Here is a 105,784-nt window from a genome sequence, read left to right as displayed (position 1 = left end):
TCTCTGGGTGTGACCTTCAAGCCAATTCCTTACCCACTGAATAGTCCATCCACCAAATCCATATCTTTCCAATTTAGAGATTAGGATGTCATGTGTGACTGTGCCAAAGGCCTGGCAGAAGTCCAGATAGATGACATCAATTGGTCTTCCTTTGTCAACTGATGCTGTAACTCCATCGTAGAAAGACACCACATTGGTCAGGCATGATTTACCCTTGGTGAAGCCATGCTGGCTGTCTTGGATCACCTGTTTGTCTTACATGTGCCTTGACATTGCTTCCAGGAGGATATTTTCCATAATCTTCCCAGGCACTGAGGTGAGGCTCACCAGTCTATAGTTCCCCAGGTCCTCTTTTCTACCCTTTTTAAAAATGGGAGTGATGTTTCCCTTTTTCAAGTCACCAGGGACTTCACCTTACTTCCAGGACTTTTCAAATATGATGGAGAGAGGTTTGGAAACTACATCAGCCAGCTCCTTCAGGACCCTGGGATGCACGCCATCAGTCCCCATAGACTTGTACATGCCATCAGGTGGTCTCAAACCCGCTCTTCATTTACAGTGGGTGGGAGTTTGCTCCCCCAGCCTCCTTCTATGGGTTCAGGGAAATGAAAGACTTGGGAAGTCTGACTGTTGGTGAAGACTGAGGCAAAGAAGTTGTTGAGTACCTCTGTAGTACCTGGGAACCTCTGTAGGTCTTCATTACTATACTCCTTTTAATGAGAACAGGTTGGGAATGGAAGGAATATGATGGGAATGGTCTGACTAACGGAGTGCTAAGTGAAATGAAGGAATTACTCCATTTACAACTACATTTAAGAAAAAAAAAAAATAAGACACCTAAGCCCAGAAAAGTATCTCAAACACTAACCTGTAGGTTCTTACCTTCAGCCTTAAGATGTATGCCAAAAGATTGTTGTGATAGAGTCTCAAATCAACTATCATCTTTGGCCTTTCCTATTAACTGCCTCAGTGCTATTTTCAGAGCTTGCCTCCAACTGAGTACACACGGAAACAGAGTAGAGATCTAATACTGCATTGTGAATGCTACCCCCACGTTTGTAGTACAGGAATTTTAGTCAATGCCTAAGCTGAATCAGCTCCTGAATCTTAAAGAAATTTAACCAAACAAAAAAAATATTTTTTTCACTTACTGAACATTTGAATTCAGCAGCTCTAAACTTTTTTTGAAAATTAAACTTTATGTTTATATCTCCGTTTGATAGCTTTGGGAGAAAGATCTAGATTCCTGGTTGCAGTTCTACAAAATAGTAGAGTGGAAAGAATCTTAAAAATAAGACTAAATCCAAAACTCAGCAGCTGAAAGCTGTAGAACTTGTTGTCCTTTCTGAATGTGTAAGCCCACGTACAGAACAAGAGATCATTAAAGTTAATATTACTCCATCCCATATATCCATACTAACTTTGGGACTTTACTGTTTCATACTTTTGGAGCCAATTCTTACTGAAATTATGGTGTGCCATAGAAAATGGAAATTGGAACATGCTTATTTTTTTTTAGCTCATGACAGTTGACTAGGTGAAAACATTCTGTTTTAATTAAAACAACAAAAATAGTGTTCTTTATATTTAATGGTTTTTTTTTTTTTTCCCTAACAAAAGGCACAAGATTCTTACTATATAGCAAAATTTATGGCCATTTCTTGATAAAAAAGAAATTTATTTCCTGTCTACTGAATACTGTTCACATTTCTAATTCAAAAAATGGCACTTAGTAAAAAAGTAGGATTTTTTATAAAGTAGATAAACCGGATTTGACCTCATTTATGATCATCCTGAAGAAGATATTTAGAGAGAATAGGTAATATACTGAGAAATGTTAGTCTGAAGTCACAGGACAGAAAAGTGTGTTGCAGGAGACTTTTTCACAGTAAAAATACATTTCATTTTATTTAACAAAAGTAAGATGATCTACTCATAACCAAGTTATGTTATCCATTGCACTGGAAAGATCCCTCCAAACTGGAGAACTGTTCCCCATCCTACATGTCAAATATTCATTACATGGTTTTGAATGGCACCTTTAATTGCCAATTTAAATAAAAGACCATATGTCAAATATTTTGCATAACTTGTCATGAAAGCCCCAGTTATGGGTTCAGACATTTAATTCTATTTAGAAGTGCTGATTTCTTCTGAAAACACAAATGCCACAGGCATTCATTCAGAAGGACAGCTGCCAGAGAAGCAGCAGCTATGTTCTTCTCTTGATGTTTACCATGTGCCAGATCATATACTTAGATGCAAGAAACCTGGATTCAAAGTTCCTCAAAAGTGAACTCTACTACACATATTCCTCTTTCAAGAAGAGGGTCCCAAATGCCAAAATCATAAGATGTTGCCTGCTCATTCTGGCTGCGCTTCCTGAAACAGCTTCTGTCTGGAGCTTGAGCAAAGAAACCTAGTTCTCACAGTCTCAGAACAAACTGTGCACCTGATAAGACACTCTATTCCCTCTATTGTTTCTGTGCTTTTGTATTGATTTTGGCTGGAATAGAGTTAATTTTCTTCACAGTAGCTTCTATGCTGCTATGTTTTGGATTTGTGACGAGAAGAGTGAACACACTGATGTTTTAACTATTTCTGAACAGTGCATACACATTGCCATGGCCTTTTCTGTTTCTCACTCTGTCTTGTCACCAAGTAGGTTGGGCATGCACAAATTGGGAAGGAGGCACAGCCAAGACTGCTGACCACATTTGACTAAAGTGGTTCTCCATACCATATATCATCATGCTCAGCAAAAATAAATAAAAAATTTAAATAAATAAATAAATAAATAAATAAATAAATAAAAAGCTAGGGGAAAGAAGAAAAAAGGGGGAGATGTTTGGAGTTATGGCATTTGTCTTCCCAAGTAACTGTTGTGTGTGATGATGCCCTGCTTTCCTGGAAATAGCTAAACCTTTGCCTGCCAATGAGAAGCAATGAGTTAATTAATTCATTTATTTGTTTCTTTATTATTTTGCTTGCACATGCAATTTTTGCTTTACCTATTTAACTGTCTTTATCTCAACCCACGAGTTTTCTTGGTTTTACCCTTCCAATTTTCATCTGCATTCCAATGCAGATGGAGTGAGGAAGCAGCTGTGTGGTGCTTCACTACCTACTGGGGTTAACCCTCAGCAGTTTTACATGATGCCTCCTTGTATAACATGCACAGAAAGCTTTGGAGGAAGAGCTAAATCCTTTGCAAAAGATTTTTTTGCTGTCTTTTCTATAGTGATCTCCAGGTGGGCAATCATGATCCTTTCTTCACATTCAATAAATTATTAAACATTTCTCTTAAAGAAGTAAGATAATATATTGATCCTTTCAGCAGTAAGATCAATGAACATTCCATATGACCTGAAACAATGCTTCTACTCTTGCATTCTTTGTTAATGACTCTTTTTTATATTAGCATGGTGTGTGTTTGTTTGTTTGTTTGTTTTAATTTGTTTCAACAGGGATAATTTAAATAGTTTTAAAAGTTGTGAATCCTAGTCTCAGATATGGCAAAATATTCGAGCTTCTGTAATACAAAATCTTTATTGTCTTTAAATATGCTTACTGCTTACAGGTGGCAAGAAAATTGTTTTAAAATGGTATAAGACGCATAGTAAGCATGTACATCCTATCCAAAGAGACCTTAAAAGATCTACAGACATTAACCACAGAAGAACAGTACAAAGTATTAGAAACAGAAGGGTATTCATCAAGAAGTGGAAAAGTGGAAAATACTTTCAAGCAAAGGAAATGGAATAAACTGTAAACTCTGGGTAGTCTGGAATAAGATAGTCCAAAAAATCACTTTGTTGAATAATAATGCATAAAGGATAAAAACTACTAATAAAACTTCTTTAAACACATCAAAACCAGGATACTTGCCCATTTTTCTTCAGGGTTGATAGATAAGATAAATAATATAAAATAATTTCTCCAACAAGATACAACCAGAGCAGAAATAGTGATTTGCCTTGGTGTTCGCTATGGAGGAACGTAGGTATACATTGACACTGAGCCTTTCCTTATGGCAAACACATCCAAGTAAATATCTAAAACTGAAGAGTGCTTAGATGAGTTTTAGTGTTCTGATGAGCTGTTTATCATTGATAACATGAAGAGAGCAAAGTAGTTTTCCCTTGAAATTCAAAAATGGATTATATTTGATATTGTCAGAATTGCTCCAATCAGCTTGGATACCAGAAGATGCTGAATGAAAAGTTGAGTATTCAAGGAAGCTGTCAGAAGAAATCCAGGAAAATATACACCAGTAAGCCTCTTTTGTCCTGAACCGAGCAGCTGGACTGCATAACTAAACACATGAATAAATATGATGTAATAGGGAATACTGAACATGATTTGGGGGCGGGGGGCAGGGGGAAGGGGGGGGAATCATGCATCACTGAAGATTAAGAGAATCAGGGATTACAGATGAGCTAATTGATACATTCTTTCTTCTTAGATTTTCAAAGACCTTTCAAAAGTTTCTCACCAAACTTCTTAGCCTAAAAGGAAAAGTCCCCTCACAGATTAATGCTTGGTTAAAATCTGGGAAATAAATAATGAGAACAAATAATTAGTTTAGAAATATTACTGTTGGAAGACCATGAGGATCTACACTTCAATGCATATGGCTAAACATAAATGGCTTGAGGTGAAGAAAAGCACAAATTTGTTTATTTATTTATTGATATACATGTATTCAAAGCTGCCATGCCAGAAACTGACTGCAAATAGTTGAAGATTGATTTCATGATACCAGATGATTGGATATTAAAAGGTCAAATGAAAATTAAGTGTTGACAAGTACAAAATAGTTGAAAAAAAGTCTAGCTACTTATACATCATGATAGACTCTACAATGCCCTCAATGTGGAAGGGATGTTTGGATCATTGTTACTTCTCTGCAAACATCAGATCAGTGATCACCCACAACCAGGAAAACAGAATGCTAAAAGACAGAATAAGCAGCCTTGCAACCACTGTAGAAAGCCATAGCAAACACAGGCCTTCCATTCTATGTAAAGTACTCCTCATCCTCCTCTCCAAAAAGATATAGTAAAAGCTGTAAAAGGATAGAGAGCTGTGACAAAGGTAATGAGAGGTAAGGAATGCTTCCCATATGAAAATATTTTAAATAGACTAGAACTCCTCTCAGAAAAACTAAAAAAAAAAAAAAAAGAGAGAGACAACTGAGACAACTGAGGGTGATCTGATAGATTGGAAAATCATGAATGGGATAGAGAAAGTGACAGGGGAATAATCATTCACTATATCTTATAGTATGAGAATGAGAAAACACCAAGTAGAATTATCTGGCGGTAGGTCTAAAGGAAATAAAAGGAGTACTTTTTCACACAACACCTCATCATATTGTGGAACTCACTGCCACAGATTGCTTTCATTGCCAGAAGTGTAAATGGGTTCAAAAACACATTAAACAAATTAAGGAATGGAAGATCCATCAGAATCTAATTAACCTGATGATGTGGTGCAATCTTCAGTTTGAGAAATCCCCAACCAGTGTTGACTGGAAGCTTCATGGCTGTGCAGTTACTGAAGCATCTGCTGACCGCTATCAAGAATGCGATATTGGCACAGATGAGTTTTCAATATGAATAAAAACAGATGTTCTTATGTTCTTATATTCCTCACTTTTTTTTTTCTTTCAGTTTCTATTGAGTTCCCATTACACTGAGCACAATTCCTGACAAAGTGACAGCCTTCATCCAGCTTAATTTATCATTTGAGTCTATACGTTTCATATGCATATCCTCATTCATATTGATCCCATGGATTATGCCCATGAAGAGAAAGTAACAAAAATTTTAGGTCAAATGAGTCCAACCAGGACCACATTTTTTCCCTATATAATTTTTTCTCTTTCCCTTAGCCACAAAGGTTTCAAAATAGGCGTCTCAGTTCCATGATAACAGTTGGGTAGGGCAGATCTGAATGGTAAAGTAGTTTTAGATTCCTTTGCCTTTCTTAAAAAAAAAAAAAAAAAAAAAGTGGTGAGCAGAAAGAGGAGAATATACTTAGAAAGAGGGAGGGAAACTATTAACACTAAGTTAAAAAGAAGATGAAATCATTGCTGATGATTGTTAAGACTAGAACTGCCCATGACCATAAAGATCGAGCATTTTTTATATGTATAACACACGTGAAAATTTTCAGTTTTATTTTTACTTTTGACCTACTTTTTGAGCCTCCTATATTTGAATAATATGAATAAAACATTGAAAATATATTCATTCATTATCCTGTTTACTTGTCTTTGAATGGCAGAAAAATGCTACTGAAGGGAAAAATAGTAATACTTTATAAGGAATTTAACTAAAAGTACAATGAAGATTCTTTTTCATAACTGGTAGACAAGACCCAACCAAGCTAAGAAGCAGCAGCATAGTTTTCAGGTATGGCTTGTTTTTTTGTTGGTAGTTTTTTGTTTTTTGTTTTTTTTCATCATATGCACAGTACTTTATTCCAGATACTGTACAGTATTTGTATACAGATCATTCTACAAAAAACTAATCAGTATAGGCAGCTCAGAAGTAGCACTATGAAACACATAAGAGTAAGGGGGTTGGACTAGATGATCTTTAGAGGTCCCTTCCAAACTCAGCCATTCTGTGATTCTGTGATTAACCCAAAGCTATCGGGTTCATTTAAAGTGTAGAGAAGGTAATTACAATGTCCTGTTCAGCACTGTTGCTTTAGATACAGAAAGTAAATGCTTGCAAAGAATAACAAATGCACTTTACTTGGCCATCCTGGAAAATGAGGTAAGATGCAATAACATGGTTTGATTATGCTACATGTTACTAAATATTTTGTAGAGTGTAGGTCATCATCTTTTGTCCATTGATTTCGCTCTGTTAGGTATGCCTTTAGCCCCATCTTTCCCTGTTTGGTCCAGGCACATAACTGACCTCCTCTCTAGTACAAGAGTTCAGGAAAGCATATGCTTTTCTCCAGATACAGATGAAGGGGGTCAGTCAAATAGAAATTTCTTCTGCACCATAATACCTTGTAGTTCATTGCTAGCATTTTCAGGGGGACTTTTTTTATTCCGAATCCTAATTGTCAGGGAACTGGTGAAAGGCTGATCAATGTTTTAGAAAATGTCTTTTTTTTTTTTTTTCCCACTAAGAGACCAATATTCATTTCTTGGTATTGTTGTCAAAAATGTAAGAGCTTTTGTAGAATGTGCTTCCATGTTTACTTCACAGACAAGTCCAACCTCATCTGAAAAAAGTCAGCAAGCAATTAAGTCACTATTATAGACTCAAATCCATTGACCAATTTGGATATGTCAAAGTTCCAGGACCTATAAATGTGGGGTTTTTTTAGGTCCCTGAAGCCAGTTCTCAAAATCTGTCATGCATAAACTGGGTAGTATCTTCAACATCTTCATGTATGGCTATAATTTCACAGTTTGGTGGAAAAATGTTAACCTACAGAAACATGTCCTGATTTTCATAGGCAATGAACAATGATCCTTTTATTCCTTTTATTGACATTCTCTAGATGTAAACTTAAATCTGAAAAGCAGGTAAGATTATTTAGGTGCTTCAAGACAGATGAAAATGACCTGTGTTTGAAAATGTTGGCATACATTTTCTTTTGGAGAGAGTGGGATATATGTTTTTTTTTCTAGCTGTCTCACAGCAGCCTCTGTGACATTCCACTTCTACTATGTCACAGTGGAAAAAAAATAATAAAAAAATCGTACTTTGATAATAGCCTGCCTGTCTTCTTGCTGGGATGTTATTACTTTAAGTTTCAAATAGTTGAAGATTGAGAAAAGGTGTTCCCTTTCAGTACTCAAATTTCATGACACACTGCTTTTTTTTTTTCCTATCACAGGGGAAATCCCACACAAGAGAGAGGATGTATGAGCACAACTTGCAGTTACTTTGAGATGACAAATACCATGATGAAACAAAAGAAATTTCCCATTAAAATAAACCACATGTCAGATTTCAGCTCAGAATCAGCCAGCTCCCAGCTAAGGAAATATGCTTTAGCTGTAGATCACGGAGTAAATACATATCTGCTTTACTCAAAGTGGCCCATGGAGAAACAAACAGAAATATGAGCTGGTGCTGAGTACGAGAATAAACAGAAAAGCCTTCCAAGAGCAACCCAGCTCATGTTATTACCAATGTACCCCTGAAAGAAAAAGATGCACACTTCTCCTTGCCTTAGGCAATGCTTAATTACCTTATATCAAAATAAGCCACGGAATTCAAGGCCAAGAATACTGCACTTCAAACTGCTCAGGGTATTCTCCTGTCACTGGATATAACAGCCATGAAGAACTGAAGCTTGCAACAAGGTCCAGCAAATTATAATAGATTTCCTTTGCTATAGCTAAACAGATTTTTCAGAGACTTCTATTTAACCAGCTAGGAATAATAAAATAGCTTAAGGGAATAAAAAAAATAATGGAAGTGGGTAAGGAAAAAAAAATCCTCTTTGCTACAAGTGATTAGCATTCTCCATCCCTTAATTAGGCAGAGCAGAAAGATAAGCTACATGTACAGCATTTAGGTTCATCTGTTCAGACTGTCTCCAGCCAATAATAATAATAATAATAATAATAATAATAATAATAATAATAATAATAATATCAAAGTGCTTAGAAATTTTTTGAAGGATTTTTTTTCCTTACTACTCCATCATTTCAGTACAAGCATATATATTAACAAATTATCTTTGGACAATGCCTACCAGGAGGAAAACTCAGAACAGGAATTATATTACTGCTTCTACTTCCTGTCTTTCTTTTGCTCCCCCTTATCATACTCCATTCTCAATTTCATAAAACATAATTTTGTCTTCATTCAGACATTCAACAAAATCTACACATTTTCAGGTCAGCCTGCTTTGCTGTTATCCCTTAGCTACACATGGGGGAATAAAATATTCCAGGAAAAACAGGTGAACTAACTTTCCTGAAGTGAGAAAAAGAAGTCTTGAATGTCTGACAGAATTTCAGGCCTGATATTTAAATGTCCTCTCTGTAATGTACATCTTGTTCTTCTTGGATGAAAAGTCAATATTAATAGTTTTCTAAAATTTCTTTCAATCTATGACCCAGTCATGAGTCAATTATATAGCCCTTAGTACCTCACCAAATGTTCTTTTCTCAGATGAAGTACTTGAACAGCTTCTAAGTTCTTCTATGAATGGGACAATCACTGTCCTCACACTTCATTACAAAGAAATAGGAAGGAATTGCTGGAGGGATTCATATGTAAAGCTCCCATAAAACAAAATAAAGTAAAGAAAGAAAGAAAGAACTAAAATAATTTTCTAGTGAAGTGAAGTTTAAATAAAAATCAGACATGGTAAAAAGAGTAATGCAAATTTAATGGATATACAGTGGTGCTTCAATATGCACTGTTCTAATTGCAAGTTTATACATGTGAATAACTGGATGATAATAGAAGTGCTCATTCCTATTATGCTGTTGACTATATTTCTTTAAAAGATCCACATTTAGCAACAGCTTTACTATTTTTTTTCCCTAGAAACTCATAGTTATTACCAGGACTTGCACTTAGGTATCTTGGTTTTAAATTTAAAGGATAAATATTTATTTGATGTTAATATATTATGTTTATTACATTTAGAAAGCACACACATGTGCTATTCATATGCTTTTTGAATAGAAATTTTGAATATAAAATTTCACTTTTTAAGAAGAATACATACAAAAAAAAAAAAAAAGTGCTTCAGGAATTCATTTCATTCCATAGCTTATGATGTTTTCTGTAATCTGCCCCATTCAGTAAAAGTAGGGCAATCAGCTATAATAGTATAATAGTAATGTAAGGTACTAAAGTTGTATAAGGTAAAAGTGTTTGTATAGCTAATGATTTCAGGGATAGGATGAATTTCCAAGGTTTAAGTTCAGTTATTGGTTGTAAATAGTTTCTTTTTTATTACTCATTCTAAATAACTTAATTTATTTCTCCTGGTCTTCTCTCTCTATATATATTGCAGTATGAAATACCTCAAAGTTGTCAGCTGTCCTCCTGTGCCTTCTGACAGGTAGGCACAGAGTAATGCCCACAGAAGAGGTTTTAGTCTGGGTAACTCATTGGATAACACCAACCCCAGTTTCAACTTGCTGGGAAGTTCCTAAAATTCTCAAACTTGTTTGCCATTAAAGGCAGAGAAAATGTGGTATACACAGTATTTTTACATGAAATTTTCACTTGTGAGGATGAAAAAGGAGAATATTTGTTTCACTTTGCTTTAAACACAAAAATATTCATAGAAGGCCATCAAGACAGAGGAGTATATTTAAATATAAAATTGGAAGTCAAAATATACTAAAGTTATAAGCAATAATGAACCACAAATTTATACAATACTTTACTTATTCCCATATAGAGATCAGCTCCAAAGTAAATTGCAGATTTTAATGAACCATGCATAAACAGATCCTGTGATGGCTCCTTTGCCCGGTGACCTTCTCCTTAAACATTATTGCTCCCTCAGTGAAGCATTTAAATGGACTCCAAAGAAAAAAAAGCCCATGATCTTATATTCTTACAATCTGATTCTGGCCCACATTTTTTCTTTTTCTGCTTGTAGTCTGCATGTCTGAGAATCTGCTTCAAAATGCTCTAAAAGATATTATGACTGAAACCTGTGGAAAACTGAACATAAAGACATTTTTACTCATATTTCCACATTCATTGTATCCCAGGATTTCCTCTATTTGCCATATTTTATATTTTGTTTGCATTTATTTATCTCTTAAGTGTTTGGAAAATGAATATTTCATATTAATATCACGATGTTATTTTTCTTCCTTTTCCATGTTCTACAAACAATATCACCTGCTTCTCTATTTTCTATCCCACATTATATAGCTAAACTAGTACTTCTTCACATGCAAACATCTGTTCCTTCCTCTTTGTTTCACAGTTACTAACTATCTTTCCTCTCCAAAGGTCTAATTGATAACACATTTAGTAAAAGTTAGAGTCTGGTTTTTAGGATTGATACATGTCAGACCTCAAGAAAGGTATGTCATTCAGAAGCCCAGTCTAGTTTTTCAAACTATATCTGCTGTTCTCATATGTGAATAATCACTTGTATGGCTTTTGACTGGGATAGTGTTATTTTTTTTTTCCTGTGGTTCCGTGTTTTACAGTGTTGAGAATGATGAATTGACTGGAGCATCTCTCCTATGTGAAAAGGCTGAGAGAGCTGGAACTTTTCAGCCTAGAGAAAAGAAGTCTCAAGATTTTCTAACCAATTACTATAAATACCAGAAGTGATGGTGCAAAGAGGACAGAAATAGGGTCCATCCACTGGTGCATCCACAGGACTAGAGGCAATAGATACAAACTGGAACACAGTATGTTCCATCCAAAAATCAGGAAACACTTTATTGTGTGAGAGACTAAGCAATGGATAGCCCAGAGGTTACTCATAGAGGTAGTGGTCCCTAACTATTTGGAGATCTTCAAAAGCCATCTCCACATGATCCTGGACAATCTGCTCTGAGTGACCCTGCCTGAGCATGGGGTTGGACCAGATGGCCTCCAAAGATCCCTTCCAACCTTAACCATTCTGTGATTCTGTGATTCTGAGAACACACTGACTATTTACCTATTGCTAAGCAGTGCTTGCACACTGCCATGGCCATTTCTATTTCTCACTCTGTCTTGTCAGCAAGTAGGTTGAGTATGCACAAAGTGGGAAGGAGGCACAGTGAGGACAGCTGACCCCAATTGACCAAAGTGGTTTCATACCAAAGAGCATCATGTTCAAAAAAAAAAAAAAAAAAAAAAATCTGTGGATGGTGTGATGGTGCCCTGCTTTTCCTGGAAATAGCTAAATTTTTGCCTGCCAATGTAATGAATTAATTCCTTTTTATTATTATTATCATTTTATTTTATTATTTTTTATTTTTCTTGCACATGCAACTTTTGCTTTACCTATTAAACTGTCTTTATCTCAACCCATGAGTTTTCTTGGTTTTATCCTTCCAAATTTCTTCTGCATTCCTGTGCAGATGGAGTGAGAAAGCAGCTGTGTGGTGCTTAGCTGCCTACCAGAATTATACTACAACACCACTGAAATTTAATGTATCCAAAAATATAACAATTACTGAAAATTATATAAAAATTAAAAATAAAAAAAAAAAATAAAAACCAGAAATGTGCAGAAGTTAGTGTCAGTTATTTAGAAAACAGAAGAGTAACTTTTCTATGAACAGCCCAGCTGAGTTTTAGCTATATCAAGAACTTGCAGACATCACAATTATAGTTAGATGGATCTGTATGATTTCTCCTTTTTTGGTATTACATTTCAAAAACTCTTTGTTGAAAGAAATGGCGTGATAGAGACAGAAGTGATGAATGCACTGAAAAATTGTTTCCTGTCTTAAATGACTTTATAAACCTACTGGGAAACTTTTCATGTCTACATCTGGTAGATGGTGACTAATGCAGGATAATCAAATTAGAAATCATTCAGCCAGTAGGGACTAGTGACCACACGAAGGCCTAGTGTCTAAAGCAAGATTAGAAGTTGATATGTGTAAATCACAACTGATTCTAATCAAAAACAGATGCCTGATTTTAGACAGGTCTTCGTGAACAAGAAGTCAAGAAAGCTTAGAAACAATTGAGTATATGGAGACAATGGAATGCAGACTACATGATAACACAATAATATTATCAGTCAATAATATTCTATACAATCGGGTATGTATAGTTTAAATGCACAGTATCTACCTGCTGGTTGTGTAATGAATGTAAATGAATAATACCTAATGTACACATCATGTGCAAACATCTTGTGAAAATGTGGAATTAATTATTAAATTGGACATATGAGATAATATTCTTATTCTCTTATTTTTGATGGGCTAGCACCATCAGAATTAAGCATTTGTTATTAATTTATAGACTGAAAATATGGTTTTAGTGATTACATAGATATTTTTATCCTAAACCAAACCAGAAATATACATTTTAAAAGGTTCCTAACAGTGAATATCGATAAAGAATCACAGAATATTTGGAGAAAAAAAAAAAAAGTTTGTGGTACTTCTACATCAATTTTCTTATTTACTTCTGCAGCTCCATGGAACTTTCCTATAATCATGGAATAGTTGAGGTTGGCAGGGACCTCTGAAGATCATCTAGTCCAACCCCCTGCCAAGCAGGACCACCTAAAGCACATTGCACAGGATGGCATCCAGGCAGGTTTTGAATATCTCCAGAGAAGGAGACTGCATAACCTCTCTGGACAACCTGTTTCAGTGCTCTGTCACCCTCACAGTAAAGATGTACCCTCTCATATTCAGCCAGAAATTCCTGTGCTTCAGTTTGTGCCCATTGCTTCTTGTCCTATTACTGGGCACAACTGAAAAGAGACTGGCTCCATCCTCTCGAATAATAATTTATACATATATATATATTTATATATATATATCTTTCCTATACTGATCCTATGTAAAATGTGTCTCAGTGTCTATTGAAGAACATGAGTTAAATAAAGGGACGGTATAGCTTTTTCTATCCTAATCATTTTCACAATCTATTGTCATAGTTCAGGAGTACTGAATATATAGATATGTCTCAGTATTTTGAAGAGCAAATACCAAACATAACCTTCTGAATTTATTTAGTGCACCTACCTTATTCACATAGTTTCAAAGAACTAAACATCATAAACCATCTGCTGTATTACACTGGTTTGAATTCATGCATTATAGAGAATGTCCTATATCTATAAGGCATGTAGATACCTATATCTACATGTAGATATCTATAGGGATATGTATATATCTAGATATATACAATGTAGATATCCAAAAGATATGTTTTGATGTAGAAGGATTTCTAGTGCTAGCAGAAGACAATTCTCTTTATAAAGCCAAGAGAATATTTCACCAGTAACAAGCACAACAATGAATATTGAGAAAACAAATTTGACATTCAGATAATTAAAGATTTTAACAAAGTGCTTGAGAAATGCCAGAGTACAAGTTAATTTTACTGAGTTCCTTTATGATTCTTCAATATTTATTTCATTTCTACTTCTGATTACGTGATTTTCAGACACTGATTGTTTGCCATCTTCTTATTCTGAAAATTCATGTGACTCATTATAAATTACTCACACCAATTGTCCAACTAAGTCTCACATGGTTCTTTCTCCTGTATGGCTCACTGTTTAACATATAAATGATGTTTACTGGTATTTAATTATAATTTTGTACATAAATATTTCTGTGAATTGAGATTTGGAGGTACACATGCATAAACACTATATTGACAAAAATGTTCTTCTAAGCCAAAGAACAATTTGAACAAAGTAAGTTTTGGACAATAATAGTAAATACGTGAATCAGAATCTTTCCTGCAAACTGTGTATGTGGGTAAGATTAATGGAAAAGACTGAGCGAACAATAAAGTTGCACCTCTATTTTTGCTTACTGAAAAGGGCTATCCAAAAAATCAATTGGACTATTCCATTTATATATTTTAGTTAAATATTATTTATTCAACATAGGTTTGGACACAATGCAAAAATTTATGGCTCCACTATCACATTTATGGTATATCTGGAATTCTAAGAAGGTAGATGTGATTACATTTTTGTAACAATTCTGCTCCACTGAAAACAATGTCTTACTGAAAACAGTAAGAGCAGGCTCAAGTTGCTGGCTGCTAGTAGAGCACGTATAAGTCATGTACAGTAAACATAGTGTCACTCATCCAGGGATGAAATCAAACTCCAGTGCAGAACATAGGAACTTCAGTTTACCCAACCATACACAATAGTTTCCTAAAGATCAAAACAAATGTTTGTATTTTTACTGTTTCTACAGTGACTGATAGATTAAGAGAAAAAAAAAAAAAGAGTTTGTGTGAGCGTATATAAGATATATTTGGAAGGACAAATTCATGACTTAAAACACTTGTAATTAACATCTAATTACTTTTCAGCTTCTGAATGAAAGCACTTAGTAGAACCAGAAGAAATTAACAAAAGCAGAAAGTATATTGCACACTCTCAACAGATAGGATTTTTAGCATGAAAAAAAAAATTACTTATGTTAATTCTCTGAAGCAATAACATATGTTGTTTACTTATTGTTGCATCTTGCAGAAAAATGAAGTTGGCTTCAACAAATAATGAGCAGATGAATTTTCAAGAAAGAGGACTGTGCAGCTAGAATTACGAATACCAGACAGTAATGCCATTATACTGTGGGCTTAAGGTTTTACCACAGCAAATAATAGCCTACCATGCAGACAAACAAATTAGCTGATGATGGACCTCCATTCCACAACTAAGCTTTAATCTCAGACAACCAATTTAAGAAATGAGGAATCGTCCTCTTGTACTACTGTGATAATATGAAAATGGTGTGGAACAGATAAGCTGAAAAGAGTTGGTCAAGTTTTTGACCTTTCTCTGAAGTGCCTTTGACATTAGCTAGATGAGAATGTGAGGACTCAACTCTTTGAATAAGTCTCCAGTGATCTAGCCCCTAGAAGGTCTCAAATAACTTTTTAATCATGACAGGCACTTTGGCCTTTCTCCCAAAACACACTAACATGTAAGTTCAGCTCCTACTAAAAACTGTTAGTGGTTTGAATTCATCTCACTTAGCTTTAACCAATTTAAATACAAGGGTTTTGTCTAAACTGCTCACTTTCCAAAATTCTCACACAAGCACTTAAGACCTTTCTGTTCATGATTTTCTCTTGTGAAGTCTTTAGAATTCTGCTCTAAGGCATGCTCATTTTGAGTAAAATACTGTAAATTTGCTTAGCAGCTGTCTCATACTTTATTCCTGTCAGACTTACAAAACAGGAGTTTTTGACCATCTGATGTCTTCTAACAAGCGAGTTCAGAGAACTTGCAAGTCAGAATTGCAGGAGGATGTCTGTAATGCAGCCCTTCCTCGACACCAACCTTTTTTCTACTTGATCCCTCAGATGATGGACCATTCAGATTTTTACTCCAGTGTAACAAAATGCAACTTAAACTCATGCCCTTCACATTACAGTATGACTAAGAAGTATTCAGTGTGCTATGTAGTAAACCTTTTGGGGAGAGAGCATAAATAGGGAGACAGAAAGCACAAATTTTCTCATTTTTTTTCCAATTTTTACTGAAGCTGGTCTAATTTTTACAAAATGAAATCAGACTAAGGCATGAAGAGGATGAGGGTATTTTGCCCTAAAGGCTGTGGAAACAAGCGTGAAAATATGTTTAAAATATAATGTAAGCCTAATAAGAATTTTCATGACAATAAAAAGCTACTGTAATAGAATTGACAATGTTACATTAGCAGTGGTATCAAAACATAGACACAACTACGGGTACACGTTTTGGGGTAGATTTTCTCTCTACCTCAGCTGCCATTGAGGGCAATGTTATCTCACTTTGCATCAGCTCTGTGAGAAGACTTACATTGTCAAAAAAGAAATAAAAGGAGGGACTAAACAATACAAAGGTTTCTTTGCTTTTAACTTTTCAGTCCTTATTTTAAGAGATTCCATGAAAAAGAATGGAATTAAAATATGGACCTTGGAATCAGGACTTTTGTTTCAAATAAGCCCTTGTGCCTTTGGTATTGTTGCGGCAGCTAAGCACCACACAGCTGTTCGCTCACCCTCCCCCCTCTCTCTCTGGAATGGGGGAGAGAAACAGGAAAGTGAAGCCCGTGGGTTGAGATAGAAACAGTTTATTAAGACAGGAAAATTATTATTAATAATAATAATAGTACTACTAATAATAATGTGTACAAAACAAGTGACGCATAATGCAATTGCTCACCACCCGCTGACCAATGCCCAGCCTATCCCTGAGCAGATGGCCCCTCCACCCCAGCTAGTCACCCCTATATATTGTTTAGCATGATATCAGATGGTATGGAACACCCCTTTGGCCAGTTTGGGTCAGCTGTCCTGGGTCTGTCCCCTCCCAGCTCCTGCTGCACCCCTAGCCTGCTCACTGGCAGGACAGAGCAAGAAGCCAAAAAGTCCTTGGCTTGGTGTAAGCATTGCTCTGCAACAATTAAAACATCAGCATGTTATCAGCACTCTTCTCATCCTGATCCAAAACATAGCACCCTACCATCTACTAGGAGGAAAATTAACTCTGTCCTAACTGAAACCAGGACAGGTATCCAGAGCTAATGACAAATGGCTCTGTGGATCATTCACTTTTCTGATGGAGTCACTGGGGAACTTCACTTAACAAAGTTCACGTGATCCTCTTATACTCATGGAGGAACACTGAGACAAAGCAGTAATAATTTATTTATACAAGTGATAAACTGGAGTTATGACACTTTTTCAGAGTGGGTTTGCATGACTTTGTTTCTAATTTCTGAAGAAAAGTTGAGTCATCCAACCTTTCTAGCTACATTTAATCAAAGGCAAAGTGCTAGGCAAACATATCATGAAAAGAACTATCCTTTTGGCTTATTGTTTGATATTACCAACAGGACTGTAATCAAAAAGCACTGCTATTATTGTCCTCAAGTTATTTTATAGATTAAAAACATTATGAATCATCAGAATGGGACCTATTTGTCCATATATTCTCCTTATTCCCACTGCAGATTTCCAATTCTAATGATGCTCCACCCTTTGCAGGTGGAGCTTCTGTGATTCCTCTTAGTCTGCTTCTGAAAACTCTTGCAGATCTCATGCTTATAAAATCTGGGATTATTGGTAAATATTCTTTTTTCTTCCTATCTCTTACTCCAAATTCTTCTCTCTGCCTAATGCTTTTTTTGATAAAATGTTGCCTGGGTAGCAAAAAGTTTGGAGCAGGGGATGTGACGAGTCTGTGAGATATATTCGTCGTAAAGTTTCTGTGAGCAAGAGGTGCTCTGAAGACAGGTTATGCCTCCTTATTAAAAATTCCAAGACAAAGATAAAGAAATGGCAGGACCCAGGGATAAGTCAAAATGAGCTCTTCTTTCTTCTCGCTGGTGGAACAGAGTTAGTGCAACAGGGCAAACAATATTCTGTGAAAGCACACGTGGCACCACAGTACCTATCAGTACATTCACAAGTGTCCTATTCTACTGGTGACAGTATGCTTTAGCTGATGTGTATAGTCTGCACTACAAATCAACATCATGGGTAATGTATATTGTTTTTTTTTTTCTACTTGTAGCATATTTACTTTTTGTCTAGACTTGCTTTTACACATTTTCATATGATGATATCAAACATGAAACCATGTTTAGCTACATTTACGTCCAATGTATTAACTTCTGTGCTAGAAAATATTCCCCTGAACTATTGAAATTTGTTTCTGGTGTCTAAATTTCACTGGAGTTGTGTTCTCAGAAACACAGCCATGCAGAAATAGCCTTGGGATTTCATCTTCTGCCCCTTCTGATTGAAATTGTAGTACTTGAGAAGACATATCTCCCAAAATACAACAAATATTATGTTAGAGTACTTTGATAGGATGCTTCAAAAGAACAGCTATATTAACAATAGAACATGAAACAGAACCTGACTTTGAGTTTAAAAGCTCTGTGTTTAAGACTTTAAATGCTAGAATGTGAATTCAACATTTCACTGCACACATAGATTAATCTCAGAAAGTGGACTTCCATTTATGTAACCTTTAAAGCCTCAGTAGGACATCTCAGTTTATCTAATGACAAAAATTATTACATTGTCATAATGATCATACAAAATAATCACATATAAATCTGGTCAAATATTATAGTGCCAAACTAGCTAGTTAATAGCACAGACTCGAGGAAGAATATAGGGAATGTTCTTATTATGAACTGAGAGCTGAGGGATCATGTATATTCCATTTTGGTATTTCCAGGGGAAATATATATATATATTTTTTTATATATAATATATATATATATATATATATATATATATACGCATATATATAGAGGTAGTACTTTACTTTAGTGCTCCATGGATTTCCAGAGGGAATAAAGTGTATGGATTATGACAATAAAACTATAATCCAGATAATGCAGAGTTGTGGACATTTTTTTAAGAAACCACCTATGTTGAATGTGATTTCAAATATCAGAACAACATGGGCTGTTATAACATCTGGTAGCCCCATAGTACAGAATGTTTCCCCAGTAATCCAGTAGTAAGTGTTTTGAGTAACAGAAGGAAAAAAGAGTGTTATGACACTTAGGGACAAATTACCTTCAAGGTTTGTGCAGACAGACCACAACAGTTAAAACCTGGAAAGAAGCAGACTTTGGTCTAGAATTCAATAAAAACAGCCAGATGGACAACAGACACAAGAATTAGCAGTAGAAAACAGCATAAATAAGAAATGACACCCCCCTTCTCAACCTATATGACTTCATTAGGATTTCATTAGGAAAACAATATCTTTATTACTCTTTTTGATGCGCTAGCTTCAGAGTTCTGATGCTGTCCATAGACGTAGTTCCATGCTCTGTAAAGCACAACCATTTGTCTATTTAAATAGACAAACCCAGTCAGCGTAAGCTTGTCAAAAATCCTAGAATTGCATGCCATGCATGCAAGGATGGCAGACAGAAAAGGCTTTCTAAATTAATACAAAAAATTATGCACAAAGCATTCAATTTAGTTTAGTTTTACAGAATTATTTTTCATAGGGGTATATTTAAAAGACACTTCAGGATGGACTCAGTTGATAAAGTAGTTTAGAAATGAATGAATGATTACCATCTTAAATGACCCTTTAGGAAAGGCAGATTCTCTCTTTCTCATGTTCAGATGTCATCTACAAACATTCTGTGTTCTGCTGAAATTCTGTCATCATTTGAAGCATCAGGAGTTGGCTGTTATTGAAAGACAGATACAAATGCTGATTGTCCTTTAGATGGATAAGACATACAAATTTTGTTTTTATTTGCCTTGGGGCATAGGAGATTTGAACGATACAATGCAAGAGTCTTGATGTGAAATAAATTGGAATAATTACCATAAATGTCTAATCATACATGGCATAAAATAAACCTCAATTTCAATACATTTCAGGAAAATCTAATGAGGTCTGATGTTTACACCTATTTTCTGGCTCTAGACCAAGATTATATTCTCAACAAATCTGAGTGGCTTTGGCAGGATCAGAATCTCTGGCATTATAGCAATAAAAACATTGGAAATATATATATATATATATAAAAAATACTTAAAAGACACAAGTTTGTCTTTTCTCTCTTTTTCTACCACTTACACTTTTTACTCGTGTTTTTAAAATTAGGTTTCACTCCCTCAGCCATCTTGATATATGAGGTTGTCTTATGTTATTGCCACATAGAGTAGCACAAGATGGAATAAATAATTTGAGTTATAAAGATTGCAAAACTCAGATAGCTAGATTTTGTTCATGAGTAAGAATTGATGCACCTATATTCATCATTCATGCCTAACAAGGTGTGTTGTATCTACCAACAGCAGGTATCTGATGAGGAAGGACAGAAGAGTCAAAAGAAGCTGTTCTATTGCTTTATTCCCTCTCTCACATAAACACCATAATGTTATCCATGCAGAACTAAAATTAACAATAACAATAACAATAACAATAATAATGCCATGAATCTCATATAAACTGGGATCTGGGATTGAGATCTCCACAGGCTACCACATTCAAATCAGCAGCTCTATTTTCCAGGACAACCTAATCCTGTATTTGTGAACTACCTTCCTTCACAGCCTTGACCTCAAGTTGATCCCAAGTACTTCTGATGAGATAGATGACAGTCTTTTAAATACAAGCAAAAGCATTACAGTTTAGGGGCAACCACACTAGAAATCTGTTTGTGTTCTGGATCAACCACAGAAGTTTTACATTGCTGTAATTTCAGCCAGCCTTGATAGAGGACAAATACATTTCGTACACTCTCTAACTGGCCCCAGTCAGTGTCTGCATAGTGATACAGGTATAGCAGACCATGGCTTCAAGGTTGAAAACATTCTGAAGGGAGGATTTAATCAGTATAAATTTTTACTCCACTTGTATCTGGTGGACTGTTGCCACCGTGTGTCAGCTACAGCTTTGGTCCTGTAGATTACCTTATTCATATTTCCAGGAGACTGGTTTGGGAAACCAGAGGAACAGTGTGCATAATATAAACATTTTCAGAGACCTGGGTGGAAGGATTACAGAAACACAGGAGGCTTCATCCTCAGCAAAACAAGTCCACATAGAATTTAAGATTGCTGAACAGTGTTTCATAAACAAAGTGAGAACAGTGAATATATACTATGAATTGAATTAATATCTTTCCCTGTTTGCCATATTAACTAAAGCACAGACTTAAATTTACACTAGAAAGCCTTATAGAAACTTGGCAGAAACACAGAACAAAACCCACAGGGAGTCAGAAAGATTGGTCAGAATTATTGTTTTATATAACACAATGAAATGCATTGGTAATAATTCAAAAGCCATTATAGAAGTCTGCACTGTCCACATAATTTCAATATATTTAAGAACAAAAAAGAAGAAGACAGAATAGTACTTCTTACTGAGGATATTTTTACTATTCCAGACATCACATGGGAATAATAGATCTGTAGAGACAACAATAATATTTTCATAACAATGAGTGTAATCTGACTGTTATGCTGTTGGATCTAAAGTATAGTTTTCTGAATGCAATGGTCTCCATGGTTCATTTCCTCCAAATGACTACTGTGTTAGCCAAATAAGTTTTCTTCAAAAACTAAGATTTATATCACTGTTTGAACATGTTTGTGCATGTGAGTGTTCATGTGTATAACTTAGATTTTTTACAGTGGTCTCATCTGAAGAAAAACCTCATTAAACAGTATCCTAGCTACTACAGAACATCTTACAAAGGAATGGGTATTGTTCTTTTTTGATTAACAGCTGCTTTTAGTTTAAGTAGTTTACTGTTGCTAAAAGCTCTGACAATCCAGATACTTTTAGTTATCAAGGTTTATCTCAACCTGTTAAAGTCTAGATAAGGGGTTGCCAGTTTCCCTGCTTCAAAGGAAACAAGAGTAATTGGAACTATAAACTCTCCCATTCATCATTAAAATGCACATTTTTATAGGGCTACAGAAAGCATCTGTATCTTGACTTAGACAAGGCATGCATTAGACATTTAAACTGAGACTGCTCAATACTGCAGATCACTTGTCTGACATTTACAGATGTTAATGCGCACACACTCATTTTAGAAGAGGAGAAAATAGCACATGCTTAATCAGAAGATTATTTTACAGAATGAGGTTTTCATCCAGCGTAGTTCTTTTCTTTGTCTGAAGCCAAGGGCCCTTAGTCCTTCACCAAATGGATGTGGTACCTGCCATGATCCAGTCCTACTAATTTTCAGTGTAGTTTCTCTCACTTGTGCCTTGACATAAAGACAATGCAACATCCAAGAACCATGCACTCCTGAAGATGATTTCAAACATCATGCCTTGGCCAAGTCTGACAATTATTCATTTCTATAGTCTATTAACAAAAAGTGGAGTCTACATAGCAACTAAATAGCTCTTGTTTGTACATGATGTTCATATTTCCTTATGGCTAATTTGATGGAGTCTTCCCCTGCTTTGTAATAGCTTGCAAATTCAACAAAGAGAGAAACAATTTCAAAGTTAAGTTTACTCCTACATGTTGCCATTATCTTCAGAATATATAAACTCAACAGTCTAAAGTAAGGTTTTTCCAGAGAGTGAGTCCAAATTTTTTTTCAGTTCCTTTCCCTTGCACTCAGTAATTCTAAAATGAGTCACTGTTTCTGTCCACTGGAATGCCACAGAGAAGGTTGCCTGATAAAATTCCAATTAACACCCAAAAAAACACCCTGCACAGATATTTTAAAGATTTGATATATATGTGTTTAGATAGGTTTCCTAAGGAAGCAGATCTCACAGGTTCAGATAATCACAGAATGTTTGATGTTGAAAGGGACCTCTGGATGGCATTTTGTCCAGCATCCCCTGTTCAAAGCACAGTAACCAAGAGCAAGTTGCCAAGGATGGTTATCCTTCCAAGAAGAGAGATTCCATAATCTCTCTAGGCAACTTGTGCCAGTGTTCAACCACCCTCACAACAAAAACTTACTTCTCTTATCTTTAATGTAAATTCATGTATTTCAATTTGTGCCCATTACCTCTTTTCCTATCACTGGATGCCACTGAAAAGAGTCTGCCTCCCTCTTCTTTACATATTCCCATTTACACTCACTGATAAGATCCCCTCTGAGCCTTTTATTCCTGAAGCTGAACAGTCCCAGTTTCCTTAGCCTCTTCTTATATGTCAGAAGAGTATTAACAGAAAAATACTTTGTTTATTGTTATTATTTGGGCTATAGATATAACACAATATAAATTTAAATAAATTTATGACAAGTCACTCAAATTTTGAATCCAGTCACATAACTAGAAATTTCATTGAAAGGAAGAGATCTGATATTAAGTCACATATAAGTTTACTAGCTTCTCTTTCAGTATTGACTCCATCAGGACCCAACAGTGTTAAAAACTTTTGATAATATTCCCTGAAATTAGCACTCCTGGAGGATTTAAATAGGATAATAAATAATCATTTATTACATTATTGTATAACAAATATTACACTAAACCATGTTATCCCTACCCAAATTATATTTTTATACTATAGAATTGTGACATTCTGTTATAAAACTTTCTGTGCATGTCTTTATATATAACTTCTTTAGAAATCCTTCTAAAGGGCTATGCAATCTGTTTTATTTTGAAAACATGCTTTGCCAGTCTCTTATTTTCTTTTACGATGTGTCTATTTTCTTCGGTTTGTTGCTGTTGTTGCTTGTCTTTGGTATAGTAATTATGTGCATGTGGTTTGAAAGGTTCCTTCTAAAACTCCATATGTATTTTTATAACAATAGTGTTTGAGGTTTTACCTAAGCCTTATAGAAGATTTTATATTTGAAAGTTGTACAAAGAGAGACCCTTTCATTGCTATGTAATTACTTTCTATCTGTACCAGGCCCCAAAATGTGCCTGACCCATCTCATGTATCTCACATTTAAGAGTTTTCAGAACACAGTTTGAGGTGGTTGTTCAAGAATACTAAATAAATAAATAAATAAATAAATCAGTGCTGAATTTCCTCTCCTCAAAGAGCTGTTTCATGATAGAACTGAATGAATTTTAAAACTCATTTTAAGATCTGGCAATCTGAGCACCATTGGCAGATAATTTTTCAGCAAGATGAAATATGCATGTATAAGAAATAAAAAAAAACTAAGATACTTGCAGTCTAATCCATTTAGCAATCTGTCTCTAATTTTAATGATGTATTTGTCATTTTATTACTCATGAAATGTCATTTATATGAAACTGTCACTATGATATTAGAGGGGAACAGCTTGTGTTAAACTGTGTAACATCTTTGCCAACTTTGTGTTTCTTACATTCTACCTCCTTAGAATTTCCCTTACACTTCAAATATAACATGGATACTTTCCTACACGTGCCACACTTTTGTACATAGCTGCTGTAAAAAATGTGGTGGATGCAGAAACCACTGTATTTATTTAATTTGCCAATATGAGAATTATTCCGAAAAGCCCTGTGTAATAGCCTGAAGTGAAACGAAAATCCTACAGTATTCTAAAATATCTATAATTGTTTTCAATATTAGTATTGAGTAGGTGGAGCTGTAATCACTTTCAAAGAGAAACAGTGATATTAGATTTCTTTTTCTCTGAAAGATGTTTAAAATTATTGTCTTACTGACAATCACTAAACTGGAGGAAAGTTAGACCTCTCTTTTGTTGATATTCACATATTTATATCAGTAACTCTGCTTGGTTAGTTACAGTCAAATGCAGAAAAAAATCCTGGTAGTTAATAATTCCCAAATCTGTAAAATAATCTATAGAAAATACAGATAAACAAACACAAAGGCAGCACTTATTCTCTTTTTATATATATGCATACAAGGGTTTTAGTGGTCTTTAGGTTCTCATCTACCTTATAGGAGAACTCTACTAGTTTTCTCACGTTTTTCATGTTCTATTCAAAATTGTTGCTATAAATAGTTATGTGTTAGAAGAACAGCTTTCAGCTGTCTTCTTTTGTAAAATAAAGGCAATATCAGCTAATTACCTTTCTATTGTCTCGTGAGGATTCAGAAGGCAATGTAGAGCACTTCAAAGCATTAAACATACACAGAGTTCTTATAAAGTTGTTATTGAACTCAAAGCTCCAACACAAAGAAGGAAATGTCTGTATTTGAATTAGATGAAATTGTGGCTGAATTAAGATGAAAGATGTTTGTTAAAAAGGGAGGATTTCTCAAATGAAAAGTTTTCTTTAGGAAGCTCCAAGAAATTTTATTTCAGTATTTTCTAATGGTCAGTCTTTGATTTTCATTTTGAATAAACAAACAAACAAAACAAAACAAAACAAAAAAATACCTGTCACTTAAAAAATAACCATTATTAGAAAAAAGATTGAGACTCTGAAGACTTGAATTACTGGGCAGAAGGAAGATTGTGAAAGATGTTTCATATCAAAGTTCAGGTGGATGCTCCTTCACATAGGCACAAAACATTCACTGCTGTAAGAAATACAAGAAACTTTCTTCTTGATTTCATACTTTCTCCATTAAAGTAAAGAAAAATGTGTTATAATTATTTACAAATAAAGAATTGATGGGGGCTTCCTGGGTCCAGGGGACAGCAAGAACTCCATGTGGCAGGCCTCAGCAGACTGGGCCTATCATCATCAGCCAGGACCATGACAGAATGGAGGCAGCTGGGAGAGGCCCAGCTGCAGGAAATGGGGTGCCTCCATGTGGACTAAGGCCTAAACAGTTCGAGGTAGGGTTTCGGTATGGCTGGAAACTCTGTCCTGTGGCCTTCACTAGGGGAGGCCCCAGGTGCTTGAATGTTGTCCTAGGCCATGGACAGGGTTGGGGAAGCCTAAGGGAAAGGGTTTGTATTGTCATAAAAATATATAGTTTAATGGTTATAAAGAATTGATATATACACTGATCACAAAGGACGATTTAAGAACTCATTCAACAATAACTATGGAAGATTATATCTTCAGGTTTTTCCCCATGAATCCACCGCTTGTCATCAGCATTTGTTTTCAGTCCACAAAGCTTCCATGTTGATCTCAAAGCTTTTGCCCTGTTTGTAGAGCTGTGGAATTGACCTTCACTTAATGACTTAGCGTGGTTGTTTTGTTTTTTTTTTGTTTGTTTCTTTGTTTTTTAAACTATTCAATTGGCTTGATCAAATAGTTCATATTACTTAAGTATTTGTACTATACTTTTCCTTCAATTCTTTTTCAGTCTTCAGAATTCCTTACCAGAGTGGACTACAGTTGAATTCAGAGAAGTTTGGAAAAACAAGATTTGGGACTTTTGCAAATGCACGCGTATGCTTGTATTCTATAATGTAATCATAAAAAGGTTTCAACCCTGCCACATGTGAATGTTTTAGATTTAATTCTGATCTTAGATGAAGCACGTATCAGATACAGTTATCATCATGTTATAAATATATCTCTACATTCTATCAAATAAATGTCAGGTCTCATATACAATCTGTCATTTGTAATTCTGCATCCTAAGAGATATGTCTAGACAAGTATTATAGATGCGGCAGAGATATACACTCTAAATTCTGCTCCAGACCAGAGGCCAGTTATAGGTGCTCCCCATGGACTCTGAAGTAATTGGACTGCATACTATTAAAATGCAACCATATTAGTATTTTCTTTGCATTGTTTTTCGACTACATAAAGACATATAATAAGTCTCTGGATACCAAATAACCACAACACACCTATTTCCACAGGAGTTACACAAACTGTGGTTAAACTAGAAGTAAATTTTAATCTGTGTCCTCTTACATATAGTTCCAGTTGTTAAGACTTTGAATGTCAGTTCATTTTACATTTTTTAAAAAAGGAGAGGAATATGAGGGATCCATTAACATTTTGAAGTTAGTTTCAGAACTCTTTTTATGTTTATGGTGTTTCTGGATTAGGTACTCTATAAACAAGTCCCCCCGACAATCCTTAATGACATTTAGCCAAAGCCATAATGCTTTCCAAATTTCACTGGTTTATTTGTGTCTCCAAAAGAAACCAATGGGACTTAAGTTTATGCTTGAAGCAACACATATGTTTAATTAGGGACCCAACCCAGGACTTTAACTGGTGTGTTCCAGTATTATCCATTCATCTCATACATATGAGATTCTCTCTCAACATTTTGAACATTACGACAGAATTTCAAAAAGCATAAAAACACAGAGCATGATGATGTCGTACAGATTCATCTCTTGCTAGAAGTATGATGTTTTGTGCCATAGAATGTTTAAATTGAACAAAAATTAATGCTTTAGTTATCTGGTTCAGCTATCTTGTACATGATAAACTGACTGCTTTCTCTCACGCAACATGCCTAAAAGCAGTTGCGTTAGAATTCACATCAAAGATATCCTCTTAGGAGAAATATCCAGCTTTGATTCTTGCACTCTTCCAGCTACCAAAGCTTCACATAGCTAGAAGCAGAATTTGTAGGAACTATATCTTAATCTTTTTTATTTTCATGGTTTGACAGACTGCACTTCATCTGCCCAGACACAAGAATTAATCAAATGAAATAACTTTGATGAAATTTGCCAGCTGGTTTTGACTGCAATGTGGCAGTGGAAGACTGCTGTAAACATAACAGTTGAAGAAATTTATGGCAGCTCTGTATCATCAGAGGAACATAGCAAAGACAAAATCTGCTGCTGAGCCTGACCTTTGCATATCTCAGATTATTTTTATTCTTCACATTGTCATTTAACTGTTTCTTACAGTGGTCCTAACTATCATCTTTATTAGCATTAACATCAATCCTATGTGGTACAGCTGAGTGACCCTCTATCACGTATTACAATAAGTACTAGGTAAGGCGACAGTCTCCTGTAATCAGACACATTCTACTTCATGTAATTTATTTTACTGGAATAAACATTACAGTTTTGGGGAAAGCCCAGCCTAATGAGTCATCCCTTAATATACCTCTGAATGGACTGTCCATCTTTGGAGCTGCAGTTTTGTGCCAGATTGCAGGCATGTACATTTTTTATTTATTTTATTTTTGTGTGTGTGCAAAAATCTTCTATGCAAAGATAGTTCTCAGTAATATAAAGTACTGAACAACATCCCTAAGGCTGTAAAGGTGAAAAGTCAGTTACTTGACGATTGTTCTGTTTCGTCTATACTATTAAAAATATCTTCATTTCCTTAGAGCTGATATTTTATTTGTTTTGAATGTAGGACATTAGGAAAGGCCTGGAGGGAAGTCTAGCACACAAGTGACTAGTAACAATCTAATCCCCCTGTACTATTGAAGGAAAATATGTTTTGGTTTCTTTCTTCTTAGTCAAGTAAACAGATAAATATATTTCCCCTGGCTTCCATTACAGCAAGTTGGCAGTTACAGAAGAATCCTTTCAGTTTTGATTTCCTGTCAGCTTTACGAATGAATGACCGCAGAGTACAGTATTCTCTTGGTGTGGTTTTTATATACTCTATGCCTTAAAAGGAGTGTTTCTGAATACTATATTTGTTTCTGAATAGCTATATGATTTAACTTGGAGAGGCTTGTTTGTTTTCTGTATGCAGTATATTTCCACTTTTAATGAATGTGTGAAACTGGGAAAGCAATAGGAAGGATGTGGCCTGAAAGAAAACATTTTATTTATTTTTAAACTTCTCTTTCCTTGATTTTCCTCTCCTAAACTGAAGTCAAAAGACCGACTAAATGCACATATAGACATGAAGTGGTTCAGGACGCTTTTTCAATTTTCCCATAGCAGGCAGAAACCTAATAAAATGAAACCAAGATAGCTTTAAGCCCCGTGTACAAAGAGCTGATCTCAGGGAAGTTAGTGGTATGCTGTAATTTCTCTGTTTAAGCTGTTTCTTGTAGGTGGATCTTCCAGAGAATGAGGCCTGACAGCTACAGGGGTCATAACCTATGGTCAGAAGCTGCGTGTCCTAAACTGCTTCCTTATAGTTCAGTGGCCACTCCTATGGCCTGGGACCTAAAATTATTGCCCTGTTTTCTCATGTCTAAAACTCCCTGAGGAGTTTTAGACACCCCTGCAAAGATTTTCTCCTTGGAGAACTTCTCTATTTCAAATCAGGCTTCCATTCCCTACTCATGTGCAAGTAGTAGCCCATCTTGAAAAGAAATCAAAAGCTTATTGTATAAGCAGCAATCTCTTCTGAAAGTTTTTCTCTTTTCCAGAGTGACTTTTCCTTTTCTTCTCTCTCACACATCACAGAGCTTTGTCTTTGCAGGTATATGGTGTCTGAAGAGAGGAAAGCAAGTGTAGAAATGTCACTCAGTGCATTTGCAGTATTTCATTCTTCACAACATGCCCAAGTAGTTCTTTGCTCTGTCCTCTGCAGAATGAAAGTGTCCTGCAGTGGCAATGTTCAGTACTGTTGCTGCATCTGTGCTGAGGCACAATACAGCAATGCGGAGAGGAAAGGGGGAGGGAAAAAAAAAAAAGAGGCAAAATGACTAAATGACTTCATCACTTCTGTCCTCACAAAGAAGATAATGAAGAAAGCACTTTCCAGATAGAGAAAGTGAAGTGTCTTCAGTCTTCAGACAACTAAGTAGGCCAAGAAAACTTCCAAGAGAGGAGTAGAGGACATTCCAAAAAGCTGCCTTTAGCAGACTATAAATCTTACCCAGCAGACAGTTCAAACACATCACTTACACGAGTCTTACTCTTCCCTGTTTATTTTCTTCTTGTCAGTGTTAAAATGGAATAATAAAGTAGCATGTGAACAAACAAGAAAAATAAGAAAATAAGCAAGAAAAAACAGTAAAGAAGAAAAAGAATTTGAGTCCCTGTCTGTCAGCAGTGTTGAGGAGTCCCTTGGACTGCATTGTGAAAATATCACTGAATCTTCCGTGTCCATTACAAGAGGAGAATTCATGAACTTATCTTAAGTGTCAGAAATAACCATTCATAAAAATACGAGAATGTCAAGACTATATTTAAATTTTGCAAACAGACGCACATCCAAAATTTCTGCTTTATACCCAAGTGAGGTAGACACTGTAAACCTTGGTTGCTTGAGCTCACATCAGCTTCATAGATTACCTCGTGTATTTAGTTAAAAATTGTTTGAAAGATAAGGAACATTTTATGCAGTGAAGAACTTGTCAAGGAAAAGGGAAACAGTTTCTCTTCTCAGTGTGGAGAGGTTTGAATTGTTATGACCAGCCTCTCGGGAGCCTGCTCTAACTCTGAAAGGGTGGGAATGATACAAAACCCTGCTTTTAAAAGGGAATGTACAATCCCCAGTCAGGGAAATACCTCTTCAGAGGAAACTGCAGAGAGAGTGAGCCTGGGAAGGTAGGCAAACACACCAGAGGGAAAACAAATAGATTTCAGTTGGAAACCAGCCTGGTCTCTGTCAAACATGGTAGTAAAACTGACATAATCTTGTAGACTGAGTTGGTAAGATCTTCACGTTATGATGGAAGGCTTACTGATAAGAACATTTTATAGTAGATTTAATGCAATGCTAATATAAAAAAAAAAAAGTGTTTTTTTTTGTTTGTTTGTTTCTTTGTTTGTTTTTAAGCACATGTGTAAGCCTGACAGGAAGCTACAGCTAAATGAGAAACTTCAGTAGAAAGTTAAAGGAATTACTGCTCAGGGATTAGAGTTAGGGAGTTATATGGACTAGGGAGTCATTAGGAGTAAATGGTATCAGAGGGGATTAAAAAATACCATGTTTACAGATACAGCCCAGCCTCTGTGCTAGATAAAGTAAGATACCAGCCTGGAAACCCATCCGGCATTGTAGAAGAGACTCATAATCAAATTAGTTAAGATGGCAACACAGAAAGAGCTCCAGTTCAGTACTGGAATCAGGTTTCTACAGGAAAAAAAAAAAAAAAAAAAAAAAAAAAAAAAGCAAAAAAGCCTTAAAGGTAGAATTAACACTAAATCCTGTCTCTACTGATAGCTAACAATATTAAAGTGTAATAAAAAGGAAAAAAAGCATCTGGAAGGGTCTCCAAGGGCCTGTGCACCATTTCAATAAGCACTGTGGATGCAAATGGTTAGTACTGATTGTCTAGAGGGTTTGGATATCTTAAGAGCCGTGGTTGAGCTTGTTCACCTCTAACATTTAGGGCCTCAATGTGCAGACTATAGTTGCACTGATGGGTCCAAACCTGAATACAGCTGGTTGAATACTAATCAGATTTACTCATTTGCTTCCAATGACAGGACCCATATAGTGCTTTAGACAGAATAGCTGCATATGTATATACACACACACAGATAGGCACAGACAAAGGCATGTAAACAGGCTGCCAGTGCAGAAGTGATTGGATTGGTTTGGATCAACTAGTTATCTGTATGAATTTGTATGGGTGTGGTGTGCATACATTTGTGTGTCCCTCTGTGTGGTTTAGTGCTCAGTCACATTAAGCCTCTGGCTATCTATGAACTGTGTGTGGATGGCTGCAGAGCATCTCCCTAGGGATAACTGAACCTCACTAATGTAGGATATGTAGAAGCCATTTAACCCCTAGCATCTGCCTTTCCCTGTGTTAATATACCTGAGAGCAAGCAAGAAACAGTAATGAGGATAATTGCAGTCTGAAAGCTGTGAATATTTCAAGACTGCAACAACTTCTCCCCTCCTACAGGCATTCTTATAAACATATTCCAAAGATGTTCAACAGCAAAAGCTAAGGCTATGTAGGGACTTTGTCAACAGAAAATTAAACTTCAAAGAACTATAGGATCAGGCAATAATGGAGATCCATTTGGGGATGCACAGGGAAAATAAGGACTTTCAAATTAATGCTTGATACAAAGCTACCACAAGCAGCAACTTTTCTGAGCTTTCATTTAAGAAAGAGAGGGAGAAGGAGAGGGAGAGAGAAGAAATTATATAGTTGCAGTTTATAGTTATATAGTTATATAGTTGCTGCTCTATGAAGTTACAGTACTGTTAAACTGAATGCTGAACAGCAGATGGCATATTTACACCCAGTATATAAGACTATTGTTGACATGGTTTGTAATAGCAATGTTGATCTAAATGCCTATTTCCTCAGAATGTGTATCATCCTGACATTAATCCGCAAGGAAAGAAAACCATCTGGAAAATTTTCAGTTATCATAATCTGAACTGAATTAAATACTGTAAACTCACATGTTACTCAAGGGAAAACTTCCCTCAAGTGGAAAGGACTTTTTGTGCTGTACACTAGTCTCACCTAATCCCATGTGTGCACCCAATGCCGTATTTCCTGCCTTATTTTTAATAAAATTGCTATGAGTTGCACTCTCTTGTATAACTTTTCTCCCAGTAAGATATATTAAATCGCCCAACAGAGGGCAACACCAGCTTAAATAGACACAACTTGAGATATCTCAAGCCATCCCCTGAAACACTTGGGTTCTGAAGTGGTACAGTTTTTCTCCCTCGTGGAAAGTTTATACCTTGAGGATATATGTGTATAAAAACTACATTAAAACTAACTGCATCCATCATGTTGTCATTGTTTTTATTGTTGTTATTATTATCATCATCATCATTTTAATGAAAACAAGATTTGAATGGAAGCAAATGAACCAATCCTTTTATTCAATTAGATTCTGACTGAACAAAGCTGATAGTCTTCACTGGAAATTCGATGTGCACGTTTGAAGAAAGCATATGCTTTTCTCCTCTGCCACTCAGGATCAATCTGGAACATGCCCTGAGTGCTTGACAAAGCCAGACTCTGAAACAGTTTATGAGAAGGTTGAGGGGTTCAGGAGGAGGACTTAGGACCCAGCTATTAGCCCTAGATAATTCTTTGACATTAATTTCCATGCTAGTAGGATCAGGTCGTCAGACACAGAAGCACAGCATGCACTACATCTTTGACCATATGGAGAAGTCATTGCACCTTTCCAAGTGTTCTGAACCAGAGTGAATCAGCTTTAGGAAAGCTAGGGCTATTAAGATATTCTATTGCAGCTTTTCACACCACATATTGTATTATAAAAATTGAGACAGCATTTAAAAAAAAAAAAAATCTGTTCATTTTAGGGCTTACTTTGGTGTTAACCTTTTTATGATATGTCTTTTTCCTTCCAGCTGTTTTCTTTCATATTTATTGCAAGTGCTTTTTATTGGAGCATAGCTGTCCAGAAATCGGTGCTTTTGAAGGCAGAGTTGATACACAACTGAACTCTTCTAAATGGCCTGCTCTGTTTACATGAGGCTTGTTAAATAACAAAGAGCAGAAAGCAAGTTCTGAGCATTAATGTGGATTTCATCATTTATCATCTGCAGAGTACAATGTCCTTGCAACTTCAAAAGATAAAACCTTAACAGAAGATTGTAATAGAAAGAAATATTGCTTTGTAAATCTTTGTTGTGCAAATCGCTGTACAAGCAGTTAATTCTCATGGCTCCCAGAAGGTAGACCAGTCACCTGAACATCTTTAATACTTTGAATGTAAAACTGTAACAAGGTCTGGTTTTGACATGTGGGAGATTTCCACTTTTATAATTTTGGAAGCATTCCTGCACATTTGAAGTTATTGACAAGTTTCCCATTGATTTCAGAAGTTTTTGATAAAATCCACTGTTTTTATGAATTAATGAGAAAGTCCCCTTTTTGGACTACAAATATAAAGAATGAGATGTTTACCACGGAAGATCAAAATCAGACTTCAAACACTCTGTACAAGATCATCGGAAGAATGATTCACTGTTGATATAGCTGGAGTTGTTAGCAAATTTATATTTAAATCACCAAAATTTCAGTGAAACCAGAAATGCTTAGAACTTAGAAATTTCAGATGGAGGCGCTCATCCAGTGATGCTAGTAAGGCTCATGCTTGTCTCCTTTTTTGCTAGCTATTGCTATTGGTTGGTTTTGATATCAAGTGCAGCAGCAACAATAGCCCCTAGGTTTGTGCAAGGTATCCTCTTTTGCATCAGTTTATGTACCACCAGTAGGACTAAGAGACATAGTGAGGGAAGCCATTTCCTGAAATGTAATTAAGCATATTAAAAGAAATACTTAAAATGCCAAGCCTCCCATACTGACATTGTAAGGAACTACAACGCTTTTGGCAAATGCCCTTGTTTAGATTAAACACATCCTTTCCACCCCAAATTACTCTCTCCATAATATGCTTAGGCCATTGTCTGTGCAGAATTCCAGCAGGAACCTCTTGGGGATACTCCACAGTATCACATCCTGGATTTGGTTTTATCTTTCATTTTATGTGTGGTCTTGCTATTAGATGCATGAAGATCTTTAAAATACCGGCCCTCCTTACGCTGCACAGTAAAATCCCTCACTGAAATTAGTACTGGGAGACACTGATTTTCATTGGGAGACACTCATTTTTCTAAGCCTAGCAATGCAGTTCCAAACCTTCTTCTTTAAATAAGAAATATAATGCTAATTATGTAGATGTGCTTTTTTTTTATAAAATACTTTATTAAGAATAATAAGAATAAACAAGGTTACAAAAATACCGACTTTATTAACTAATGAAGATGCCATTAATTACAGAAGATTTGCAATACGAGTTATAACCACAGTGTTCCCTTTTCATTAGGCTTTCAACTAGTTGTCTTTAATGGGAGCATTAATTTTCTCACTTAAATATGAAAAAATACTCTTATCATACACTGAATTCCAGAGGCAGCTCCCTGAAGTTAGATCCCACACAAGGAAACACCATACATAAATGCCCAAGAGTGTATCTAAAAAGGAACACCATAAAATATTAGGATGAAAAGCCATGTCAGTTCCTGCCAGCAGCCCCAACATTCATAAAACAATAATATACCAGTGCACATAAGGGAGGAAGAAAATAATCAGTAAGGAAAGAAGACTAAATAACCAATCCTACTGGTTTTATACAGGTTCCATGGGGGTGAACTGGTTTACAACCAGCCTTCCAGAAGGATGGCAATAAAGCCTCGCCTGCTGTTTCAGTTGCTGTGAAGTCCAGAACTGGTGGGCTTTTCGGTGTACAAGGATGCATATAGTTCAGTGCACAGCTGTAGGGAAAAGCATTGAGCAAATTTCAGCCCCCGCTTTTTGACAATCACATTCACTGATTTCAAGGGACATTTTGCCTGAGTAGATTTTGACCGTCAGAGACATATTTGGACCCTCACCTGAAAAAGTGAGTATCTCTGTCAAGTACAAACAACAAAGATCTGCAGAATGTCTCAGGGAATTTTAGTCTTAAGCTAGAGAAGATTTCAGCAATAGCAGCAAAAATCTGGACCAGTACATTCCCAATGAGAGCAACAGTTTCTCTGAGAGTCATGAGGTTTATGAGAGAAAAAGAAATAGGGAAAAAGCTTTTTTAAGGGAAAAATATATTCATTAATGAAAGGAAGAAGTGTCAGTCAGTTCCAATGACCAAAGAAAATCAGTAATTAATTCAAACTAACTTCAGTAGCACAAATCAGGTCTTAGGTTTGAATCCCAAAATTTCATATCCAGTTATTACACTTTTCAGAGTCCATGAACTAGTTGCAGTAAGGAAAATGAAGATGACATTCAATGGAGTCTAAGAATGTTCTTCTTAGATAAGGGTTTAAGTTCTGTACCCTTTAATTTTAATATGAGTAAAATCATATCTACAAAATAAATTCCAGATCCCACTGAAGTTAGTAAGAGGCCTTCCAGAAATTTAGATGGGCACTAGATCAGGTCCCCCTGCTATTATAGAGAGAAATATGTTAGAACAATTGAAAAAAAAAAAAAAAGTATCTATAGAGTGTACTTTCTTAAGAGAATCCTGTAGTTATAACAGTTGCCTGGTACGGTACCATTGGTACCAACAAGAAATATTCACAGGAATAAATGAAGTACAAATTCATTACCACATATCATTATTTTTCTCTTCACTTGCTCTTCAGAGCCTCATGTGCCCTCGATACTAAGTTAGGGAGAGCAAGAACACCTGATGAGCAAGTGCATACAAACATGTTAAGTTCTGGAGCAGCAACTCTGCAAAAATTTTACTGAGGCGCTGTCCAGAACAAACAGGTAAAAATCCTTACACATTGTCTAACAAAAAACAGTATTTTTATCATATATATATATGTGTGTGTATATATATATATAGAAATCACAGTCTTCTGCACAGCAGAAGCTTATAACTAAAATATTTTAGGGTTCAATTTCTTAGATAGACTTAAAATGCCTGCAAATATAATACAGTGAGCACATAATTCTTAGAATACAAAAAGTGAACATGGAATTATATATTTCATCCACATTCTACTTGTGATTGATAACAAAACTCACTTGGAGTTTTTTCAAAAGTCTCTCTTAAAAAGTTAATCCTTTCAGTATGCTATGGTCCGTATATACTTAGTAAGAATACACCGTTTACATACATAGCAATAATTAATTGTAAATACAACAGGCTAAATCCTGCCCTCTTTAGGCCTGGTGAGTGAGAGAGCCCAAAAGGAGCATAAAGCCTTCAGAGGCAGACAGAATAGATCAAGACAGACTATCCATGTAGCATCCACAACCTCAGATCCCTTGTACAGGGAAGTTGCATCTTGTCCAAAGAGACTATTTACATCAGGAAAAATTTCAGTTCTGCTTGCTAAAAGACTTCTTCCTATGCACCAGTAAACTGCTGGATGCTTGACACAAATCTCAGCAAGCCAAGCCACTTAAGCATGGGCCGAAACTCATCCTAGTCCACCAGCATATTTGAGTCCCACTGAAATCAAAGTGCACTGCTGAAGAAAATAATTTGGTGAGTCAACATAAGCACTGCCTCCCGTGACAGCTCCCCTGAAGCTGTTACTTTCTGCCAGGGCAGAATTCAGCCCTGCATTTTTTGAATTAAATGAAATGTTCTTTTTTATATATACATCATGATGTCAGCTTAGCGGCTATGCAGTTAGATATGATATGCATACCTTACAATTTGCTACTGGAAACATATAAAATTACATAGTCACAAGTGAAGTAACAGTGCAGTTACTTATGTGATTACAGTAGTAAAAATAACTGGATATATGTTGTATCGGCTTTCAAGAAATTACAACCCCCTATAATAACATATTGCCATCTGCTAATTGTGTAATGATTCCAGACATACAACTAAATGCCTGAAGCAGAACAAGCAGTTTTCACAGATGCTGAATAGTTGTTCCCTTTCCCAATCAACATAAAGGAATGATAGTTCTACATACAGGCAGGAAACACAAGATACTAAACAACTAGTGATGTTTTCCATATTTCATACAAGATCAGATCCCTGCAATAATTTTATTACCCTGAAAGGACCTATACAAAGGATATGTTTTTAACCAATCTAAGGTAAGGTCTTATCAAATATCTGAAGTCTCTGAAAAGACTATTAATGTATAACTAACTTTTACCAGTACTGAGTCTCTCAGTCAGGCGTTAGATTCAACTATACTTCTTCCTGATATAAACAGAGTTATTTTAATGAAATACCTAGGAGCATGTGAATTTTTAACACTTGCCTCTTGAGAAAGATTTGGGCATATTTAGTTGAAATTTCTTTTAATGGCAAAAATCTGTCAATGGTTAATCAAGATTAATCTTTTTAAGTCTTATCAGATACACTTTTTAGCATTGTAAATTCACAGTTACTTCTGTGACTAACTGTGAACAAATTATAGTTTGCTAACCAATCCGTTTCTATATCTCTTCCTTGATCCAGAGGGTTTTTGATATATCTCTTGTGGGACCAAGTACAGAATTAAAAGGGACCAAGTGCAGAACTAGAGCCTACAGATACTGTGTAAAAAGAAGTGATATCAACTTCTACGAGAGCTCTACTGAAGGAAGGCTTGTCAAAATTGGTCAACAATGAAAAGACTAATTTCTAAAGGGACTATTTTTCAATGAAATATTGAAATATTTGACCTCTCATAAAGGGGTAAGAGAAATATGGTCATATATGCTGTCGTTGATAGACGTATATATCTCTCAGTAGGTCTTTTGTCATATATGAAGAGAAATACATGGCTCACAGAAAGAATAAGATGTGTTAAATAGAGCTATAATTTGTTTCTCCTTTAAAGATAATCTGAAGAGCAGCATAAAAGAGGTCATATGATCTTTTTCTACAAAACCATTTATCATACAGTAATAATATTTTTGCAAAATTGTTTACCCATTCAAGTATCTTCAGGAGATATGTCACCATACTTGCATATACCGTAAGTCACTCCAATATTTATAAAACAACACTGATAGACAAAACACTGAAAACATCCATAAATATTAAAAGAAGCTCAACAAACTTGACTATCAAGTAGTTAAAAAATTGTTGATCTTTACATTACACATTAATTCTATGCTGTCCAAAATCTGTGAATGGAAGTTCTTGAGTTTTTCAGGGTTTTCTGTAGGTCATCATGATCTTGTGTATCCACCGGGAATAATATGAGACCCGAACAAAAATCCCAGGACGATTTCGAATGGCGCATCCACGGCCAGGAACAATGACACCCACTACTATTTTCAGCCTGTTTTGTTCACAAACCAAGGGACCACCATAGTCACGCTAAAAAAAATAATAAAGAAAAAAAATTAATTTCTGAAAGTGTTACAAGGAACAGTTCCCACCTGTCCGTTATTGCCTGGTTTCTCTTTGGTAGGACCTAGCTTAATGAACGGGCATTAGAGTTATACTTACCATAGGACAAAACATAGCTTCCAATATCTCTTTCACAGCCAGAATCGACATGCAAGTAATCCTTCTTTACATATGATTCTAGTGACTTCAGACTACCAGCTCTTACTTTCCTGTTTTAGCTAACTGCAAGTACAATATTTGTTTATGTGCAAATAAGTGAGATGAGGAAGAAGTGAGCTGACTGATAAATATATTTGTTGTGATAACAGACTTTGTTTCAAAGTTTACTGACAGAACAAGGTGGTTATCCCTCTGGCTGTATTCCAAGGCATTAGGATGAGAATCTATGTGTACTAATAGGCAGGGGAAAAGAAAAACAACAAAAAAAAGTAGTATTTTGCAGTGTAAAAAATGCAACTTGTTAAAACACTCATGTTCATTATTCTGTGTGAATGAGACAAGTATGCACCTCTGCATGTACTCAGTGGAAAATTTGTGCATGTCCAACTCAGATCAAAGTCTTTTTTAGCACTAAAATCCATACAGATTAAATTAGATTCAAAGTGTAATTTAGGTACATTCACGTAGATTCAGAATTTGAGCACAGATACTGAAGTTTTAAATCAGGCAAATCTTAATCTAGCAAATTAGCAGCAAAAGTAGGCAGTAAATGTTTGTATTAGATAGTGAGACTGTTTAAAAGGATAAAAGTTAACAATTAGCATTTTATTCTTTCTGACTCACCAGAAGAGTGGCAATGCTTGTCCTTTATTTGTTCAATTAGCTTGATCTGATTGATAGCAATAGTCAGGTAGCTATTGAGGGGTGGTAGTGGTTGTAAACCTCATGTAAGGATGAGAATTCAGCTATGTGTGCATTTGTAGTTTGTGTTGGCTATGCAAAATAGTATGGAGGAGGTCAGTCCGTGAGAGATCATCAGAATTATTGCCCCTGAGAATGATCAGAAGGTTTGGATTATGCTTGCAGCAATGGCTTGACCCATGTGGCTTATGGATGAGTAAGCAACGAGTGATTTTAAATCTGTTTGTCATAGACAGATTTAGTTGGTTATTAGTGTGCCTCATAGGGTTAGAAAGAGATAATGTAGGTGGTCTTATAGGGGTCCTATCAGTAAGGTAACCTGTATAATACCATACTCACCTAATTTGAGCAGTAGGGCACTGAGTAGTATTGAGCCTCCAAGGGGGGCTTTGGGGAGTCATAGGTGTAGGCTGTATAGTAAGGTTTCTAATATGAAACTGTAGTTGAGTTATATTCACATAGATCTGGGGCTCGAACACAGTCGTTTCTACCCAGGGAAATTTACACTGAATCTAGAAAGCTAGCTGCAAAACTAGGCATTAAATGTGTTAGGTGGTGAGATACGGTTTCAAAAAATAAAAGCTAACATTTCACATTGTATTCTCTCTGGATCACCAGAGAAACAACAATGCCTGACCTTTATTTGGTTATTTTTTTTTCCCCCCAACTGATTACAGATTAATTCCCACATGAACAATGAACTATGTCAGTATCATCAAAGCTACTCATAAAACATTTTTAAGAGTGGAGTTTCACCTGCCAATCTGATTTTGTTTCTCTGCCTGTTCTTTGCTTAGGAAAATAGCTTCAAAGGGGAGCTCAGGGAGCCGGAAACCATGTGGTGATTAAGACTGATTGCTAATATTAATTCAGTCCATTTCTCCTTGCAGGGGAAAACAAAGTGCAGGAACCCCAGCAGACTTCCATGCAAATGTTTCATTTAGAAACCTTAACATGATGAAATATTTGATTTTCAAGAAAACAACAACAACAAAAAACACTACACTTTGCTGTAGTAAGAGGATCCTGTGGGGTATTAATAATAAAAGGAAGAGGCCTCAGCCTGATGAAGACTTAGTTTCACCATGGTTTGGTAGTACCCCTGGGTAGGGAAAATTTCACTGGTTAACATTGGTATTAAGAAATAATCTCTTTTTCTCCGAGTACTGAATACATAATAATACTCAGGACTGCCTTCTTTCTAGACGTCACTTCTTCAGGCAGATTTTCCACACACAAAGATATCTTCCTACCATAAATGATTTACTGCATTTCTCCACAGATGTCGTTTCTCTAACATCAACACTAGTACCAAGAAAACCAGCTGTATCAAATTACACTATCACTGAAGTGCTTTCTCCTCTACTCAATATATTATGGCTCAGGCTTGATTAGGGAGAAAAAATCCTCCTCTCTTCTGTCTAATACTGAATCTCATGTTTTTTGGATCTTTCTTTCATAACTTTACTAACTCCACTGAGCTTTTTGATTTTATTTATTTTTTCTTGTTCTTTATTTTGTGTGGAAAACTTTATCTAGCTACCCAGTTAAATTTGCTCCAGTCTTTGTGGTCTGTACAATAAGGGCTAAAATGGTCTGTGTGCTAGCAATAACAACTTATTTTGACTGAGTGGAAAGCAAATTTATCTCAGTCTAGCAAAGTGTTTAGGCACCTGAGTATATTTAACACGTATGTAAGTCCTTTGCTGATGTGGCAGTATAGTGCGATTGAAGCAAAGGAACTTCTTCCCGCACTGGCAGAAAATAGATCACTAGAAATGCAAATCATTTTCCAATGCAGAATATTCACATATGTATTCTGTGATTCTGTGTATTGCGTACAAGTTTGATGTAGAGAGAATAATTTAAAAACTCTAGTAAATTATTTCTGAGAAAGAAATAACCATGTCGATGGCTTTAATACACTCATAGGAAATGTAATATTTACCTCACAAGGCCCAGCACCAATGGTTTCAGCCACTGCACATATTTCTGACTCATTCACAGTGATCTTCCCTTTGAGATATTGGTTGCATTTCTCATTCCCCAAAATAAACAGGTTTGCTACTCGGAGAAGGCCATCATAGTTAACTACTAGGATTGAAAAGAGAATGAAAACTTTACTCTCTTTTAGGAAAAAAAAAAAAAAAAAGTATTGAAGATCCAGTCTGGATAAGTTTACTCACATAACTTTATTCTTTTCACTTTTCCCTGGTACTCACATTTTCATTCATCCTCACTGTTATCATGCATATAATCAAACATATCATGTCTTTTGGATTTTGTATATTTGCTACAAACAAAATTTGCAAGAAATTTGCTTTGTGCCGTGTCTCTTCAGTTCTCTGAGAATATCTGGAGATTTTTTTTATATTAGAAGAAATGGCTAGATAACTACATTTCTACAAATTCTACAATTTACTACCAGCTTGCCTCGGCACATCATTGATAGCAGGAAAAGTGAGAAATGTTGTCACTCTCTTCAGCAGAGCAAGGACTTCATTCCATGCCTTAAACGGGGGTTAATGTGCAACAGTGGCTTCTCTGGCCTAGGGAAGGACGTGTGACTTGAAAAATACTATTACAGTGCAGGGTCTTTCTCATTCAGTGCTGGCTCAGCTACACTGAATGACTTTGTGCCTGCAAGGGCAGAGCCACAGCTTTATGCAATCTCCATTCATCAGCATGAAGGTCATGAAGCAGGAGCCCTGTGGAGCTTGTTCTTGTTCTACATGTCAAAAGACAAGTCTGTACAAGCTGCAAAGACAAATAGAAGGCCCAGACCTGCCCATTCTCTTCACAGCTATCAATAAAAAGTGCCAGCCTTGCCCTTCACTGAATTGTTATCCTGTTTTCTTAAAGAAAAGAAGAAATAAAAAAATAAAAAATAAAAAAATTTTTTAAAAAGTGTAACACTTTTTCCTTCCCTGACTGGGATGCTATGAGGATTATATTAAGTAGCGTATAAAATATAGTACAAAGTCCTTAGATGACAGATGTTACGTATTTATGGTATCACATAACTCCACAGCATTGCAAATTCCATTATCAGTTCTCTTAAGCTAAGCTTTTCTGTGATGCTGCCCCAGTCCTACTTCCCTGTCCCCCAGACAGCCATTCCCCTCAGAAGAAGGCTAGTATGTCCACGCTGGGAACATCAAAGGCAGTCATCTGGGGGAGGACTGGTACAGATTACTTGCCACCCACAAAGAAATGTGGAGTAATGGTTACAAGGGAGAGAACCTCAGAATTACAGTCTAGTTTCTGCTCTGCTTCCAGGACAGCATGAGTACATTGCTGCTGCTTACTCAGGGTCTGTGGCAAAATAACATTTGAGCACAGTAATTATTGCAATAATTATTGTCAACTGGCAGCTATTAACTTTATCATCAACACATCATTAGCCAGATAGAGTATTTACCAGACTAAATAAATGTCTGTTCTATCACATATTTGTATTTACTTCACACAAAAAACTGTGCTTAATAAACATCAGTAAGGTTGCAAAGTCAAGTACTCAAAAGTTAGGAAATGCCAGACAGGGCTGCCTGTGTATCCTTAATATACTGTCTTTGTGTAAATTAATTATAATAATGTCTTTGATTACATGATGCTGTATTAATTTTTCCAAAGGGTGGCCTGCTTTGGGATATAGAAAAAAGGTGCTCAAGTAGATGGATGAGAAGTTTTCAAAAAAGGGTTAGAACTCTTCAAAACAATTCTGACAGATTTTTTAAACATGTAAAACAATATTTTTATAGTTTGTTCTTTGAAGCATTTGAATCATTTTGCCTGTCTTTGGAGGAAAAAAAAAATAAATAAAAGATGGGGTAGAAAATATTTCAAATGAAATTATCTTAGATAAAATGCTTAAAGGATTACAAAATTAAAAAAAAAAAAAAGTTGAAACTGCATTTTATAATAAAAAGTTTTGGACAAGCATAGCATGAGGCAATACCACCAGCCTCTCCTATAATAATAAGAGGAAGGAAGTTAGCTGTCAATGTTTTCATTTAGTTTTTAAAAATAATTTCTTACATCCAGTGTATCCCCATCCATAAACACTGCAACTGGTCTTCTCTGGAATGGTACATCCAGAAATGGGCAACCGGATTATTTCTACAAAAGTTGTCAATATGGCAGGTCTGAAAAGAGAAAATGAACAATAGACATAAGGAATTTTACTTCACATTCTATAGTCTACCCTAAAAATCATTTTAAGTGCTATTATAGACCACAGCAGTTAAAAACTGTGCCAATTCTTTACCTTTCTCTTCCTTCTTTGAAGAATATGATGGATTCTTCTACCTATTTTTTGTGTTACAGCTGTGAACTGTCAAAAAAATTCTTGAAATGCTATCACCACTTTTATGCTATTTAACTTGAGTTTTCATCTTCAGAAGTAATGATGACATTTCATTTGAATATATAGTTTTGTTAATACAGAGAAAGTTTGAAAGCTTATATGTACACAAATATCTTAGTTGAAATCTGCTGCTTATTCTATAAATGAAAAGCATATAGTAGCCAATGTGTGTGTATATATATATATATATAAAAATACAAAGCACTGTAAATTAAACTTGGTTATTGGGGGAAAAAGTATTTAGGCACTGTATTTCAGAAGTAACATCTGTTCTAAGTAAAGTGAATAAACATGAATTTTTGCATATATCAAGTGAAATCCATCCACTTAATATATTATTTCTTTATGTGCCCAGCAACAACTGACATGAACATCTTACTGTTAGAAGTTTAACCTTTAGAGATGTCATCTGCAATATCACAACTGTACAGAACTGAATTTGCAATGCTTATTTTGGAAGAATTTCATACAGTAGCTGAAAATCCTGGAATTAGCAATAGTAGCTACTAACCTGCTAAGTTTCAGCAAGACCAAATCTGACCCTGCAGGACCATATACCAGCTGAGAGATATTCAGAACTTGTCTATGCTTCTCCTCTCCCTTTCCTTTGATATTATGGACTCCAAGCCAGGCTTTGTAGTCTTTCAAATCTTTGTACCTAAAGTAGGCAAAGCTGGTTAGAATTTTGCTGAATGTATAACAGAATAACTCAAAAAACTCTGCTTACTATGATTGTACTAGAAGATCTTAACTAACAGTCTTCACTAGAAGTGGATCTACACTGCCAATTGTTATTCCAAAATCAACATGCTCAAATGTATGCTTTTGGTCTAAAGTTACTACATAATTTTATTGTTAACCATGACTAAAATGTAATTTTTGTTTCCTACTAGTATCCAAACATTTAGAGGCTTGGAAAGTATGAACCTTGAAACTTTTCAAGATTTGCCTAAGAATTCTATTTTATTGTGTCTAGTTCAGCAGAAGCATGGGATTATTTTCATAAAGAGGCAATTGTGTAACTCTTGCATTTGGAAAACATACCTCTATGTAAAATAAAGTTTTAGCCTAACAATAATAATAACAGAAAATGGCAAGGTCCCACAGGAATTTTTATATCAGGTGAGCAGTGTTAAAGCCAAAAAGGAGTGAAAACTGTTGCATTTAAGTTAAGGAATTGTTGTGCTTTTAAATAACAAAAGATACATATATTTCAATATTGCAAAGCTACAGACTACTGTACCGAGAAGGGAAACACTGTCTTGCTGTTAGAACCCACTCTTCCTTTATCAAAGTACCTCCACAGATATGCTTATTCCTGAAAAATAAAATAAAATAAATTATATATATTTTTTTCTTTCTACCTGGACAAAATCTCTAGAGTGTTGCTGTCAGCTTTCATTTATGTATTCCCCAGGTGTAGGGAAAGGTGGCTGAATGACAGCCTGTGAAAACATTTCACTGTCCATTTGCTATACATTTTGAATACATGTAGTAGCATGACTTTCCAGATTTGCTTCAGTTTGTATAAGCCAGGAGGAAAGAGAAAATCAGTTACTTTATTTAGTGTTTTCAAAGATGGATTTATAAGAAAGCTATCTTAAAAAAATAAAACAAATAAAATAAAATAAAAACAATAAAACAAAACAAAATAAAATAAAATAAAATAAAATAAAGTGGACTTCTTTGTGATAGGAACTGGACTGAAACATTCAATCAAGACCCCAAACTGCCAACAGATGTAAACAATATTTTTCAAGTAAGTATTATTCAAAGCATTATTCAAAGTGTTATTGACCTCAAGGTGGAGAGTTACTATTTGATTACCAGTCCTATGAGATTTCCATCCCCACATACTTCAGTTGGAAACAATCTGCAATGTATGACATCCTACACATGATTATGGAAAACCTGCAGTATCATATATCAAGTAAAATTAAAACAATTAAACATGACATTTTTTTTCAAAAAAAAAGCTGACTTTGGAATGCAGATTAATTAGTTTCCTTCTTTGTGCCTCCAAAATCACATTTATTTTCTACAGCTCTTTGGAAAGTGAATCAAAACTGTCAGCAATTTGGGAGAAGCTTGAAATCTTACAAATTATAAATTCAAATCACACAAATGTTCACAGTTTTACAGGAATTGTTGGAAGAAGTCCAGACTCAAAATAGAGTTTAAAGAAAGCAGAATAGCACAGATGCTTTCTTGTTTTGTGTTTTTTGATTGTTTGTTTGTTTTCATTTTGTTTTGTTGTTCGGGGTCTTTTATTATTATTATTATTATTTTTGGTTGTATTTTGGTTGAGGAACAGACTGTCTGGTCCAAGAGGCTGGGGTCTATAAAATCTTGATTCTATCCCGTTTTACTATAAAAAATGTCACAAAAAGGAACATAAATGTGGTTCCTTCATGTATATATCATTATTTATCAATGCAACTTTACAAGATTTCATGATCTCCTTTACCAGACTGACGAGCAGACAGATGAAGGTTACACTTCTTATTTAAATGTAGCGCAAAATCCAAAGCTGATTTCCTGGAATGGATGAAATTCCTCCAAATATATTTAAATACACTTGATAACAGAATCTGGATCATATGTATAGGAAAGCATGTCACTGATTAATTTAATTAATTAATTTTATAAGTGGGCATTGATTGCAAATATGCAAGTTTGTAAGCAGCACTAGGACTTTACCATTCAGACACAGCACTTCTATTTTGAGATGTATAGTTAGACTTTTTCAGAATAAAAGTTAGGATACAGAATCATTTATGAACCCTCTACGCCTCCAAGAAAAATTCTGGAGTCATTAAGATTTTGTTTCAGACAAAAGTCTATCTGCTTCCCTGGTAACAATACAAAATAAAAGTACATTTTTTAACCTACATGTTAGACTTATGTAATACTTAAAAATATATTTTGCTTCTGGCGTATTTGAGGAATCTCTTTTTTTAAAAAAAAAAAAAAAAAAAAAAAACCACCCCCAAGAAAACACCTTCAGTCATTTATGAACTTAATGGAATTCTGTAGCATAGCACAAAACCCAGGGTCAATTTGCTTAATTTTAGCTATTTACATTTTAGGCACTCAGATATAATTCACCTTTCTTGTCTAAAAGTTCATCAGCCATCAAGGCTGCTTTAAAAACAGTGGCAAGATAAACTTTTTGAGAGTGATTCAGCATTTCAGTCCCTCTATATGTTTATTTAGTCCAGGAATAGAATGATGTTCCTCTAGAAATTTATTTATCGGCCATCTGCTAAACTTTTAGAAAGATATAGACCACTATGATATGAGCCCATGAGATGGGAACATTGACAAGGATGGGAAGGACTCCCAGCATTTCTCTAGCAATGAAGAAATATAGAAAATAGACTTTTTGTCTTTTCTTTTGCCCCAAAGTATTAGTTAAAACATGTTTTTAAAAGGGATGACATAAGCTAATAGTAATAAGCTGTACTGTAATCTGTACTAGAAGAGCAAAACAAACAAACAAAAAAAGATGCTTGAGATCTATTTCCTGCTATCCATTAGTGATTCATACTTCTAGCTGATGAGTTATTAACCAAAGAGTAATGAACTCAAGAAGCAGTAATTCTGTGTTCTGGCTTTTACACAGTAGCAAACTAAGATCTGCCATAATGTAATACACATTTCCAGATGTACGTGTTAGGGTCTTGATTTACCGAGTGAAAGAAATTTCCTTATAGCTCCTACTTATTTTTTAATACAAAATACATTTCAATTGCATGCAATTTTATGAGCAGAAAGGTAAATTAAGCACGGGTGTATATCCTGAATCCAATACTTCATATCTAAATGCAGTGCTGTTAAAATACTTATATTGACATGAACCTCAATTTTCTTCTAGCATTCTATAAAATAAACAGCTTAAGGCAGGGTGTTAAGCTAATGACAAAAAGATCTACAGTAGCCGATCTAAAGAATCCAAAGACTAGAATGCTGTGTATGCTTTAGAAGCTTATATGTGTAAGTTAGCAATAATTAACATATAACTGTTTCATTGATGGACTGAAAACTATGGAAACACGAGATGTTTCAGGAATGCTGATTTCCTTTTTTTACAGGATTTAACTGCAATCTACAAGTATCCTTACTATGATCAACTTTTTCTATAGTTCCAAAACAAATATCCTATTAGATGCTTTGTCCTTTTTATCAAAGTGATAATTACCTGTATGTCAAACTAACCACCCATCCTTCGTTAGTTTGAGTTGGGATTCCATTTACAACTCTCAAATGTTTTGTTGAGGCACAAGGAATGACAGTATCTGAAAGCAGGTCCAGAGATCACATTTTACTAAAAACAGCGGTAGGAAACCTGTGCAGTTACACATAAGGACCACAAGAAGGTCAATATTTATCATGGGTAGGGTGTTCTTTCCTGAGCTAATGAAATATGTTTCTAAAGTATCAAAACTACTTCAGTGAAGCTGGTTCACTCTATAGAGATATTTGTAGGGAATATAAAATACATATTTTTAAGTTTATTACAAACATTTCCATATTTATAAAGTAAACATTGAAAGTCATTACTGTATCTCGCCAATTGCGAGATAGGAAGATGAGAATAAAAAGTATAGTAAAGCTATTCTACATTTGCCTTTTTTTTACAGCTTTTTTTTTTTTCCCAAGCTGTACATTTTGTATCTTTAATTGATCTTTTTTTTCCTTCCCAATCAGAAAGAAATGGCTACTCTTGCAGAATATAATGCATGCAGTGCACAGTACATCTGCAAACTTACCATCCACACTGGTTGTAGTAGGAGTTGTATCACCTTCACCTAGACAGACACATAAGATGCATACACAATACAAAATTAAAACACATCTAAAACCTGAACATAGTCAAAATAAACAGCAAAATGCATATTGTTAATTTTAATATTTCATGAAGTTTAAAATTTCAGTGATTTCATTCTGTAAAAGCACAGTTTGTTCAGGTTAAATAGGATGGAAGAATTTCATACCAATAAAATGGAATAAGAATTAAACATTTTGCAACAGTAGTTTCAAGCATTTCTCATCTTGGCTGAATCTTGAATACATCAGGCTCTCTGAAATGCTCAATTTCTACATTTCATTTAAGCCAAGGCAGAAAAATGAAATTGTCTTTTTTTCTGTAAGCGTACAGGAACAGTAGAAGTCATGTCATTAAACATAGATCAACTTTAAAGAAATTTTCTAATTTCCTTAGAAGTCTTTGAAACTTAAAAAAAATCCCACTATATGTTGCTATCACAAAGAACTTATCCTTATGAAATTGTATTCCCCAAAATCTGGATTTGTTTTTCCATCTAGTCTAAGTCGTGATGAAGTTAAAATAAGGTTGCTTAAATTGTCTTCAAAATTTTTGCCTTCCATAAAGTCTGCAGTGTGGCCTAGTGATATGAGCTAGATGTATGGATGTAGTTACTGAAAATTTGTGTGGGCAAAATTTAACCTGTCTTATCTAACTAGATTTCTGTCATTACCCAAATATATAAATGTGTGTAAAGATATATATATATATAAATTTCAACTATATATAGTTAAAATTATGTGTATATATATGCATATGAATATGTATATGTGTATACGTATGTGTATATACATAGCAAAGTTTGAACAGATCAGTTAAAGACACCAAGTACACTTGGTAACTACCAACATTTTGTTCATACTGCTTAAACTGGTTACCAGTACATGAATAAGCTATTAGTAGTTTAACACTAGTCCACACAAGTTGCAATTCTAAAACAGACATATTCCAGCATTAGAATCCAGTTATCACAATACTAACCATTACCTACAATACAAACATGACAAATATTTTTTGTGAATATTGCCTTAGGAATTGATAGAATTAACTAAGAAAGAATGAATAAAATTTATATTCAGTCAGTCATTGTTCTTTATCTACATTGACATTTGCACATTTTGTTTACTATTCACATAGATGCCAAAAAAAATCACCTGAGATTTCTAATATCACCTCATAGAAATGCTGCAGTTCAGACTATGAGGAAATGCAGTGAATTACTGCTAGGAATGAATTTAACATTATCCTCAACCTCTAGAGATCACAGACATATTCAAACGCCTGATTTATCATTTAAATGTTCTCCAAGGATATATACCACTGTGATTTAGAAATAGGAATTAAAGAGAAAAATCTTGAACCTAAATGTGAATTGCACATTTTTTTCAGCATTAATGTATTTTTTCCACCTACCTTCAGTTTATTACTGAATTCTCTATGACTTTTAATTCTGTATAGTTGAGCTATTTAGCTTTATAACATGCAACTTTAGAGGAGTGATTTTCTTAATTCTTGCCAGGAGTTAAATCATCCCCAAAACATCCAAAAGCAGGATCTAATCTATATAGCACATATACACATCATCATACATATAGTGAGTTATCCTCACTTGATAAATACAGAACACACAAACAGACCATGAAGCTCATGCCACAGAAGATAGCTGTCCCTGGGTTTCTTAAGGCCACAGCCTGCATTCTAACCACTAGACAATTCTTTGTTTCCATCCAGCCCTCATTCAATAGCTAGATCCGCTGGAATATGTTTGACTATTTGTAATAGCCCTTTTATGCTCCTGCTGTATAAATAAGCCCTGAAAACTCCAAACTGGTCAAGGAAAAAGACCCCTTGTTCAAACATTGCACAAGCAGCTTCTCTCCATTCCTTTTTAGTCATATGTAATTGATTCTTGATATAATTACACATTTTCTGCTGCCACAAGTGACAACAGAAAGGTATACACTGACACCATGGTTTCACTGAGACCGCACAGTTGACAATGCCTGAGGCATACCAAGTACTCACATCGAGAAATAGGGCAGTAATCCCAGGGAACGAGAGGATCATCTGTGTAACACCAGGGACCATGAAAATCATCATCTGGATTGCGGCAATAGTTTTTCTTCAGTTTACTAACATCTGGTTCTCTGAATATTTGTATATGCCTACAGGGAAAAAAAAATCAAAGTGTTGAAAAGCTTTATACTATAGCCCAGATTTTCAAAGGTTAAATATTGCTTTGCCCCACATTGTAATATTAGCTGATTGAGAAGCCTACAGGTCAGTGTTTAGGGCTGGTTAAAATCAAAATGAAGTTGAGTCACAAATATTCACTGGATCTGTGTCCAACTTTCCTCTGGTTGGTATTTTAAGCAATGAGTGGACTTGCTGGAAGGTTTCTAGATCTCTCTCACTCGAGCTAAAATCCCTGGATACCCTCAGGAGGGATCTTTAAACTGATTATAAGAGTGTTTATGCTGCATTCAGCAAATATTCAGGCCTGTTCTGGGAACACAGGTTAACTTCTCTAACTGCATGTTTACAGTTAACAGAAGGGAGCACTGAATCAGCACAGAAGAAAGCTGAATTTTAGGTAAAGGAAGGACAAATGCAATAAAGTTAAGCAACTGGAAAAGAAAAATTTGAATGTCTCAAACTACAGTGAAAGGCGACCTAAGCTGCAAACCCACATGAAGCATTTAACTAAACGTGAAAGTCTGAGGTGACAATCTGAAGCAGAGAAAGATGTTTATTTCTGGTCTTTCAGACAGGAGCGTACACGTTTCTTAAGTTACAGTTGTGCTTCCCTCATAGTTAATAACTGACCATGCAAGTTGCTTCTAGCACACCCAAAACCAGAGTAACTGCTGAAGTGAGACAAATACCTCCCCAAGGAAGTTCCCAGATAAAAAATTAGTGACAGTAAGAGAAGAAAGGCTGATCTGTCCTCAAGATGACGTGAATGCAATTGCATCAGGCATCCAGTTGGTACAAGGTTAAAGCTAACTCATTCACAGCTAACTGAATAATTCTCTGAGCTCTCAGAAGGCCTGACCTTAAACCTCTGCCTTCCTTAGACGGACAGTAGACTGGAATATATACGCTGTCTCTGACTCTGTGTAGGGGAAACCACACATAGTCCAGCTGGTGATTCTAGACAATGCCACTGAAATCTGTCTTCAGTAATACAGCTTCTCTGGAGACTGACTTACTGATTTACTTTGTTCCTGTTAATCCTGAAATTTATTAATCTACTGTACTGAACAAACAGAGACAACATTGATGATCCTAGCATGATTGAAAAAGTCTTAGAAACTCACAGCTCCTTTTGTACTTTCTGCTGATTCATTTTTACCTGAACAAGTAAAGCAAAAAAACTTGATATTTTCACTACTTGAAAAAGAAACCAAAGCAACAAAACACAATAGAAACTGCAATTTACTTTAATTGCATTTGATGTCAATGTCATTAGATCATAGACCCATGATTAAATTTCAGTTTGCATGGGACCACAGGAGGTTTCAAGTCCAAGACATGCTTGAAGCAAGATGAGCTAAGAGAACAGATCAAGTTGTATGGGAATTTACGTTGTTCAGAACTTTGAAAAAAGGCAAATATAAATATTAAGCAAATGTAACATAACCATTTCCTGCTTTATTTCTTATCATCTCACAGACAAAAAACACCACCACCACCACCACAAAAAACATTCAAGGACAAAGATGGGGCAAACCAGACCAGTAAACTAAACACTAAGTAAAATGCTGAAGCCTGCAATTAGTGGTTAGTCTGAATAAACACGTTGTGTAATATATTTGAACACTGAAAGAGAAAGAGGGGAGGGGAGGGGAGGGGAGGGGAGGGGAGGGGAGGGGAGGGGAGGGGAGGGGAGGGGAGGGGAGGGGAGGGGAGGGGAGGGGAGGGGAGGGGAGGGGAGGGGAGGGGAGGGGAGGGGAGGGGAGGGGAGGGGAGGGGAGGGGAGGGGAGGGGAGGGGAGGAGAGGAGAGGAGAGGAGAGGAGAGGAGAGGAGAGGAGAGGAGAGGAGAGGAGAGGAGAGGAGAGGAGAGGAGAGGAGAGGAGAGGAGAGGAGAGGAGAGGAGAGGAGAGGAGAGGAGAGGAGAGGAGAGGAGAGGAGAGGAGAGGAGAGGAGAGGAGAGGAGAGGAGAGGAGAGGAGAGGAGAGGAGAGGAGAGGAGAGGAGAGGAGAGGAGAGGAGAGGAGAGGAGAGGAGAGGAGAGGAGAGGAGAGGAGAGGAGAGGAGAGGAGAGGAGAGGAGAAAAGGGGGAGAGGAGAAAAGGGGGAGAGGAGAAAAGGGGGAGAGGAGGGGGGGAGAGGAGGGGAGGGGAGGGGAAGGGAGGGGAAGGGAGAAAAATTGCTACGATCCAGGGTATAAGGGTCTATGTTAGAATCACTGCAGAAGAAAGAGATGCCATCTGGAGGTAGTATTTATTCAGGACTCACTGAACCATCTCTGTCTATTTCGTATGCACTCACCTACGTAAGTCTTCAATATTCTTGTCCCATGTGGAGCAAGTTAGCCCAAATCTTGTCTTGGATAGATTTCCCATGTAGCTCTTGCCATTGCCACGATAACAATCTGAATAAGACATGTTGAGACAAAGAAAAATGGAGGGTGATTGTGCAACACTGAAGAGAAAACTCTTGCTTTCCATCAGTAACCCAAATAATTAAAACCAAGTTTTGTATTTAGCAAAGACTATATGATATAAATCAGGCACCAATATAAATCAAATCAAAATGAAAATGAGAAAAAAAAATGAGAAAGTTTTCAAATTTAGATACATAATCCCCTGCTTGAGACCTTCATTCTCAGCACAGTAGCATTTTTGTCTTACTGAGATAAACTGGGAGAATTTATTTCATAAATAGTTACTTTATGGTTAATTTAGAATGGTCACACCAAATATTCTAAAAGTTGTCAGGAACTTTTTTATACAAACCGCCATCCTTCCTCTTCCCTCCCCCAAAACAGACTCTCTGCCAGCCTACCTTCAACAGCCTAACTACATGCAGACTCTGGATACTGGTTACATTTTAAAATTCTTGATTTAAGTTCTATTTTAGCAGAATCAAAAAAATCAACATGGCTTTAATTTTAATGTAATTCGAAAACTTGCCTGTTCACTCTAGTAGAAGTCATGTTTAATTCATGCTTTTATCACAAGCCTTTTTGAGACTTTTCAAGAGGATTATTTAAAATGATCATTACTCTAAAGACTTTTTGTATAAAGCATTTCATTTCATATTCATCAGTAGTTTTACTTTTTGATAATTGATACATTAATTTAAAAAAAATAAATAAATCAAAATGTAATCCTTGCTCTGACACAGCTCTTGTAACTGCAAGTCTTTATGTCTTAAGAGATAAATTAGCTAAAATTTATAGATGAAGATCGTATACACTGAAGTTGGGTAATAGGTTGCAATAGGTTGCAGTTTATGGTATGATTGACATAAATTCTCAGCGCGCAGTAATACTCCCTAGAGTGATACCAAGACCAAGACTTAGGAATGACTCTAGGGAGTGTCTGTGGACTTTACAGACAGAGGTAATAATTTAAAGAGGAAAGGGAAGTCCTATGTGTTTTTTTTTTTTCAGTTTAAAACCTTTTAGTCAAGGGGATATATGAAAAAATAAATAGACCACATTTGGTGGCCTCACTTGCAGTTACAGAAAGACTGTAAACCAAGAAATTGTGGGAAATAACTCAGTTTTGGGAAAGGCCTTTCAAATTAAGAAAGGTAGCAGAGTGCAGATTCACCTTGTCTAAAAATCAGATCCCATAGTAAATTTTTACTGCAGCTTTTCTTGCTGGAATTAACACATGAACTGAGAAATGAATCTCATTTACACCATGATGAATCCCAAGTATGCAAATAACACAAAAGCAGAACTACACAGGTGTAATGCAGATGTACTGAGATCAGCTTCTTCAGTTTGCATGCCTGCCTATCTGCTATTTGGAAGAGTACAGCATTCACTTAAAATCACGTTATCACCTTTCCCTCTGTTACCTTGTTCATTTGATACATCACACTTAGGAATCTGGGAGCAATAACCAATCCGGATGTTTGGGTCAGTAGTAAAACACCAGGGTGATTCAGATCCATCTGGATTTCGGCAGTAGTTCTCCCTCAAATCCCTATAAAAATAAATATGTTAGCTCACAGCATGGAACACCTAAAACCACTGATGCATTCTATTGCTTTTTATTATGAATTAGTAATAATATAGGCTCCTTAAGGTCTATGTGTTACTGATCATTGTCAGGTGCAGGGAGATGAGGAGCCAGTAGGAACACAGTGTCCAGAAAATATTGTAATTGTAATGAGAACATGGTTCTGAGAATTCATTTTTAGTGGACTTGTGTTTTGACTGGCTATAAGATTTCATTTGAAGATTAATAATATTTTCAATATAGTTTATTTTCATTCATGATTCTCCATCAAAATTTGCATGCGAGCTGACATTGGATACACCTGCAATCCATTACAAGTGCTTTTAAATACAAACATTACCACAGTGCTTAAAATTCCCTGTACTTGGATGGTTCTGCTGAGCTTAGAGAAACAAAGTCCTAAAGATTGTCAGTGATTCATTTAAGAAAATGAATCTTGGAATACAAAAAAATATATGCTGAAATTCTATACAGCTGTTACATTTAAAATAAAAGTTGGCCACAAGGGAACATCTTAAATGTGTCTTGCAGCTTGAATTAAATAGTCAAACCTCTTAAATGTAACTTTTATTTTCCCATCTCCTGACAGTTGTTGCCATGTTCTGTGCAATGCTGTATTTCACTGCATTTTTCCATCTGCAACACTTACTGATAATAGACTATGGAAAGAATTGTCCTAGTGCTGTAATTCTTCCTCTGTGTTTTGAACATTCATACAAGTGGTTTTATTGATTTAGCTCAAGATATTGGCCTAAACAGCCACTGTGCTCTCAAGCATAGGCTGAATAAAAAGGTCTAATATTGGCAGCCACTCTACACTGCTAAGAAAATTGTTAAAACCTTTGTGGGTTTTAACCTTTAGGGCCTAATCCTGCAGCAGTGTTGTATAGGTACAGCACGAAATGATTTAAGCAATGATTGATTGTCTGAGAAACACCTGTGGGATTGGGCTCAAGCACTAATTTATGGGTAAATTCAGGATGGTCCTGAGACTGACAGAGGAGGTTTAGTGTCAGTCCAATTTTCTAATAGAATGATTATTGTCATGTTTTCATATTTACTGTGCACGATATTTGTTTTGCTTAAACAAACTACTGTTAAAGAGTGAATCTGAGCTGAAACTGTAATCTTTTCTTTACTTTGCAAGATCCACACCATTGAATGCCAGCACAAGTCCAGATTAATATTTAGCTGTCAGTAAAGATATTTCATGTAAACTGAGCTTTAAGTCCATGCTGGTTGGCTTGGTTTCCTCTACAGTCATTAGAAAAAGGACTGAACGAGTGTGATTAAGGTAACTGCTTAAAATAAGTAGATAATTCATATACTAGAAATGTATCTCACTTTTTGGTAACTGTACAGGAAGTTTAGATGAACCATGGTCCTTCAGGTAAAATCAGGCCTATTCGTGTAAATACATTTAGTTACGAGACAGAAAAATGATTAAACCCACAGAAAATAAAAGAAGTATCATCAAATATTATAAATGCCAAGTATTGCCAGTGAGATTATATTTAGGTAACATTTAGGGCATGTTAAGTTAAATTCAGTAACCAAACTGCAAACAAGTACTTATCCCCATGAAAGAAAAACAATAGTAATGTACAAGCACTGCTGGAATTCAGGTTCCACCCTGGGAAACATCTATTAAATGTTCAATCAATTAAACACAAGCTTGATGATAATGTTCATTAAAAACAAATAAACAAACAAAACTACATTTTCACACAAATGCATTTAGAAACTACAGTTTCACACAAAATCATTTAGAAACAGTATTTTGGTATAGGAAGAATTGATTTTCCCATATTCAAAAGTTTTCTAGCAAGCAAAGTAAATTCATCCCACTTCGGAGTGAGGGGCAGGGATCCCACAGCCTACTTTGGTGGCATGAAGTTTAAAAACAACAAGAACTGCTCTTTGCCTACTGCAGTAACACCTGCCTGTGTCTACTCACTTGCACTTGAAGTTCTCAGGAGTGATGTTGTGCTGGTGAGGAAACTGAGAGTCCCACCTTTGGCACTGGATTCCACTCCATATGGTGTTGACCGTGCCGCGGTAGCCCTCACCCTGCCCCTGGATGCACGTTGTTGTCTCAGCCACTGCCTCTGTGCTGTTCATGATACCTGCATCTGCAGAAGAGGTGCTGTTTTATTTTCTTAGAATTGAGACTGGTTCAAAGTGTTAGGTTTGTACTCTGCATTGCAGGTCAAATTGTGGGAACTGGAGTTCTTTGGTGATATTGCCACTCTGATGCCTTTTACAGAATAATTATCTCCTCTTCCCATTGGCAACATCCATGAGATCAAAATGGGTATTGGGCCTTATGCTAGTTTATCCACCTGCAGGCCAAGACTCTAAAAACTGTGTAACATTTAAGAGCTTTTCTTAGATAGTTGGCCCATTTATATAATATTGAAAGTCAAACAATTTTCTTAGTTATTGTTTCCAGTTAAGCAAATATTTTCTCATTTGCTTAGCTTTGCACACTGAGTGACCACCCATGTGTGCACTGCTAAACATGTTAAAATATGTTTGCAGGATGAGAAGAAACTGATTGTTTTTCTCCATAGAATTCCCAGAATATCAAATCAAAGAGTAAAAAAAAATAAAAAAGAGGAAAAAAAAATCTTATTCTTATTGTAAAGTAATGTGCTAAATCCTCCCCGAAGCTTCTCTTTTTGTATCTCATATACTCAGAGAAAAAAAAAAAAAAAGAGAGAGAGAAAAAAAAAAAAAAGAAAGAAAAAAAAAAGGCTTGTTTTTAGAAATCAAATATCATTATTCTCTAAAGAGAGACAAACATTTTAAAGACCAAGAAATTCATCAGACTAAAGATCTTTTACAGATGGTGATATAGTCTGCATTCATCCTAGTATGGTCCATCTTTAACTAAATTCAGAAAAACAGTGGTTTCTGAAATGACTTATTCACATAACTTGAAAGTCTGTTATTATTTCTTATGCAATTTTCATAATTGGAAATTAATGGCACAGATGTTGCATCGGATATATACAAAGTAGTACAAAACTAAATATACTACAGTAAAAACAGTGCAACTACAATGTCCCCAAAAGTTTCCAACACAATATTTTTTTTAAGTAACTGTCCATCTGTTGGTAATTGCTATTGTTCACAAGACTAAACCTATTAATTATCCTAAAAGTATTGTTGTCAGCAGTAAGTACGTTAATAAAGTTTTCAAATTACTTTTCTGCAAATAGTCCGGTGATTAGAACAATATTCATGTGTTTTACTCATAATATATTTCATGCCTGGTACTTCAGCCAGTTCTGTGAACTTGTGGAGAATATGGTTCTCAAGGAAACCAAATGTCATAACAGATGGGTTTGGTTGATTTGCTGTCTAATCCTCTATGTTAAAGATCACTTTTCTGTCAGATGATAACATCAAGTTCTGAAGTTGAATTGTACATTTCTCCATGCTGGAGAAAAAATCCGCTTTTCTCTTCATCTGGTTGATGTTTTTACATCAGAATTTCATAGTCAAATTTATTTCCTGTCCTTCCATCCCAAGGCAACTTGTCTGCAAAAGTTGTCCCGTTTCAATGGGATTATGAATTCTAAGCTCACCCCAAAATGAAAAAGACCTTGCTCTGCAAGCATCCCAAGCAGGCTTCTGGAAGCTGATAAATTTACTCTTCTTGATGGGGTCATCAAAAAGACTTGTAGCTATTAACTATATTTTAAATAATTATTATTCATTTGATACATAATTGGACAACAACAACAATAAAAAAAAAGACAAAATTGTACATCTAATAGAAATACGCAGCTGCATTTCAGCTTTCCACCATTACTAACCTACAAAAATAAATTGAAAGCATATTCCAAGAGAGCTCTTAAACTGATTAGACTGAAGATCACTACACCACATTCAAATACATATTTGTCTTTTCAAAAATATATGAAAATATATAAGAAATATATGAAAATATAAAAGATCTATAAATATATATATATAAAGGAAAGAAACATAGCATACAATTTGGAATAAGAAAGAATCAGCCACCATTATAAATTTCAGCATACAGAAGACATCCTGTCTGAATAATACTTCCAAAGTAAATTAATAAATTGCAACTATACAACTCTAGCAAAAAAGACTTTTAGTATTACTATTACCAGTAATTATGCATAAATATTCAACTTAACACAAGTTTATCTTATACAAAACAAGCTCTATACAAAGACCGGACATACTCAGGAAGTTAATATTTCAATTGTAACTTATAATTCAATAGAGTAGCACATCTACTCCTTACCCATGATGTGGAAAAAGTAATTAGATTGTTTTTTACATATTTTTGTTCTTTTTTTTTTAATCACATGCCTGAAATGAAAAAATAATAAAATAAAATAAAATAAAATAAAATAAAATAAAATAAAATAAAATAAAATAAAATAAAATAAAATAAATAATGCACCAATTGATTTTAGAATGGTCACATTATTTTGTAAAGAATTCCTTCTTCTTACATACCTAAAGGTACAAAGCTCATCATCAAACTTTTCACTACATGCCCTGAGAGTGAACTCTATCTGTAGATCATATATTACATTAATTTGCTTGTGTTAAAATATTCTCATTAAAGGAACTTCTAACCAAATTTTCCGATTATTATGAATACTTGCACAGCCAAGTCACTACTGGAAAGCCTTACATAATGATGGCTAAGAGACAATTTTTTTCAGAATCTGCAAATGAGGTTTAACAAAAGCAAGTATAGAGCCCAGCACCTGGGAAGGAACAACCCCATGTATCATTACAGGCTGGGGGATGAGCTGCTGGGGAGGAGCTCTGCAGAGAAGGACCTGGGGTTCCTGGTGGACGACAGGTTGGCCATGAGCCAGCAGTGTGCCCTGGTGGCCAAGAAGGCCAATGGGATCCTGGCGTGCATAAAAAGGAGCATGGCCAGCAGGTTAAGGGAGGTGATCCTCCCCCTATACTCTGCCCTGGTCAGGCCTCACCTGGAGTACTGTGTCCAGTTCTGGGCTCCCCAGTACAAAAAAAGACAGGGATCTCCTGGAAAGAGTCCAGCGGAGAGCCACAAAGATGATACAGGGCTTGGAGCATCTCCCCCGTGAGGAAAGGCTGAGAGACCTGGGTCTGTTCAGCCTGGAGAAAAGAAGACTGAGGGGGGATCTTATCAATGTTTATAAATACCTGAATTGTGGGAGACAAAGGGATATGGCCAACCTCTTTTCAGTAGTGTGTGAGGACAGGGCAAGGAGCAATGGCCACAAAATGGATCACAGGAAGTGATCCACACCAACATGCGAAAGAACTTCTTCACGGTGAAGGTGACAGAGCACTGGAACAGGCTGCCCAGGAAGGTTGTGGAGTCTTTTTCCCTGCAGAAATTCAAGACCCATCTGGATGCCTACCTGGGCAACTTTCTCTAGGGAACCTGCTTTGGCAGGGGGGTTGGACCCGATGATCTCTCGAGGTCCCTTCCAACCCCTACAATTCTGTGATTCTGTGATTATCTACTGCCACTTTGTGGCACCTCTCAGTGAGAATTCTAGTCTTTAAAAGATCATTAAAATATTTTTATTTGAACTAATAAAGCAATCCTATCATTCCAAAATGTTTACAGGACTCTCCCCGAATTCCTCTTACTATACCTGCATTTCTTACAAATGCCTAGATTTCAAACATGAAAAAAGAGACCTAAAAATGTTACTGAAATATAATTCTAAAATGTAATTCTGAAATTCTCAGGGCTTGTGCCCTCAGAAACGAACTCTCCTAGTCCAGTTCTTGAGTCTCAGCAAGCTCAGAAAAAAGTTCAACAAATTCTGCTGGTTATTACCACAAAGAGGAACTATGGGAATGATCTTTGTTCACGGGAACAAAGAGTAAGCTGGACACACACAGTGGCGTACTTGAGGAACAATGACTGCCTTAGTAGGCATTACAGAGGTGTTCTGCAGACCATAAGGCAGTTGCCAAACTTTAAGAAATTCCCAGGTTGTCTAAGTCTACAACTTATAGTCGTCTTCATAAATAGTCATCTAAATAGTCGTCTTCACTCAGTAGTGGTCTTGTCCTTGAGGTGAATTACTTCTGTCACCCACACAACCAAGTACAGTAATTCCAAGCATACATACCAGGTATGCAGAGTACTGATGAAAGAGAGTCCTACTTCTGAGAGCACACTCAGCAGTTCTCTTAGAAGATGGACACAAGATAATGCCAAAATCAGTAAGGAATCCCATCTTCATCCTAGAAATTCCTCTAAAGTATAAATAAAGACCTGCAACTCTGAGGGCTTGTTTCAGGGAGAAAACTATTATGAATTAAGTTAGAAAATGAATTTAAATTCAATAAGCTATACTCGCTATCTAAGCAGGTACTTTAATTTCATGTTAGAAGTACCATTTTGGTTCCAGTTCAGCCTTCCAAACTGAGAAAAAAAATACTTTTAAAGGAAGATCACACACACAAAAAATCATCTTATAAAAGACTGCTATTTATGATTTATTGATTGCCACTTCTTATTGCTGTAGAAAACTTCATTATGAACAGAATAATGTTAATTTTCAGCAGCATTTTACTACTTTTGAACTTCGATACAATTATTTTTAAATTCTGCAAGACTCAAATTAGCTGTGTAATTCAGACACCTGCTTAAGGATTTCTTGTTAGTAGTATTTTTACTTTCACATGTTCATGCTGAGGTCCCCAACCAAAATATAACAATGTAAAAGTATCCTTTTTCCATAAAGCCTTCCTTATCTTGATATCTCAAATCAAATAACTATTAATAATGGACAGCTCATGTATTCGAAGATGCTTGAATAGAGAGATGAAACATTATTCAGAGCTTCATGTGTAAAGCCACAGACAGTCTTCTCAGTACTGGTTCTCACAGTAATGCCAGCATGAGGGAATCAGCAGGGGCCTTGAGTCATTCTACAGCTGAAGCAACCAGCCAGGGTACTATTTCTGTCTTTAACCCCAATAATCCAGAAGTAAATCCTGCAAAAATTAGGTCAATAGATAAACTCCTACCAACTTAAAAGAAGGCAGGGATTTTGCTGGACTAATACTGTTCTTTCACGGTAATACTATCTAAGTATTTTTGGACAAGACATGGTTTGAAAAGAAACATAGTTCTAAATGATTTAATTGGGGAAAAAAATCTACAATTGCTTATCTTGTTGCAGTATTTTCTTAGTGCTTCACTCAATAATAGGAAAATGTATTTCATTTATAAAGAAAAATCATAAAATGTAGATTTCAAAAGAGGTGATTAAACCAATGAAGAAACTGTTTTGAATACAAGATCCTCTTTAAACACAATCAATGCCATTCTGCACGTCAATGAGAAACTCATTGACTTTCAGGTTATGAGCTACATGCTTAGTAACAAGACTTCCAGGCATCCGTACCTCAGGCTATTCAATATACAGTGCTGGGTAATACCAGTGTGGCAGTTCTTTTCTTTCCATGTTTCTTTCAGTGCAAATACTCATATATTCACGTATGTAGGACATATTTTTCTCATAGTATAGAAAACATGGAAAAAAAATAAAAACAGAAAACAAAACAAAATAACAACAACAAAACACTGATCCTGAAGCATTAAAGAGAAAGGGTTTGGTCTGGCTTTGTATTGTTTCAGTGAGAACACAAGAGAAGGTGAAGAAATAAATTAGACCCAAGCTGAAGAATCACAGTACTGAAGAATACGTTGTCACCTAACCTTTCTGGGTTGTTCCAATATCTGCAACTAAGCTTTAAATACAGTTTTGGTTTTAATCCATTCAAAATCTTGATCTGGATTCAGATTTTCACAGTTAGAACTTCTCTGCAGGTTCAGAGGAGCTTTTAAATCTCACTTTCAAAACTCTTATAGAAATAACTAAAAGAATCTCAGAAAGACTCTCTTTGAGGAAACATAGAATAAAGCAACGGAATATGCAATGAATGCTACAGCTCTGCTATGTTTCCATGTAAAGCAAGGTGGAAGGTAATACTTTATCTACTACTAAACACCAGTCTCTTCTCACTCAAACTGTTCCATAAACATCTTTATCTTACATAAATATTATGTTTAAACTGAGTGGCACATTTATTTGTTTACATACTGTGATTGAACAAATAACTCCTTTATCAAAACTTCACATTCAAATGGGCAGTTTAAATATCTGTTTTAAAAAGATGAGTAATCTAATATTGGTGATTTTTTTGGCCTTTCCAAAAGTTGTAGATACACTGCAACGTTTAATTTTACACCCAGATTCTCACTTCGCTGTTTCATTACTTGCTTTCCATCAAACTCAGGCCGTTATTGAATTATCTCAGGGAATTTAGGTCTCCAGTCACCCATGCCTATTGCCTAGGAGCAAAGACTAAATCCACAATAAAATCAGCTGGGTTGGCTGGAAATCAGGTAAGCAGCAACTAAACACTGTCCTTAACATAATAATTGCATGTAGCTCTGCACCTTTCAAATGACTGACAAATGTAGCTTCCTCATTTGTGGGCCTTAGCACCTCTCTGTTTTATAGTTCATCCATAGAAAGATGGCTTTTAAAAAAAAAAAAAATATATATTAGCTACCCACTCCTTTCTTCCCTGTAGTCCATATCCTCATTCATGGCAAAATAATAGCCATTTTCTTTTTTCAAACTTGCTGTTATTGCTTCCATTTCTTCATTTCATCCTACACTTCTTATTGCTATTATAGTTGTCTTTTTATCCTCTCTTCTAACTAAAAATTGTCTCAAGCCAAAACCACAGACACATATGTGAGCAACTTCAAACCAATCCTGGGGTCCCTGAAGGCTTAATCCAGATCCAATTTTTGCAGCTTGAGCCATCTCTAATCCCTAATTGATCCTGTCATCTCTTTCTCACAGCCCTGGCTGTAAGCCACCATGTTTTATGCTGCCTTCTGTGCTTGGAAATAAAGTTACAATGCCCTCCTGTCTCTTCAGTCTTAAAAACATATTTATTTTATGAATGCTTCCTTCCACTGACTTTTTTTGCCTAAAATTTTGTATATGAGCTGTTGTCAGCATTTTGGCTATAGAGCATACTAGCACTCATGACATCTAGCTAAAGCCACAAGCAGCATGCTGCCTTGTGGTCACTCCCCCAAAGAGAGGACACCTACGTTTTTGTACATTGTCCAAGGCCTTGGATTTGCAGAGCACTTTTTTTTAATTAGTATTTCTTGTAAAATATATAAACAGTCCTCAACATAGGAATTAAAAACCTGTGTGAGAATCCAAACCACAAAGCTATAAAGACATATAACTCATGATGTTCTCTGTTTAGTGTACTGAAATTGCACACAGACACAGCTTCAGAAAATGGAACAGCCACTGAAACCCAGAATGGTCTAGTGTTTTGGGCTCCCTGCTAGGTGGCGGGAAAACAGTTTTTCTATGTGCCTCAAGAAAGACAGAAAACTCAGAACGTGGCACTGATATTTTGCCTTGACTTTCCAGTCACCGAGCTGCTGATATAACTGTAATATCTGCAATTAATTCCTTCTTTTGTTTATAAAAGCAGTGGGCAGCACTGCTTCTTGTGTAGAGGGCAATGCCATATGCTAAACATTCTTTGAAAATATCAACACTTTTGAGATCATTACTTCTGTACTCTTCCTCATATAAATTTCTTCAGGAATTTCCAAAGATCTAGTTTTCTGCAGTGAAAATACTGCAGTATTAACTGAAGTGAAATTGCATGTGAAATTTCCACTGATCTTAATATACTTTCTAGCTGAAGATCAAAGAAAGAATTTACATTTAATGTTATGAACTTATGCCTAGAAATGAGATAAAAAGTTTTCATCACAACATTAAAATCATTACATTGTTGATTTATATTTTTCATTTACATTTGGTGATGCTAGTATTGGAATTATATTTTCTTCAGAACTATGATATAATTGTGATTTATGCAGAAAAAGGTAACATTACAGTAGTTTGCTCTCCCACCCAATGATTTTATAAAACTTAGTTCAAGCTGTAAATACTAAGAGCTACATGGACTGTAAGCTTGCGTGACCAGCAAAGCCAGATGTGAATCCTCAGAACACTGACACATCAGCTCAGGAAATGCCAAAGGATAAAGGTTTATAAAAGTTGCATTTGTGAAACAGTCAGCTGTAACTTAGGAATATTTTTATTTTCGTAATAAAATCACATCTACCACAGGAAAAGAATAAATCTATTAGACTGCATATGATTCATGTATTATCTAATATTTAGAGAAATGTGGGAAGCTCAGCTATGTTAAAAGAAAAATAACTGTTTAATGAAAGACAATTCGGTTACAGAGTTAAACAAGATTGCTTTCATAATGTAAAAAGGCTGAATGTAAATGTTCAGAGAATCAAAAACTCTAGATATGATTGCATGAATCAGTATTGTAGTTCACAGACAAGATTTTCAAGATGGATGGATTTAATGGGTGCCTGACACAAAACAAGTATTGGTGTCCTGGTAAGTTTCCTCAGTCTCTGTAGGGTCTGATTACTGACATTATCCGAAGTCGCAAATTATTATCACTTTTCCACGATGGAATAATTTTACTAATTTTAACTAATTTGTACTGGATTTACAATGATTTATAAGAGTGCAGAAAAAATTCACTTACTCCCTGCCAGGGAGTACATTAAGAGTATTCATACTCAACCTTTGCATTTTAGGTAGTTGACTGACTGACAAGAAGTGACTGACACCCCAAGACATTGCACTGTCCCAAACCAAGAGCAAGCAAGGAGACAATACTCTGAATGATGGATTGGGGAAGTACAAGACAAGGTATAATTTGGTTTGTTAGGAATTCCAAAGTAAAGACAGAGAATCCCTTGCTTCCACTTTTAGTTAGCCACTGCTCACTGCTCATGCCAGAGCCATTCCCTTCTCTCTCTCTCCCCAGTGTATACTTATAGGCTGATGTACTGAATGCCTTCTTTGCCTCAGTCTTTACCAGCAAGAGTGGCTTTCAGGAATCCCAGGTCCCAGAGACCAGGCTGAGTGGCTGGAGCAAGGAAGATGTACCCTTAGAGGAAAACGATCAGGTCAGGGAACACTTGCACAAACTGTACATTCAGAAGTCCATGTGCCCTGATGAGATGAATCCACAAGTTCTGAGTGAGCTGGCAGATGTGATTGTGAGACCATTTTCTATAGTCTTTTGTCAACTGGGAAAAGTGCCTGAAGACTGGTGAAAAGCAAATGTCACTCATCTTTAAAAATGGCAAGAAAGAGGACCCAGGGAACTACATGCTGGTCAGCCTCACCCCAGTCCCTGGGAAGATGTTGGAACAGCTAATCCTGAAAACCATTTCCAAGCACATGATGGAGAAGAAAATCATTATCACTCAGCATTGATTGACCAAGAAGAAGTCATGTCTGACCAAGCTGGTAAGCTTCAATTGAAATCACCAGTCTGATGGATATGGGTAGTGCAGTGGATATTGTCTTATTGAACTTCAGTAAGGTCTTTGACACTGTCCCCCATAAGATGCTCATAGAAAAGCTGTTGAAGTATGGGCTGGATGAGCAGACAGTGAGGTGGATTGAAAACTGGCTGACCAGCAGGACCCAGAGGATCAGTGGTGCAAAGTCTAGCTGGAGGCCAGTAAAAAGTGGAGTACCTCAGGGGTCAATACGGGATTTAGACCTGTTTAACATCTTCATTAATGGTCTCGACAACGGAGCCGAGTGCAGTAAATTCACAGATGACATGAAACGGGAGGAGTGTCTGACTCACCAAAGGGCTGTGCAGCCATACAAAGGGACCCTGGCAAGCTGCAGGGGTGGGCTGACAAGAATCTCATAAAGTTCAGCAAGAAGTGTGGAGTTCTACATCTGGAAAGGAACAACTCCAGGCACCAGGATATGCTGTAAGCTACACAACTTTCAGCTTTCTGTCCATCCTAGTGGACACCAAGTTGAACATGAGTCAGTAATGCGCCCTTGCCGCTAAAGGCTAATGGTATCCTTGCTGCTTTAAGCAAAGTATCACCAGCAGGTCAAGAGAGATGATCATTCCCCTCCACTTAGCATTGGTGAGGCCACACCTGGAGTACTGTGTCCATTTCTGGGCCCCCAATACAAGAGAGACTTGGACATACTGGAAAAGGTCCAACAGAGGGCCACCATGATGATCAAAGGAATGGAGCACCTCTCCTGTGAGGAGAGGCTGAGAGAGCTGGGACTATTCAACCTGGAGAAGAGAAGGCTCAAGGGGGATCTTATCAATGTCTATAAACACCTGAAAGGAGGACGCAATTAAGACATAGACAACCTCTTTTAAGTGGTGCCCAATGACAGGACAAGAGTAATGGGTAGAAACTGGCGCACAAGAGGTTCCATCTAAACATCAGGAAGCACTTCTGTACTGTCATGAACAACTGGAATGGGTTGCCCAGAGAGGTTGTAGAGTCTCCCATCTTGAAAACTTTAGAAAGCTGTCTAGACACGGTCCTGGGCAACCAGCTCTGAGTGTACCTGCTTGAGCAAGGAAATGGCCAGATGACCTCCAGAAGTGCCTTCCAACATCAACCATTCTGTGATTCTTTGATATATAAATATGTATCCAAAATTAAACAAACAAACAAACAAACAAACCACACAGGATTATGTTGTGAAAACATGCTTTTGTATAAGGTCCGCCACTGTCACTTTTTTGTCTAGATTTGAGACACACTCATAGCTGTTTATCTTGATTTAAGCAAATAATAATAGTAATACAGAGATGTCTGAAAATCAAAGAAAATATTCAATAAAAATAATTCGTTTTTTCTTTCCTTTTTTTGAAAAGTAAATTCAGTTTCAGATGAGCTTAAAATGTTCTTTTTAATAGAATCTAGTCTCTTCTTCTATCCTTCTCCTAAGAGAGCTAAATAAATTTTACAATGACAGAAGCCTACTGAAGTGACACTTAGAGCTAGATGAAAAGCAGAATGTCTAGTTCTGAGGATTTTTTTTTTCTTAACACTTAATTTTGGTCAAAATTTGAGCAGAACAGCAATGGAATTTGTAGTTTCCCAAACTCTGCAGATCTAAGAGAAACTGACTTTCTTCTGAGCAAACAGGACACTGCGCTTTTCACTGGGAAACTTCCCCTTGCCTCTTCTTTACAGAAAATCTAAAACTACTGTTTTCCCTTTCCTGCCTGTGTTCCTGGCAGCTCTGCCACAGGGCTGGGACGTATGAAGCTGACAGACTTTTACAGTAGGGATTCTGTCAGAGTCATGTCTTGTTTTCAGAAGTTGCCTCTACTCCCAATAATTTTTCAACACCAGGTTTTGAGTAAAGTGAAAAACTCCCTGAGTATTATGAGACAGTCTTTAATAATTTGCTAACACATTGATTATGTCACAGGATGGCAATTCTTTTAGGGAAAAAAAAAAATTGTATCCTAGATCTGACAATGAGAAGTATTGGAGATAGGATAGGAGACTATCACCTGTAGATCCCACATCTCATTCGCTGTATAAATTGCAATCTATGAATGAGGCAAGGAATTTCAGAAATGCAAATCTTGGTTCCCTGACAGAAACTTGTCCCTACAAAACTTATTTCTAGCAGCTACCTCAGCTCCAACATTCCCATAAAACTCTAGAAAAATTACTTCACTGCAGTTTTCAAGAGGGGTTCAATATTTTGTCTTCCTCATTGTGCTTGTACTGCTCAATTAAGATACCTAATTATCAGTAGAATAAAGCTGGCACAGATATCACAAAGTCATCAGAATCTGAACTTTGAACATAGGATGTGTCCCACAATGGTAAAGTCTCTAAAAATATTAATATAAAGCATCTCAAAGTGGGCATCTAATATTTGCATATCTTAATATCACTTTGATTCGATCCCCTGTCGGTAAAATGAAGATAACAAAAGCCACCATTTCATAGTTGCAGAATGAAACTAAATTAATTGCCTGTGGAGTTCTTTGATACCAGAGGGATGAATATCACAAAGAAACCCATGGGAAATAAATAATCCTGTCTTCAACACAAAGCTGAATAGTGTGCAGGAAGCAAGGCCTAGAACTGCACAATGCACAAGAGGAAAATAAAGCAAAGAAGATTTGCTAATAGAGCACTGAGTAGGGAAGGAGGACTACTCAAAATTGTTATAAATGAATCTACTCTCAAACTGTAATGCTGAAGCTCAACATGGTCAAACTAATATTCCACATGAGATCTTCATGCTAACATTGCCTGATTTTGTTAGTTCTTGATTTTACTACATTTTCATAGGTCCCTGTATATAAGATATGCACATATATGTATATTCCAGTGCTAAGTAGCACACAACTTTTTTTATTTCCTATCCAAATTAAATACAATGTCATTATAAGAACTCCTCATTGAAAGCTATGTTTTAAGTCAACAAAGTACAATGAATGAACTGTCTACGGTCCTATATTGCTTGAACTATCTGTGTCCAAATTTTGAAAAGGAAAAGGAAGTAATAAATTTTGCTTGAACTCACCACACGTTTTAATTGCACAGAACTCCCAGGGGGTGTTAGGGTCAAGAGTGTAGCACCATGGTCTCAGCTTGCCATCAGGATTGCGGCAGTAATTATCATCAAAGCCCTTGTCAGGATATCTGCAAACCACAACGAGAAACGTGTCAAGCAAGTCTTCCTGGCAATACTACACAGGCTTGTATACGGTACATAAAGGACTGGCTTCAGCAGAGGCAAACAAGAATCAGTTCCTATTAACCTCTGGTCTGATCCTGTGAGATGGATCAGATACTCCTTACCACTATTACAAGTTAATAAAACAAAATCACTTTCCAAGTGTGCTACAGAATCAGGCCTCCACAGAAGGGATTCCCTGCTGTGCTAATGCAAAGGCCACCGGATGGAGTAACTGCTAATTGCTAAACTCTTGCTCTTGTGTCTGTCAACTGATGACCAGACTCTAAAGCCACTCTTTTTTTTTTTTTTCTGAAATAGCCCAATTAAGTGTGGATTATATAAACACTGCCTGGCAGGCCGGACTCATTAAGAAAACAGGTTTTTCAGTGCAACAGCCCTGCGTTCAAATTGGAAGCTATTTTCAATAGCTTTGTTACTAATGATAGCTCCATTTTCGTAACAGAGCTAGTTCTAGGTCATGCCCTCATTTCAAGCATTGAGGAAAAAAAGGAGGAAAATAAGGAATTAACTTCCGTCTCACTTTATCTCATTAGGATTTAAAACTATTGTACCATTTAATTATTTCCACGTTCCTGCTGCCACTATTGAGCTGTCAGGCAGAGATTCAAGATAAGGAGGCTCTTTTTGTATAAAAGTCCCATACAAACATCAATGAAATTAAAGAGAAGGAGATAAATGAAAAAAAAATAATTTCACCAGTGCATACAAATTGTCTTGGCTTTCCAGTTTTAAGGAAACTCGTTTGTAAAAGAAAAAAAAGTAGACTTGCCCCTGAGGAAAACATGAAATATATGTAAGAGAACAAAGAACTTAACTACCTAGGAACCTGAACCCATTTACAACTGCAAGCAGATGTGTTTCACACAAGCATTGGAAAATATGATTTGCAAGCATGTGTTTTTGCTAGGATGTTTTTTTTCTATCAGACAATTACCCTAATGTTGACTCATACATTTGCAACATGATCTCCCACTCCTTTGGATAAATCAGGCTCCTTCATCTATGCAAGGGACAGCAACAGGATTCAAGTAGAATTCAAAAGAAACCCAAGGAAATATCTCACAAAAATGGAAATTTAAAGGAAGCTGAAGATGTGGTAGTTTCAGATTTAGCAGCAGTACCCCATTTTCTGTTAGGTAGAAGAGAAACTGTAAAGGAACATACTGAGTCCAAGGATTTCAGAAGCAAACAGTTAACAGGCTAACAGTGTAGCTGAAAACATAATGGCTTTGGGCACCTGTTAAGTGCAGTGATGAAGTTTGATGTCAGCAGTGTATGCTCCAAGTAACATAGCAGTACATGTTACCACGGTGAGTCCAAGAATGGCAAGGTCCCTGCAGTCATAGCTCCCTAAAGCCACTCAGGAAAACAGGGTATGTGAAGAATCCACTTTCAAGAAGGACGTCTTGCATAGCATTGAACATTCTATCCTTCCTAGTATTGTTGGCATGTGAAAATGGTATCAGTAAGTAGCTGACACTTAATAGATATAATAGTTCTTCAGGGATCTAGCTCTGACCATCATTGTCAGACAGAGCGCTGTTCATGAACTGCATCTTTCCACCTACTGTATCTACTTAGAGAAGGGTACAAAGATATTTCCAGAACCCACAACCTTTCCAGTCACTGGTTCTTCCCACAGAATTCTCAGGCCCATTTCTGCCTTCTTTTATATTTAGCAAGCAACAGTTTCTCAGTTCCTACAGAAAAGGCAAACACCTTTAAGACACAAATATAAGGGATCAGATAGACAATGAGGCTTCAAACTATTCCACACATTTCCACAACACAAGATTCCCCGAGAGCTTGTCCCTTTGCTCTGCAGATTTGTTCTCCCTGTAATTCACTTGGGCACAGATCTCTTGCTCACACCCAACAAAGACCCCAAGGTTTCCAAGATCTTTCAGAACCTTTGAAACAGCAGTAGCTGCACTTTCCTGCTGAAACTGAAATGAAGCATAAAGATACACATCTGGTGTCAAAATCAAGACTTTTTTCTCAGTTTCTAAGAAAAAAAAAAAGGATGCTAGATGAAGAGACATTTATTCTCTTTAAAGAGACAGATGCTGATGTCTAGCTCTGCTGTGACTAAACTGAAACTTAAGTGTCTGAAACTGTTGCCTTACCAATATTTCTTTTCCCCTTTTTTTTAAATTTTAAAAGGCATGCAGTACTGAAAATTTATTTTTGTATAATACAGATTTTTCTTAATGGAGATATGAACCAGATTATGTTAATAAAAGAATACCTACATCTATTAAACCCATATATTGCACTTCAACCCTACATTCCTTTACTCAATAACCACCTATTTCCACAGCATATTTGTTTCTGAGCAGAAAATATAAGTGTAAGAGGAGAGAACTGCTGCTTCTCAATGCTTTTCAATGTCTGTCTAAGCCTCTGTCTAAGACCTCAATGGTCTATATTCCACATTGAGGCATAATCCTACCTAACATGAGGGAGTTCGAGCTTCTGCATCCACTAAAGGCTAAAAATGGGTCATCCAGGAGTTGTTTGGGGGAATTCCTACTGCTAGCTTCAATCACATGTAACAGGTATTAAGAATTCTCTTCAGTAATTCCTCTGAAGGGAATAAATCTGGAAAAATTCACTGAGGTGACAAAAATGAAAAGTGACATGTATTCACCCTGAGCTGAAAGCAGGTAGATTATGGAGCACTTGAAAAGATTATTAGTCTTACCTCTCTTTCTTCATCATTGCAATTGATGCATCCATAAATGCAAATAAGTTAAAATCTTTCCAGCTATACTAGTCCTTCTTGGTTTCCAGGTTATTCACATTACTCCTAGATAATATAGAACAAGCCCCTGAAGAGACTGCTGTATTTTAATTGATCATTTGTTCCAGACTTCCTCCCTTATTTACAACTTAAATGTTCATTAAAATGTGAATATAATAAAATAAAATAATAAAATAAAATAAAGAGCTAAGATAATCGAAGTGTAATTGTCACTACCTTTAGTGATCATTTCATAAAGTTAATTAACATCAGTGTCTTAGAAATATCCTGGAGTGTACAGTTGTGAAAGCATTAACAGATTGGTTCAATCCACATGGATTGCTTTTCAATACCTTTTTTTTTTCAAAAAAAAAAAAAAAAGAAAAGAAACAGTCTGAACATGATCAGGAAGATATTTTCAGTGGGAAATGTTTAAGGAGGAAAGTGATTACTAGTGAGACTGCAACTAGTCTGAAAAGTCATTTTGTGAACAAACCAAAACTAACAGAAAAATAGTTTCCTTCTGACAGTAAAATTATTATTGTTTGTACCCAGAAGTTCTATAAATGAATCATTCCTAAGGAAAAAAATTCTTTCTCTGACTTATCCTAGAATGCACAGCAAGTGCATGGCAAAACTCAGAAACAGATTATCTTCAGTCCCAGACTGCTAATACAAAATATTTATTGTAGCAGAGCCATGGGAGACCCTGCTATTATTCATGAAGCAGATCATCTGAGCCAAGAGGGAAAAAAGTTTATATCACATAAACTCAAAAATTGCAGACACTTAATGTTTTACTGAAAAAATAACTAAATAAATAAATAATCAGACTTTCTAAAATCTATTAGTACTGTATTTCAGAGTGTAAAAATTAGGCTATATTTAATGGAACACTTAAAAATATATGAAGATACTTTCAGTGAAAGATCTCAAACATTCTGAGATTGTTGATTCTTGCAGTCTTTCTCCAGCAGCTGGAGGTTATTCAATCCATTTTAAAAGTGAAGTTAATCCAAAAGCCAGAGTAAAATAAAAAGAAATCTAAGTCCAATTTAAGAGAGACACAAATGTCCTCCTGCATGGCCTAAACCTACCCACAAAATCCTTCCAGAATGGTGTGTTACAGATGACCCTCTGCAGTTAGGTGAATTCTACCCTCTAGGAAAAATCCTAAAGGAGATACGATTTGTCTTGCTATTACTGAATATATATATGTATATATATAAGTATAAATTTAAGTCTTACATATATAAAAGTCTAAAACATTAATCCATAAAATGCTAAACAGAATGATTGTTTTTCCAGGTAGAACTAACGCAGTGGTCAAACAGATTGGATACATAAAGCTGGTTAGAGCAGAACACCAGCTACAGTTTTAAAGCTGTTCAATAGTACAAAAAAGGATCATACTGTGTAATGTCACACATTTATATTCACTAAGTGTATTAAGAACTCTAACATAAAGAAAAAATACATTTTTTATTGTTACTTACTCTGTAATGTTTTTAAGGTATTTTAAGCTAAGTGAAGCTGTATAACAATATATGCAGAAACATTCAGAGGTGACTTCTTTTACTGATATTGAGGCTAGGGAGGAAATTTTGACCAACTAATGCATTGCATGTAAATCACTGCACTACACAGAATTAGGATGGAGCCACAGCTCCACAAAATAGTCACTAGTCTCCTTCCTGCATCTCCATCATAACTGTAACCAACCTGCACATATCATGGGCCAGATCCCCAAAGAGCTAAAACTAATAAACTCCATTAATTTCATCTCAGATAATGCTTATTTTGCCCAGCTGCTTCCAGAATATGTATAATTTTCAAATTAAAACCACAGAGATTTGCTTGGGAGTGAGGAGATTACCTCTCAGGACGAAATTTGTGTTTGTGTGGCCTCTGAAGATCCCAGCGCTGACACTCCTTGCCTGACTCAGTATGATCCATTGGCCCTCTGTAACTCTCTCCATTGCAGGTCATGCATTCAACTAGAAATAAACAAACAAACAAATAGCATACTAGTTATTTTTTATGCTGGTGAATTTTGACACACACACACACACAAATCATATCCCTGCTGTTATAAATTGAAAGCAACCTAGAAGGACATAAAACCTGTTACCTTTTAAGTCAGGGATCCTTGGTATGGGAAATGTCCCTTGGAATTGCATCTCTCCCTTAGATCTAATCCAGATGCCTAAGTCTGGTACCTCTTCATGGGACTCTTATGGTTTGGAAGCAGGTAGGTGTGAGCTGTTAGAGGCTCATGTTCCTAGCTGCTTTCTAATCTTTCCTATTACAGAGATTTCGTCGAGTTCTTCTGCTCTCTAATGTCCTGCACACCCAGTTGAAAATGTTACAGTTACAGGGAGAGACACACACCTGAGGAAGGATTATTATTTAGAGGTAATATTTTCTAAATAACTAGCATTTATAATTCTAAATCACTCTAAGTCATACAGAGCTGTGTAATAACACCAGGTTAAGTGCAGAATAATGTCTGAATGAGAAATTTCAGGATGTACTGTCTCTTTAAATTCTTAGCATTTTTAGTTACATATGATGCTGTTTCTTTTTGATACTAATTCTTTTTGGCAGCTTAATTGATGATACATTTTCAGTCTTGGTTTAAGAAAGTGGGGGGTGGCAGGAGAGTGAGCAAAAGCCACTACAGGGATTTGAAATTGCAGCTGAACAAAATATGCTACATAATATAGAATGAGAAGTCTTAAAATATAGCATAAAATCACCATAATTAACTACAGACACATTTCTCAAGTGCCCCCTAATTAGAGTAGTAGTAATTAAGGAGCACTTAATAAGTATTAATTTATGCAACTACAAATCTCACTCTTCAGTCAAAATATCCGCTACCAAAGTCTTGATCCTGCAGTGAGCTCCAGGTCTTATCCCATTTGAAGCTGCCTTAAACTGATCTTTAAATGTTATCTCTTAATAGATTTTCAAGCTCCTTGTAAATCATTCTCTTCCTTCCTCCTTTCCCTTGCATAGCTATTGAACATAACATATTAGCTGGAAAATTGAAGGCATCCTATCTTGAGAATTTAAACGGGTTGATTGACTGGAACTGAATTGGCTGACTAGCAAGATGTGGAGTTTGGTTTAGAAGTTAACAAAACATGAAAGTCAACAAATGTGATGGTACGCATCAATTTGTTTTCAGATTCTGTGACTTGAAAGTGTAAAGGGATTGCCTTTCTAAAATGTTTTACTTGTTTACAGCATTTTTCATTTGATAAACAAAATGTGTGTTTACTTTAAACATTTGTCCTGTAATTCACTACCCATATACTTTCATCAAAAAGAAGGAAAGCTGATTTAATCATGGAATGCAACTAGACAATTTTATCATCCAGTTGTGCTGAAATTGTTAAAGGATTTACTGTAAACTAGGTAATGAAATAAGGGACACATTTGTGCACTCAGCACTACTTCAATGTTTCAGCTTCTCCATGACCTGACCAAAAGCTGCTGAGCCTGAAAGCTTGTTCAGGTTTTCCAGATTACCAGAATGTAAAAAGACCTTTTTTCTCTAACAACTGCATTTCTTGCTACAGCATTCATTCTTAATAAGAAATCACCTTTCCTTGCTGCAAAGTCCATAGGTGAGTGTTACTGAAGATAACAGAAGTTCTGTGTACCTGCTCTCTGTACAAGAAAACGCAACTTTCCACATGAGCACTGCCACATTACCTTCTGAGCAGAGGGGGATGTCACAGACTTCGTGGCGTGTCTCTGGGCTGGTGGTGAAACACCACGGCCCTCCCTCTTCCCCTCGGGGGTTTCGGCAGTAGTTTTCCCGCAGGTCTTTACCCCGATAGCTCGAAGGCAAAAAGCTAGTTTTAAAATGACAATCATTACAGTATAAGAGCATGCAAACTTCAGTGTTAATCATACTATTTTTATAAACAGCTAGAAACAATCACATTTCAGCTTCCTTCTCCCTCCACCCTCCCTCCACTCTGCCTGCACACACAATAATATATGTCCATACACAAATACACATCTTCAGTCAGGATTACTCAATCAATGGCCCAAGTCTGGGATAATTTGTCTGGCCTGTAGCTTACTCTAGCAAGTTTTACTCCCATCCCTCAAGCACCCAGAGACAGCTATCTGCTACAGAGCTGGTGGCAGCAGCACACTCCCTGCCACCCCTTGCTTCTCTCTTCTTCACCAGCTTGTAACTACTCACAGAGCAGTAGAATACCCCTGGAAAAGGCAGGTGGAATTTATTATGGGCATAGGTGTAAAATTCATTGGGTCCATTGGCCCATCAGACCTGCTGTTCATACACACCTTGTGTGCATGTAGCAGGCTCAGCCCAGCCAGGATGGTGTGTACCTGCTCCACATAGCTTACAAACAGAGAGGTCTCTTCCCATGCCTGGTCAGGCAACAGCTAGACCTGAGTACCAGGAAATTAGTGTGAACAAGGTTGAGTGTTGTGACACAACACACCAAGAGGTCTTCACTACCTGAGGCCACAACTGCTTTGAATTTAAGCATCAGAAATTACCCCAGGTACTGCCTTAGCTGTCTTGCTTCATGTTCTGCCAGAAAGCCCAACTGTTGTCACCATAGGGTCTGCTACATAGAGATCTACTTGTCAGTGCTTTTGTACAAAGTAAGTCATTTAACAGGAACCTTGCTGACTAAAACTTTGATGACTAAAACTTTGCTTACCCTTTCACTCTATTTTCTGCTTTTGGTGCAAGGCCTATTAAACAGCAACATCCCTTGGCATTTTTCCTTTACATCAGAGGTTTTCAAGGCAATGTTAAGCACTTTATTTGTCTTTAGGGATTGAATAGAAATGTGTATTGATACTATATGTTTGCCCTAACACACATTTTCAGTATGAGACTTCCATTTCAATGCCCAGTCCATCAAATATAAACTCTCTAGGGCCAAGGTTTTGTCTTCTTATCTGCCTGGAAAGTGATGTGCTTACCTCTAGAGACGCTCACACATTCACCCAGACATATATATACATAGGCATGTATATATATTTATAAGTAAAAGTAATAATAATTGTTTTTCCCCACAATTTAGGTGGGGAAACAGCTAACCCTGTAGTAAGGAGCCTGACCTAAGAGTTTATCACCACACAAGCTGTACTTTACAGACAAACCCAGTGTTTTTTCACTGGCAGTTTCCTTGCAATGTTACTCCAACATCGGGTAAATTATAATTCTGGATTATGTTCAATCCTATGAAAATTTCATTTTTTTCTTGGTTAATTGAAAAATTGTGCAAAACACCTTGGGGATCACACAAAACCTGTAATTCAATTTAATAAATTAGTTTCATTTTTGTGACTTCTAAGATTTTTTGCATTTTTTTCTTCAATATGCTTAGATTCTGGTAGAATATCACAAGTAAAGTGCACTTTTTATCCCAATAACTTATTCTGCATTTTTTATACTTTAAAAAAAAATAATAGTAATCTTTTTTATCTGTAATCACCAAGGGAATAAAAAGTATCTCTATTTTAGTGAAAAAAATGGTATAAAATTTTATCTAACTTTCTTTAGAGGAATGTAGAAACTTGCAGCTCAGGAATCCAAACTAAGCACTGGGGGCAGTCTTTATGATGCTGATGTAGTTTATATACAAAAGCAAAAGAGAAATATATAGTCCCTGCTGTCCTTGGCAAATTCCATGTTATGAATGAATAAATAAATAAATAAATGGAGAAAAAAAGAAAATTCCCGCAATTCCAATGTGACATTTTAATCATGTTTTATTCCAGTTAATGAAATCTTTGAATTAACTGAAGTGGAAAATACCTCTGTTAATCACATTGTGGTTCTAGTCAAGGCAACATGGAAACACTACTTAAAAGTGCCTTTCTTATTTTTGGTGCTTGAAGAGAATAATTTCTGTGTCATCACTGCTGCTTATGAAATTGTTGCTTCTGTTTCTCTTCTGTAGTCTTGTAAAATAAATCTCTCAAAAAAATTTAACTAAAGACAGTCCTGGACAAACTTTTCTGATGGGGCATTTCAATCTCTATATGCTTTAATGTGGTGTGTCAGTGCAGGTTAGAAAAAGTTATTTAATTTTCCTGCTGGAAAATCTTTCTGCTCAGAAAATACAGGAGAAAAAACATCTCAAATTATGTCAGATATACTATCACAACATTAAATAAAAATAAAAATAAAAAATGGATAACATTAAAAACTCAAGATGGGTCAGATACACAAATGGATTCAACAGGTATTGAAGCAACATTCTTGAGGGAGGAAATGATGAGACAGAGTAAAGACTCACCCAAAATTATACAATAGAGCCACTCCTAAATCTGTGTACTGATTTAGTTCAACTACATTAGCTAAGGAAAAAGAGAAGAGAGACAGAAACTGAAGCCAGTAAGAGTAATGGTAAAAGCAGATTCAACAACAGCTAAAGTTGCTGGAAGCTAGCAAAAAGCCTGTGAAGTATTGGTCTACTCTTAGACCATCTCTCTTTGACCTTTTTTGTATTATTTTGAGCCATTTAGGTAATAAGTTCTTAAGAAACAAAAATATATAGAGAAAGTTTTGTAAGCTGTGCTAGGATAGAAACTAAAATAATGTAATCCTGATTTCAGTTGGGAGTCTCCAGGTTCTACTGGAATACAAATTAATTAAATATATCATTAGTTAAATCCAAACACAAGTTTAAAGTCTGAAGTTATTTTATTTTTTTCTGGAAAGATCAAGAAAAAATCAATAAAGTACATCTCTCCTTTGAACATGAAAAAAAAAGGGGGATTTATTTTCTAAATTGCACTTGGTGATAATCAGATGTTGAGAAAAACTGACCTAAAAATCTAAGCCTTTCATATTAATAAGTTCCAAACACACCACTACTGTCTGCTTCTTCCCATCTCCCTCACGTCTCTGATGATGAAATCATATTTTCTGATGTTGAAAAACAAAATTAGCATTCAGCCACCTCATTTATCCAGTGACCTTTTAAAAATTAAACTTATTGCACAAGACAGGAGAAAAGTCATTCTCATAAAATTCATCATAGAAGAGTGGCTGTCTCTCAGCAGATAGAGCTGTGTTTGCTACAGATTGAAATTAAATTTCAGTTTAGTGATACATAATATATACCCTCCATACACTTTTCCTTCTTTTATTATACAGTCATGTGTGTATTATATGAAATTAATGCTCATTCCTGATGTGATTATTGAGAATTATTTCATTTTTAAAAGATGAAGATTGTATACCTCAAGGTATTGAGTCTCAAGAGGTCATTGCCATGTGAGGTGATGGCATTTATCATATGATCACAATTAAGCATGGGTCTAGTCCAACACTGAAAATCAGACACACTATATTGTAAGCCGTCACGTCCAATCAAGTCCAAGCCTGAGGAGCAGTCTCCAGTTTGGCTCTTCCTAAACAAAGTGCTGATGCTGAGAGAACAGACCAAAAGTCAGCAACGTGAATGGGAAATTATTGGGTGAGAGGACATGTCTTTTTTGGATCTTAAGAGTTTATAATCTAACCGTCTGAAAGAAATGGCCAAAGAGTGGGAAAGTACCTCTTTTTTTTTTTTTTTCTTTTTTTTTTTTTTTTTCCTAGTTTCCAGCAACTTTTGCTATGGTTGAATCTACTTTTATCATTACTCTTCCTGGCTTCAGTTTTTCATTTTCTTCTCTTTTCGTTAGCTAGTGTAGCTGAAATCAGGCTGCTCTCAGGGTGTAGATATGTCCTCAGTTCCCACTATATCAGGTCTTAAACTCAAAAGTTGTCCCATATCTGCTGCATCAGTTTTTAGTTATTGTGCTTGTATGATCTGAAGGAAAGGATTTAAATCATTCAATCAATAATTTCAGTGTATTTATTGCCTGATCTAAGTGCTTTATAGAGTTTGACATATACTACAAATAATACAGATTGAACAAGATCTATACAAAATATAGTAACAATAATTGTATACTGATCAAATAGGTGGGCTAATATTCCCAATAGCCTTTGTTTCCCATACTGTATTTTTTAAATGACCCATTTCCTAGGAGCCCATTAGAAAACAGTGATAAACTTCCAGACTCCAGGCTGAAGTAATGCAGCTGTTTTGCTACTGCCAGGAGCTGAGATCAAAAGGGTATAAAAAGCTAAAAAAAAATCCAACACAGGGGAAGAAAGGATCCAGACACACAGGCTAGCCCTGGGAGAGAACTCTTTGTAGAAAGACTGAGAAGGTAAGGATTTTCTGAGACCTAGAGAATGACATCTTTTGGGAAAAGGCAAGAGTACACCTAGGAGATTTTGTTGTTTAAGATCAATGTTCTCATAAATTCCTTGTCTACTAATAAGTAAAACTGTGCTTTGTAGAAGCTGTCTGAGCATTATTCCCACTGTCTCTGCTCCTGAACTCTTACCTGTGCTCATGGGGAATCATTGAGTTCCAGGCCTGACACTGAATACCGCTTTTGGTGACAGATATCGTCCCTTTGTAATCTGCTCCTTTTCCAATTATACAATTCCTGACATAGTCTATTGAAAGAAAAGGGAAGAAAATTAGGAGTTTGGTTAAACATTTTCTCAGTGTATTTAAAAATAAATCTCACTGTCAGTTTTCACATTAAATATATTTTTCATATTCTTTAAAGACATCATTATTCAAAAAACTTTCATTGTCCACATGTATTTTTTCTTTTTTTTTTTTTTCTTTTTTTTCTTTTTTTTTTTTTTTCAAATGAGTGATCACTAACTGACTGACAAAGAACGCTATCAAAAATATTATCAAAGTGTCTGACTGACCAAAAGTACTTGACTCAGGACTTAACACCTTGACTTATTAAGAAGGTTAAAAAAAAGCAACATTAAGTCAGTAACAGTAAGACACACAACCGAGATTTTAAGTTCTGCAACAGAGGAACAATATTTGTAAATAAAGATGTAAGTTGTAGTTTTCAGAATGTATGAAACCATATTATACCCAGAATGCCTCTACAGCCAAAAAGTCACTGAGTGACCTCTGCTTTTGTTCCCTTCCATAGCTGGAAAAACAAAATCAGTAAATAAATCAGTTACCCTTCTTTTCAAACAGATCAAACGCATGGTCTTGCTTCTTTCTCACACCATTTGTCAAGCTGTTGAAGGATAACCAATGGCACCGTTTTGTAACTCTGTCATAAGCAAAGGCCCTGCAAAGAAAATCTTGATGAGAAAAAAATCTCTGTGTGGTTTATAATAATGACACATGGCTTGCCAAGGAGCATGCAATGACATCAGATTTATTTTTACTGGGAAAGTCAGAGAAACAGCCCCAATTACTATTTAAACCCACAACTGTGATGACAAGAACAAAGAAACAAAGAAATTAATGTGATGTGGCCACTACATTAAATACTAGCTTGGTTGTTCACACTAATCTAAGAGTTCCCTTGTCATTAAAGGTCTTTATTTTAAAAGTGAGATAAATGTGACCGAGACAGCATTTGTGTCCCCATTTATGTTGCTTTCTGCAGGAAAAAAAAATAATCTATCTATCTATCTATATATTCTATAACATCTTCTCTGTTGTACTTACAATATGCTTGTGAAATAGTTAACAGTTAATAGTTTATCCACTCTGATGGCTTGAGAAAAAATGAGGCAAAAGGAGTTCTGTTTCTTGCCTAGAACAACAGAGCTATTTGAAAACAAGGTTATATTTTTTATGAATAATCTAAATTGTGATAGTGCACCTACTGCTTATCCTTGCTTTGCGTTAGTTTTTTTTTTTTCTTTTTTCTCTCTCTTATTTTTAACTGCTTTAAAGAGTAGAGTACTTCAAAAATATTTCAGTAATAGTGTTTAATTGAGTGAAATTGGGGGGGTGGGGTAAAGAAGGCAAGAAAGGCGAACAGAAATCAGAAAAGCAAGAGAACTTTCTGTCAATATTTTCAATGAAATATAAAGAGCTTTTCCTCCCAACATCATTTTCAAAGAAATTTCTTTAAGTGTAGGTAAAATATGTTTAAGGGTTTTAAAAACACTTAACTGTCTGGATCGGGACAACAATTATTCCAATTAACAAACAAACGACTACAACAACAACAACAACAAAAGAATAAGCAAAAATTAAACAATGATTTTTTTGCCTTAATTTTTCAATAGAAAAAAATAATAAATCACTCACATGACTCTATTTTCTTTAGCCCACAACACAATCTGTGTTTCTAACTAGCAGCCATCGGTCATCTCAAATCTCAGCTATTTTGTCCTGACCTGAGAAGCCATTTTAACACTGCCTAATAGTATGCAAAAGCCACACAGATTTCTTACACTTCATCTTTACTTTGGCTATGTACTGCACCCCCAACTCACAGCTCTTGCTTTCCATTTAATTCCCCTCTTGCCACACAAGTTTTTCTGTGTGAGATCTTGCTGGCTTCAGTTAAAAATATTACAAGATCTTATCCAACCTCCCCACTCTTCCCTCTTTCAAACATCCTCTTCATTTTCTTTTCCATCACCAAACAGATTTTTCATCCAACTGCTCTCTACTCTGTTGACTCCAAATGTTTCCAACCTGCTAACCTTCATCCTTCTGCCTTTGTTCAGCCTTCTGTTCTCTTCTGGCTAGTTCTCAAATATGAGCGTATCCAAGTGCTTCCAACTCCATCTTCACAAAAATATCCTTGACCTTTCAAGCCTTTCCAATTACATTCTCCTTTCCCCTCCTCCCTCCTACAGTGGGAATGCAGAATGCACTGTTTACAAACAATTCTTTCAGTTTTTGCCTTTCAGTTGCCTTTTGGTTTCTTTCCAGCTTGGCTTCAGTCACTTTTGTACATAAAAGTTTCTACAAATCTTTTCTTGGACCCAAATCGAGAGGGTTTTTACACTTCCAAAGTCAACATATTTAAGCAAATTCTTGGTCTTCTACTGATACTGCCGATCACAACAATTTTTGTTGTTGCTGTTTGTACTGAGATAGTAGAGTTTCTGACCAGACTCTGGAATCCTGTGGTCTAAACTAGAGCCCCTTGCTGTCTAAATATGAAACTAGAAGACACAACAGAAAGTAAGAAGGTAACAAAGGATTAGACAGGTACAGCTTTGTAGGTAAGGAAGTGACATGTATGCAACAGTCATCTGCACAGTCAGTATAATAGTAGCTATATATTGTTTTTCTCACCCTTAAAAAAATGTGGGAAAAGCTGCAAGGATAACTTAAGGAAAACAGCAGGGGTAATGGACTGCAACTAGTAGTGAAACAAAGGAATAAGAACAGCTCAGCAGTAGGTAAAAAAAGCTGATAAGGAATGCAGAAAATGTTGAACAGATAATTATGAAGTAAAAAAAAAAAAAGTGAATCTAAGGGATACTTTGTTGGGAGGGTTGGATTTTAGCAATAGTGTTATGTAGGAAAAATGAGTCTGTGTAAGGCTCTTGCAACTCTATTAAAGATGATCAAGATCTATGCAAACATGACAGCAAGAGAAAGGAAGAAAGGTCATCTCTGAGAAGTGGTATATTATAACTTCAACAGTTTATCATATATAAATAAATCAAAAGCTTTTTTTTTTTCTTTTTTTCTTTTTTTTCTTTTCCCAGCAATCTAGGAATGGCTGATCCTTTATAAGTCTGTAATGCCTGGACTCCACTAATTTACCACTTTCTGGTGGAAAAGAACCAGAGCAACCTTAAACCCTCATCTTGGTTGGGTACCTCACAGGAAAGAGACTCATGGGCTACTGCTTCAAGTACTATTGTCATAATTATGTTATGAAGTATTTCTATTTTATCCTATCATAATTCTTAAACAAACTGAGTTTGCATCTAGAAAATAAAGATCAACATTAGTGTTGTTACCCAAGTGATAGAGAACTACTTCTTGGATCAGTACTACCATTAGAATCAAGTCACAAAAATGTCAATAAACAAAGGAAAATCCAAGTCTTATGTTTCACATATATAAAATGTCATTTTATGCCACTTCTCTTCTAGGTTTTGTATGATCACACAGCAGCCAGTAAACTAATTGGTTTTAATTTCAGTTAGCAACACATTTTACCCTGTACTAACCGTACGCTGGCATGAAGTTAAAGACTGGTGATCCTAAGAATAAAAGGGAAACATTAGCAATCACTGTTTCCTTTAAAAGGGAACACGTCAAATATGTGTTTACAGTAGCATCAAAGAACTGTGCACAGTATAAAAGGATTCATCTGGGACCAAATGAAACCACAAGAATGTTCCCAGATACAGAGAATCTCTCTTGCTGCACAGAGATAGCACAGGCAAGCCCTAATCACCTACACCTATGCTGCTAGCCTTGCTGGCTAAACAACTATAGGAAAAAATGGGAAATTCAGAGCATGAGCAGTCAGATTTGTAATTATTTTTTTCATTTTCAGTGTAAAATAGACATATATGACTGATTGCAGTGATCCTATCTGTGAGCAGAATTCTTCCAAGCTCTGTTCTCAAAGTCCATCATTGCTCCTTTATATTCTTTTATTGACTGATTACAGCAGAGAGAGTTTGCCCCTTAATGAATCTGTCATACAATGACAGGGACTGACTGTCCCAACAAAAAAAAAAAAAAAAAAAACTTTCATAAATGAAACAGAAATGAAAATGCAGAGAGGTTCTAGAATATTATTCATGTAAAGTGGAATCAATGAATATATTAACATACTTATTATTTTCAGAACATTAAATGTACCAGCCAGAGTAGCTACAATTAGAAGATCCTTGAAACAATCTTCCTGAGCAGATATTGGAATTTTCTTGGCACTATTTAGTATTTTTTTATACTGTAAAACTTAATTTTGTACTACTCCTTGCCACTGAACACCAGAACTGAAGGATTTCTTATTGCATGGAGTACAACCTGATCCACTTGGTAATGATGTGAGTGGAAGCTCTGCCAATAGGAAAAGGAGTTGCTTGTACCATGTGAAAAATATCAGTGCCTGGAAAATATGTAAACTCCGCTTATTGTTTGCATATGTAAATAGTCAAAGTACAAAATAATAAAAACTACATCTCCAGATCTCCTTTAATTTGGAATTAAAGGCTTAAAAAAAGATTAAATTTCAATGGAGGACCTTTTCTGCCAAGAAAGAGCTTTTATCACATTTGATCTGACTTCTATTTGTAATAAGTCTTTTTTTTTTTTTTTAATATTTCAAGATCAGGCTGACATTTAGCCCAATGCTTACTAGTACAGAAGCCATTCATTCTCTCCAAGATTCTCCTGTGTTCATTTATTGCTAATGGTCTAGACTAGGAGAGGCCAGGGGAACAATTCAAGTCTAATAAACAGGAAAAATAACAGTGATTTGTTCCAAAAAATAGTAGAGAATATGTACTAGGCAGACAAGCAATCAGCTGCATGATGTGTTTGTAAGAGACAGCAGATGCTGTAGAATAGCTATCATATACTTGTAATGATTGTACAGCTGAGAAGGTTTGAATCCATTGTATCAAATTCATAGTACTTGCCAGTGAACTTCAGCAGTGTATGTATCTGTGTTCCATGTGTGAAGTTCCCATTGACTTTAGTGGGAGTAATGTGCAAAAAATGAAGATAGAATATGGTCTGAAGTGGTGTTGAAATACTGCAGCTGTGATGTGTGACAATAACCATTTTATAAGAGAGATAAAAATCCCAGAAATGTTCGCTGAACACTACAGTGCAGCACAAATCATCGACATCTTAAAATGAGTATATTTCTCAGCTATATTATGGAAAACACTACAGATTGGACAAGCTAAAAAGACAGAACAACTCAGATAAAGCTTCAGAAATGACATATTCTCTGGACAGGTAGAACAATGCCAAAGAAATCAAAACAGTGCAGTCTTTAGATTGTCCTCAGTACAAGCTACAGCTGATGACGATTACAGAGAAACCTTTGCCCAAAGAGTATTAGATAAGAATCTATTAGGAAAAATGTGATAATAATAGAGATACATAACTTACTTGCAAGTGAATGAAAGACCTTTGTTCCTGCTGCATCTCTTGGCACACTGCTCAGTGGTATTTAACAGCTTGGTTTTAACTTCCAGTGTTTTGTTTACTTTGATGAGCATCAACTCTCCTGTTTTTTTGTAGTCATGAAGAGGATTTCTCCTTTTTCCTTTACCATCTAAGAAAAAAGCAAAGAAGAAAAAAAAAAAGTTAAGAACAGTACTGAGATGACAGATTGCATTAGAAATGAATATAATTTATTAAAGAATTATAGGAACGTTGGTACGAAACTTCTTGTAAATAATTACCAAACTTATGTAAAGAATTACATAATACTAGAAAAGTGTAAGAGGAAAGTTTTTCACCCTGTGAATATTTTTTTCAGAACCTGAAAATATGCTTGCCATACATCACAAAAACTGATATCTTATAAACATTTCCAATAAAAACTGAAGTGATAAAGTTAAACAAATGTCTACTTTTAATGGACAGACTGGAGTTAAAATTAGAAAGGGAGGAATAAAAATGTTATAGAGAATTATAGTTTGAATGGGATAAACTGTTCTTAAAACAGCAAACATTTTAACACAAATTGAGAGCAGATTTGGAGCCTGAAAGTAACATAAAATATTCATTTTTCCCGTCTTTTTCCCATCTTTTCCCATCCTAGTGAAGGCTCAGTGAGAATGTTGTGTTCAGTTTAGATGTGAATGAATGAGTGTTGTGAGCCTACAGAAGAGAAGAGGAGGGGAGGCAGAAGCCATAACATGGAAATAGTCTGCACTGTTACAAAGATTTCTACAGAAAGATCTGTTTTCCATGTCTCTGTTGAAAGACCCAGGGGAAGAGGTATAAAATGGAGCAGGCAAGATTGGCTAGAGAAGTTTGGCTGAAGTGCCAGAGGAAAAGTCTTTGATTTTTGCAAGAAAAACCCACGATTTTTCCAGTTTGTATGCATATGTTTGTTTGCTTTTCCCATAGAAATCAGTCTGCCATTGTAGGCTCCTCCATCATCAGTGAAGGCAGATGAGTACCTCTGGAGAGTGATTCTCACTATTCTAAGACACATGAGTAACACAGGAAGGATAAATTGCCCTTTGGATCTACTTACCTTATTTCACTCAAGGATCCAATATGATCTTTTTGGATTAGATGGCTAATGTAGTAAAAGTTAGGTGAACAAATCACTCCTTCATTTACAAACTAGGTAATAGTACTTTTCATAACATATTTCAATATAACTGTTTTCAGCTGTCCTTTCATTTTTTTTCTTCAAAGGATCAGCCACAGTAACAGAACATGAATGCTCAGGACTAATTTACTAAGTTTTGCCAGAGCTTGCAAATATATGAATCCTCACCCTAGTGCGCCATTCTCCTGAATAGGTAGGTCATTTCTTATGCAGGTGCAAAGTGCACGTAGGTCAGCAATTTTTGTTTGGTACACTCTACACAGAAGTTCAGAATAATTCCACAAGTTGTAAAAGTTCAATAGCTGAGCTCTCTGTGAATCCAAATGAGTTACTGACAACTGCACACATTATGAAGCTAAAGAGGGCTGTTCCTTTGGCAGAACTTCCATCCTGATGGTTAAGGGAGCTCACATTTTCACTGGATTTAGCTAAATCACACCTCTCAGTGGTGAGTTATCCCTAAAACACCTAAAAATAGACCAAAGACATTTAAAGTAGATTTCATCAAGCTTCAGTTACTAAAGGTGAAGGGTGGGGGGGCATGACTGAGAGAGGAAGAGGGAAATAGAGAGAAGATCAAAGGAATAGAATCTCTCTGCTGCAATAAACCTATAAAAAATCTTTACCACATTCTACTCTTCTTTTAAAACTGATGAACTGTGAGCAATGGTATTCCCCTGTACCTAATAGCACATAATTTTAATTCCAACTACAAGTATTTTCAGAAAATATAAAGAAATTATTAATTTCCCTCTAAATCCCTAGTATTGTTACAGGAATCCCTATTATTGTTATAGAAAGAAGCTTTTTGCTGAAAAGATCAAATAATAACTTTGGTGCTGTGTCTGGGACCCATATAAGTTATTATAAGCATTTTCAGCCTTGCATTTACACAATGCATATGTACCCAAAATGACTCATGTTTATGGAAATGTTATGCTGAGACTCTGGCTATAAGGATTAGCATTGCTACTGGAAAATATTGTCTTTACACTGAAGCTGCTTTTTGCTGTTGTTGTTCTTGGGTGAAAGAGCCAAAGTGCTGCAATAAGGATTGCATCTGCTCTTTAAGACAAACACAGAAAAATAAATCTTCCATTAAGATTTTGTGGTAAATGTCTCAATCTATTATCTTAGAAGATGTCATTATTTCTATGTTTTCTTAGCCAACATTTTTATATTAAATGAAGGTAAGAATCTGTACAGAAATATCAAAGTATTTTCTTTTAGTTCATGATGCTAACATTTGCCATCTACCAATAAGTGTCATTATCTTAATTCTCTATGATAACAACTTCTTAAAGTCACCAGCAAGCATGCAAGAATATCATCCAAAAAATATATATATATACATATATCACGAAATTCTGCTCTGCCGCCTGACAGGCATGGTTCACAGTTGTGCTTTTTTTTTTTTTTTTTTTTTTTTCCTGAGCAGTTGTCCAAAGAGAATTGTGGGTTTGATCTTGCATTTAGCAATTCATAACAGCCTGATTTACTTTAGCTTTCAAACAACAACATTCTATGACTTTGCCTATAATCCAAAAGGCAAAGGGCCAAATGCGTGGTGTGACTTTGTTAGAACCATCTGAATAATGCAAAGCATTACTTTTACACCGCAAAGAAAATAAATAAATAAATAAATAAATAACCCTAAGTGGTTTTATTATTAAAATATTAAATAAAATAGTGCCCAAGAAATATTCTACATCAAAGACTATAATGCAATATTCTATAACTGATACTCCTAATTTTTGACTGTCATTCATATCAGTTTCCTAAACTTTGATTAATCAGGACTTTTGCTTATTTTGTGGGTTATGTCCTCTGACGCTTCTCATACTTGAATATCAGATTACTGGGGAAGTCTGTCATTCCATTTAAATTTGAAAATAAGAAGAGCTGACTCAAACACAAAAGAATCCGTTCAAATACAGATCAACATTTTTTTTCTTCAACAGAAGAAAACTAACCAACTAATGAAAATTAATTAACTAAATATATTTCTTTGGCTGACTAAATATATTTCTTTATGTCAAGTACTCCTCAAAAAGGTGAGGGTGGTGCCTCTTTCTGTCTCTTAACATGATAGCAAACATGGTCGGACAGAACACAGAGCTCAGCCAGTGCCCAGGGAAGTGGGAACTACAATGTTTACTCTAGCTGGATGCTGCAGGGGGAAAGTATTCCACCATCTCATCTTGTACCTCCACAGTCTTCCCAATGGGTCTCTACCACTTTCGTAAAATGTGTTAAACATTCACTTAAGAAAAAATTTCCTTACAAAAAGAAGGAAACAAGAACCAACTCTGGGTTCCCTTACTACATTTTCCATATGAAGTTTCTGTGTAGTCTTCTCAGATAGGGAGTATTAACTGAGATTATTCAAACTGTAGAGCATCAGGGGGAAACTATTTCCAAAAATATTTTTTTCCTGTAGCAGTTTCAGTCTACACCAAATATGTAATTGAAAATATGGTAAAGAAATAAAGAAAATTTTAATTCTGCAGCCATAATGTAACTTCCTAGGAAGTTGTGGTACCTGTATTCTATGCCCTATTTAACTGCAATTATTTTAATTATTTTTATACTTTAAAAAAATAAAACAGGTATAACAGCCAGGAATGAGAGTAATAATCAATGTCATAGAAATGTAGATACTTCCTCGATTAACAAATTAAGTTTGACATAGCGAAGACATTTGTATTTTCATGTCTTCCAGCCTCTAGGTATTTTCTAACCACTGGGCTAATGGGAAAATAGCAGCAACGTCATTTCCTTTTTCTCTTTTGTCCCTGTTTACCACACCAAAAAGGGATTTGTACTCACCCTATCATCATACCACTCAGTCCCAACACTGGGTATGTTCTATACCCCAATGCAAAAATTCACACCTAGTAGAAAACAGTAAGTCTGATACTAAGCTGTAAGAGAGTCAAGAACTTCAGTATAAAAGTAGTTTCAGGTGATTTAGAGCTTAAATACATTAACAAGTCAAGTATTAGACTCTCAGGTTTTAGCCTGATCACTAAAAGGATTTGTTTTTCTATTAGAAGTTTTGTAGTAAAAAAAGTGGGCAAATTATACCATTGTTGCATCAACCAAGAGCATGCAGGATATCAACAGGCCTAAAGATTACCTTTGTGCATTATAATGAGATCAAAACACTACTTGTATTGTCTACAGCAAAATTTTACAATGAATTTATCTGACATTATCTACATCATCGGTAATCCCTTTCTCCTTCCTGCATCAGTCCAGCTTTTTCTAATATAGTTGTATATTTAGGCTTAGGAGTTATAGTCTTACAGAGTACAACTGGAGCATACTGCTGTCTCCCTCAAAAAAATACCCACTTTTATGGACTTGCCATAGACTATACAAAGCTTTTATTAATAAAGACTTGTGATGCATTCAGCATGTCAGCTTTCAGGGTTTCCAAGTCTCACTCCCATCTATGCAATAGTTAGTGCTCTCTTAAAGAACCACATAATGGAGACTTGTGATCATGTCAGAAGCCTCATTCTGTTATAATGTGAGAAGCCTCATTCCTTTCTTTTCTTTCTAATTTTGCATCCCACTTTATTAAACAGAACAAGCACATAACAACTCAACACCAAATTATCCAAATGAGAAGATAAATAAATTTAAATTCAAGGTTTATGTTTGAATCAAGATCCTTAATGAAATCTTGTTGTTTTGGTGTGGAGTTTTATTTCCTGATTTTGTTTGTTTACACTTGCAGAGCTGGATTACATCTTTTAGAACTTGAGCAGTTTCCCAAGTAATTTGCTTTGTTGTGTTAAACTTCCAACTGACTGGGGTAATGAAAGATTTTAATTCTATTATGATAGATACTGACGTAAGTAAGTTGCAGATCTTTATATGGTAGATGGAAAAAGACATTCGTAATTTTCAGTTTTGAAAAAACAAACAAACAAACAAACAAAACACATATGGACAGCCGCATAACAGCACCGTTTATTATGTTTCTTGGATGTCAAAGATAAGCTAAGACTATGGGGAAAAAAAAATCAAGAGAGGAAGATACCTAAATTCTTCTAGGATGGAAGATGCTGACAGAAAATTTAAGGAATCGATTACAGTCCTGCCAAATAGTGAAAAAAAAAAAAAAAAAAGAAAAGAAAAGCAAAACAATATGGCACTGGTGAGAAAAAATTGAGAAGAGGGAAGTTGCCCACACACTGTGCAGGAAGCTCAGAGACTGAAAATTTAAAGAATAGTCAAGTGAAGAGAAATGGTCATATAAAGTGATATAAATATTTCAGAAATATAGAAGAGACATAGAATCATAGAATCATAGAATCATTAAGGTTGGAAAAGACCTTCAGAAGACCTTCATCTGTTCCAACCATCACCCTACTACCAATGTCACCCACTAAACCATGTCCCTAAGCACCAGGTCCTTCAACACCCCCAGGGACAGTGATGCCACCACTTCCCTAGGCAACCCATTTCAATGCCTGAGTCCCTTTCTTTAGTATCAATAGGCATTTTAAAATGCTGTTCAATATTTTTGCATCATGTATGAAATGAAACAAAGACATTTGCACTTGAGCATTTAACAGATGGACTAAATAGAAATTGAATTATTCATTTTATAACTGATAACCAGGTCAGAAGGTCAAAATAAGATTAGATATTAGCTTATTTTTTCAAAGAACAATCATCACTGCAAGCCAAAGTAAACTGAATTTCCTGTTGAGCTAGGAAAAAAGAAATATGTGAACTCAATTTCATGTGAAATTCAGGAGGGAAAGAAGTTTGAATTTACAGGGGAAAATGAGAAGTTTACCATCACATGAAAGACCTTCAGAAAAGCAAACAAACAAACAAAAACAAAATAAAAAACACTTAACTGCATCTGAAATAAAGGGAAGCACAGCTCAACACAGTAAATATAACAAGCATTTTATCAGGAAACAACATACTAAAAAAGTTGAGAGTTTACACCCAAGCAGAGCATATTCATATGTATCTTAAGGGGGGGAGGGGAAGAGAGAAAAAAAGATGCAAATTTTAGATCTCAATAAAATATACACAGCAAAAGTATGCAAAACCATGGTTATCAGAATGTCTACAGATATTTTTCAGAAGAGATATCAAAACCGAATGCTTATCTCAGTGTAAATAATGACAATTTAATACAAAATAAAAAATAAAGCTTTATCATATGCATTAAAATGCATTTGGCAAAACTTGTGTAAAAGCAAAAATTGTTGAATAGAGTTTGCAAAAACGCGAGAGTCCTTACTATACATGGATTGAAGAACAGTAAGCAAATGTGGTGAGGTATTTAATTCGTCTATAAAACATGATGGAAGGGTTATTTTGAATTAAATTCAATAATGTATCTCCAGGACAATGATATAAAACACTAAGGGCAAATTGTATATTGGTTCAGGTCCCAGTACGATACCACAAATATACTGGTTTCATTATGAATAAAACAAACTTGAAAGTATGTGCTATCAAATGGTTTCAGACACCACATGCAAAGTGTATTTCATTGTTTAACAGTATAGTGACTGTAAAAGAAAAAAATATATACATATATAAAAAATGGTGCATGTTGATACCAAAATATTTTATATGGTCTTATTATTATCTGTAAGAATATTCAGGAAGCAGTTCTTTAAACAAATATTTTCACGACAGCTTTCTCTCTTAAACCAAGTCCTGGAAGAGTCGCTTTGATAAAGTGAATAAGTGCTCATCATTTTAAATTTACTTTTAACTTAGTTTCAACTTACTTTCACTTATTTTGACTACTCCTTATGCTTGTTTCAAGTATCAAAAATATCCAGTTTCCTGGCTAGAATGCAAAAAAATGAACAATGTTTCCAAATCATTTTGGAGAGAAGGAAGGAAGGAAGGAAGGAAGGAAGGAAGGAAGGAAGGAAGGAAGGAAGGAAGGAAGGAAGGAAGGAAGGAAGGAAGGAAGGAAGGAAGGAAGGAAGGAAGGAAGGAAGGAAGGAAGGAAGGAAGGAAGGAAGGAAGGAAGGAAGGAAGGAAGGAAGGAAGGAAGGAAGGAAGGAAGGAAGGAAGGAAGGAAGGAAGAGAAAAAGAAAGAAAAGAAAGAAAGAAAAGAGAAAAGAAAGAAAAAGAAGAAAGAAAGAAAAAGAAAGAAAGAAAGAAAGAAAGAAAGAAAGAAAGAAAGAAAGAAAGAAAGAAAGAAAGAAAGAAAGAAAGAAAGAAAGAAAGAAAGAAAGAAAGAAAGAAAGAAAGAAAGAAAGAGAAAAAAGAAAGAAAGAAAGAAAGAAAGAAAGAAAGAAAGAAAGAAAGAAAGAAAGAAAGAAAAAGAAAGAAAGAAAGAAAGAAAGAGGGAAACAGAAACAATTCTGAAATGTATCCAAGAAAATAAGTTTGTAGATTGAATTGACTTAGATGCCAGATTAAGTTGAATGCCTTTATTCATGTAAGACAATAATTTGGCATTAAAAATGTTTACCAACCATACCTATAAAAACTGCAGTCAGCCATATAGATGGAATGTCATCAAAATAAAACCAGCTGTCCAAAGAGTCATCGTTAACTTGTGACAATTAAATAGTTTTTCAGAAAGGTATCTGGAGGACCACATGATTTTTTTTTTAACTTTTCAATTTTATTTTCTTGGCAAAAGAGACTTCATGGAAAAAAAAAAAATCCACAATTTTTAGAAAACAGATTAAAATAGAAATATATCATACAGAGATAATTTTTTCCTTATTTTTATGTTGGCATTCAGTTTAGTTGTTGAGCAGATTCAGGAAATGCAAAAAGATTTTTCTTTTTGGCTTTACATTGCATATTACCACTCACTCAAACACCCACACCCACACACGCACCCATACACACATATCCCTCCTTAGCAGCTGCAAAGAGTGCCATTTTCTCTGGAACCCAACTTCACGTTTGCTGAGTTCTGCCTTTGTAACCCTCTCCTATAGTCAGTGTGAAAACTTAAGAAATAAAAGATAACATTAAAAACTGATAGCATGTTCTAAAATTGGATGTTAGATGCAAATGGGCAGCTCTTTTTCTTCCAAGAAAAGGTTATCTGCACAGCAGGATGCTGGGACCCATTGGCAGAAACAAATGGTCTGCAGTTTGTACTCTGACTTGTTGTATGTAACCTCTGGCTAAATTACAAAGAGCATTTTCCATTGTAAGATTTGTCTTCTTATGCATTTGCACAAGAATTAAATCCTTTATATTTCACATAATGTTCCACAATCTTTACAAGCTTTCGGTGCTTCCTCTAAGGCACCCAGCGCATTGTGCACTCAGCCACCACTGAAGGGGTCCAAGTTTGGAGCAGGGAGTATAGAGAAAAGCACAGGCAGGCAGGGCAGGGATTCAGGCGAAGCAGAGTGACCAGCTGCTAAGGGCAGCAAAACGGACCCTGTGAGGAGCGGTGAGTCTTACTGCATGTTGTATGTCTAAAAATAGTGCTGCTGGCCAACGCAAGGAGTCATAGGAAGAGCTGGAGCTGATGGGAGAAGGAGGGAGCAGCCAGTCCCCAGCCAGGCCAGCAGCGCTGAGGACTGCCAGGCATGGCCAGGCTCATCAGACAGCACATGGGTGGAGGCCCACAAGCCATTTGATTCCATCTCCTGTAGCTAGATTTTGCCAGCATATTTAAGTAATCTGGAGCATGCTCCTAGCTCTGCTTCACTGCAGCATTGCTTTATGTGTTGGGTACTAACCATGTTCAGGAATACTTCTACTGTCCTCTAACAGGACTGCCAAAAACCCCCACAGAAAGGAGAGAGGTGAAGGATGTCTTCATTTCTTCACAATGCTTTGGAGCTGTCCTAATTCCGCACTGCAAAGTACAAACATTGCTCACATCTGGAGGACACCAATTCTCCTACCATTCCTGCTTCCCAAGCAAGTGCAGAAATCAATCCTTTCTCGCCTCCATTCTGCCTTGTAGCTTCTGCCCATCTACCCCCACCTGAAGACTGGTAGGGAGAAAGTAACATTCCAATGCTCATCCAGTACAAGCAATTGCAAAAAGTTCAGGGCAACCCTCTCCTTCCCACATAGAGCTTTCACCTATCAAGGGGCCCAGTTATCCTACCTTCAAATCTCCTTAGAAAAGTCTGAAATGCTTAAGTGGCAAACTAATGTTCAGCGTAAAGATCCAAAGGGGAGATATTATGTTCTCTGAGGGAGACTGTACATTTCCCTTCCAACCCTGGCCTCAGTTGAAGTATTACAATAATGACAGATGAGCTCGTCCAATAAGAGGCTTTCCTTTCCTTGACTTCAGTGCACGATTTTCCAGAGTTTTATGCAACATTTTAATCTCACGTCTTTCAACTCTAGGTTCTCCTGCTAGGTTGCTTATGAAAATGACATTAATAGAAACAGAAAATCTGTTAAGCAGGGTAAGAACTGTATTATATGTGAGAGCAAAACAAGCAGCCCCTGGCACTGAGCACCAAAAGGATTCCATTAAACAGAAGGAATACAGTCTTCCAACTGGCAGAGTATCATTTCACTTTGTTGACAGTATATAGAATAATGATTATCTACAGCTGGGTTAGGGAAGTATAAATCACATTAAATTTTTAAAATATATGTAGCTATGCAGACCACAGGAATACACAACATTCATACATCGATTATTGCTATGGTATTTTTTTAAGGAACAGTTATTTATAGGAACTAAGTGCAACTGCCACATCTTCATTAGAAACTGCTTCAGATGATCCAAACTACAGAAAGTGCTGAGAAGTTTGAATAAAGAAACACACTCAGATGCCAGTCTTTTCACAGGAAAATATCTTTAATTTAAATAAATCTTTAGCATTCATTCTTTTCTTTTTTTCATTCAATATGCCAATCTGTTTTTTACTTTCAGTAAGAAATCAGACTTAGACTTACAGAGACCTGCAGGATATTGATAATGACTAGGCAAGTAGTCTATAGAAACCTTGCACATTTACCTCTTTCACCAATCAAGATCTTACGTATGAAAAAGAAACTCAAAAACTCATATTGTGGATAGCCTGCTGACATGAAAATTTCTTGCTGTTTTCTTCACCTTCCTTTTTTTTTTTTTTTTTTTTAATCCATTAATATAACCCCACATGTATTAGAAAACTCAGCAACACAGGACATTGTCTTTGCACAGAACTTAGGATGTTGGATTCCAAACCTACAAGATCAACTCATAGAAGAAACAACACTCATTTTTAGGTAAATTTAAAATCAGCTTTGACAGAACAGTAATAGAAAAAGTATGGACATGCATTACCAAAGGATTTTCATATATATATATATTTAAATTCTCTTTTCATCACTTAGCCTGTTTTTTCATAGATAAAAATATTAAGTATATATACACATACATTAAGCTTTCTTGAAAACATCTCAGTAAAAATAATTCAAAATCCTGTACAAAAGATACCATCTATGTTTAGAAAGCTACCAATATATTTTCAGAAGCTAACAAAACTTTCTCTTGCATACATTATACCAATCCTGAAACTTTTGTTGAAGATCACCTCTTTTTACAAAGCAAAGAAAGCACAATGGCTGCATGTAGTAAGAGTCATCTTTCTTACCCATAAGGCAAACAATAGGATTGATTAATATTAAGGCGGGTGGGGGAGGAAAGTTAAGAAAGGGAGTGTTGCCAAGAAACTGCCACTATGAAAGTTGGCCAGAAAACAAGTCCTACTCTATGAAAAATTCTGAAGTTTTGGAAATCTAATTTTCCTCCACATCAGGATGAACCATGCCCTCCTAAACTGAAGAGTCTATTGGTTAGGGCACAACCGTAATCATCAACCTACTGATACTCACAGTATCTGTCTCTCAATCTCTCCTGTTGGAATATTAGATAGATGAAATATTCATTGAGCTTGGGAAAGTATAGACCCTGCTAACAGCCTACAGTCAGGCAGAACAAGGACTTTGTCTCATTCAAGAAAAGTGTCCTGACCATCCAGAGATTAAGCATGACCTAGCTTCTTATGAATTTGGCTATAGACCAGTTTCTGTCTAGTTGGCCCACTGAATAAAGTTTCAGGAGGCTGTTCTGCTTTTTTCAAGCTAGCCCATCAGTTGATGAGTTTCTATCTCAGGTGAAGATTTTTCACTAGCAGGTACCCCTTGCTATTGTGAATGTCTTTGCTGCAAATTTGTTATTAATTTGATACGGAGGAACCAAGCCAAAGTCATTTTCTGTTTAAAATGAAAAGTTTTGATGGGTCAGCATTTTCCGGGGGGGGGGGGGGGGGGGGGGGGGGGGGGGAGGACTCAGAAAATTCCAAACTAACTCTAGTCATCACTTTTTCTGAAAGGTCACATGTCCACAAAATGGAAACTGCAATGTGCACGGAAAAGCAGTTTAGAAAAACATAGTAGCATAGTGTCCGTATCTCTGTTTCACCTGCTACTAATGCCTGTATTAGTAATGCAAAAACAAAATTGTCACTGAGCAGACTGAGCACAGAAGGTCTTGTGAGAAGTTCAACATCATACAGAACCACACTCACCGTAGGTGAAAAATGACAGGTTTTACTACATGGGATGCTGCCATTCTTTTTTTTTTAACTTGCCCACTGTGTTTACAATAAATAAAAAAATAAATAAATCCACTTTTAAATCCTATATATATATATATATAATTTTAATTTAAAAAATGTAATTATGTCTTGGAAGCCATCAACCACTTGCCATACCCAGTGCTTGATGCCTTCTGACATGACCACAGGACCCAAGCAGTATTGTGTGCCTGCTCGCACTCTGCCCACTCCTGGCAGATCCTTTCCCTGAATTGTGGCTGCCTTTTGTTTCTGTCTGTGCAAAGGTCTGACCCTAACAATGTTGGCGGAAGGAAGGAAGGAAGGAAAGGTTTGTAGAAACCTTTGCAAACTCTTTTTTCCTCAAACGTCTCCCCAGAGGGCCAATAGAAACACAGTTAGCTCTTCAGATATCCAGTCCAAGGGGGACACTTCAGGAAAGAAATTCAGCTAAAGAGCTTCCAGCACTTGATGACTTATTGTTTGTTCCTTCCCCCCCCCCTGCTCCCGGGCTTCATCAGGAACATCTAATTAAATTACAAGTATTTCAGTCTGGAAATAGCATGTCCATACTGCTGAACTTTGGCAAGGACCTTCCCTTTCTTATACTATCTTATACTATCTCTTGCTTTGGGTATTCCTTGTCAATTTATGTAACCTAACGTTTATTCTACCACTTGGAAATGAAGGGCAGATGTTCCCTCATGCCCTGACAGTGGCCAGGAGCTGTCTCTCCCGCTCCCACTTCCTCAGATCTTCCCATCCTGAGAGAGCCCCCTCGCTGGGAGGGGAGGTGGCGGGATGCAGTGACATCCCCGCAAGCCACCACCAGCTCCTCCTGTCCCCTCAAAGCCCTGGACGAGCAAACTCTGCCGCAAACAGAGCTCAGCCTGCCCCGACACCCAGGCATCTCACCCCCGGCCGCTGCCGGTGCCTGCCCTCAGCGCAGGTATTGCTGAGGGTGCCGGGGATGTTGGGGTCTCCCCGCTCGCTGCACCGCCCCCGCCGCGACTGTGAGGGAGAGAGGGGAAACGCCGCGGCCGTGAGGTGGCGGGGGTGTCCCCGGAGAAGTGACAGAAAAACTAACCTGCCGCAGGGATGGTGATGGGAAGCAGCAGCAGCTGATGGAGCAGCAAGGCTGGCAGGAGTTGGGTGGCCCACATGGTGCCGGCGGCCCCCCCTCCGGCGGGCTGGCGGGGAGGAGGAGAGGAGATGGCTCCTCGGAAGGACCCTTGTGCACAGCCGGTCACTCGAGGAGGCAGAGTGAGCCGAGCTGCTTTTTATTGCGATGATCTAAGTTTGTTGTGTGATTAACTGGAAAGATCTGGGTCCCAACTCCCTCTTACGGTAAGAAACTGTTTAACAACATCCCCTCTCTGCCTCCTCTCCCCCACCCCTCCCCTCCCCAGGAGCTGCCTCCCCTCCCGCCCCGCAGCCAGCCCAGGGAGGGGGCTCCCACAACCGCCTCCCTCTCTCCCTCCCTCCTTCCTCCCCACCGCATCCCTCCCTCCCTGGATCCCTCCCGGGGCTCAGGGGGAGCAGCCAGGCTGACCGGGTCCCGCAGAGCTTACTCCGGGGCTAGTGTCTGCTGCTGCACAGCCCTCCCAACCCCCCCTTCCCCACTCCTGGCCCCCAACCCTTCTTTGTCCTCTCACCTGCAGCCAGAACACCTCTTCCTGCCCACAGACATCTCCCCTCACAGTCGCCCTTTCTCCACCTGCCCTTTGGCCTCATACGCAGGCAGGACCCTCAACCATGGCTGTTTAAGCAGGACTCCTGCTGCCCCATAGCCAGGAACAAAGCAAGACCGTTTCCTGGTTAAGAAGCACAACTTTCCTCCGACCTGTCCGTGGCTCCCCCTTGGCCACTGGCCTGGCCTTTCCATCACCCTCTTTGGCCATCTGACAAGTGCCACTTCCCCAAAATTGTGGCAACTCTGGGGAATCTAAAGTTCAAGTATCAGCTGGCTGGTGTTTCTCTGTGGAGACAAACCGCAGTCCAAAGCGAGGCCCGACCTTCCTTCTATTGCTGGCAAAATGACTCTAATTCTTCTATTACGCTTCCTTTTAACTTCATGGAAGAAATGGCGTTGGAGTTTGTTTAAAAGCATGAGACCGGCCTTCGCTACATGTGAGTGTTCAAAAATAAACACTTCAGGAAAAGTTTTGCTGTAATTTAAACCATTTCTTTCTCCCATGCACCCACCTATGGTCTATTGCATAAGTGTATGACAACACAGGCAGTAGGAAAACCTTTCTTTCCATTTTCTGCAAATAAACAAGAGACCTGCATGTGGACCCCTGCCATGTGAGTCAGAAGTGGGTCTTCTCCAGTCCAGTTTCCCTTGCCCAGACTTACTATCCATCCTGCTCATAAACACCTTTGAGTGAAAGAGTTTTTCTCAAAACTGTTGTTTTCAAAGGCAAAAATGTTCATAGTTTTTTATTCATTTTTTTCCTTTATTTCCAAAAATATACGTGTTTTTTTTTTCTTTCCTTTCGCCCAAGTTATACCCAATATCAAAAAAAAAATATTTCTATTTGGAAATAAATTACTGTCTGGGTAAGTGAAAGAAAGGGGACAATAGGGAGTTGAGAGAGAGTCTGTGAAGAAAATATTTTGAACATTTGGTGTTACAGGAAAAACATTCATGTGAAAAAAAAAAAATCATTTCTTAAATTTTTTTTTTTTTGCTGTTCTTGTTTTTTCTCCAAAGAATAAAGCTTTATTTGCTGGAGTTTCATAGAGAAGCACAACCTGAGAGCAGAGAATTTGTATTCCTTATGCCATTGACCTTGTGCGAAATCCTTGTCCGCTGCAAATAATAGAACATGGATATCTCAGTTTCTGTTTTCTGTTCTTCTGCTTGTGCTTTAAGATAGACATAAATATAAACAATAAGCAACAAAAATAATCATGGCACCATGCTGAGCCCAAAATAGTCACATTCCGTTAACCAGATGCATTTGACTTGTTGTCCATGCATGTGATGATTGACCTTTCTTTGTATAAAGCCCCAAATTATGCACCATTAAAGTCAAGTAGATTTTTTGCCACCGACTTCCCTAAGGTGGAGTATTTGGTCTGTAGTCAGATTTCTCCTGAATTTTAGGAGGGTTTTATGCTGTGTCTCATGGGGAGTAGTATGCTCCCTAATGGAGAAAATATTTTGCTATATGGATTCCTATTATTAATACATAGTCCTGTGTATTATTCATAATGTATTTGCAGTTCTGACTGAGAGTTCAGGTCGTGGGCATAAGCTTCTTTGCCTGCAGATATTATTCTGGGCATGTGCAACTCCTTAGATATGGTTTTCTCTTTGACCAGTTTTGGGAGCCTGCTGGAGAACACCTTTGCTTTTTACAAAAGTCGTACTGCCCTTCAGTGAAAAATAAGGCATGCAGAGTGAAGGTCCAGAGACTGAAGAGAAATTAGAAAGGAAAAAGATATTTTAGGTGCTACATTCAGATGATATATTCATATGCAGTCAAGGCAAAGATTTGCATCTGGATCTGGGAACTGACAATGCTCGTTGGTCCCACATCATATACTGCGAAATGTAGTATGATCCTTTTTCTGTCTTCTTGCCCCATGTATTTTACAAGTGAAGCATAATATTTTAGTTCAGTTCAGTCAAATTTTATCTTGAAATGAAATTCAATATGAAGAAAGGCTGTAAAAATTGCATTTCGTGCTCATGTTTTCTAAAGAGAATTCAATGTCAGGTTTTAGTCTGCATATAGAGAAACTAAAGAGCTAAATAGGATAACCAAAAGTTGTAGGTTTTATGCAAGAATATTTTGTTGTGTGTTATGATTTCTGTCCTTTTTAGTGTATGCTTTCAGACCTATAAATCTTTTTCTCTTATTTCATTTTTCATTTTTTGGGGGGTGGGGGGGGGGGGGAGTGTAGCTGAGGGTGATGCTTTCGGTATTCTTTTTCTTTTTTCTTCTTTTTTGGCTTCTAATTTCTTTGGCCACCTTGTAAACTTGCCCTGATAACCTGGCTTACAAACCAGTATAGTTCTGTATTAGGAAAGTAGCATAACATTTCTGTAGACTATATCTAAAAAGAAAAGTGTTACTGCACGCTTTACCAAAGATATATTGGCTCTAGACTGCCTACATGAGTAAAAAAGTTTGAAAAAGTTTTATTTTGGTTGGAAAAGTAAGCAGACATGACCAAATACATAGAAACTGCTATTTTTATATATCCTTTTCTGACCATAACCACAGTTGGATCTGTTTTTCAGATGTAACTTGCTACTCAGAAATGCTAAATATTCAAAATTTTGGCAGGAATTTGCACACGCACTCACAGAGTAATACCAAGTCACAATTAGCTTTAAAGGAAAGCTTTCCTAAGTGAACCAGCATCTGTCATATGAATTACCTATTGTGTCCAAAATAAACCTTTTTTCTTCTTGATTTAACCTCTTCTATATGTAGCACTCCTTATGCTAAAGTTTCATTGGATAATGAGCCCAATAACAAGCACATTTAGTAATTATTGTTCAATGTCATGTTGATTAATGAAAAAGTTCTTAAGTATAAACCAAAAAATTGTGGTTCATCTTATCTACGGGATCTACTCTTATTTATTTTTTATTTTTTATTTATTTTTTTAATAAATTGAGCTTGAGAGTAGGAAAAAAAAAGACCAAGGTATAGACTGGAGACTGAATCTCCCTATTCAATGCTGTTCAGAAATGCAGAGTTTAACAGAACTACATGTCAAGTGTCAGTCCCTGCTGAGGCACTTGAGCCAGAGTCCCAGCTGGTCACATGGCACCTTCTAGCCCAAGCCCCAGGCTTTCTTCATTTCTTCTTGCAGGAAAAAAAAAAAAAAAAAAAAAAAAAGTAAATGGGGGGGAATAGTGGAAAGGAAAGGAAAAGGGGGAAGAAGAGGATAACAAGATCCTAGCACAGGGATTAATGTGTCTGGTGTCTGGCAGAAGCTCAACCACCCCCTGAGTCCATCATTTTAGATTCAGCCAAGAGGATTTTGCATGTCATCATGCTAAATGCTGCAGATCTGAACTGCTGGTCCCAGAGGGCAAATTCACCACACCAGTCATGTGTTTACACCTCCATGCGGTGAAGCAGGAGAGTTTGGCATCTCAGATGAGGCTTCATGCTGATTAGACACCAGGGAGACTTTAGGATGATGGCAAGAACTACACCTCCTTCTGCAATGTAGGCACTCAGCTACATGGCATTCACAGATAAAATCCCACATGGATTTAATACCCTAAACTATACAGCCTTAAACTTTTTCCTTCAGCCGATGTCATAGCTTATAAAAAAAAAAAAAAAAAAGAGTTAGGGGTTATTGCCTGGCCTTGTAGGAACAAGACATAGTACGATTTGGATTGAACCTCTACAATTGCATTTTACCCAAAAGCAAGCATTTGTAAACAGGCTTCATACTTCAACTGAGCACTTTCATGGCACAAACCATGAAAAACAATGCAAGACATGCATACAATGTTAAACAATCTAGAATATTACATTATACATAGATGCATGCTCCTGCGGAATTAAAAGCATGCTTCTGAAGTTGTTGAGATTAAAAAAGAATATGATCTCCCAAGTGACTTGGTTGTGTTTCATTCCACTTATTAAAATTAACATATGTTCATAATATTCCAATATGTATAATTCACAATTTTGCCCACACAATTCACAATTTTGCCACACTCTCAGGTACTGTGTCCTACTCTCAGGTCTGAGTCCTAAGCCTAGTCTGGTAATCCAGGGTTCATCCCTGCAGTCTTTTACTGGCATAAATACCTTACGGCTTTCCTATCTAAGACATACTTTAACTGCTTTTTACATGTACGTTATATGCTGATTAAGAATAGGTAAGTTGAGTAACAAAAATAATAATAATTTAAGTTCTAGTATAAAAGCCATGTAAACCATTTATGGCATGGTGCCCAATGGCAGCTGATTCTAAATGAATCCTTCTAGATTAGTTTGGAATTGACAATTTTCAATATATTGGGAAAAAAAAAATAAAAAGCAAGAATTTATGTACATCAAGTTGATATTAGTAGGAATTTTTTTGATCAATTTTTTTTAATATCTTAACACCTAAAGGCTTTGTTTACATGAAGCTAAATCCTTCAAACTAATTTACATTAATGAAAACATTATTTTCAGAAAAAATCCCAGTAATATCCATGCTAAGCTTTTTGGAGTGTGCTGCATTGTGGCTAAATGTTCTTAGGATCTGGCCTTTCGACTGTGGAAGGCAAAACAATCCCTCTACTCTACTCTACTCAGAAGTGTTCCTTGTATATATTGAGAGTTTACATGTATGAATTGAGGATGTTAAACTTTTTGTTTAATTTCTTTGTTTGTTTTGTTTCCCCATCTATTAATCTCTGCAATGCCAAAACTTCTAGAAAAGATAAATGCCACAAAATTCTGATGTGCTTTGTCTGTATTACTCAGGGCCTAATGTGATTCTCAAAACCTTTACAGTAGATTTTTTTTTGTCCAAGAATGTAAGAAAAAAATGAACCTCTCTTTGACCTTTTTTCTACTAAAATCAAGTTGTGGTACTGGCCATTGGAAAAACAAACAGAAGCTGAATACATTCAATATGAGGCAACAGCCCCAGAAGCCCTTAATTTACATGCCATAGGTACTGAGTTAGTTCTCTGAGGATAGTTACTCTCCATACTATTTAACTATTCAAAATCTGTACATTTGTGCTTCACCATAAGAATTCAATTTTTAGCAAATTAAAGAAGTTCTTTTTCATGCTTATGAGAAGATGTATTCTCCATGACAGAGTAATCTGAAAATCACGTTTGGCTAAACTTATCTTCCAGTCTCCAGGGTTCTTCTTCCTTTTTTTTTTCTTTTTTTTATAGTTTTTTTTTCTTTCTTACTCACAAAACCTTGATTCCTTTAAATATTTATATAAATTACAAATATTCATTACAATAAAGGAAAACTAAACTACATTTATGTGTATACATCAAATATATTTCTACTCTATCTTACTGTTGGAAAAGCTTTTCAATATCAGCCTACAATGTCCAACTACTAAGATAATCACCTATCTCCTGCTTTTTAAACCAGTTTTATGATTTTAGTACCTGAGCTAAGGTGTGTAAATAAGTGATTTTAACAAGACAGTAATGCTCACTCTGCAACTTGGATATGTACAAATCATACAGGTCCCTTTACCTTATATTTTAATTCAATGAAAACCAAGATAGTACCTAAAAGAAAAATAGATAAATAAATAAATAAATAAATAAAATAGTATACCTGTCTGAATATATATATATTTTGTCATTTAACTGGCTAAATTTTAAAACTGAGGAATAGTTTTTCTAAGATCTTTTTTACATATTAAATCACAAATTGAAAAATAATTTGTAGATTTCATAGAGATTTTTTTTCAGTAATTGTTCTTACTATAAAAATATATTTAAGTATTTCATATAAAGACATTATTTTACTAATAAACCTAAACAAACAAAAAAACATAAACAAAACAACCTTCTAAACAAAAAAAATATATATATGTATACTTACAAAGGAAAAAGAATGTTATTACAAGTACATATACTTGTTTAAACTTAAGTGTGTGCCTTTCAGTAGGAAAAAATAAAAATAAAACAGGCTTTCTCTGCGCAGGGAAATGAAATTGTTGGCAGACAGCAAAGGGTCCTTGTTGTCCAATATGATACTTCTATAAAACAAACATCACTGAGACCTGTATAAGAAGATCTTACCAAAACTGATGCTGAAAAAAAGTCACA

The 105,784-nt window shown here is 36.1% G+C and overlaps 1 protein-coding gene across 5 annotated transcripts; it reads right to left on the bottom strand.

Annotated features, from left to right (window-relative positions):
* Positions 1 to 34,556: 34,556 nt before the first annotated feature.
* Positions 34,557 to 99,328, bottom strand: HGF (hepatocyte growth factor). 5 transcript variants are annotated; one of them, XR_010826632.1, is made up of 19 exons: positions 99,086 to 99,326; positions 86,275 to 86,440; positions 81,387 to 81,499; positions 80,732 to 80,846; positions 76,043 to 76,185; positions 74,196 to 74,316; positions 69,400 to 69,518; positions 56,862 to 57,036; positions 54,741 to 54,868; positions 53,199 to 53,301; positions 50,731 to 50,870; positions 48,650 to 48,688; positions 48,079 to 48,175; positions 45,121 to 45,195; positions 44,389 to 44,535; positions 43,550 to 43,656; positions 41,460 to 41,605; positions 38,392 to 38,617; positions 34,557 to 35,099 (listed from the first exon to the last, which is right to left on the bottom strand). XR_010826632.1 is itself a non-coding variant. In XM_048062793.2 (18 exons), exons 1-18 carry the CDS (start codon positions 99,159 to 99,161, stop codon positions 38,447 to 38,449), a joined length of 2,178 nt encoding a protein of 725 aa, XP_047918750.1. In that variant the 5' UTR covers positions 99,162 to 99,328; the 3' UTR covers positions 34,557 to 38,446. The 5 variants fall into 5 exon arrangements, 4 of the variants coding, with proteins under 4 accessions (XP_047918750.1, XP_066839586.1, XP_013035930.1 ...); XM_048062793.2 differs by having other exon boundaries at positions 34,557 to 38,617; positions 41,460 to 41,602; positions 99,086 to 99,328; XM_066983485.1 differs by lacking the exon at positions 38,392 to 38,617 and having other exon boundaries at positions 99,086 to 99,327.
* Positions 99,329 to 105,784: the final 6,456 nt, after the last annotated feature.

This window comes from Anser cygnoides, chromosome 1 (genome assembly GCF_040182565.1).
Source record: "Anser cygnoides isolate HZ-2024a breed goose chromosome 1, Taihu_goose_T2T_genome, whole genome shotgun sequence".
In the NCBI taxonomy this organism is placed as follows: Eukaryota; Metazoa; Chordata; class Aves; order Anseriformes; family Anatidae; genus Anser; species Anser cygnoides.
The sequence above is the reverse complement of the archived record's forward strand: the minus strand, read 5'-3'. Positions and strand labels throughout refer to the sequence as shown.

Bases quoted from the DNA above. Each gene is read 5' to 3' on its own strand.
- HGF (XM_013180475.3), bottom strand. From the start codon at position 99,161: ATGTGGGCCACCCAACTCCTGCCAGCCTTGCTGCTCCATCAGCTGCTG. The intron at 81,500-86,274 runs GTAAGTTATGTA...TTTTCTTTGCAG, and splicing joins GGTCTTTCATTCACTTGCAA to GGCCTTTGCTTATGACAGAG. The intron at 53,302-54,740 runs GTAACAGAGGGA...TGTCTTATTCAG, and splicing joins TGATGTATCAAATGAACAAG to ATTGTTATCGTGGCAATGGC.